The sequence below is a fragment of the Sminthopsis crassicaudata genome, chromosome 4 (assembly GCF_048593235.1).
Source record: "Sminthopsis crassicaudata isolate SCR6 chromosome 4, ASM4859323v1, whole genome shotgun sequence".
In the NCBI taxonomy this organism is placed as follows: domain Eukaryota; kingdom Metazoa; phylum Chordata; class Mammalia; order Dasyuromorphia; family Dasyuridae; genus Sminthopsis; species Sminthopsis crassicaudata.
Window position 1 is genome coordinate 435,074,332 of NC_133620.1, and position 144,179 is coordinate 435,218,510.

The 144,179-nt window shown below is 37.8% G+C and overlaps 1 long non-coding RNA gene across 1 annotated transcript; it reads right to left on the reverse strand.

Annotated features, from left to right (window-relative positions):
• Positions 1 to 24,687: 24,687 nt before the first annotated feature.
• LOC141541426 (uncharacterized) lies at positions 24,688 to 94,998 on the reverse strand. Its single transcript, XR_012481795.1, has 3 exons — positions 94,270 to 94,998; positions 26,962 to 27,022; positions 24,688 to 26,298 (listed from the first exon to the last, which is right to left on the reverse strand). It is a non-coding gene; the product is annotated as an uncharacterized LOC141541426 (long non-coding RNA).
• Between the last annotated feature and the right edge of the window lie 49,181 nt (positions 94,999 to 144,179).

The following is a 144,179-nucleotide window of genomic DNA, read 5'->3' on the forward strand; positions in this document are numbered from 1 at the left end:
ATAGATGACATTATTTTCTCTATGCAAATGATTCCCAGATCCATATATCCACTTCTAGTTTTTCTCCTGAGCAACAGTTTTCACCAGCTATCTTTGAACAGCTCAAAACTGAAATTCCAATTGGAGCTCCCAATCACAAACTCACCATATTGCAAACAAATCTCATTATCTTTCTCCTAAAACCTATGTCCCTACTTTCCTCTTTTTGAACTTCCTCTATTTGGATCAAAGAGCATTATAATCTACACCATGCCTCCTGAATTCTAGCCATCATCCAATGGAAGCTTGGACACTTCCCTGGGATGATAGGTTCTGATACTTTGATATTTGCCTTATCTTTGCAGAAAACAGATTTTCATATCATTCCTTGGCCATTTCTATATCATATAATTAAACATACATCTTTTCTTCTACCCCCTACTTTCAACTTACCTTTATGTGTTATCTTCCCCTCCATATAAGCTTCTTGAGGATAAGTTTTATTTTGGTTTTGTTTGCTTATATGTTTATCTCTGCAACTAAAACTGTATCTAGCACACAAGAAGCATTTAATATTGGCTTGTTCTATCTATTTATCCATCTACCTATCTCTATCCATCCATCCATCCATTATCTATCTGTCCATCTTACTTTCTATCATTTATTTATCTTATCTGTCTATAATCAATCCTTCTCTCCTAGATTCATATTCTTATGTTTTTTCTTAGTTCTTTATTATTCTACACATAACTGCCAAATTTTGCTTGTTTTTTATTTTAAACCTTTACAACATATCTTTTATGCATCTCTTTTCTCTGCTCTTACAGACACCACCATGAGTCAAACCCTCATACTTCTTTCCGGGACTATTACAATTGCCTTTTAAATGATCCCCCTCTCTCAACTCTCTTCCTTCTACTGTTTTTTCCACTCAGCTGCCAAAGTAATCTTTTCCAGAGTCAAAGTCTGATAATTTCACTCCCTTAATTAATAAATTCCAGTTGTTCTTTATTACCTCCAGGATCAAGTTGTAAATGCCCCTGGCATTTAAAATCAAAGAAGTAGCCAGTTTCTTACATTTTACTCATCTCCTTGCACTATATAATTTAGCTATACTTGTTCCTTGAATCAAGTCAGGATGCATTTATTAAATACCTACTAGGTGCCGGAAACTGTGCTAAATATTGAAATGCAAAGAAAGGCAAAAACATGGTCTATGTCATCAAGGAACTGACTGTCTAATGAAGGAGATAACATGCAAACACTTATGTGCAAACAAGATATAAAATAAATTCTCTCAACAGAGGGAAAGCATTAGTATTAAATAATCTTAGGAAAGTTTTCTTGTAGAAGGTCAGATTTTGCCTGAGACTTGAAGAAAGCCAGACATTGGAAAAAAGGGAGGAGAGGATTCCAAGCATAAGGAGACAATGAAAATATATGGAGGTGGGAAAGGAAGTGTCTTGTGTAAGAAATCCAGATTCATGCAACAGCTAGTACTCTCCTTATAATAATTTTGTAAATATTACAAATATATATATATATATATGTGTGTGTGTGTGTGTACATATTGTCTCCTTTTTAAAATGTAAACTTTATAAGAGCTTCATTATATACCTTAGAGATCAATCGATCAATAAACATTTATTAAGCACCTACTATGCACCAAGCAATGTGTTAAACATTGAGGATACAAAAAGAAGCAAAGGGGGCAGCTAGTTGGTGCAGTGGATAGAGCATCAGTCCTGAAGTTAGGAGGACCTGAGTTCAAATCTGATCTCAGACACTTAACACTTCCTAGCTGTGTACCCTAGTCTTAACCCCAATTGTCTCAGGGAAAAAATTTTAAATTTAAAAAAAGAAGCAAAAGACAGTCCCTATTCTCAAGGAATTTACAAGAACAAGGGATTTATAGCTACAACAACTACAAGGAAATTACAAGAAGCCAAACTATATACAGGAGATTTAGATGATGTTTAAGGAAGGAAACCAGAAAAGCTAGAGATGGTAGAGAAGGTAGAGATGAAGGAAAGTTTCAGTCTCGGGAGTAGGCAAAGAAAATGCCTGGAGCTGAGAGATGGAATGTCCAGAGAAAGCCTCTAGAATGAATAGTACCTGTCAGAAGATTGAAAAGATAGGAGAGGGCTAGATTATATAGGGCTTTGAATACCAAACAGAAGATTTTGGGTTTGCTTCTGGAGACAATGGGAAGCCAATGGAGTTTATTGAGCTCAGGTGACATGATAAGACCTGAGCTTTAGGAAAATCACTTTATTGGCTGAAGGAGGATAGATTGGAGGCAGACATACCCACCAGCAGACTGTTGCAATAGTTCATGCATGAGGTGATAAAGACCTTAATCAATTCTGTGGCGGTGTCAGAAGAATTTGTGAGATGATGCATTGGTGAATTTGGCAGGCTTTGGCAATAGTTTGGATGTGGGGATGAGATACAGTAAGAAATCCAGGATGGCTCCTTCATTGGGAATCTGAGGGAGAATGGTGTTACCCTCTATAGTAATAGGAAAGATGGGAAGGGTGGGCATGTCAGGTTAAGAGAGAAAGATAATGAGTTCTGTTTTAGACAAACTGAGCTTAAGATGTCTACAAGACATCCAATATAACATAGCTGAAAGGCAGATGCAGGATTGGAGTTGCAAGATCGGAAGTCAACAGAGAAATTGTGGCAAGAAAGTTGATTTGAGAGTCATTAAATAGAGATAATAATCAAAACTATGGAGTTGATGGCAAGTGATATAGTAAAGGGAGGTGATAAAGGAACCCAGGAAAGACCTCTTAGGAACACCTGTAATTAGAAGGCATGACCTGGAGGAGGATCCCGCAAAGGATGGGATTCCAAAAACCTGGAGAGAAAAAAGTTTCAAGGAGAGAATAATCAACAGTATCAAAAGCATATAGATAGGTCAAGGAGAAGAAGGAGTGCATGAAGAATGGTCCCAATTTTTTCTGAAAGATATGAGGCAAAGTCCTCGGCTGAGTGAAGGGGCAACCTTGAGAGGTTTGAGGAGGAAGGAAAATGTGTGGAAGAGCCATTGTGGAGAATGGGATAGTGTCTTGATGAGAGAGGAATAATAAAATTGTCTGGTAGCAGTGAGGACCCAGTTGAGGTTGTATAACATAAATTTATAGTACTCCCAGTCAGAATGGTTGTTTGATCTTCTCTACCTTTGTGCACATATATAGGCATGAAGATGACAAATTTAGGAGTGATCCAAGGCTGAGGTTTGACTGGGCATAATAAAAGCTAGAGTCAGGACTCAGGATTCAAAGAAGAGAACACTAGAGTTGAATTGATTCACTAACGAGTCAAGACGGGGAGAAGAGTAAAGAGGGACTAGTACAGGGGAGATAGCCTGGAAGAGAATTGAAAGATCAAGGGATCGGAGGTCACAGTGTAGATCAAGAGTAAGGTGAGGAAAGGGAAAGTGGAGGGAGAATTCTTGAAAGGAAGTGATACATTTGTGGTGATGGCAAAATCCAGGATATGATCATCATTTTTGTGTGTGGTTGAGACAGGATGGAAGAAAAGCTCATGAGAATTGAATGAGGTTGAGGAACTAAGTAGTTTGCATATTTAATGGAGAATCAAGATGGATTTAAAACGCCCTAATATGAGGGTAGGGTCATTGAGGAAAGGAGAAAAATTGTTAATCAAATATCGAACTTGTAGAAAGAAGGGGAGTGCTCAAGAAGTCATCTTGGATGGACAGAAACAACTACACCCAGAGAAGGGACACTGGGAAGTGAATGTAAACTGTTAGCACTACTGTCTACTACCAGGTTACTTATACCTTCGGAATCTAATACTTAATGTGCAACAAGAAAATAGTATTTACACACATATATTGTATCTAGGTTATACTGTAACACATGTAAAATGTATGGGATTGCCTGTCATCTAGGGAGGGAGTAGAGGGAGGAAAAGGAAAATTTGGAAAAATGAATACAAGGGATAATGTTATAAAAAAATTACTCATGCATATATACTGTCAAAAAAAATTTATTAAAAAAAAAAAAAAAAAAGAAGTCATCTTGGAGAAAACGTAGCCCCTTTGCTGAGCTTTCTTTGGAGTTATTTGTCTATGCCTAGTTTGACTTTTGCTCCTAATGTGAACATTGAAGTCAAATGACCTAGGGACACCAGTAGGACACTGAAAGGAAGGTGGGAAATCCAAAGTACTCTGATACCTTTGAAGCTCCTGAGGTCCTCCTCTGGTCAAGGGTATAGGACCTGAAGATTTAAGCCAAGGTCAATGCTTGAGCCCTGCCCTCTGGGCCCAAAATGGGGTTTTACAGAAGTTCCCTAGATACTTCAATCTTTGCATAATCCCTGATTCACAACTAGCTTGATACTTTATAGATGATCCCCAGGGCTTGAACAAGCTTCCTAGATAAATCAGAGCATGATTCTGATACAAGCCATTCCAATTCCAAGGAGATTTTGCACTTAGCCCTAAAGTCTATTATTGAAACTGATTGACAGAGACTATTCTCACCTGATTAAGGTATCAGGGCATCTTGTGACTTACTTTAAGTAGGATGGGATGAGTTGATTATTTTACTCAATCAGTTCCTTCCTTATTCATAATCACTGTGGCTCAAAAATTGTTGTTGTTTGTAGAAAAGGACCATGCACAGAATCAGCTACACCCAGAGAAGGAACACTGGGAAATGAGTGTAAACTGTTTGCATTTTTGTTTCTTCCCAGGTTATTTTTACCTTCTGAAACCAATTTTTCCTGTGCAACAAGAGAACTGTTCAGTTCTACACACATATATTGTATCTAGGACATACTATAACATATTTAACATGTATAAGACTACCTGCCATCTAGGGGAGGGGAAGGAGGGAGGGAAGGGAAAAGTCGGAACAGAAGTGAATGCAAGGGATACTGTTGTAAAAAATTACCCATGCACATGTTCTGTCAATAAAAAGTTATAATAATATAACAATAAAAGTTATAATGGTCCTAGATGAAATGGGAGACCTTGATCTTTTTTAAGCTAAGGTTTTCAACAAGTTTCAGTTTGACTGAAGTAACATCGATTGAGTGCTTAAAGCTGGGTAGCAATTGAGGCAAAAAAATCTCCTCTGTCACCTAGTTCCCCCGCCAAAAAAAATTAAATCAGGGAGGGAGACCCTCAGGATTTCTGGGGAAAGCACAGACAATTGCTATTTACATTCAATCTGTGTCAGTCAGGACTCAAACAGTGACCAATGGGACTCATCCTAGAACCTATTGGTGGTCAATGAGGATCAGAGTAGTTTAAGGCATAGTCATTAAGAAAGAAATCTAGCCAGTAAACCCTAAAATATCTTGGGAGGGTTCAGAGGTGCAAAAGAGAAAAATGCTTTGGGGAGCATCTGTGGATGGGGTTATGTGGACAGAGGGAAGAAAGGAGGGAGGGAGGGAAGGAGGGAGGGAGAAAGGAAGGAAGGAAGGAAGGAAGGAAGGAAGGAAGGAAGGAAGGAAGGAAGGAAGGAAGGAAGGAAGGAAGGAAGGAAGGAAGGAAGGAAGGAAGGAAGGAAGGAAGGAAGGAAGGAAGGAAGGAAGGAAGGAAGGAAGGAAGGAAGGAAGGAAGGAAGTGAGGGAAGGAAGGAAGGAAGGAAGGAAGGAAGGAAAGAAGGGAAGGAGGGAGGGAAGGAAAGAAGGAAGGAAGGAAGGAAGGAAGGAAGGAAGGAAGGAAGGAAGGAAGGAAGGAAGGAAGGAAGGAAGGAAGGAAGGAAGGAAGGAAGGAAGGAAGGAAGGAAGGAAGGAAGGAAGGAAGGAAGGAAGGAAGGAAGTGAGGGAAGGAAGGAAGGAAGGAAGGAAGGAAAGAAAGGAAGGAAGGAAGGAAGGAAGGAAGGAAGGAAGGAAGGAAGGAAGGAAGGAAGGAAGGAAGGAAGGAAGGAAGTGAGGGAAGGAAGGAAGGAGGGAGGGAAGGAAAGAAGGGAAGGAGGGAGGGAAGGAAAGAAGGGAAGGAGGGAGGGAAGGAGGGGAAGAAGGGAGAGAGAGAGGAAAAGAGGGAAGGGAGGGAGGAAGGAGTCTTCATAAACAGTCTGCTGAGGGATGCCTGCATATGTTTATATGTATTGTCTATGTATGTATTTATATGTGGTTGTATGTTTATGTGTGTATGCGTGTGTATCTCAAAAACTAAGGCTTTTTTATAAGAGAAAAAGAAAACAGCCTCTGTTATTTCCTCCTTTGGGCTCCCTTGCTATTTTAACACGAGAGGGTCCTTTTGACCACGTGCCAGGCTCAGTCCTGGGTAAGAGCAGTGTTAGCAATCTCCCACTTCCCCGCGGTTGTTATGCACTCTGCCATGCACCAGAGGGTGCTCTTAGTTAGCATCAAACTCTCCCCGACTCTTGGCTCTCTGGCTCCTCTCCGTTTGCTCTATGCCCTTTAGTGGATGACTATGGTAGACCTATTGGCTTAAGATGATCCCATCTCTTTCTCCCTGGCACGTGTAAGAATGTGTAGGTCATCTTTGCGTTCTTAAGGAAAGAAATCTCCAAAGAACATGATTACCCCTAATATCCTAGTCCTGTGGAAGGGGCTGCAGGGGAAACACAAAGGCGTGGCAAGCCTGCCACATTTCCATTTTTAATTCCTTGAAAGTTCCATTTCTTCATGTTGGGTGAGCGAGCTTCCCCTCCCTTCCTTCTCTTACATGGGTAGATGCAGGCTCTTGGTGCAGGGAAGAAGGTTAGAGTATGAAAGGGATATAATGCTTGGATTTAGATTAAAAAAAAACTAACAAATAAAAACAGATGAGCCGATCCGTGCTGAAAGCAATAGGCCCTTTTGTTTGGTGCCTGGAAAAGGCCATATGCTATGATTCCCAGTTGACAGAAGAAAAAACTGAGCCACAGAGAGATTAAATGATTTGCCCAACTGGCACACACCACATCACCCATCTGGTACAAATCTGAGGCAAGAGAATGAACTCAGGACTTCCAATCCCTAAGTCCAGCACTGTGTAGTCTCATTGCTTAGGTGGACATATCCTAGGATGCACAGAAGTAGATCAGGGTGTGGGGGAGAGGGAAATAAAAAGGTACTTGTGCAGCAGTTGATATCTTCAAAACAAGGGAAGATGCTGGATTCAGGACCAAGACCTTCCCAGCTAAGTCTCTTGACTGAGTCTAGTCCTCTTTTTCAGTCCTCAAAGCACAGCTTTAATAAGGAAGTTTGTGCCTTCCAGGGAGCTCACCTGGATGGAGCTCTTGTACCGCCCAACACACCATGAAGTTTCTGTACTTGGACCAGGTGCTGCTGAGTGGGGTAGGGGCAAAAGGTAGAGTAGATATGGCTGAAACTACCAAGGAAGAAAGCATGAATGAGGATGATATTTTCAATGCTCTCCTAAATTTAAAGACCAGTGTCAGAGCTCTGATCACTTTACCCTAATTATTGCTCTGCTTTGAAGACAAGTCCCCACAAATACATGGGCTCAGAATCTCCATTCTAAAAGAAGACAACATTTTTTCAGACTGAGAAAGTCAGTTTTACAGAGAGCATCTGTCTCCTTCCCCAGTCAGCCTGCCTTTGCTCCAAGTGCTGTACACAGATTGGAGGTAGATTCTCTCAGAATGCACACTCATGCTGCAGAATTGGCATCCCTTCCACAGCCAGCTTCAGATTCTGCCACTTGAACTGAAGAGGAACAACTGCAGATTGCTTAATTTTATACCTGCAGTGATGGGGCCATTGCGGACACAGCTCAGGAGGAGGGCTAGCAAAATAACCATTTTGAAGTTTCCACAAAGGTACACACAGAGAGTTACCCAGAGAGCTAGTATTGTCATAGAACCACAGACTTAGAGCTGAAAGGCACCAACTAGTCCATAATTACAAGTGGAGAAACTGAGACTTAGGAGAAAATACTTGTTCAGAAGCTGCATGCTTCTCTGACTCCAGCTTCAGCTGTATTTCCCACTGTACCAAACTCTTTCCTTTATTCTCTGACTATTTACTGAAAATTGAATGCTAGGGAAGAAAGAAAGCCTTTTCTTCACCCACCCCTGCCCAAAGGGTGATTGTGAGCAGAACAGGTCAGAAAGCCCTTCAAAATTGTCATCTTCCCTTCCTGTAGAGTAGGAAGGATAATAAACCAATCTGTCCAGTCCCTTTGTATATCACTCACAGCTGAGCTCCTGCATTTCCCCTCATTCAACTGGCTTTATTTTTGACCTTTTCATACTCTTTTGTTAGCTAGTTCTTAAAATCTTTCCCAAGCTTTTTCACATAAGTATGGCCAGTCAATTCTGAAGCCCTCACTCAAGGGAAAAGGAGAATAAGGTAAAAGATATGTGATTATCCAGCACATTCTAATAAAAATAAAATCTCCTGGGAAGAGCCCCATGTTTCATTTGTTTTCAGCATAGTGCCCAGCATTTTGGGGACTGTTTAGGAATTATTAGTTACTAGGAAAGCAAATCAAAACCTAGGTTTGACTGGAATCCAGGATCTGCCACTGCCACCTTGGACAAATGAGATCTCCTCCTGAACAAAACTTCCTCACCTCCAATTTTGGTGAAAGAAAAAAGGCTCAAGCTTAAGAATAAATGGAAGGAATTGTGTGTGTGTGTGTGTGTGTGTGTGTGTGTGTGTGTGTGTGTGTGTGTGGAAACTTTTTTTTTTTTTTTGAAGTTTTGGAGAAGGACCCATAGAAAAGGAGAAATAAAAGGACTTAAGGTGAAGAAGAATAAGAAAAATGGAGAAAGAATTTGAGCCTTTTGGTAGGACAAGAGAAAGGAAGTTGTATGCAGCTATTACGGCATTAATGGCATGAAGAAGTACTAACTAAACCAGGTGAGGAGTTCTCTCTAAGGTAATTGACTATAAGAGCAAAATAACAATTTTGCATAATCTGCATAGTCAATTATATTAATTTTCCACTCAGCCAAGAAATTATTTCTGTGCATCTGTGCATCTCCTCCTTCCTTTTTTTTTTTTTTTTTTTAAACAAGGCAATGAGGGTTAAGTGGCCAAAGTCACACAGCTAGCAAACATCAACTGTTTGAGGCTGGTTTTGAACTCAGATCCTCCTGACTCCACAGCTTGTGCTCTATTATTCACTGTACCATGTAACTGCCCCAAAGTAAAAGAGTTCAAAGGATGCCTTTTCTCTTATATGTGTTGTTTTCCTTCACTAAAATGTAAGTTCTTTGAAGACAGACTGTCTTATATTTCCATTCTCAGTGTAATGCTGGAGAAACTGAGCAATAGAGATTAGAGAATATTTAATATGGAATTTATTAAATGGAGAGATATACCGGGACCAAATGGATCCATGGTCTGATCCCAGGGCTGAAGGAGACTATGGTCTCAAAGAATCCAGCCCTGAATGTCCAATAACAAGATTCTTTTATGGAGTAACAAGAACAATGACATAATGGGGGAGGTACCAGGATGGCGATGAACTAATGGGAGGAGGGGGGAACCTAGGATGACTTGATGGAGGGAGGTAGTGGAGAGACTCCTGATATTCTAATGATGTCTAGAATGGATAAAGATCTTTATCCCTGCAAACTTTAAGAGGGAACGATTCCAGCCTAAGGTCTAAAACATAAGACCTTTATCCTAACATTAAGAGGGAATGGTTATAACCCGAGGCAGAGTAACTGAATAGGACAATTAGGGAAACTGGGTCAGGACATTAAAAGAGAACTGGAGCACAACATCAGCTCCCCTATATGTAGTAGGTGCTTAATGTATATTTTATCTATTTTATTATTTATGGAAATGAAATGCAGAGACTACATGTGACTAGGCAACATTCATAAAAAGGGCTTATATATATATGGAATCCACACAGAAAGGACATGTGTGCAGAGAAAATGTGTATCTGTGAAAACATAGCCAGAAAAGCTCCTGCTCTTCAGAGCTACTTTCCCCATGAAACACTTCTCTGACTCCAGTGCTGAATCTTGCTTCCCTGCAGAGCTCCTGACGTCATTTTTGGTCTAGGAATATCATTGGTCTACAAGTCAGCTGCAGGGGTTCTCTGCTGGTTTTCTCTCTGCTAAAGCTATCTCTTCAGATAGCTCTCCACTACTGCCACTTGCTGATGGTCCACTAAATTACCTGGATGTAAAAGAATGTAAAACATCTTTTTCTCTTCTATAGGAAGCATCAAGGCTGGAGGTGAATAGGTTATATTTTCTAAACAGACACATTATTTATTAGAAAGGATGCAAATGAATTGAGCCCAACACCTGAGGGTCAGGTGGAGTGGAGTATGGAAAAAAAGAAGGAAAGTGTGCTTTATGAAAGATTAAAGAAACTTTACTTTGGGAGCAGCCCCAAACTTAGAGAGCTGCTTCCCGGGGTAGTAGAATCCCTGTCAGGTAAAAGCTGAAGGACCACTTGCCAGATATGTTATAGAGAGGATTTCTAATCTACAAGGTCTCCTTCCCACCTCTGAGAGTCAAGGATTCTGGATTATAGTAGCCATCCCCTAAAATCTCTTCCAGATCTGAATCTTAGGAGGTCCTATATGATCTGAAAGAGAGTGACTCAGCACTCTAGTTCATGGATCATTCAGTATTTCCATGTCTAACCCTACAGTGGAGTCCCCAGGGTCTGTCAATCTCTCTACTATCGAGCCCAGTGAGATGCAAATATCCCAACTCTGCACTATTTCTGTCCCTTGCACTATGATTGGTGTGATCCAAAAGTACCAGTGAGATTCTCCTCCTGCTCCTAGATCACTCTCTGGTCAGGTTCCACAGCCCCTGAAGTCTATTTCCCAGGTGGTCTTTCCTCTAGGGACCACAGAATTCTATGGACATAAAGAAGAGGAGGGTCCCTGAAAAGGATGGTGGAGGAGACATGCTCTCCCAATGACATCATTTTGCTGAGGGACCCACCTGATGAAATGACGCAGGCTGCAGGGCAGGAGAGGAATTGCAATGAGTGCCCAGCAAGGACAATTTTTCAAGCCAGCTGCCATGCTGTTGGGATTCAGCAGGGGGCAACCTCGGCTCCCTCATACACAGACTGCACCACAGACATCTCAGAGCCATCAGGAAAATTCCCATTTCTGTAAAGAAAACATACTTTATCAAAGAGCCATTTCAAACCTGCAGACATGTCAGACAGTGACAGCCTTGTTGGGGAAAAGGGACTGGGTTTGGGGAGGTTTCTAAAATGGGGGTGTCTGACTGTCACCCTTCAGAACTCCCAGAAAACCATAAGGGAACCTTGGCTGTCTCCCACAGCAGCCCTTGGGGTTGGGCTTGGTGTCAGTCACTCCACAAATAGGGAAGGAGAATTGGGTGTGGCTCAGCCCCAACCCCAGCCTCTGGGGCTGGTGGATGGGGCTTCTGACTTTGGAGAAAGCAGGAGACAAGCCACAGAAATACAGTTCAGCCATCTCCAAAGCAGAAAACAAATAATAGCTATAATAAGGATAGCTTAGAGTTATTTACCATTTTAAGGTTTACAAAAAGCTTCTCATTTGATCTTTATGACTATACCCACAGAGTAGGTGTCTCAGTATTCCCATTTTACAGATGAGGAAACTGAGGTCATGAAAAATTAAAGAGCTTGCCCAAGGTCATAAAGCTCAGGAATGGCAATGCTGGAAGTCCAAGACCCTCTGTACTAGACCTTCATTAAAAGTGGAGGAATGCACACTCACATACCCATACCTTGATGCTGTATGTTAGCATAGTGATGAGGGCGTTTAAGGACAATGACGTAGAAGTAGCTGCCAAAAAGGTGCTACAATACATATAAGATGAAGAAAAATGAAGCCAGTGCTCCATATAGACAATGAGTCCACTTGTTTCTGCTGTCCCCAAAGCCCTCTGTTATGAGTTCTGAATGAAGAGAGACAATCACAGATTTAGAAAACATCTAGCCCAATCTTTCACCTTATAGATGAGGAAACTGAAAGCATCAAAGCAGAGTGACTGGAAATCACATAGGTGATAAGTGGCAAAGTAAGGATTTGAATCCAGGTCCTTTTATTCCAACTGTATATATCTGAAGAAAAATAATAAGAGAGGAGGGAGGCAGAAGGAATAAGTTTATTGAGAGAGAAACACAGAGAAAGAGACAGAACAAGAGAAAAAAAAAGGAAGAAGAGAAGGAGGAAGGAAAGAAGGAGGGAAGGAAGAAAAGAAAAAGGGAGAAAGGAAAGGAAGAAAGGGAGAGAAAGAAAAAGAAGAAGAAGGGAGGGAAGGAGGAAGGGAGGGAGGAAGAAAGGAAGGAAGGAAGAAGGAAGGAAGGAAGGAAGGAAGGAAGGAAGGAAGGAAGGAAGGAAGGAAGGAAGGAAGGAAGGAAGGAAGGAAGGAAGGGAGAGAAGGAAGGAGGAAAGGAACCACAAAACTCCCTTCTTTGGAAGCTACTCCCATTTGCATCCACAACCTTTCCTAGGTTAAGGAAGGAGAGAGGAAAGCATGGGGATAAAGGGGGAGGGAACAGTTCTTAGAACATGCCCCAGGAGAAAATTTTCTAGTTGTACCTTTGACCACTAGTAAAATCTTAAAAACCCTTCCATAACAGTTAATCATTGACTTTCTCTCACCAGGCCAAATGAACTTTGATTATTGTGAGTTTTTTGCTTGTGCTTTTTTAAAGTTCTGAATTTCTCAGCAGGATTATGGTCACCAAAGTAAATCAAGGGACCACTTTGCTTAAAATCTCTTAAACTCTCCAGATTCCCTACACAAAACAGAGGAGACTCTGCTTTGTTCAGGACATTGGGATTGCTTGCTGTGAGCCCTCTCATCTCCAATTCCAAATTTCTAAGTGCTTGTGAAACATTTCAACCTGGGTCAGAGACATCCCTCCCAAGGGTGACCAGGATTTGTTTTGGGACACTGAAATTTAGGGATCACTAATAGCATTCATACTCAAACAATGAGAAGAAATCCCTGAACTTAGCACCCAGTTAGCAATCCAAACAGATCCAATGGACATTTGTTAAATCCCTGGTGTATTCAGGTCACTATGGTTGAGGATAAAAAGACATATGAAAAATAGTCACCGACTTTGGGGAACTTACATTCTACTGGGGGAATGGAGAAATTTTCAATGTACAAATACATAAGTAACAGTCACTATTTGATAAATGAAATTACTATCAATGGGACTATTAGGAAAGGCTTTCTATAGAATGTGGCTTATCAGGCTGCTGTTTGTCCTTCTTTCTGCAAGAGGACCATGACATCATGGATGCTATGACATTCAAGTGAGGTGAATTTAAGCGAGGGTGAGTTGTGCAAAGCCATCAATCTCATTTTCTCCCCCAGAGCCATCTGGGTCCAGAGGCAGGATATAGATCAGGACTACTGGAAATGGCATCTCAGATGAGCTTTGAAGAAAGGAAGTGATGATGGGAATATTGCCATTGACCCTTCCCCTAAGGAAGCTAGGAACTCCAAGGAGATGGTTAAGAAGGAAATGCATTTCAGATAGAAGGGTTAGCTTCAATGACTAATTAAAATAGAAAACTACCTGATGGTTTCCCTCCTCTGCCCCTCAGATTCACCTTAGCTGAGTTCTTAGCTGGTCTCTGCTCTCTGCTTGGGTGGTATACTCATAATCTCTGCTTACTGGGTCTGATGTCCAGGGTTTCTGTCTACTCACTCCATCCTGTTATGAAATATTTTCCTCTCCAAAAGACCCTTCATCTTAAACTCCTACTTTTTTGCTCATCTCCAGCCCTGTGGCTTATTGGTTAATACAATTTCATCTAACAGCTTGCCATTGCTCTGTCATCTTCTGTACATGATACCCATCTTCCCACTCCCACCTACTCCCACCTAAAGGGGTTTAACGGTTAACTACTTCTCTATGGTCCCACTCACCATCCCTGTGATTTTTCAGATGAAAACTCCCTTCTCTGGACACTTCTTCCCAATGTTTGCCATTCTATTAAAATGTAAACATCTTTACTGCAGGAATTGGCTCACTTTTATATTTGCATCTCTAGTAGTCAATCAATTAAAAAATATTAATTCAGTGGCTACTATGTTCCAGGCCTTGTGCTAGAGTCTAAGACAACAAAAAAGAAGGCAAAAGACAGTGCCTTCCCTCAAAGAGCTTGGCTTCCAGTACAAGATGGGGCTTTATCTGGGACTTAAAGGAAGCAGAAGAGAGACTAGGAAGAACTAAGAAGGAAAACCACTCCAGACATGGGGAACAGCCAGTGAAAATATCGGGAGCCAAAAGATAAGAGTACCTTATTTGTAGAGAAGTAAGGAAGCCAGTGTTACAAGATCAAAAGCATGTACTGGGGAGAAAAGTGTAAGCAGACTGGAAAGTTAGGAGGCAGCTAGGTTTTGAAGGGCTTTGAATGACAAGCAGAGCATTTTATATTTGAGCCCGGAGGCAATAAACTCACAAGAATTTATTGAGTAGGGGAGTAATATGATCAGAAGTAAAAGTAAAAAGAATAGCTAATTTTAAAAACTAACACTTAGAATAAGCATAACTCTTGATATGAGTTGAGAAGATGAAAGAGATCTAAGGAAAAATATTAAACTTGGCAGGAAGTGAACAAATGACTGGATGAAAAAGCATAAAAATATCTATAAATATTATATAAAATTTAAAAAAAATCTATATATTAGGTATTGGGGAATATAATGACAAAATAAAAATATCCCCAAACAAAAAAACAAATCCACTTCTGCCTTCAAGTAGCTTATAGTCTATCACAAAATATCTCCTTCCCGGATTTGCCTAGTTTCTATTAATAGCACCACCATTTTCTAAGTCATCCAAACTTGAGATCATAAGATAAGGCATAAAGATAAAAGGATGATTTCATTACCAAAGAGTGGATATTTTTCTTTAAAATGAGAAAACAGCTATCTAAAAGTATTAAAGGATTCATCCAAGAATATTTTTGATGCTGTCCCATAGCCCCATGTTTCATTAATTACCATATCCTCTCAAATCTACAACTGACATTTCCTTTCAGAGTTTGCAGAGCATATTCATCATACCTCTCCTAAAAGCCCACTTTGTATTATCAAAGCTACCTATGTATATACAGATATAGATTGTAAATGGCAGAAATGGGATACTAAGATTCTAGAACCAATGCTTTTTCCACTTTACATAAGCAACAATTAGGATTTGAACTCAATCCAGTGTGTTTTCCAAAGAACTGTTTTCTACTACAAGTAATAGAAAGCTACTAAATTTATTTGAACAGACTTAAGCATTAGAAAGATCCCTCATATTCAGCTCAGAATTGAAAACTAGCCAGTTAAAGTTTCAAAAGCATTTGTTATGAAAGCAATTTGGATTTACACACATACTGTCTATCTCTTTCTCCTATCTCCGTGTTTCTGTCTTGTACCCTTATGCAACTGTCCTCCAAACCTTTCTTCATGGGTGAATAATAGAGAGTGATTTCTGGTTTGATTGGTTTGCTCTGTGCCCACAAGTGACAGGTCTCCTTCATTTCTCATCACATCTTTCCAAGGCTTCCTGGAAACTCTCACGTTGCCCAGCAGGGTTTTTGCTCTATTTGTGATAAATTCTTCCTGTCCCTAAACATTTCAGGTGGGAAGAATTCCAGTAAGAAAAGCTTGGGTGGTCTTATGGGGAGGGAGCTATAATCCCACTCAAGCTTGCCCAGACACAGCAACACTTTCAGCAAGATGTGACTTCCACAGTGTGAGTAATATACTGATGATCCCTCACTTGCCCCAGTTTTCCTGCCAGATCCCAAAAGTTTGGGCCAAGTTTCCCAGGATCTTTAGGTGAATTAGTTATTCAATTAAAAAATATAAGTTGAGCCCAAATACCTTTGAAACAGTTATGTCTTCTTCTCTGACAAAGACCAAGAGCAAACATAAGCCAGTTTCTACCATAGAGCTGGGTGCCCTCTGGGCATTTGAGGAACAGAGATTGAATTGAAAGTAGGGTAGAAAATGCACCAATGTCCAGTTACCTTCATTAACACATTCCTCATTAGCATGCTTTGGGACATATCACAATCTCCCTCTACCCCTTCTGACCACCTCATTAGCCCTGACCCTTGTTAGTATGTTTTCCCACATTTCATTCTGGTTTTTTCTGCCCTTTGGTCTCCTGGTAAATGCTTTAATGAAGTTGCAGTGGATTGGAAATATGGAACAGGAATGTGCTATCAAAACACAAGTCTGCCTAAAAGCACATTTGTTTATTCTTGGTGCATTTGGGGTATGGCAGCATTTGGTTTTCTTCATGGTAGAGAAGATGGATATAAGTGAAAAGAAACTGATCTTTAGGAAAGATGTGAAAGAGACCTGGCAACCCTACATCCTTCTCAGGAAATCTAAATGCTCAATTTGATGAAGGTGAACACTGCAGCTAAGAGTTTTACTGCAGTTTACTCTGCACTGTAGGATCCCAGACTCAGAGCCAGACCTCCAGCAAAAGTGTTCCCTATTGCAAAGTTTATATTTAGGGGGCTTAGAGTTCTATTGCCACTCAGATTTTGTGGTTCTAAGCATAGGGAAAGAACATTATGGAAAAGTCTGAGTAGGAAATACTACGTTTGAATTTTTAAAGAAATCAACTTTACAAATACAAGATGGGAGAGGCTTGATTACAGAGTAATTTGTCTGAAAAAGATCTGGATAATTCAGTAAGTTACAAGCTCAGTAAGAGTCAATAAAACCACTTTGGTGCAGAGGGAGCATGGGGATGGATGGTGGTAAATGCAATCCTAGACAAATTAAAAGAGGCATGGTGTCCAGAACCATATATTGAGTACAATATGTAATTCTGAAGATGACTGTTCTTTGGAGAGCACATTGATAAATTAGAAAGGATGGTGGTACCAGGATGGTGAGACATTGGAGGCTGTGCTATTTGAGGATTCCTTGAAGAAAATTTAGTTTAAATAATGACCTCACTTAGTAGAATACATGGTAGCTCTCTTCAACCATTAAAAAAGTTGTCATGTAGAAGACTGAACAGACTAGTTCTTAATGGCCCCAGAGGGCAGAACTGGGGGTAGAGAAGAACTGATTCAAAGAAGTATTAATAAGTTAAAATTTCTTAACATTTAGAGCTGTCCAAAAGTGGAATGGGTAGTATTTCTCCTAGCAAGAGCTATTCAAGCAGAGGCCAGATGTCCTCATGTTGGGAAAATTCCAAGAGGCGTTTCTATTAAGCTAATAAGTTGGATTAGATGGTTTTGGAGGCTCCCTCTAACTTTGAGAATTGGTCATTCAGCGATGTGGCCATTACATAGCCATTTGGTTGTACAATTAACCCAGTTTCTTTAGATTCAATCCCAACTGGCCAGACCTATTCCTTTGACAAGACCAGAAACAGAGACCTTGGCTATATTCTTGGAAAAAAACTAAAAGAAAGGTTTCATTATTTTTTTGCCCTCTACCTTCCCATGAGCATAGAACAGGGGTTCTCAAATTAAGGCCTGCGGCCAGCCGGATTATGGCAAATGGGCTGAGGGGCGGAGACAGAGTGTGAGTTGTTGTTTTTACTATAGTCTGGCCCAGTCTGAGGGACAGTGAACTGGCCCCCTATTTAAAAAGTTTGAGGACCACTGGCATAGAACATAGATTGTCATTCCTACCCAGGGTGAATACCTTCTACCCAACTTGATAGAACAGTTCATAGATATCCAGTTTACCAAATTGGCCAGTGTTCTTCTTGAATCTCTAGATTGCAGCTGGGGAGATTAAAATTTTAGTAAAAATACAAGGGGGATGATGACTGGAAGATGACCTGTCAGACCAGTAAGGTCTGTTACAATATGGAATTCTGCCATTTTGAATGAATACTCCCCCAGCAATCTTTTAAGAGATTCATGAACTTGCTGTTTCAAGACCAAAGAGTTGGTGGTTTTTAACAATGATATTTTCCTCTATTCATAAGTTCATAAGATCATAGAAAGAGAACTAGAAGTGATCTCAGATGCCATCTTATCCAAATCTTTTATTCTGTATATGAGAAAAGCAAGGCTCAAGGTGGTAAACATCTCTTTTAGCATAATATATTAGTCCAAGCCATTCTCTCATACCTATGCTAGCATGAGCTCTTTTCCACTTTGAAAAAAATGTCCACTAAGAAGATGGAGACAGAGTTATTGAGGGATATAACAGGCTGGAAAGGTGTCCTTTTGGCAGGCAAATAAACTTTTTTGCTATAGAAAACCTCCCTTCTCCATGATGACCTTTAATGATTTATCAGCTTTAAAGGACACTGATCTTTCTTGATTCCCAGCTTCTCCACCTCACCTGCACCTCCCTCATTTGCAGAAGAATCACAAAAAGCTTTGAAGTGGACTTGAGGGACAAAGGACCCATTTCATGAGGAGAAAGATTCATTCACCTCAACATCTGTTTGTTGTAATTGGACCTGCAAAACCAGTTCATCATAGAGACCCTTGTATCCAGCATCACTCTAAGGATACTCCTCTTCCAGACACACTATTCCCCCCCCCCCATACTGTGGTACAATACATATTTCTTCTGCAAATTGACCAAAGCAAAAACTATATACTTTGAAGGAAAGAGGGACTAGGCTCTTTCAAGGAGGATGGATGAGAGAAGAATGTCACACTGAGGAGAATGGAAAGGAAGAAATATATTATCCACTTATAACAAAAAGCAAAACAAAACAAAACAAAAACAAAACCCTAACAACAACAACAACAACATCTATTTGGGCTATTTCCTGAGATGGCCAGAGCAGCATCTCTGGGGAAGAAACAGCAGCTTGTCTTCTAAGGGATGTTATATTAGAAACACAGAAGCTGTCAGAGGAGACATAAGCCAGGAAAGCTTAGAGGAAGAAACAGAAGGTAATGTTGGTTGCTGATTCCTTTCTCAGGGATACTGAGGTAGCTTTTTGTGGACCTGATTACCAGCAGGATTTCTCTTTCATTTATTTCATCCTTTTAAAAAAAAAAATGTGTCCAAGGTAATCCCAATAGACTTTGACTAGAAAATGCTATCTGCATCCAGAAAAAGAACTATGTAATTCAACACATGCTATGTTCATTTCTCTTTTGTTTTTTTTTTCTCCCATGGTTTTCCCCTTTTGTCCTGATTTTTCTCTCCGAACATGATTCATAAAGCAATGTGTATCAAAAATAAATTAATTTTTAAAAATTGTAATTACTACTTCCTTTTAAAGTTGTTCATCTATCTAAATATTAGAATGATTCTATTTTCTTACTATATTTACCACAGACTCACAGAATGACTCTCAGCAGCTTCTTTTGCTTCAGTTGCTCAGTACCTGACCTGTATCTCATAGAATTCTTAGCTTTCATCAAGGGACAGCTGAGATGTCTCGGACGGGAAGCCTCTTCTGATCTCCCCAGATTTCTTTGAACATATTTTTATTTACTTATCTGTATGTATATTGCTGCTTTCTCTCTGTAGAATGTAAGTTCCTTGAATCCAAGAATTGATTAACTTTTCCTTTTATTTCCCCAGCTTTATGTAGCTTTTTGCTTGCCCTAGAGTAGACTCAATTGAGTTGAATTAATCAATAATGAGCTCTGCTTTTTCCCATGATTCTTTGTAAAGCTGCTTTCTAAAAGCTTTATTATATTATTTCTTATTATATAAGCAGAAGAGGGAAATGTCTTCTCCTTTCCCTGCCATGATCTGAGTGGGAAAGACTACTAGGCAGTGGATCATAACCCAGCCTACAAGTCACAGACATAAAACAAAACCTTTGCAGCTGACCTGGGACATTTCCTTAGCATATAAGATTGGAGAATCAGTTTGGGTATCGGATTTGAAGTCAGAAGACCTAGACTATCAATGGCTACCTCTTTGATAAAAAATAATTGTTCAGTCACATGTGACCCAATTTGGGATTTTCTTGGGAAAGTTACAGGAGTGGTTTGCTATTTCCTCCTCCAGGCTGTTTTACAGATGAGGAAACTGAGGCAAATACTAGATATCTTAATTTCAATATCCACAATGGAATTTATGATCTTTCCCTAAATTCCCCACCACATCTTTCTGAATGTCAACACCATTCTCTCATCCCTCAGACTCTCAACTTAAGAGCCATCCTGGATTCCTCTCTCTCTATCCCCTCCTGCCCCCATAAAATAGGACCCTAGGGGCTTCATCTTTGCCCAGTTCTCAGATTTGCCTCTTTCTCTCTTCTGACACTGCTCCCACTCTGGTGCAGGTCCCCATCACTTCATTCCTAGATTATTTTAATAGCCTGCTAATAGCTTCCAGCCTCAAATCTCTCCCCATCCCAATCCATCCTCCATTCAGTCACAAAAATCATGTTCCTGAAGCTCAGGTCCTTATGTTATCCCCCACTCAAAAAATTCCAGTGCCTTCCTATTACTTCTAGAATCAAATATAAAATCCTCTGTAGCCCCTCCGAACTTTCCAGTCCGCTTATTCCTTAGTCCTTAATTCATACTCTTTGATCTAGTAGCACTGGCCTCCTGACTGTTGCACTAAGACCCTCCCTCTCTCAGGTCCAGCATTTGTCCCCCATAAACTCTCTTTTCTGCTCCAATCTCTCTGGCTTCCTTTAAATCCCAACTAAAATCCCACCTTCTACAGGAAACCTTCCCTCATCTTCCTTCCTAGTTCTTTATTCCAGGACCTTCCCTCTATTAATGATTTCCTATTTATCCTATATATAGTTTGCTTTTTATATATTTGTCTACATGTTGTCTCCCCGGATAGATTGTAAGTTCCTTGAGGACAGGGGCTGTCTTTTGTCTTTTTGTATCCACAGTGCTCAGCAGTGCCTGGCTTAGCATATAATAAGCACCTTTTAAAAATTATTTAATTAATTTTAGCTTAATTCCTTTTTGTTGTTGTTATTGAGGCAATTGGGTTAAATGACTTGCCCAGGGTCACACAGATAGGAAGTGTTAGGTGTCTGAGACCAGATTTGAACTCTGGTCCTCCTGACTTAAGAGCTGGTGCTCTATCCACTGCACCACCTAGCTGCCCCTAATAAGCACTGTTACATAAATATATTTTAATGTTGATTGATTGATTGACTGACCCCAGTGTTCCAGGCTTTGAATCAGCAGGGTCCTTGACCTTAGATAAATTACTTCCCCAGTCTTTAATATTTAGGGGTTAGACTAAGCAGCCTCAAAGACCCTGCCAGTTCCAAAGCTCAAGTTTGATGTTTCTGTTACATGCATGATAGGACATCATGGAACATTTCCATGAAGCCCCCAAACTCAAAGGGACCTCTCACCTTTGTTCATAAGACAGGGACCCAGCAAGGCAAAGGTTATACGGGCGGCATTTATCTCCATCCTGAGAAGCTAGTGCAGTTCAGGTGCCAGGAAGCCTCTGCCAGGCAGCTCATTTCCCAGGATCCCACTCTTCCTGAAGCTCTATTAGCTGCAGCTCTCTGGATTCTGGTATTGCTCTCACTGCTGTTGCCACTGCTGCACCCGTCAGCCAGGGCCAGCTGGCATCCTCCACTCACCCCTCCAGTGAAGGCTGTATTTCAGTTGAGCTGAATAGGCAATCTCTAAAGTGCTTTGAGCTCCTCTGGGAAGAAGAGCATTATCTCTTTATATTATTATATAATAATGAGAACATATTTCTGCATTCAGAGGCCTCCTGGCTGGGTACACTGTGCACTGGAGGAAATATTGTTCGGGGAAATATTGTTAAAGGGGGTCTGCTCTTATTTCTCTTTTTTACACAGTATCAAAGCTGACATCATTGCAAAAAAAAAAACCAAAAACCCAACAACAAGAGCATCCTCTGGGCAGATGCTCCCTGCTCTCCCTCACCCTTTGCCACCCTACTCCCATCCTCACCCCCTGCCTATCATTTTTGTCCATAACAAACAGACAGATTCTCATTTGTGGTGGGGGACCCAAGCGAGGCAAAAATCATGTAGGAGGCATTTATCTCCATCCTGAAAGGCTACCTCTCAGGGGTACCAAGCCCACAGACCCTTCCACTTATCAACCCATCTGCTCTTTCTTGCCTATTCGCCAGGGGTGAGAAATGCATCTCCGGGTAGCCATTCACACATCTCTGATAATATTGGCTGACATTTATATAACACTTTATTTAACTTTTACCAAATATTTTTCCTATATTACCTCACTAATAATAACAATTGATATTTATATAGTGATTTAAAAAGTCCACAGCTCTTTCCAAATATTCTCTTTCCAAAGATCCTGCAAGATAGGTACTGAAGGTATAATTAGTTCTGTTTTAGAAATGGGAATTCTTGAAGTCAAAAAATGTAAAAATTTACCCATCACCACACAGCCAGGAGTTCTGGGATTACAGGGTGATAGCTACAAAACTGAAAGGTGCCTCAGAGATCCATCATTTTACAGATGTGGAAACTGAGGCACAGGGCTATCAAATGATTTACTCAGTGTCACAAAGTTATTAAATGTCTGAGGCAAGACTTAAACCCACTTTTTCTGATTCCAATCTCAGAGCTCTCTTTCCTACATTAAGGGGCAATATTTAAACAAATATTTACTAAGTGCCTACTGTGGGCCAGGAACTGTTCCAGGTATACAAAGATAAAAAAAGGACAAGCCTTCCTCAAGGAGATTACATTCTAATTTTGGGGGATGGGAGGGAGGGGGAAAGGGAAACACAATGTACAAAGGCATTGTTTTTAAGCCAGATTTCTGATATCATCAATGTAAGGAAGACATGAGAAAGAACTTCCTTTTAGTAATGTAGGTCTACCTCAGTACCTTGTCTACAATTTATAATTTTAGAAAGTTGCTTGGGCTGCCAGGAAGGCCATAATAACATGGGGATAGAGGGCTGGGAAGCAGAGGGAACCGGGTAACACTTGAGGAAAATAAGGATTCTAAAAAGTACATGGAGGTCAAACTATTCAATGCATAGGGATGGATTTGGAAGATTCTGAATGGAAAATAGAATCTTTCTTGTCTATAGGTCCTGTCATCTTTCCCCAATACAATACTCTGTGTGTGTGTGTGTGTGTGTGTGTGTGTGTGTGTGTGTGTGTGTAAGATATTCTCTCACCATAACAATTGATACCTCCTGAGCTGTGTCCTACATCCTCGCATTTAGTATGGTTCCGTTGCAGGTGTGGCTTTCCCCAGATCTCTGTGGCCTAGAATTGTGGCCACAAAGTTTCCTCAGGTTTCCCAGAACCCATCTGACTGATGGATAGCCAGCCATCAGAAGGCAGCCAGGAAATTTCCGCTCCCAACTCTGCCAGGAAAGGTGATGAGCCAAAGAGCAGCCTTTGGGGATGCTTAGTCAAGACCCCTTGAGTGTATATTTATGAATGTAAATCGATAGCTAGGTAGCATAGAGTACCAGACCTGACCTTATACTTATGAGCTGGTTGGCTCTGGGCAAGTCACTTAACCCTGTTTGGGTATGCATTTGTATATATGTACTTGGGTGTCTCTTGTTTGAAGGTTCATGCATGCATATGACTTGCTTCAGTCACATCCTACTCTTCATGAGCCCATTTGGGGTTCTCTTGGCAAAGATACTGGAAGGATTGGTCAATGTCCTTCTCCAGACCATTTTACAGATGAGGAAACTGAGACAGACAGGGTGAAGTGACTTATTCAGGGTCACACAGCTGCTAGGTGTCTGAGACGAGATTTGAATTCAGGAAGAGGAGTTTTTCCTGACCTCAGACCCAGCACCCTACCCATTGTGGCTTTAAGACAAAGGCTCTTAAGAGGGGCTATGTGGTTTGTTTTCATCCTTCTTCCTTTCCCTCTTTGAGTTATCTGCTCTCAAGCTGGGCTGGTCTCCTTATCTTTCTGGTTTGTTGTTTTATTCTTCTGGGGATAGCTCTCCAGCCCTTTGCCCAGCCCCTTCTGCCTCCTCCACTGGTAGCTGCAACCTTCCCTCTTTCCTTGGCTCCAGCCCGGCTTTCTTCTCCCTAGCAACATCCAAAAAAAAAGGCAACAATCATTGGCTCTGAAGCAATTTTTGAGCCAGTGAAATGAGTGAGGCTATAAATACCTTAGGCCATTGCAGGACTATGTTCTTAAACTCCCCAGCCTCCTACCACTCGCTCTCCACCAATCCTTTCTCTGATTAACATCAGACAAGGCTTGTGGAAGCCTACGCTAAAACCCAGAGAGCTGAGCTGGAAAGTCCTCAGGTGCCATCTTGTCTAACTTCTCATTTTATAAGCCCGGGGTTCAGGCTTGCTTACAGGCACCAGGCTGGATTCAAACCCAAACCTCTGATTCCAGAGTCAGAATTCCTTTCACTCCATTAGTCCACACTTTAACAATTTCCCCCCTGCACTATCCAGTCCTGGCTAGAACAGATCTGCCCTCCATGGCCCAGCATGGCACATTCTGTACCCTCCAGAATTCCAGCCCTCCCTCAACTCACAGGTCATGTCTTGTGGAATCTTGAATTCAAAAAATTTTTATTGAACTTTTATTAAACTCCTCTCCCATGCAAGACTATCCTAAGTGCTGAGGGGATTAAAAATAAAAAAAGAAATATTCTCTGTCCTTAGGTATCTTCTATCATTTTGAGTCATTTATATATCTATATGCAGTTTCTTTAGCACTGCATAGGGAATTCCCAGATAAGGAAATTCCCTCTGCCTTTACAGGTTAGCACTTTCTCTGAAGCTTTTAATCTTAAAGAAGCATCAAACACTGCCATTGAACTCCCCATATCTGAACAACAACACTCCTGAGTGCTTCCCAATCAAATGAAAATGTAATTGGGAAACATTTAGCATAAATAACAATACAATAAAACATAAATAATGTCAATATTTAATAACAAATAAAAATATGATAAAAATGGATAATGTCAATATGTGGTTTTCTAAGTCATTGTGTACCTGTAGAGATCCATACTATAGAGATATAAATGTATAGAAAGAGATATGTAGAGATAGAGCTATGTAGTGATTGCCCTTGAATTCAATGCAATTGGACAAGCATTTATTGAACACTTCCCCCATGCCAGGCACTATCCTAGGTGCTGAAGGGATTAAAAAAAAAAATTTTTCCCTGAGGCTGGGGTTAAGTGACTTGCCCAGAGGCACACAAATAAGAAGTGTTAAGTGTCTGAGACCAAATTTGAACTCGGGTCCTCCTGAATTCAGGGCTGGTACTCTATCCACTGCGCCACCTAGCTGCCCCAGGGATTCAAAAATTAAAAAAAAAAAAGAAATATTCTGTCCTTAGGTATCTTTTGTTCTACCGTTTTTGAGGCATTTATATATATATGGAAATTCCCTCTATCATTACAGGTTAGCACTTTCTTTGAAGCTTTTAATCTTAAAGAAGCATCAAACCCTGCCATTGGCCTCCCCATGTCTGGCCAGCAACATTTCTGAGTGCTTTCCAATCAAATGAAAATGTAACTGGGATACATTTAACAATATAAATAACAATACAATAAAATATAAATAATGTCGATATTTAACAACATAAATGAAAATATATCAAAACATAGAGAATGTCAATATTGAACAACATAAATAAAAATACAATAAAACATATAATGTCAACATCTAACAAAATACATAAAAATACAATAAAACATAATGTCAATATTTAAAAACATAAATAAAATACAATAAACCATAGATGTCAATATTTAACAACATAAATAACAATATAATAAAACATGTCAATATCTAACAAGATAAATAAAAATACAATAAAACAAATCAATATTTAATAACATAAATAAAAATACAGTAAAGCATAAATGTCCATACTTAACAACATAAATAAAAATACAATAAAAGATAATGTCAATATGTGGTTTTCTAAGTCAATATGCACCTGCAGAGATCCATATTATAGAGATATAAATGTCTCTATATAGACATGTAGAGATAGAGATATGTATTTTTATTGGAGTTTGACATCCCTCCCATAGAGCATTTAAGATTAAAGCATTAAGATTAAAGGGTCACACATTATGTGCCAGAGCCTGGACTGGAATCCAAGTCCTCCTAGCTTCAAGGCTGGCTTAATATTCACTCCAACACCTTGTTTCTCCTACATGCGATGCATAGAGATTTACATGCAAGATTTTTGCAGAGAAAACATAAAGAAATCTTTGCGGAGTACTTGCATTGGAGGAGATGGAGACAAGCTTCCTGAAGGGGGTGACCCCCAAGCCATATTTTGAAGTGAGCTGGAGCTAGAAGAGATTTCTGCTGGAATGAGCGACATGACAGAGTAGTTAAAACAGTGAGCTTGGACAATTTACTTCACTCTGTGGGGGTGCGTGGATGTTTCTGCCTCAGTTTCCTTATTTATGAAAGAAGGAAGCTGGAAAAGATGACCTCCGTGCTCCATCTGTGACACTGCCAGGACGATCTGCAGGGGGCTTTTCCAGCCTTGGGATTCTGTAACAAGAGGAAGAAGAGGTCACTCTGTTAGTGGGCGGGGAGGTGGAATCATCCCCTGGGACATCATTTCTCCTCACTTTAGACTTATGGTTACTGCCGCATCCCCAACCCGGCCTCTGCGCCCACAGGTTATACAGAAGGCAGGGTGTGCTGGTGGAGGGTATGAAATCATTTTATTCGTGGTGGGGAGGGGAGGGAGGAGGAGGCTCCGTTTTACAGAGGGGAGCAATCTGGGTAAAGCTTCAGGTGAAGGTGATGCTGCAGTCCTGGCCGCGGCACGAAGCCGGCTCCTGGCAAAGGGTCTGAAGCAAGCCCCGCCCCTGCAGCACTTCTCCCTGACACGCCCTTCCCCTGCCTCCCTTTTCTAACATCTCCATCCTCCCGGTTCAATTGAGGTACTCTCAAGGCAGACAGAATGTGGACAAAAGGACTCTAGCCTACAGTAGCTTTCGAAGGGGAATTTTAAAAAGCAAGAAAGCTTCCTCAGAGGACAATCAGTCTTTTCTAGAGGTGGGAGGAATCCTCTCTTTTGATGCTGCTAAGGCAAAGTCAGCAAGACTAGGGATAAGGGGAAAGAGAAAGAGGATAGGGCCAGGAAGCCTGGATTTGAATCCTGCCTCAGAAATAATACTAGCTCGCTAACGTTTATGTGGAGCTTACTATGTGCCGGGCACTGCGCTATCTTGTTCCATCATTTTCATGATATCCCACTCTTCATGACCTATGGGATAAGAATAGCTTTTTATTTTCAAAATATATTCAAAGATAATTTTCAACATTTACCCTTACAGAAAACCCTCTGTTCCAAATTTTTCTCCCTCGCTTCCCTCCATCCCCTCCCCTAGACAGAAAGCAATCTAATAACACAACCCTATTTGGGATTAAAATTCTGGAATGGGGGCAGCTGGGTGGTGCAGTGGTTAGAGCACCAGCCTTGAAGTCAGGAGGAGCAGAGTTCAAATCTAGTCTCAGACACTTAACATTTCCTGGCTGTGTGACCCTCAACCCCAATTGCCTCAGGGGAAAAAAAATGAAATGGATTACCTTTTCCTTCTCCAGCTCATTTGACCAATAAGGAAATTGAGGCAAATGGGATCAGCGTCATCCAGCTAGTAAGAGTCTGAGGCTGGATTTGACTTCCAGACTCAACAGTCTATCCACTTTGCCACCGAGATGCCCCCAGCATTCTGTAGGTACTTAATAAATATTTTTTACGAAGGAGTGAAATAATGAATGAAAGAAAATGAAGCAATACATCATATGTTTTATATTTTCCAGACTGTGACTGGGGTCTCCTTATTTGAAAAAGGAGGTTGTTGAACTAGATGTTCCCTAGGGTCTACAAACGTGATTCTTTGAGGACCACATTGCGCAGAACGCAAAGCCTAGAAAAAGAAAACTTGAATTCAAATTTCATCTCAGATCCTTACTAGCCCTGTAATTCTGAACCTAAAGTTTCAGGCTCATTTTCCTTCTTTGTAAAAAGAGAATAATAATAGTACCTGCCTCGAAGGTTTGTTCTGAGTATCAAATGAGATAATCATTATAAAAGTGTTTACCAGAATGTACCTAGTATATAGTAGGTATTTAATAAATATTTGTTCCTTCCCTTCTTCCCACAGGAATTTCAGAAGGAATAAACCCAGGATCAGGCAGCAAATGAAAGCCAGAGTCAGGGATTTGAACCCATGGCTTCTGTCCCCAAAACCATTATTCTCTCCATTTCTCTGTAACCTGTAATAAATGTGAGTTATGGAAATATCCATCTCTGAAATATATAAATAAATATGAGCTATGGAAAAGAGAATAATAATAGCTCCTGCCTCACAGATTTGTTCTGAGGATCAAATAAGATAATGATTGTAAAAGTGCTTACCACTGTGCCTAGTATATAGTAGGTGCTTAATAAATACGCGTTCCTTCTCTTCCTCCTACAGGAATCTCAGGAAGCAAATATCCAGGATCAGATAGCGAATGAGAGCTGGAAGCAGGGTTTTGAACCCAGGGATTCTGTCCCCCAAGCCATTATTCTCTCCATTGTTCTTTACACTGTTTAAATATGAGCTATGGAATATCCATCCCTGAAATATGTAAATAAATATGAACTATGGAAATATCCATCCCTGAAACTCTTCCCTACTGTCCTGGTGTTAACGGCATTGGATATTATCAGAATTGGCCTGCGTGGTCTATTTTGTGGATATTCTCCAACTCCAAATAGGTGAAAAGAAAGAAAATGTATAAGCCATAGTTATTCTCCGCTCTTTCTCTGAATTCCTTCCTTAAGGTAATCAGAGAAAAGGGACCCCAACTCCCAGCTTCTATTTCTAGAAATTGGGCTGCAGACACTGAAGCTAAAAATAAATCTTAATAAGATTTTAAATAAACACTTTCCACAAGGATTTGCTTTATGATTTTCCCCCCATTCCTGGAACAATGTGATTTAGAAGCCAAGGGTATCCTTCCCAGAGGAGGAAATGTCAGAGGATCCCAAAGAGGAAACTGGTCTGGAGGAGGTACTCACCCCCGTCTTACCAGAAGTAGCCAGAGGGATTTGGCATTTGGGAACCAAGCTTCCCCAAAACATCCTGTCCTTCTGTGACCTTTTTAGCTAACCTCCTAACTCCAACCCTAATCCTCGGGGGTCTGATCACTTCTATCACTCATCTTCCCTGGGCATTTCTTCTCTTAGAGGAAATGAAGCCATATAGAGAAGAATTTTTCTTTTTTAAAAATTTCTTATACCAGCTCTTAACTGAAATAATGCCATAAAGAGAAGAAATTTTCTTTCTTTCTTTCTTTTTTTTTTTTTAATTTCTTATATCATCCTTTTTCCCCAACATGGCACCAACTTGCAGAGATTCTGTTCTGACTTCAGATAAATATCTGGATCTGTTGTTCCTTTATCCACAGAGGCTAACCTATTGTTTGCAAACTCTGTCTCTGGAATGTGTTCTGTGTTATAGGAGGTGAGGGGGATGGATAGCTAAAGGGCAGAGAGAAGGGAGAAAGTACAAAATAGCTATGGCCTCCACAAGCAATTATCAAGGGTGTTAGAAACACAAGCATTCTGGGCCTGAAATGCCAGCCAGTGGGCACGTGATGGAACCAATTTTTAGCTTTTCTCCCTTACACCTCCAAGTGAGAAAAGGTCAAGGGGGTGCTGGGATTTCTATCAATAGTACCAGCTTTGTCCTGTTGCTTTTCTCTGGGAGTCAAGAAGGAAAAACACACACACATATATAGGAAAGGGGTTGGGGAGGCAGGGCGGAGAGAAAGATGAGAAAGGAAGGTGGTTTAATAATATATTATGTGGTGGGAACAGTTGAAATTCCCCACGATGCTCCAGAACAATGGTCGTCTGATTCTCTACCACCAAAGGCTGGCTTGAGAGAATTGAGAGAGCCCCTTTGAAAAGCTTCCTGGCAGAGGACCCGTCATGGGAAAGGGAGCAGTGGGTGGGGTTGTCCGCAGTGTGTCAGCAGCAGGGAGAAAACAAAGGAACAGGCAGGAGAGCCATGCCCTGGGAACTGGGAAGGTGCCCGGAGAGAGCTCTTGGCTGAAGGCCAGGCCTGATTTTTAATGAAGCCACCTGAGTAAATGAGGGAAAGCAGAGCTGCTCCTCTATCAGTGTCCCCAAGCCATGCTCTGTTCAGTTAGCCAGCCCAAGAAAGCGGCCTTCTGCCCAGCTGCTAATTGGCAAGAGGTGCCCAAACCACACTCAGCAGGTGGCACTCTTGTCACTGCCTCAGAACAGGACAACTGTCCCCACCAAAGGGAGCCGCCTTGCCTGAGCTGAGGTGCCATTTTGTGATGGAGACAAAAACCCCAAGCCCCGACCACTCATACTCATTTATCTCTCCCAGATACTTTCCACATTAACCCTAGTGTCCTGGCCCACGTCCAGCCTAAGTAATTGCCTTCCACCAGGCTCCACTTTGCCTTAGGTTTCAATCGAACTGAGTATTTTTCATCATTTTCTTCCTGGAGCTGTGGTAGGACAGGAGTGTCCCTGCCAGGATAAAATGTTAAGTCATCGCTCCCTCTGGGATTCGAGGCCAAAAAGAAAAGGGGGAAAAAAAGATAAAAGAAACACTGGGATATGCAAAATTGTGTGGCTTAGTAGAAAGAATCCAGGTTCAAATATCAACTCTACCACTTACTATCATTGTGACCTCTGGCAACTTATTTGTACTTTCTGGGCATTCGCAAAAAGTGAGGATTTTGGATTATATAATTGCAGAAGTTGCTTCCAAATAGAAATCTCTGATCTTCTGAGCTCCATAATCCCACTAAACAGTAAAAGCTCTCTTAAATTGGCAGAGGTCATGGATAATAGTAGCTGGGAGCTATCCCTGACAAAAAAGCAAGTGAAAACAAAGACATGCCAGTTTCCACCCTCCTCCCTTGGCCACTCCCTGTAGCCCATCCCTCCAACCCCAAGGTAAGCTGAGTCTATGGCAATCTTCCACTTCCAACCTTTGAGAGTACTTTGGTTCCTTTCTAATGCATTTATCACAAAATATGATGAATCATAAGTACCTGTGTTGGTGTTTTATCATTTTAAATGTATTAAGGATCCAGATTCTTTGCTTCAATTGTTACCTAGCCTTGATCACTTAGTCAGACTGAGACCTGTTGAAGATCTTAGCTTAAAAAGGTGAAGATTCCCATTTCATTCATCTCTAATCCAATCATCTTGATCAATATCTCAGCACTAGATTTAGCCCTCCCTCACTTAAATCCAATTCATTTGTATGTCATGACATCACTTTCCTGATGCTTGATCTTATTCAAGAACCTTGGACAAACCGGAGGTTGAGATCCTATATTAAGTTTATATCTCTCCCAGACTTTTCATGATACTCAGAATTCTATTTATGGTTGTTTAATCCTTTCAGTCATTTCTTACTCTTTGTGACTCCACTGGGATTTTCCTGGCAGAAATTCTCAAGTGGTTTGCCATTTTTCTTCTCCAGCCCACTCTACAGATGAGAAAACTGAGACAGAGTCACCCAGCTATTACTGTCTGAGACCAAATTTCAACTCAGGAAGACTCTTCCTAACTCCATACCTGCCACCATCATTCTTTAGGTATTTAATAAATATTTGTTAATGAATGAAAGAAAATAAGGCAATAAACCTTTTGTATTTTCCAGGACACTAATGTGTTAGATATTCAAGTCTATGTCACCACAAACCATCAGAATGTCCTGAAAATGCCAATGTTTCAGGAAATAGTGCATGAATAAATCAATTTAGTAAGCACTGCAGGAGAACTGATACCTGTCCTGCGTTAAGGACCACAAATGGTAGCAAATTGTAAGCTGATGAAGTAAAGTAATTAAACCTAACAATGGATATTCCTTATATGTATATGGTTTATGAAGGGATATGGATTGGCTTCCATAATTCTTTTCCAGATACCCGTACCCATATTCAATTATGGCAGAAAAAAGAATTGTCCACTGATTTTATTCCTAACGCATCAAGTATGGTTGGATTTTCCATTCGTGTCACCATAATTTGTCATTAGAAAAATAAATCCTACCTCCAAGGACTACTGTTGCATCTTGGGTAAGTAATTTTTACCTCCCTAGGTCTATTTCCTTATCACAGGAAAAGGCTGGATTAAATAGGCCTTCTTCTAGCCCTCCATATAGGAGATGAAGAGCTAGAGCAGTGTCTGGCCTGGAGTCAGGAAGAACTGTTCAAATCTTACCTCAGACACTAGCTGTGTGACCCTAGACAAGTCACTAAGCTCAATTTTTGTTGTTTTTTAGTTGGCCCCATTTGGGGTAGAATGGTTTGCCATTTCCTTCTCCAGTTTATTTTACAGATGAGGGAACTGAAGTAAACAATATTAAGTCAGTGTCTTAAGTCTTTCTGACTTCAGGCTTGGTGCTCTATCCACTGTACCACTTAGTTATGTCCTTATAAGATGTATAATGATAGGATTGTTGTGAGAATAAAATGAAGTGATAATTGTGGGGTGCTTATATCAATGTTATCTATGATGATGATGATGATGATGGAGCAGATCCAAAACTCTTTAACAAAATTTTGAATTTCATAGCAAAATCGAAGAGATCCAGAATACCTCCCTCCAGGGCTAAATGTGTTTGCTTGTTCCTTGCTGATGACATCACTAAGCTGGCACTAGTAAGTCTTGGTTACTAGTATCTTCCACTAAGAATAATTAAGGAAGGGACCTCAAAGGCTATCTAGTTCAACCTTCCCCATTTTGCAGAGAAGGAAAGTGAGGGCCAGATAAGGTTACTTATCCAAGGTCATTCAGGTTAATTAAATTCTGAACTCAGTTCTTTTGACTTCAAATCAAATGGTCTGTCCACAGGATCTATAATTACAGCCTTTTAATATAGTGACTTTGCAATGAAAAATTCGGGTCATGCCCACTGACTGCAGGTGGCCTTGTCCAGGGCTCTTTTCTCATCTCCAACCTTTGATATCATCCATGGATTTAATTATCATCTCTACACTGCTGATTTTTGGATCAATAGGTCAAGCCCTGACCTCTCTCCTGACCTCCAGACTTTCATATCCAATTTCCTATTAGATACTGCAAAATGAATGTCCGCCAGGCATTTCAACTCAATACATCCCAAACGGAACATATTTTTGGTTTTGTTTGCCTCTCGGTATATTTCTATTGCTTAGCAGAGTGCCTGGTACACAGTAGGCTCTTAATAAATGCTTGATGATAGGTTGCTGATGGATGATTTGCCTCTCTCTTCCTCTTATTTCTGATAGCTAACACTTAAAGTTTCTTTTCTTTAGCTTGAGACAATGCAGTCAGAACTAAATTTTGACCACAAACTCTCCCCTCTTTCTAACCTTCCTATTTCTGTGGAAGACATCAACATTCTCCCAGTTATCCAGGCTCACAGCTTAGGTGTCATCCTCAACTCTTCACTCTCACTCCCTTTCTGATAGCCAGTCTGTTGTCGGTGCTACCTTTAGTTCTTTTTCATCATTTCTGACTTTTCATCCCTTTTTGACATTTTCCTTGGCAAAAATACTGGTTTTGCCAATGTTTTTACATTTTACAGATGAGGAAACTGAGGCAAACAGCCTTAAGTGATGCCCAGAGTCACTCAGCTAGAAAGTATCTAAGACCAGATTTAAACTCAAGTAGATGAGTCTTCCTGTCTTCAGACTCCACACTCTATCCACCATACCACTTCTCTCCGAAACTGCTACCACTCTGAGGTAGACCCTCATCACCTCACTCTTGCGCTATTTAAATAACAAGACTAATCTCCTTGTCTCTCCAGACTAGAGTACCTCTTCCATTCTGACCCCATCTCTCCCCTCCCCCATTTAATCAACTTCAGTGGCCTCCTATTACCTAAAGGATCAAATATAAAATCCTCTGTTTGACCTTCATAACCTGACCCATTCCTACCTTTCTATTCTTCTTACATCGTACTCCCATCCATTTGCTCTGCAATCTCCTGACAGTAGACATAATTCTTTTCACAAAACACTCCATTTCCCAAATCTGAGAATTTTCACTGGTTGTCCCTCCTATACCCAAAGGGTCTTCCTTCTCCTCTTTATCTCCTATACTTCCTTCAGGTCTCTAAAACTTCCCCCTTCAACCACGAACTTTCCCCTTTATCTTAGTACCTTCATTTATCTCCAATTTATTATGTGTTTATCTTGTTTCTATGCAATTATTTACATATTGTCCCCAACTCCTCCTCCCCAACTTCATTTAGGATGCTGCTTAAGAGCATTAAAGACTTTTGGATCCCTGGGAACTAGCACAGTGCTTGGCACATAGGAGAAACTTAATTAACTCTTGTTGGCTGACTGACTGATTGAGGGACCGAAACCACTATATGCTCTCTTATGTAAGCTTCACACTAACCTAAGAAATGATCAGGGTAAATATCTCCATTTTGCCAATGAGAAAGACAAGCAATGTCTTCAAGGTCCCATAGTTGACAAATGAAGAATGGAGACGAGGTCTCCTAAAACTAAATGTTGTGGTTCCCATACTATCTTAAGCTAGAGAAAAGAAGCTCTAAGTATTGAGCGAAATAGAAGGAGGGCTAGGGAGATATTTTCCTGAGATGGCAAGTCATCAATTAATCAACAAGCATTTATTATGAGTTTGCTTTATACCTGACTCTAGGCTAAGCATTAAGAATATGTAAACGAATAAATAAATGAAAAAGTGATTGAACGGAAAGCTAAATGAATGGCTAGATAGATAAATGAATTAATCAACCAACAAACAAAAAAAACACTAAACTAGATAGGAAAACATATCATTCCCAGCCAACAAAGAACTTGCACTCTAAAGGGAGAGATAAAATGTAAATAAGCAAGATCTATACCAAGTAGACTGAGAGTAATAATAGAGAGGAAGGGTCTAGAAGTTAAGATATACAATCTGATATTTACTGGGGAAAGAGAGGGGTCTGTCTGTTAATGAGTGTAGCAGTTGAAGGATAATGCTTATTCACTGCAGTGTGCCTTTAAGCTTGCCTTCTCTTAAAAGTCCCTTCAGGCTCCCACTCAGGCTTCCAGACTTCACTGCAGCATTATGAGATCATTATAAAGTACCTTGTGTTTCCCTCTACATTTGTGCAGCATAAATGTAAAGGAATTATCATTTTTCTTCTTTCCCCTTCCTCCAACCTCAGTTCTCCAGAGGATGAAATTCAAATATGCCCAATTTAAAGAGCAAAGTTTAAAAAAAAAAAAAAATACTGAGCACTGAGTTAAAAATGGAAAGTAGATTATGCAAAAAAGTATTTTCAAGGTGTCTTTCTCTGTGTTTCTATTTTGCAAGTTTTAAAAGAGGAATAAAAGTGTAAGGCAGAGGGAAATTTCTCTGATGCAGCATTTACATAAGAAACACATTCGGAAAAAGGAGCAATAAATCTGAGAGTGTTCTTATTATACAGGACTCAAACATTCCCTGGGGATTGGGGGAGGTTTCAATTAGTTGGGGAGGGAAAAAAAATAAAAATCGTCTTTGCAAAATGCAAATCCTTTCCGTACTCTGAGAATTCCACCCAAGGAAAGGGCCACACTGGGTTGAGCTTCAGACAATGCTCTCATTGTGCTGAAAGTTCTTACCTTCTTGTGCCTTCATTACAATTCCCAGGCTCCTCTGATAATTGCTTGACATGTCCTAACACTGCCATTTGGGCTGCATCAGAGTTCTGTGTTCCTGAGGACAATTCTCAAGGAGCCCATTGTTTTCGGGGATTGCGCATTTGGCTCCAGAAATGGACCCACAGGAAACTGATTGGAACTTGGGAGAGCAGAAGGAGTTCCAGTCAGTCACTCAATCACTCAACGAGCATTTATTAAACCATTTCCATGTGCCAGGTATTGTGCTGAGCCCTAAGTATATATAAATGAATGAAGAGATAGACAAACAAATAAATAAATACCAGCAAAACCCAAAACAAAGCAAAACAAAAACCCTCTACAATCCCTGCCTTCAAGGAGAATACATTCTAATGGGAAATAGATGACAAGTAAATATCTTGGTATAAAAAAGGTAGGTACTGGATAGATGGAAGATAATCTGAATGGGCAAACACTGGCAGCCAGGGAGAAGCAGGAAATGTCTCTTTAAGAAGGGAAAAGTTGAAATGACTCAAAGGAAACCAAGTAAGCTTAAGGAATTGAGCACTGAGCAGGTGGGCAGTTTCCACACCCAAAACAGTCAAGAAACACCTACTATGTGCTCAGCAAACATTTTCTCCCCTATATAATAAATGAAGAGAGTTTTAAAGCTGAGTTCTTTAATTCATAAGTTGTCTTTAATTCATACTATGTGACCCTGAACAAGACACTGAGCCAATCTTCTTGGAGTTTGTTCTAAAACTAAAACAAGCTCTTTTTCTAAAGAGTTCTGAGACAATTAATTATAGACAAGATGCTGACGTGTTGGCTGATGAAATTTCTTCATCCAGGACTTATCCATATTAGTGAAATCTGAAGTCCAATCCCTAATACTATCCCTACGTGAATTGTTCCAAAAATCAGTAATAATCTGACTATTAAAGTCTCAATAGTTTAAAATTTAAAGCAATTTTGAGCTATTAAACTTGAAACTGCACTAAGATTTTAGGGACAGCATGGTTAAGATATATATGCAAATAAAATGGCCAAATATAAGTAATAAAGATATAACAGCAGGATAATGACTTGTTCCAATACCATTACTATCTGAAAACCACAGGAATGAGATTTTATTAAATGATTATAATAACTGATTTGTATTAGAACTTTAAAGTTTGCAAAGCATTTTCCATACATAACCTCACAGGACTCCCACAACAATCCTATAAGGCAGGTGCATGGTGTAGTAGAAAGAATATTGGAATAGACACAGAGGACCATGTTTCCAATCTGGTTCTGCTGCTAACTACCTTTATCACTTTCAACAAGTCACTTTTCTTCAGGGTCTTAATTTCCTCAAATGTTATATGGAGGAGGGAGGTGGACCTAATGACCTTGAAAGTGTCTTCCATTTCTCAATCTATAGCCCTAATATATTATTAACCCCATTTTACAAATGAGAAAATAGAATCTTCAGGAACCTATGTTGTACCTTCTGTTTCATCTTGTGTGAATCACCTTGGTTCTTTCAATCATTATTTATTCATTTATCCATTCAACCACTCATTCAAACATTTATTAAATTGTCTATTATGTATAGTATACTCTGCTTGTAGGAAAGATAAAAAGAGTCATAACTAGGAATTCCCTAATCTGAAGTTAGCTTTTTAAAAATATTTGTGTGTGTATGTTTTCTCCCCTAATAAGATGTCAGCTTCTTGGCAAATGTTAATTGGTTGGCTTATTTACTTGCCACAAAACAGCTGAGCCAGGAGAGAGTGGTAGTGACATTTTGGGGAGAGGGTGGGTAGGAAACAGACAGTGAGTGTGAAGATAATCTGATCATTAGCTGAAAGAGACAGTGAAAATCCAGTCTGTGCAATGGAGAGGGTAGGAGACAGATAATTCAGGGATGAAATCCTGGGGTTGGTTGCCTGGGTCTGCTCAAGGAAATGGAATCATGCCACATGAAAGGCCAGCAGAAGACTATAAAGCCAAAAAAATCACAATATGGGATAAGGTGTGGGTATGGGAGGAAATGTGTCCTTCCTGTTGACACCCTGGAACTAAGCTCTAACTTCCACACCCTGGTTATGGTTGTGATGATAAGTGATAATTTAGATCTCAGTTCCTCGCTGTAAGAATGAAAAGTATTTCATCAGATTAGCAAAGTTGACAAAAAAATAGAAATGATAAATATTGGAGGACCTATGGGAAAACAGGTGCATTAATGCACTATTATTATTAATGCATTATTGACCTGAACCAGTTATTTTGGAAAACAATTTGGATTGGTGTCCCTAAAGGTATGAAACGCTATATACCCTATGACTCAGAAAAACTGCTACAAAATCTATAACTTAGCCCCACACTTCAAATAAATAGAAAAAACACCCGCATGGACAAAAATGTATTTAGCAGCTCTTTATGGGGGGAAAATATGGGAAACTGAGAGGGTACCTATCAATTGAAGAATGATCAAACAAGTTATGGAATATGAATGTGAAGGAATATAATTGCAATATAAAAATGATTAAGAAAGTTTCAGAGCTGGAAAATGAATGGATGCCCATCAATCGGAGAATGGTTGGGTAAATTGTGGTATATGAAGGTTATGGAATATTATTGCTCTGTAAGAAATGACCAGCAGGAGGAATACAGAGAGGCCTGGAGAGACTTACATCAACTGATGCTGAGTGAAATGAACAGAACCAGAAGATCACTGTACACTTCAACAACAATACTGCATGAAGATGTATTCTGATGGAAGTGGAAATCTTCAACATAAAGAAGATCCAACTCACTTCCAGCCGATCAATGATGGACAGAAACAACTACACCCAGAGAAGGAACGCTGGGAAGTGAATGTAAACTGTTTGCATTTTTTGTTTTTCTTCCCAGGTTATTTTTACCTTCCGAGTCCAATTCTTCCTTTGCAACAACATCAACAACATTCATATATCAAAAAAATTCGGTTCTGCACACATATATTGTATCTAGGATATACTATAACATATTTAATATGTATGGGAATGCCTGCCATCTAGGGGAGGGGGTGGAGGGAAGGAGGAGAAAATTCGGAACAGGAGGGAGTACAAGGGATAATGTTGTAAAAAAATTACCTTATGCATATGTTCTGTCAAAAAATGTTATAATTATAAAATTAATTTAAAAAATTGTTTAAAAGTTTCAGAGAAATCTGTGAAGACTTTTATGAACTGATACAAAGTAAAGTGAGCAGAACTAGGAGAACAGTTGGCTACCATATTGAAAACAATATGTTAAAAATGAACAATTTTGAAAGACTTAGGTATTCTGATCAACACAATGAGTCTGCTGATGCAACTCCAGGGGCAATTTCTGTAGAATGCTCTCCATCTATCAAAGTATAGCCTTGTGGGAAAAATAGTACAGAGCATCACAACCAATGAGTAAGACTATTCTAGTCTCAGGCATTACAGGAAATTAAGTCCTGGGAACATATCTACAATACTTTTTAAGATAAGTGACCTGTGGTGTGGGTTAAGGAAGAATTAGATCTACCTCTCCATTCTCTTTTTCTTTCCTACTACAAATTGTGTGAGGACTTTTTTGCAAATTATCCATTCCATTCCCAGAATCATATTGTATCCTAAGTATCTATCTACTCCCCACTTTTTGGGAAAGCCTTACATGTGAGCTTAAAAAGAAAAAAAAAGTTACCAATAACATCATCCCTGGGTTAACAGGAAAAGGATTTAATGAACAAGAAAGTACAAGAAAAGGGACATTAACTCCTTTATTACAGGTCTGGTTTTACCAAGTCTAATTCTGGTCTTAATTGTATAGCTGGGTACAGATATGAAACCCTCTCCTTGGAGAAACGTTTTAGAAGTCAGTATTTGTCCCTGTGGGCCCAGTAGCATTTCCTTCGATTTGTATATGCCTCTGGATTGTTTGCCTGTGGAAATGGGTCTAAATCCTTACTTACTCCCCCCTCCCCAAAAGTCTTTACCTCTGAACAATATCACTAAGTAAATAGAAATGTCAAAGGCACAGTAGTTAGGTTTATCACTTTCATTTATTCTTTTTTCTTTATTTAAAGAGAACATTTAAATTTATTTTTTCTCCCTTCCACGATCTAATTTTAAAAGAAAAGAAAACCCTTAATTGATTTTGCATGGTCAAGCAAAACACATTCTTGCATTGGCCATATTCAAAAATGTATTTTACTTTTTCAGTCCATCATCTCCCTGTCAAGAGGTCAGCAACATGCTCTATGAATTTTTCAGAATCATGTTCGTTTACTGACTTCATGGATACTTGAGTCTTTCTAAGTTGTCTTTGTCATGTTATTGTGTTTTCCTGTTCTGCCTACTTTTCTCTTCATTCATCCTTTCATTCATTTACTCATTCAACGTATGTTTAGTCAATTTATTATTCATTTTTTTCATTCACATCTGAATCTTCATGACTCCATTTGGATTTTCTTGGCAATGATACTGAAGTGATTTGCCTTTATTTATTTTTTTTTTCTCTAGATGAGAAAACTAAGGCAAATAGGTTTAAGTCACTGCTAGGAAGTATCTAAGGTCATATTTGAACTCAGGAAGAAGAGTCTTCCTAACTCCAGGCCCAGAACTCTTATAGGCTGGACCACCTAGCTGCTTTTTTTAATTGGTGATTTATTCAATTACTCTGGGCAAAACATTGTTTACCTGAGACAGGGATATAAAAATTAATATAATCCAAAGGCCCTTTCTACCAGGTAAACATGGATCCCTTGGCCTGCTTGACCTGCTTCTGACTTCTCAGTTCTAGAACAATTAGAAGACAAGATTCCTAACCTCCAAAAGCTTATAGTTTAGAAGGGTATGTAGTGGGATAGCTAGGTGACCAATGGACACTTCCTGTGGCCTCAGACAATTACTGACTGTGACTCTGAGAAAGTCAGTCAGCTCTCTCAGTTTCTTCAACTGTAAAATGAGGGAGAGAAGGAAATAGCAAACTATTCTAATGTCTTTGCCAAGAAAACCCCAAATGGGAAATGAAGAATTAAGCATAACTAAAAAATGATTCAGCAAACAAAAAAAAGAGGAAGTAAATAAGATAATTTCCCAAATAGTACTTAAGAAAACAAATAGTGTACACAGTGCTTAAGAGTATTTACTATGAGGGCTCTGAAGAGGGAGAATTCTGTGTTGCTGGAATAGTTGCTCTGAGCCAGGGAACACTAGGACAAGACCAGTCAAGGGCTGATTGGGAGACTTTCCAGGCAAACAGCCACAACCTGACACAGCCTGGTTTGATCAGGGCACGGTAGCTGTTCCAGAGCTGAAAGGCCAGAAGCAAGTCCAGGAGGCCAGAGGCTCCATTATCACCAGGGAGCAAAGACCAGAGAGGTGAAACCCATGTAAAGTTCCAAAGAATACTAATAATGCACATTAATGTATGACTTAAGGATTTCAAAGTGGGGTCTCCATGACTCAGCAGCACAAGTATCATTCTACAGATGAGGACCCAAAGTCAAAGAGCTAACAAATAATAAAGCCAAGATGCAACCCCTATCTGTTCATGCCAATCCCAGTGCTACCATACTGCCCTTAGGGCTCTGATAATGTGGATTATCAGAATTCCAAGTCAAATGTATTAGAAAGGGAATTGATCTTTCTTAGTTTCAACCACCCCTTTCCCTATCACCTCCACCCCAATCACTTACTTCTTTTTCTTTTTAATGATTTTTCTCCATTTTAAGTTTTTTCCCTTAATCCCTCCATCTGATCAACCTTGAAAGAATCAAAATGTAGCTCACTCAGCTTCACTTTCTGTTTGTCAGTACTTTGTCCTTCCCTCACTCAGAAAGCAAACTTCCTTAGTTTTAAAATCTGGCTCTCTGGGACAATCAAAGAGCTGGGACATCCTTGAATAACGCACCTCCTGTAAGTTCACTCTAAAACACAAAGATTCCAAATTTTATCTCAATTCTAGGTCAGATTCACTATGCAAATCTTCTATTAAGTTCTATCAAGAAATCTTGTTATATCAATATATCTCCCACTATATTATTTCTCCATTTCTATGGGGATCTACTACTCATGCTCCAGCCTCTTCTGCTCCTCTTCACTCCTTCCTGGTCTGCTGTGGGTCACTCCTCATCTCCCCTATTCCACCAAGTGTTGCTGTGAACAAAGTCCTCTTAACGTTTTCCAACATTCCTCCTACATCCTTGATTTAGTTCTAAGCTGGCATTTCGGAGGATGGCAGTCCCTTAAAAGCCTTCAACTCAAGGTCATTCCCTTGCTCACTCCCTCTCCCAGAGTTAAGAGAAAGGGTAGACAAGCTACTATTGTTTCAAGACTTTTACTCTATTACTACTACCCACAAGGAATACCCCAAAGAATTCCAAAAGTTTTAGGGCAGTCTTAAACTTTAATAGCCTAAAAACAAACAATCAACACCTTTAAAAGTCTTTTTTAACCTTTTATGGTTCATCTAGTGTTTTGTAGCCACTATCTCATCTGAGCCTCCTAACCGGGATATTGACTCTCTCGTTATTCTCATATACACACATCCCTTTTACACATGAGAAACTGAGACTTAGAGATCTTTCTAAAATGTTTTAATTTTTTTCACTTAATAGGATTTTCCCCCAGTTACATGTAAAGATAGTTTTCAAAATTCACTTTTGTATGATTTTCAGTTCCAATCTTCTTTTCTCTCTCCTTACCTCTCCTCCCCTCTCTTCAAGACATCAAGCAATCTTATATAAATTATACAACTAAAATTATTTTAAACATTTTTTTTTAATATTAGGGAATTAGAGATCTTAAATGAGTTGCATAGAATCCCACATGTAGTCTCTCCATCTGGAGGTCTATCCACTAGACCATGATATCTCACCCTCATCCCACTTTTGCTCTTTCCAAGTCTATTGAATCTGAATTTATCATTCTCTCTCCACCCAATTTTCTGTCACCTATTAATTTTCAGATCATTATTCCAACTATTTCAATAAGGCTCATGATCTTCCTTTCCCATCTTACCTCTTATCATAACTCTGAGACATCAACACTCATGTTGACTACTTCCATAGCAACTTGACCATCCATTTTAAACAAATTTCTCCATTCTTTTTGTCCACCTGCCTGACATGGCCATCCCTTAGGCTTCACCATCTCAATTTCTTATTTGAGATCACCTCCCTATTGGATCCTTGACATCCAAAGTTGTAAAATAATTAAGGAGAAATCTTTACATATTTTGTTAAGTATTAAATTGTAATCTTGTTCTAATAAATCAATCAACTGAACTTTCACTCCATTTTAATAATTTTTTTAATAGGGGAAAAAGCATCTTTTTTCATAAGTAGCTGGTCATTTTTCTGTATGTAATGTAATCTTTCATCTCCTAAAATTAAATAAATATCAATCATAGGCTATACAGAAGTTTAACAGAACAAATAATAAAAGAGAAATAATTATTTGCAAATATGTCATATATTACATATTTGTATAATGTGTGTGTGTGTTCTAAATTCCACCTTTTCTTTTTGACTCCCTACAATTTATATCTCAGAATGGTTTCTGGTCCTATTCCAATTGTCACTCAGCTTTTTTAAAAGTTCAGGTTTTGATGATTTCATTTGCTCTTCTATGGTTAAATTCCTACATGGGGCCCTTCCTGGCCTAAGGAGGTAAGGTTTCCTTTTCAGAATATGATGAGGTAGTAAATTCACTCAGTTCAGATTTTATAACCTGTGTGAATAGAAGGTACACTTCCCTCGTTTTAAGAAATGGCAGTTTGAACTTTGATCCAGCAGCGTCTTTACTGGCAAGGCCGTATCACAAAGACATAAAAAAGGGGAAAAGTCCCACATGTGCAAAAGTGTACAAACTGCTACAAAATAGCTTTTTGTAGTGACAAAAAATTAGAAACTGAATGGATGCCCATGAGCTGGGGAATGACTGAATAAGTGATGGCACATGAACATTATGGGATATTATTGTTCTCTAAGAAACGGCCAGCAGGATGATTTCAGGGAGGCCTGGAGAGACTGACATGAACTGCTGCTGAGTGAAATGAGCAGAACCAGGAGATCATCATACACGGCAACAACAAGACTATACAATGATCAATTCTGATGGACGTGGCTCTCATGAACAATGAGGTGATTCAGGCCAGTTTCCATGGTTTTGGGATGGAGAGAGCCCTCTGCATCCAGAGGGAGCACTGTGGGGATTGAGTGTGGTTCACAGCATAGTATTTTCACCTTTTTGTTGTTGTGTTTGTTTGCATTTTGCTTTCTTTCTTATTTTTTTCCCTTTTTGATCTGATTTTTCTCGTGTAGCTGGATAAATGTGGAAATATGTATAGAAAAATTGCATATGTTTATTGGATTACTTGCTCTCTAGGGGAGGGGAGAGGTGAAGAGAAGGGAGAACATTTTGAAACACAAGATTTGCAAGGGTGAATGTTGAAAATTATCTTTGCAGGTATTTTGAAAAATGGTCTGTATTATACTACACTACATTACACATACACACACACACACATACACACTTTGATTTTTTTTCTAATTCCTCTTTCCCTTCAGCCTCTCCTCCAACTTTGATTTATCTTTCCCTTTCTGACCTTTTCAGCTTGGTTTCATGGACAGAATCCTGCATTTCAAATTAGATGACCTGGCATATAGTCCTTGCTCTCAACTGACAGTGTGGGCACAGTCACTTGGCATCTCTGAGTCTTGGTTTACTCAATCCTAAAATGGTTAATATAATAATATTTTTACTACCTGGGTGTTTTATAAACCACAAAGTATTATTGCAAATATGAGCCATTATTATTACATAATCACCTAGTATAATCCCTAATCAACAACAGCTTCCCTACTTTTGAAGTGTTTTGTAATTATAAAGCATTTTATTATTCCATTTGCTCAGTGATTCACTCATTCTACAGAAATTCATTGCCCCTACCATATCCAATGGACTGGGATACTGTTATTATTCCTAGGACAGCACTATGGCCCTTTTAACCAAGATGATGGGCCAATCTGCTGCCAGATTTCATTTTCTAACTGGGCTCTCTTCCCTCCTTTGCCACTGATCTGTTATGCTTTCATAAGGTGGTTCTCTGGCCTAAAGTACTGCTTTTCAGAGTACATTTGGTCTTTGTTTCATGTCCCCTGGGCCTACAGGAGTTTTATGGGCTATATTGATAAGTTCCAAGAATATAATTCCCCTTGGAAATTCCTGCCCTTTCTACAGATTACAGCATTTTCTTATATCTAAAAGGAGGACACAATAGCCCATAGATCAGAGAGAACTGTGGAAGCAAGAATTCTCTATTTCTCTTGGTAGAAGAAAGCCAGTGCAATTTGATCTAAATCAATCTGATTAGTATTTATTAAGTGTATAAAGGGAAGCTAGGTGGCACTGTAGTGCTGGGTCGAAAATCAGAAAGCGCTGAGTTCAAATCCAACTTTAGATACTAATTGTGTGACTCTTAGCTGCTGCTTGCTTAGTTTCCTCATCTGCAAAATGAAGTGGAAAAGGAAAAGGCAAGATATTTCATTATCTTTGCTGAGAAAATTCCAAATCAGGCACAACTAAACAACAACAAATGTATAAAATCCTATCCTATGTTCTAAAAATAATAGACAAAATAAAAAACACCCTTACCCTTAAAGAGCTTACTCACATTGAGAATAGAACAAGAGACCATTCTGATCAAAATGAACTTTTCTTTTCTTTTTTTTGGCATCTCCCCCACCTCTTTCTTCCCACCTAACCATCTTTCTGACCTTATTTCCATTCATGGAACCATTCTACAATCAGCTAGATCCAAAACCTTGGAATAATTTTTGACTTCTCTTTTTCCTTTGTTCCTCATTTATGCTATAAAGTCTTGTTCCTGTTTCTCATATTTGTTCTTCTCTACCATTTCTACCATGAACGAAACCACTTCAAACACTTGCCTGGACTATTGCAAAAGTCTCTGAACTGTTCTTGCATACAGGCTCTCCTCTGTCCCTTCCTATCTAATATTGCCAAATTCATCTTCTTAAAGCACAATCTAATCATTCATTTACATGCTCAAAAAATATTAATAGCTACATATTACCTACAGAACAAAGTTCAGATTCTTGGCTTGCTTCTCCATTATCTACTCTTAACCTACCTTTCCATCCTTATCTCCCACTATTCTTTTGAATGTGCCTTTTATTCCAATCAAATAGGCTTATTTACTAATCCCTGGTCTTATCATAAACTTTTCCATAGATATGCCTTACTCACACAATTCCCTTCATCTAAAAAGTGCAAATGTCATTATTATCCCTCCTTTAAGAATCTATTCATCCTTCAAAGTCTAGTTGACACACCCATTCCTCTAATAAATAGGCTCTGACCCCCATCCGGAGGAAAGTGATTTTTCCCTTTCCTGAATTCCTACTGCAGCTTAGCTTTTCTTAAGGAAATAATGTGGCAATCTACTTTTTCTTATTTTTATGTTTTAATTTCTTATCTCCCTCATTGAAATGTAAACTCTCCAAGGGCAGAGTAGGAATCATCTTTAGATCTTTCATAGTTTGTGTGTGTGTATGTGCATGTGCAATGGTATTTAAATTAAACAAGTGAACCTTAAAAGTTCATAAAATTTAACCATTTTGGGGATTGATCATGTAAAGAGAAAGGGGGAAGGAAATTACAGATTTGTGTCCAGCTTTAAAAAAAGCAATATATGAAATCCAAACTTCACAAAATCCCACAATTTCAGAATTAGAAGAGCCCTGAGTCTTGTTCAATCTGTATCTCCAAATTCCAAAGGTTCTTTTGGGGGGAATGGATTAAGGTAGATAGTTAGCAAGGTTCTTTCTAACTCTGAGATTCTGTAATTCTGGTGAGAAGTATCCTGCTGTTATAATATGTTAAAATAGGCACAAACATGGTATAGAAGATGGTGTACTGAGCCTGGAGTCAGGAAGTCTAGAATTCAAGTTTGCCCTTGTTTGCTGTGTGACCCTGAATAAGCCATTTAATCTTTATTTGTCATAGTTTCCTTAACTATAAATGGGGGAAGGGGAGGGGATGATGCTACAATAGCACCTACCTTTGAGGGTTGTGAGGATTAAATGAGATAATACCAATAAAGCTCATAAAATAAGTGCTTACTCCCTTCCTTCTAAGTGATCTAACTTCTGCTTAAAGGCTTTCAGTGAGGGTAATCTTTTGGGGGTATCCCAATTCCACTTTTAGATAGTTCTAAATGGATAGGAAGCATTGCCTGACCTCAAGCCTGACTTTTCATCAACACAATTCCCACACATTGTACCTCCTTCTGTCCTTTGGGGCCACACATAACAAGACTGATGACTTTTCATCATCACAGATACTTGAAAATAGAAACACCTCCCCTTCTGCATTGTCTTTTCTTCTAGCTAAACTTTCCCAGTTTCTTCAATTTATGGAGCTATATGATGAGCGTAGGCCTTTACCATCCCAATTATTCTATACACAGCCCCCCAGTTTGTCTTAAATTGGTGGGCCCAGAAATGATCCTGACACTCCAGATGTGGTCTGACCCTGACAGAATTGAAAGACATTACCCTTTCCCTATTTTTAGAATCTGTGCTTCTCTTAAAGCACTCAAAGCTTGAAATACCTGTGAAAGCTGCTGCTAAATCACACTATTGCGTCATGTTGAGCTTTCAGTCCATTTGAATGAAACTAATGAATTCAGGATTATTTGAATTATAAAACGATTCATTCCAGGTTTTCTTTGAATTGTAAGTTCCCTTAGAGTATTTGGAGTTTAATTCAATTTTCACAAATTTGATTATACAGAATTTCCCAAGAATATATCCATGATACAAAATGAGACATTTCTCAGTCTCCTTTGATGAATCTTCATCAAGGACCCACTGACTAACCATAGATGTCCCCCAAGCCTCTGACCTATATCTTTTCCCCTTCTCCCTCTAAACTATTTTACTTTATCAGCTCCCATGTATTCAATTATATATCAATGTAGGTGTTTTTCAGGTCTATTTTGTTCCTAAACTCTCTGCAGCCTTGCATCTCCAATTGCCTATTATACAACTCAATATTTCAATAGTTCTGTCTTGTCTATGGAGTTTTTCAGTAAGGTACCATACTTTGGAGGAGCAGCTGGATGACACAGTAGACAGAGCACTAGGCTTGAAAGCAAGAAGATTCATCTCTCTGAGTTCAAACCTGGTTACGCTCACTGTATGATCCTGGGCAAGTCTCCTGGGCAAATCACTGTAACCTGTTTGCCTCTGTTCCCTCATCTGTAAAATGAGCTGGAGAAAGAAACGGCAAAGCACTCCAGTATCTTTGCCAAAAACAAACAAACCAAAAAATCCCAAAATGGCATCACAGGGAGCAGACACGATTGAACAATGACAAAATTATTTTTTGGCCTCTGTAAATCCTGGGTTCAGAGAAGATCAGCTGTATTTATTTATCTGAAGTCTTTCTAGTCAGATCCAAAGAGATTCTGCAGCTGGGCTTTAGGTACTTGAGATCTCTTTAAAGAATAGCTTTCATGGTTTGGCTCTTATTGCTTTATGGCTGACATGGATCTGTCTGTAGATCACTTTCTGAGGATTCTCTCACCGATGGCAGCAGGGCAGTTGGGGAAATACAAGGGGGTGACAATGTGGGGCGGGGATAGATACATAGAGCAGAGGTGGGGATGAGGGAATGGAACCAGGCAACATTCAATGTCAGCAATAAAAAGGTAACTGTAAAACCATAAAACAATCCGAGGAAAAGAACACAGGATATGGTTAAAATGCCAAGGACTAGGACAGCTTATGCTTTACAGACTCAGGCACATAGAGCTTGAGTGTTAGAAAGGACCTTAACTATTATACCTGTTAGAGAGCTAGTTAGTGTATTCATTATCTCACTTACCATAGTGTTTTTTCCAAACCTCTTCATCCTTCCTCAGAACTCTATGGGTTCCTCTCTATTCACTCTCTTAACTGAGAACTTTGCCTCATATTTCACTTAAAAAAAAAAAAAAAAATTGAGACTGTTCACCCAAAGCTTCTTTTCACCTCCTCCTGCTCATTTCACTTTGTCCCTTTCTTCAGAAGAAGAGATGGTCCTTCTCCTTGTTAAGCCAAACCTTTTTATTGAACAAGTGTCATTCCATCCTGTCTTTTCCATAAGATTTCCCTCACTCTATTATCCCCACTCTCTTAATTTATCTTTGATGTCTCCCTCTCTATTGACTGCTTACAAATCCATCCAGGTCTCCTCCATTTAAAAAAAAATTCCTTTTTTTGACCTATTCATCCCTGCTAGCTATTATTATATATCTCTCTCTTTCTTGGTTAAACTCCTTGAGAAGGCCATTTACAGTCAATGCTTCCATTTCCTTTCTTCTTGTATTCTTAATTTTCTATTATCTGGCTTCCAACTTCAAGTTTCTACCAAAACTACTCTTGCCAAAGTGACCAATGACCTCCTAATAGCCTTCCCAGTCTTCATTCTCCTTGACCTCCCTGCTGTCTTTGACACTGTCAAACAGCCTTTCATCTTTTATATTCTTTTCCCTCTAGGTTTTTGTCATAACTCTCCTGATTCTTCTGACCTCTGTTATCATTTTTTCTCAGTCTCCTTCCGTGAATCTTCATCAAGGACCTACTGACTAACCATGAATATCCCCCAAGGCTCTATCCTAGATTTTCTTCCCTTCTCCCTCTGAACTATTTCATTATATCAGCTTCTGTGCATTCAATTATCATCTCAGTATAGATGTTTTTTAAGTCTATTCGTCCCTAAATTCTCTCCAATCTTGCATCCCCAATTGCCTATTACACAATTCAAATTGAATGTCTTACAGATGCTAAACTCAACATGCCCAAAATTGAACTCATTTTTTTCTCCCAAACCCTCTCTTCTTTACATCCCTTTTAATGTGGAGAGTACCACTATTCTCTCATTCACCCAGACTTCCAACTGTCATCCACAATTCCTTGCTCTCTCTCCCTAATATCCAATCAGTTGTTAAGTGCTGTTTCTATATCCATAACAGCTCTCATGTACAACCTTGCTTCTTTTGACACTTGGTACAGGTTTCATTGCCTTATTCCTTGACTTTTGAAAAAGCCTGCTTGTTGAGCTCACTGCCTCAAATCTCTTCCCATTCCAGTTCATCCTCCTATCAAAGTGATCTTCCTAAAAGACAAATCTGACCACTTCACTTCTATCCACCCAACCAGTCAGCAAATTCTTATAATGGGGATCCAGGATCAAATAGAAAAGTACATTTAACTCTTAAAGCTCTTCTTTTTCCTTCTCCCCTTGATCTTTCCCAGAAAAGACACTCCCATTTTTCCAAATCCTTGCATTTTCACTGCCTACCCTCTATGCCAAGGATTCTCTTTCTTCTCAGCACTATCTTCTAACTTCCCTGGCTTCCTTCAAGTCTCAGCTGAAGTCTTATCTTCTGCAAGAGACTTTTTTCACTCCTCCTTAATTTTAGTTCCTTTCTTCTGAGATTTTCTCCATTTTAAGCTCTCTATGTCTCATTTTTACATCAATTTTTCCATACCATTGCTCCCATTAAGTTCTGAAATCCTTGAAAGCAGGGGCAGGACACAGACTATTTTTTGCTTTTCTTTGTAGCTCTGCTTAGCACATAGTAAGTGCTTAATAAATATAGTAGGTGCTTAAACAAATGTTCATTTTTGTTATTGTTTTTGTTAGATGACTTTCAGATCATAGCAATCCAACTTGCTGAGACGTGAAATTTCAATTTCCATCTCAAGCTGTTCCCAGAAAGATAGGACAGATTGTCAACTGAGCAGTAACATATGTGCCAGAGATCACAGAATATTGGTTCAGGAAGAGATTTGAAAGACCATTAAGTATAACCCCTCTTTCCATTTTACAGATGACAAAATTGAGATCCATTGAAGTGAATTGATTTAAGCTAAATTCATACAGGTTTGTTTGTTTGTTTTTGTTAATAATAGCCTTTTATTTTCAAAATATATGCAAAGATAGTTTTCAACATTCACTCTTGTAAAACCTTGCATTCCAAATTTTTCTCCTTCCCTTCTCTCCACCCCCTCCTTTAGACAGCAAGTAATCCAATATATGTTAAGTATGTTCAATTCTTCTATACATATTTCCACATTTATCTAGCTGCACAAGAAAAAAATCAGTTCAAAAAGAAAAAATATTTTAGAAAGAAGTAAAAAACCAGCAAACAACAAGAAAAAAGTTGAAATGCTATGATGTGATCTACACTTATTCCCACAACTCCCTCTCTGGATACAGAGATGGCTCTCTCCATCACAAGTCTATTGAAATTGCCTTGAATCACCTCATTGTTGAAAAGAGCCAATTCCGTCACAGTGGATCATCACATAATCTTTTACTCACTTCACTTAGCATCAGTTTGTGTAAGTCTTTCTAGGCCTTTCTGAAATCATTCTCCTGATCATTTCTTACAGAACAATAATATTCCATAACATTCATATACCATAACTTATTCAGCCATTCACCAACTAATGGGCATTCACTCAGTTTCTAGTTCCTTGTCACTACAAAAAGGGCTGCTCCAGTTTTGCACATAGCTCATACAGATTTTAAGAGGCAGAGTTGGTATTCTGATTCAAATCTAGCCCCTTTTTTGGGGGTACAACAGATATTATCTGGTCTTCAATCTTGTCCAGGAATAAGAACTTTATCTCCCACAACCCTGCCAGGTCTTCTGAGACATTGGCTACCTCACAAGCCAACTTACAGTGTCTTAATTTATTTCCTTTTTCAATCCTTGTCAAAATAGCCAACATTGTGCCTTTTATAACAATCACGTCTACCTACCTAATATATACTTAAATCTCTTAAAAAACAAAACAAGTATTATTTCTATCACTATCAGATTTTATAAAATTCATCCTCCTGAATCAGAAGTGTGTGCTTTGGTTTTATTTAAGATATTAGGATTTAGAAATTTGAAGAGATTTTAGAAAACATCTGGTCCAATCCTTTAACTTTACACATAAGGAAACTGAGGTCCAGAGAGATGAACTAACTTCTCCAAAGATATAAGGATGTGGTTCCATGTTCTCTGACTCCAAATTCAAAACACAGGAATTTGGGGTTTTATTCAGAATAATTTTAATGAAGTAAAAAAAAAAATGACATAAAGTTTTCCAGGGTATTTCATAAAATTTTGCCTCTGCTATCTTCAATATTAACTGGTTAGCTGTCTGACCTTGAGCTGACTGTCACTTACTGTCCTTGTAAGTGATTCATCTTCCTGTACTTGTACTGCTTGTCCTTGTTGTTTTATTTTATTGGTCTCTGACCACAGTTGGATCCGGTTTTATGTAATGCTATGATTTTAATAGCTGGTTCCTTCAACTAGGCTTTATATTTATTTTACTTGCCATATGATACTTGTTCTATGCTCTGGGATGTTGGGTCATTGGTCCCCTGGAGGCAGGTGCCTGGTTGCTATAGTAACGCAATCACACGAGGGAAGGAAGTAAGCTGGGTAAGTGAGAGAATGAGTGAATAGCTAAGAAGATGGGAGAAAGTGAATTGGCAAGCGATTAAAAAAGAAAAAGGATGAGTGACAAGGAGGAAAGGTGAATGAATGGTCATGAGAAGGACCTGAGGATGCCAGAATATCATCAGAATCCTTTGGCCTGAATTTAAGCTCATTTCCTTTTATTTGTCCTTTGTTGAGACTGGAGTATAGCTGTTCACTCTCCTGACATAATGACTCTCCATAGACTTCAGAGCTATTATTAAACTGCCCCTCAATTTTCTATACTCTGTGCTGACTAATCCCAGTTAGATCAACTTGAACCTTTTCTCCCAGATATTATCAGTCTTGTGGATGGCAAAATAGATAGAGCTCTGGACATAGAGACTGGAATCCTTGAGTCCAAATAAAGCTTCAGATACTTACTAGCTGTGTTATTCTGGGCAAGCCACTTAACCTCTCTCTGCTTCAGTTTCTTCAAATATAAAATGAGGATAATAATAGCATTTTCCTTCCAGGATAGCAGTGAAGAGAGAATGAGATAATATTTGTAAAGCACTTGAAAACCTTAAAGTGCTATATAAATATTTGCTATCATCATTGTCGCCTTTCTTTATCTCCCCCGAAAAACTTCCAAGTTGTTCTCTTCATTTGTGGTGCCTTTAATTAGATTAATAACTGAAAAAATGTCCAGTCACATTGCCATTGGAAGGGCAGCATCCTGTTAGATCTGGCAGGTTGAGTACTGGCTCTGCAGTCAGGAAGACCTGCCATAGACACTAGCTGTGGGACCCTGGGCCAATCAGGTAACCTTGTTTTCCTCAGTTTCCTCATTTATCAAAAGGAAATGGCAAACCATTCCAGTATCTTTAACAAGAAACCCCCAAGTAAAGACATAAATGTTGGCAAGACCTCCCCACACTCCTTTTCCCCAGAATGCATTCAAAATCAAGGAATGTTTTGATTTTTAATTCACTGTTAGATCAGGTGCCATTAGGAGGCCACCCTTAATTCTAGGTTAAAAGGCCTTTTCTTGAGTGGATTTGTGGATTTGGGGCCAGTCTGGAACATCCAGGGATTTATTAGGCCCATCCTGAGCAGAACCGAATTGGCCCAATCATTCTAATAACTAAAAATGTCTTTCCAGGAAATCCTCTGAATGGAGACAGATCTGGGCCTAATCTCTTGAAACCTGACCAAAAATGTAATGATCTTCAGACTTAGGTAGTAAGGTAAAGGAATTATACATCCTAAAACATTTCCTTCCAAGTGGACTTTGGGAACTTTAAGGGCTGGGTTACCAGATGCCAGGTGCAATGCCTATGTACTTTTCCCTTTTCTCATCATGTACTCTGACTGATTGACCCTTGAAACAAACCTTACTTTATTTGGATTTTTCCTTAGGAACATACCCAAGAAATTTTGTACTGTCATTTTAAATTTTGTAGAAGTCATTTCACAGTACATTTTGTTGACAAGTGGAATTTTTTTTTTTTTACAGTTCCCAGCATTTTTTACAATCAAATTAAATACCTCCTCCCCTGTCTATGTTCTGTGTCTTCTCTTTTGTTCACAGAAATCCTGTGAGTTAGAAGCTTTAAATGTTATCTCCTTAATAAACTTACCATGAATCACATAGCTTGTAAATATCAGATTCAGAATTCGGACCCAGGTGTCCTGGCTCAAAGTCTGACGTGCTCTGACTTACCCTGGGAAAATCAATCATTTCTGTTCCTTGGGCCCCAATTCCCTCTATAAAAGGAGAGTTGGACTTCATTATCTCCAAGGTCCTTTCCAGCTCATTACCTAACTTCCTACGCTCCTCTGTATTTTGTGTAAAAACAATCACTACCCTCTTCAGTTCCAGTGTACGCCTTTGCTTTTACATGATCTGGGGTCTCTCCCCTAACCCTTGGATCTTTGGGGAAGGATCGGTGCCTTTTCCCAGACAGCTCTCCCCAACTCCCATCTAGAGCGACCATTTTCTTCCCACATATCTTCAGCCCGTACTTGTCCTTTCCGTGATTCATTTTCTTGGTTTCTGACCACAGTTGTTGGATGAGGTTTTATTCAATACTTTGGTTCCTTCATCTAGGCTTTGCAATTATTTATTTTGCTTCTGATGTAATCTGTCTTCTGATTTAAAGTACTAAATCCCTCCCTGGTTTAGGATTTAATGCCCTGGCTTCTGCAGGTTCCCAGAGCCTTTCCATTAAAGGTCTCTCTGCTCTGCCAATATTTATTGCTCGAGTCACTGTTTGCCCAGAAGCTACTATCTCCTGCGTCTTCTGGGAAACAAAATTTATATCTCCTGGCACTGTTGGAGGTGACATCATTAGAGCAGTTACCCCCACTCCGGGCTCAGCTGCATAATCACTGAATTTAATTCTCCCCTTGGGAGGGGAAAATGGGGAGCACAGTAGAGAGGAGTGGGTCTCTGCAAACGAATGTTATTTACCTCTCCCTCTTCTCCTTTCCCATCAGTTGTAAATGCTTACCCTACCTCTCCTGAGGAGTGTCTGTCACAGCTCTGCATATGAAAACCCAGTATCCACATGGCACTGGAAAATGTGATCAGCCACCAAAGAATAGAAGGCAGCAGGAACAGGGAAAAAAGAAAGGAAAAAGGAAGAAGAAGGGAAAGATGAGAATGCTTTGATAGATATCTGACCTGGGATAGGCAGAGGGGAACTTGCAAAGAAGCTAAGCATTATTGGAACAGGAAAGGCATCCTGTGGGGATGGTCCAGTAACCTGCACGCTGACTCTGGAGCTCACCTCCAGCTCCCTGGTACCTTGATGCCATGACAACTGTGTTGGCCTCTTATGGGGGTCACTACAATTTCAAATCTAGAGTTTGTGGGGTCTGCTTTGGCAAGAGTTCTGCCAGCCCAGAGACCCCCCCCCTTCCCAGCATACAATACCCCCGTGAGAGGTGGTTCAGGACTCAATCATAATACCTGCCCAGATAACCATTTCCTGGGAAATTTTTTCTACATACACTAAAATAGTGTCCAGAAAGTGAGAAAAATCCTTCAGAAAAAGGAATAATCAGTCAACCATTTTTACCTACTAATACCAAATAGTTATAGGAACATAAAATATAGAGGTAGTGAAAAGCTTAAAAATTTTTTAGTCTTACCCTTTCATTTCATGCAATGAGAAACCAAGATTAGAAACATGGTGATTTGGCCAAGATCATACAGTTAATAAATAGCAGATTTGAATATACTTTGGCAGATTTTTCCCCCCTATTAAGCTAACTGACATGACCAGTTGCTTGGAAATAATTCAGATTGAAAGTATTATGATTATTAGTCATAATTTATATATATATATATACATATATATATATATGTATGTATGTATGTATGTATATATGTTGCTTTTTATCCAAATGCTTTATAAGCCTGTCAGGTAGGGATACAAGTATTATTTAACCTATATTTAAAGAGAAGGAAATTGAGGTTCAAAGAGGGATAAAATGATTTGCAGGAAGTTAGTAGCATAATCAAAAATGGAACTCACATCTTATTCCAAGATCAAAACTTTTCTCCTCCTTTTTAATCTTTAATATTGTCCTAATTATCCATATTCACCATTTTGGGACCTCAGTTGGAAAGTGCCTGGAATAGCTATCAGCTTCTTTTCTAGCTACATCTGAGAATCCATTAGGTAGGGATGGAGAGAAATAGAAGGGAAGATTATCCTGCCTCCATGTCTACCAACATGCATGACTAATACTTCCCTAGAGATAAAGGGAAATCTGAAACCATCTCTACCCCCAGCACTCAGAGTTATATTTTTCTCATCAGTACAAGCAATAGGTATAGTGGACAGAACATAGAGCCTACACCGGGAATCAGGAGAATCAACCTCCATTTCCATTCCAGTACTTATTAGCTGTGTGCTTACATAGCCACATCATTTACGCTCTCTGAGACCCAGCTTCCTCATCTGTAAAGTAGGGATCAGAATGCTGCCATTTCCTATTTCACAGGTTCTTATGAAGAAAGTGCTCTCTAAGCCAGCCAATCTCACAGCCAGAACTCTCAAAGTGCAGCCCAGCTAGATTAAATATAATTGAGAAACATTAACCAGATCAATCAAAATAGAATAGAACATGAATAATGTCTTTATGGACTGGTGGATCAGGTCTGGGGTCAGAAAGACTCATCTTCATGAGTTCAAATCTGGCTTTAGACATTTACTAGCTGTGATCATGACTTGTTCCATTAGTCCTGTTTGCCTCAGTTTCCTCATCTGTAAAAAGAAATGGCAGACCACTTCAGTATCTTTGCCAAGAAAACTTCAAATGGGGTCATGAAGAATCAGGCATGACTGAAATGACTGAAAACAACAGCAATTTGATTCTGTTTTGTAAGGCAAGCAGGGCTCCCTATGGACAGTTTGATGGCCCCCTTTCATTTGAATTTGACACCATTGCCTTCAAGCACATATAAGCATAGATTGCTGTTGTCATTCAGAGTTCCCTGTATTTCAGGCAGGCTTCACAACATCTTTATTCATACTTGGGATTTTCCATTTGATTTGCTGACTTTAGGAACTGTTCTTGCTAAAAAGGAATGGAAGGAGAGAACATATGCAACCTTGCTAGACACATACCTGATATACTGGGAGGTGCATTAAATTTCAAGTAAGAGAGGCTGGAATACAATCACAGTCACACTATTTAAAACTATTTATATAACCTTAGGGAAAATAATCCCATCTTTTAGGACCTCAGTTTACTCTTCTATAAAATAATAGGGTTGGACTAAGGTGAATTCAAAATTCCTTTTTTGCTTATCATCCAAGATCCTTTATAAGTCTCCAACAAGCTTGGGATTTGTGTTTTGTTTGGTTTTATTTTGTTTCCTGAGGGACTGTCCTCTTACCTGTGATGGGACTCCCGGCTGGTGGAGAGAATGCTGAGTTCATATATCTGCATAAAGAAAGAAGGAAAGTCTTCATGGTTGGAAGATGCCAAGAGAAACAAGAGGGAACTTTTGAGTGGCTATCAGGAGCTCTTAGAGCCATAGAATTGGCTCCCAACACGACCTTTGTTTCTCAGTGCTCACAACTCTAAAAACTATTGAGCATGGACCCTATTCCAGTGAAAAGATCCTCTTTCCTCATTTGAGGAGAGACTCTCTCTTCCTTCCAAATAAAGAGCTCATTTGCTCTTATGAATTCTTTGGTCTCTTTCAATCTTTACAACTTAATGGATTTGTTTACTGCTTACTCTGATAAAGAGGTATAAAAGCTATTCATGATGGACTTTTATGTAACCAGCATTTATTGGATAGAAGCTAACTTGGCAATAATAAGTTTAGTATTACCTTTCCCTTGAGAGTGATCAGGGAAAGTAGCAAGGAAGGAATCTGGGCCCCCAAATATTATTCTTCTGGATTATTCATATTTGTGGAATGGTAGGATGGTGGATAGATTCAACTGTAGCATAAGACTTCTCTCAGAGAGGTGAGGGAAGTAGAAGTATCTAGATAACAGTTCTCCTCCTACTTTCCACAAGGGCAATAGTAAATTAGCATTTATTAAGCATCTGCTATGGGCCTGACAGAAAGCTCAGTCCTAGGGATACCAATAAGAGTAAAGTGCCCAAGGTAACATAGGTGATAAGTAGCAAACCGCAAATCAAACTATGGAATTCTTTTTTTTTTCTTTTTCTTTTTTCTGAGGCTGGGGTTCAGTGACTTGCCCAGGATCACACAGCTAGGAAGTGTTAAGTGTCTGAGACCAGATTTGAACTCGGGTCCTCCTGAATTCAAGGCTGATGCTCTATCTACTGTGCCACCTAGCTGCCCCAAACTATGGAATTCTGATTGAAAATGTAATACTCATTTCTCTGTATCATGCTGCCATCTTGTTTTACATATGAGGAACTAAAACCTTAAGAAAGAAAGTAATCTCTATCCACCACAACAAGACCATTTCCCTATCAGCTTTAAATAAAAAACAGTATCTGATTCCAACTTCTTTTAACTATACATTTCTTCCTTCTTCTGCTTTTTCTTCTTCCTCCTCCTTCTCCTCTTCCTTCTTCTCCTTCTCCTCCTCTTCCTCCTTCTCCTCCTCTTCCTCCTCCTCCTTCTCCTCCTCCTCTTCTTCTTCTTCTTCTTCTTCTTCTTCTTTTTCTTCTTCTTCTTCTTCTTCTTCTTCTTCTTCTTCTTCTTCTTCTTCTTCTTCTTCTTCTTCTTGTTCTTGTTCTTCTTGTTCTTCTTCTTCTTCTTCTTGTTCTTCTTCTTCTTCTTCTTTTCTTCTTTCTTCTTCTCATCTTCATCTTCTCCAAATTCTTTGAATTATACATTTCTTTCTTCTTTCTCCTCTTCCTCCTTCTTCTTTTGGAGGCAATCAGAGAAAAGTGATTTGTCCAAAGAAACACAATTAGTAAGTATCAGTATCTGAGACTGAATTTGAACTGAGTTCCTCCTGATTCTAATATATTCTATACATTTTACCAACATATTTTGAACACTTTGAAGCTATGCTTTTTCTTTCATTTTTCATAAGAGACACTGGAAGGTCTAACATCCTTTTGCAAAGATACTGACCCTTCAGGGCTCTTGCCCCTCTGTACATATGTAGTTTAGGTGGCAGTAAACAAAGATAAGTGAGTGGGCATCAGGAGGCAGAATTCTCCATCTCTAGAAGCCTTAAAGTGTACAGTTGGTGACCACTCAGTAAGGATGCGGTGATTTTGATCAGGTCAAGGTTTCTCCAAATGACTCAGAATAGTAAGAAAAGATAAGAATATCAAAAATGGTGATTTGGATTTGTTTATTTGATTTGGATTGGAGGCAAAGCAGTTGTTTTGATTTGTTTGTAGCTATATTGGAGAAAAAAAAAATCAAAAACATACCAGGATCTCTTCTTAGGGTAAATAAGATAATGATAATTGGCAACAGAGGAGAGGCAGATCTATTCATAATAACTTAATTTTCTTATATTTTCCTTGACAAGAAGAATGATCTTTGGACAAAAGACAAAACCAAAACAGTTAATAAGAAATTGATATCAGCTAGGTGGTGTTATAAAAGATAGTGTCTGACCTGGAGTCAAGGAGACTCATTTTCCTGAGTTCAAATTCAGACAGAGACACTTAGTAGCTGGGTGAAACCGGGCAATTCATTTAATTCTGTTTGCCTCAATTTCTTCATCTGTAAAATGAGCTCGAGAAGGAAGAAGCAAACCACTACAGAATCTTTGCCAAAAAAAAAACCCAAATGGGGTCACAAAGAGTGGGATGTAACTGAAAAAAGTAGCACAACAACTAATGAAAAATTAGGTGAAAGTAAGAGAATACCTAGCTGTACTTGATCTAGGCAAGTCACCTGGCCCAGACGAACTGCCACCAATGGGTAATTAGGGACAGGAGCCCTGCAGATGAATGCATCTTCCAAATAATCTTACTTCTCATCATCTAGGGAAGCAATGCCTGTGGAGAAGAAATTCACCATCCTCACCAACTGCCTGCCAATTGTTGCACCCAAGAAAGGAAAGGCAGCCTAACTAAAGCTTTAAGGAACCTAGAGGGAGAGACAGAACACTTTGACCATGATTTCCTCTTGAATCTTGATGGAGATGGACTAGGACCCTGAAGGCCCAAGAGTGTTTGGAAGAGCAATGACCTCCAAGTCACTAAATACATTTCAAGTCCAGCCCCAACAATCATTGAGGAAAGAAATCACAGTTAAAAGAGGACCTACCTCCTTCCTCATTACTACCAACAACACAAACCTAAATACTCAGTCACTAAAAGAGGAGATGAGAAAAAGCAGAATTATATGATAGACTAAGTGGGCCCAGAATACTTTTAAAAAGATACTGAGTGACTACTAGTCACAGAGGTAGAGAAGACTTGAATTCTAGGATTAGTGACATATTAGATCCCTTTCTACTCTAAGAGTACTAGATACAATGACTCAGGTTAATGAATCAGAGTTAACTAGATTAAATTTGACAAAGACCTCCCCTCTCTAGTCCCTTTCTATTACTCCAGAGTATGAACAGCTGATAAGACAAGGGTGGGTAATGTCCAGCAGGCAGCCATATTAAGGCTCACAAAATCATTTGCTAAAGCAATGGCAGGTAATGATGAGCTGAAAGCTAAGTACAACAGCTTCCCACTGCTTGAGTTCTATAAATTGATAATTTTGTATGGCCATGAATGGTATTATAAATGCCCAAATGTTTCTTGACAGGAAAAAAAAAAAAACTCATTAAAGAATAAGAGAAGAGACTTAAAACAAAGGTTCTTAGCTAGATTTAAATGAAGACCTATGAAGTTGAATTTAAAACATATGTTTGATGACTATATTTCAATATAATTGGTTTCCATTATAATTATGTATTTTGTTTTATAAATTTAAAAGCATCCAAAGAAATGGTCCACCCTAAAGGGATCCCCCACGCACAAAAAAGGGCTAAGAAATCATGAATTTAAGCGTGACTGTGGGAGGCTAAAACTCTAGGGGATAAAGAAAAAACATTTCCTAACCCTTCTTTTTCATTTCTCTTGCTTGCATATACTGAATATTTTCTGTATTATGAAATGGAATGGAATTGAGCTCATCTGGTCTTTGCTGTGTGTGCCCCAAAAGTCCTCAAATTGTGAGAATTCCTTAACCTTTCACCTTGATATCATCCCAAAACCTCTGAGATGAGGCCTTCCAGGATAACTTCAGAATTAATCTATATTCTGATCTAGAGGTTGGGGAAGAAGGTGAATTTTTTTTCCTACCTCCAGTAACCCTAGTTGGGATTTCCAAGTGGGCTTCACACTGATCTATTGAGGGTTTTCCAGAGCTCCAGGATCAAGTCAATCACAGGAAAAAATCCTGAGGCCCCAGAAAAGTCCCAACTTGCATCCTAGAGGAGTTAGAGTGATCTCTTAAATTATTGATCAATTAAGACTTAAATTAAAATACTTATCATATGCCCTCTGTATAAAAAGACAAAAAGGGAAACATTTCCTATCTTCAAGTAGTTTATTTTCTAACAACTATTAGATTTAGAAGGCATATGGAAAGAATTATTAATCTGAGATATATGAACTATAATGGTTTACAAATATATTTCAGGATGTGAACAAACTTGAATGAGGAAGATACTTTAAAAAAATTTTTATTTCTATATAATTGGTTTCCAATGTGATCTTGTGTATTTTATTTGATGTATTAAAAAAGCAATTCTTAGAAGGATTTCATAGGTTTTACCAGACCTCCAAAAGGGTCCATGTGACACACAAAAATGCTAAGAAACTCTGGATTATGGGATTAAAGGATGGGTTAGTGAGTACCCATGTGCAACCAAGAAATCTTAGAGATCATCTAAGCTAATGCTATTATTTATTATACTGACTCATTACCCTTATTTTCTTTCTCTGATTCAGTTAGCCAATATGGTGGCCATTGACTGGATTATTAGGGAAATGCTGATACTTGCTCTCTACCACAATGCAAACCTTGGTACAAAACTTCTGCTTCCCTAAATTCCCCCTCCACTTGCTCCCTGAGGCATGAAATGTCTTTAAGTACACAGTCTTTTATCCCACAATTAGCAGAAGGATTAAAATAACAATACTACTGAGAACACAGTGACAAATTCACAGTAAGAAATAAATCAGAGCCAAGACTAGATTCCAGGTCCTCTGACTCCATGTCTGTCATAGTCACTATATGACTGATCTAAGTCAACCACAAGCATTTATTAAGCTTGTTATGATAATATAACAGCATACATAAATACACATATGTTTATATGTATATATAAAGCTTCTAATAATAAAGATATTATGAATGTCCTAGGCATTGAACTGGGTATTGGTGACACAAAGATAAAATGAGAATAAGTTCTCACCCTCAAGGAGCTTATGTTTGACTGGGAAGGGAAAGTAGAATAAATGAACAGAGAAATATGTTGTTGTTATTGTTTTTGGAAGATAAAGAAAATGCTAACAATTGGGGAGATAGATGACATATATTTCATATATGTACACACATATACATATATGTGTATGTAGACATACATGTGTGTGTGGATATACACATATGTTTCAAGGAAGACACTGGCTTAGGGAGAAAACAAGTCACTCCATAAATGGTAGTGAGAATGGGACTCCCTAAATTTTCAAATCTGGCTAGTAAAACGAGGGGCACGTGCAGGATTTTCCCAGTGGGTGCCTCAGTACCTAAGAATTTGTTAAATCTTGTTGGAAACTGCCTGAATGTTTTCAGAGCTATCAGGATTGGGGAGAAGAAGGAACTGTCCATTACTGCTTCAGTGTGTACGTGACCTCTCAGGAAGTTATCACTTTAGAATCCTCCTTCCTGTGTGACTATCCCTGGCCAGAAGGAATGAGGCTATAACTCCCAGACATGGCAGATACACCAAGAGAATCTGTGTTATTTGGTACATTCCAGGGAGCTGTCAGGAATAATGAGCAAGACATTGGAGCAGGGAAATAGAATGTCTCAATAAATGAGCATCACTTACTTTCCATTCTCTTTGGTAAGAGGATTGTGTTGGGTCCTTAATCCCCTTTATACTGCTGTGGGAACTCATGAAACAAAACTAATTTGTTTTGCCAGAATTGCCTAGAATACACAGGATAGAAGTCTGTCTATAAAAAGCAGCATATTTGATCATTACAGTGTTATCCTGAGACTGGGAACTTTTTGATGGATGTGAGGCAGACTGGGAGTGAAAGTGACATTTTCCCTGACTTCTTAAAAGATAAACTGGCCTGAATGATTTCTTTTTATCATAGGAGATTAGAGAAGAGTTTCATTTCTTTAAATTTTCTTTTTTAACTATGATCTCACTAATCATTGATAAACATTTCAGAATACAAAAAACAAAATTATACATGAAACTGTGAACTTTATAGTTTTTTAAGTGTATAGGAAATTTAAGATAATAGCAAATTGCCCTATTTGTGCCCCCCAAACATTTTTGTTTTCTCATGTGTACTTTTCAAATGTTTGATTGGTATTCTCATCATTCCTTTTTCCACTTCTGAACAACCATCTCAGGACTCCTTCCCCCTCCTCCCTGCCGAAGTTTTCATTAGTAACAAATTAGTTTAGTCAGGAAAAAAAAATTCCAGAGTTTAATTTTTTTTTTTGATATTTTTTTCTTCTGGAATAGTCACAACATTATGGCTTAGTCATCATGCTGCCTGCCCTTCCAGGCATCATCTGTATCCCACATGTAAGACAAAGGATTTCACCTCTGGCTTCCCTGATTTTGATGGGTGAGACTTGCTCAGAATCACACAGAAGAAAATAAAAAGATTTGGATACACAAATAAGGCAATTTGTTACCATTATGTTAAAATTAGCAGTCACCATGTAGCCAAAGTTCATCTAGTTTCCCAGCTCCAGATGATGGATGACTGAGGAATATTATTTTTCCAGGACCTGGAAGCTATGCCCAAGATCACGCTAGTTTTTGGATAATTATATTATAGTGCTGATCTGTAATGGACTTGCAGGCTACTCATGCAAAGATCTTCTCCCCTTTTCACCCCCCCATTTCAGTAAGCCTTAGAATATATGCAATTTGGGACTGTAATAACCAAACCAGTTTTCACCCACTCACATGTAGATCTATATTGGACTTCATGCTAGAGTTTTCAGTTATTGAAATACCAGAAGAAATTAATTATGATGAAGCGCTCTAATCTCTAACCTAACATAGGTCCCAACAATCCAGGGACAGCATTTTAGGGAAGAGAAGATGAGCAATGAGAAAACAACATCCTTTAACTCGAAAAAAAAAGGATATAGACAATAGCCAGAACAGGAGAGAGACAATCTGTGTCTAGACAATGCCAAACTATTCAGATAAAAATGAAAAATTTTGTCATCTAAATGTTTTGTCTACAGGATGTCAAAATATCCAGATTAAAAAAATGAAGAATGTAGTCAATTTTGGATGTTTTATTTGCCTGCCGTCAAATCCTTAGGATCATTAAAAAAGGTAAAAGAAAGTTTTCTTATGAGGCCTTAAAGTTTAATTTTGATTGTGTTCCTGTGAGTGGGGGAGAATTATGAATGTATGAGAAGCAATAATAAATCCTATTTTCCTGATACCTTACTCAATCTCAAAGGGTGACCTAATTTGTAGCTAGTAAATCCAAACAACATAACAAGACTTATTTTCAAAGTGAATTTACTTGTTTTTCCTGTTTGAAATAGGGCAACTCATGTGGAAAGGCCTCTAAGTAGACTTGCACATTTTGAAGGAGCTAAGTATCCATCATAGACAGCCTATGCTAATTCCTTCCTGAAAGGGCTTTTTTACCTTCAATTTTGGCCCAGTTCTCAGAAATGTCCCACCTTCCTCTCCTCGGATTCTGGGTAAGTCTAAGGAATGATTGTTGGAATGGATTGATTTGGGGCTACTTGACTCAAAAGACAGATTGTTATTTAGGGAAGATAAAAAAATCACTCATGAAACTATTACTAATGTAGGTTGTCAGCTTCACTCTCTCTGCAACTTTGCCCACCTCTGCCTCACTTAAATCCAATTCAAGCATAATACCCTTGGTCCTTGAAACAATAATGTAGGTAATTGTTCCTTACCACCATCCCCAACACTCCAGCTATAAATAAGGTAAAGGAAATCTCCTGAGAATAGTAGATGATGGCGTAGGTATTTTTGGCAGTCCGCCCCTTCCTAGGAGTTGTTGATGGAGTGTACAGGGAGCGGTTTTTGAGCGTGCAGGGGACAAAGATTGTGGAAGACAGAGCATCTGGAAGTCAAATGAGTGATTTGGTTTATCTGATTATGCTCAAATAACAGACTATAAATCTGTATGTGTCAGTGAGGTGCAAGACAGTGCATATAAGTGAGACTGTGTTTTAAGTATGAATTTCTGAGCAATTTGATAGAACATTTAAAACTTTTTTTTTTAATTCTCCATAAAGTTTGGGTTACAGATAATCCTCAGTTTATTAAACACAAGTGTCCTAAGGCAACATGAAGAATCAGGTGATTCTAGCCTATGTCCAGTTGGTAATATTGAGACATACTGGTCCTACTACCAATCCCCATGACATAATTCTAGCATTCAGGAACTGTAATGGTAAAAGCCTACAAGGTGCTTTTAACTGGTATCTAGAGAGTACCTAGAGGAGAAGAGGTAGATGGACTGCGGCTGGACACTTCAGTGTCCTGTAAGTCAGGTCTTGCAGGGCTGGCACTTTCTCCACCGTGTCACCTCACTGCTGAGATGCTACTTATTGGTCAATTCAAACTTTTTCTTTTTCTTTGTTTCAGTTATTAGTATTTTATTTTATTTTTTTTTAAATAATTTTTATTTACCAGATATATGCATGGGTAATTTCACAACAATGACAATTGCCAAACCCCTTGTTCCAACCCTTCCCCCTTCCCCCCTGCAGATGGCAGGTTGACCAATGCATGTTAAATATGTTAAAGTATAAGTTAAATACAATATATGTATACATGTCCAAACAGTTGTTTTGCTGTACAAAAAGAATCAGACTTTGAAACAGTGTACAATTAGCCTGTGAAGGAAATCCAAAATGCAGGCAGAAAAAATTAGGGGTATTGGGAGTTCTATGTAGTGGTTCATAGTCATCTCCCAGAGTTCTTTCACTGGGTGTAGCTGGTTCAGTACATCACTGCTCTATTGGAATTGATTTGGTTCATCTCATTGTTGAAGATGGTCGTGTCCATCAGAATTGATCATCATCTAGTATTGTTGTTGAAATATACAAAGATCTCCTGGTCCTGCTCATTTCACTCAGCATCAGTTCATGTCAGTCTCTCCAGGCCTTTCTGAAATCATCCTGTTGGTCATTTCTTACAGAACAGTAATACTCCATAATATTCATATACCACCAATTCAAACTTTACTAATAGATTTATTATACTCAGAATATCGTATCTTATTTTAACTATAATCTATGAAGACTGGTCTTTTGAAGACCAGCTGAAAGAACCAGAACTATTTAAATTGGATAAGAGAAGTCTAACAGGAACTTGAGAGCTATGGCATGAAAGAGATTTTTTTTTTTTTTTTTTTTTTTTTTTTTTTTTTTTTTACAATTATTTTGTATCTCCAGAGTGTAGGGTCACAAATAGGCAGAAGTTATAAAGAAGTAGATTTAGGTTTGATTAAGGAAACACTTCCATCAAGAACTAGCTCAAAGTGGAATTGGCTGCCTGGGAGAATAGTTGGTCTTCCCTAAGTAGAGGGCTTCTGGTGAAGGTCAGAAGATAACTCAGAGAAGTTGCAGAGATTAATGCTATTTAAGTACGTGTGAACCTCAATGATCTCTCAGGCCGCTAAAGCTCTCTACTTCCTCCCCAGAGACAAGGTCACTCACTACTGTCTCTGATGCTATTGTTCTTTCCATGGACTCTCCTTAAAGAACAGTTGTTTTTTTGTTGTTGTTTTGTTTTTGAGAAATGCATCTATTTATGACATAATCCTTAAACTTTCTCTATCCTTTCTATTAAATAAATCTCTATATTCTACTTAATTTTCCAATTAAAAGTTTCAATCACTTTTCCAATTACACAAATTACCAACCTCCCAGTCATTTCTATATCTTCACTATGTAAGAGTTAGTGTCTACTACAGTATTCCCAGGCAATGAGTGTTATGAATAGAACCCAGACCTAAGGTCAGGAAGACCTGAATTCTAATCCTACCTCAGGTACTTACTAGTTCTGGAACCTTGAATAAGTCAGTTACCTTGTTTTCTTAGTTTCCCTACCTGTAAAATGGAGATAATAATAGTACCTACTTCCAGGGTTTTGTGAGAATCAAATAAAAGGAAATAATGTTTATAAAGTACTTAGTATAGTGCCTGGTACATAGTAGTCACTCATAAATGCTAGTTATTATTATTATAGTTATTATTACAGCTCCTTCAGAAGCCTAAGTTCCTTGAAATCAAGGGTAGTAGTATTGCTGTGTTTGCTTTTTCCCAAAAAGTGAAGGTGACTGCATATTTTGGGGAGGAGGACAGAGAGCTCTATAAGTGTTTGGTTCTATTATTTGTTTCATTGAAGTAAAATACTCCCAGAATAGAAATTCCTTCCGCTAATTAGCAGCTCTTTTCTATACTTTATAGTCTTACAGAACTATCTCTGGCATTGAGAGATTAAATGACTTTCCATTATCACTTGACTGCCTATGATCAAAGCAGCATTTGAACTCAGATCTTCCTGCTTTCAAGGCTAAATTACAATCTACTCTGGTCTCAATTTCTCCACCTGTATGTAGTAAGTGCATCATAATAGGACATTTGGAAAAACACAGATCTGTGATTTCTTTGATGTAAAGAACTCTTGATGATGAATGCAGAGTAACAATTATTTTCCAAACTAGAATCTAGATACTATTTAATAATATAGTAGGTATTTAGTAAATGCTGAATTGAATTGGCCAGTAGGAGAAGGTGGGACAGTTTTGGAAATAAGTTTCATGCCCCCAGAACCTCCAGCTTTTTCACATGCCCATAGGCCATGCTGGTGACTGGATTGAATTTGAGATGGCAGATGTGGGGGTAGAGGAAGGATAATGTCTGAGCAGGCCAACCCTACCTTCCTTCTTCAGAAACTCCTAAGATCAATTATTCAGAACTCAACCTTCTCATTTTACAAATAAATAAATAATTGAAGAAGTGATTTGTCCATTACCTTTTCCACTCTGTCCTTAATTTCCTTATTTCTTTGAATATGTAATAGAAAGACCATTGCCTTTAGAATTCAAATTCTCTGCCATTTAATTTGCTATGTTGGGCTCTTTCCACTACATATTCAAATAGTTGTTCTAAATCAGGGGTTCTTAAACTTTTTCATCTCCTGGATCCCTTTGGCAGACCTTCTCAGAAAAATGTATTTAAATGAATTAAATCAAATCTATAAGATCACAAAGGAAACCAATTGTACTAAAATATAATTATCAAAATAATTAAAAAAAAAAATCATAGATCCCAGGTTAAGAATCCTTCTTGGGAGAAATGACCTATTTTCTCTGTATTGGTTATTGATTCCTCCTTTGTAGTCACTTGGTCTCCATGGGGAGAGGCTTAGAGAAGACCTGCCCAGTACAGAGCATTTTTCCTTTCTCATCCAATTGCTTGACTTAATGCACAGCTCCTCTGAAACACTCTGTTTCCCTGGTTTATGGTTACATAAATATACAGATCATTATCTTAACAACCATATTTATCTCAGGAATAATTTCCAAGAGCCCAGCACAGAAGAGAGTTCTTTATAGGCCCTGTTCCACAATGGCCCTCCATTCATTCTTCTCTGGCTTTTGTTTCTGCTCTTGATTTGAGATACCCTGAATATTTTAAATTACCTCAATTATCCTCTGCCTTTCTCTTTGTCCGGGTGATTCTAATTGTTCATTTCCTTGGATCTGTAGTCTGAGTGTTTTCCTTATTGAGATGGCTCTGGGTTGTCTTTTGGAGGCATGTATATTTTGATTTTCACTTTGTGGTTGTTCTTGCTTAACTTGTACATATTTTCCTTCTTTTTTCTTTGCAATTGTTAGGGTTCCTTGGAGTTCTTGTCTCTTTCCCTCCTTCCCATAAGGAGTCATTTAGAAAAGCAATAACTGGAATCTGATGATTATACTTAATTGGGAGACAAGAGATCTGTGTTCTAGTCTCAGCTCTGACATTTATCCCATCTGACCTTGAACAAGCAGGCTCTTGGCCACAGTTTATCTGTAAAACTGGAATTATGTCATCCTGACTTTTCTTTATATTTTACAAATATTTATTTGCTAGAGATACAAGATTTAGATAAGAGGGCAATATATCTAAATAACATCACAGTATGTGAATGTCCTTTGAAAATCATAACTACAAAGAACAAAAAAATAAACCTAGCTCCCTTTTTTTTTTTTGGCAGATGGGGTATGAAATATCATAAGTTTTGTCAGGCTTGGCTGTGGTGGTGACTAGTTTTGCTGAGCTAATTTTTTTTCTTTCTCTTTTTAATTCTTCAGTACAAGGAAGGCAATGTGGTATTGAGGAGGGAAGGCTAATGTAGAAGTCAATTTCTCCTCTGGCACAATGTCTTACTGGCCCTGGGCACACCCTTACCCTCTCAATACCCTGAATAATTCCCTAAATTTGGGGTTAGATGCGTATGTGCATTGGCAGATAAAATTTCTTCACTTGGGAATTCTCTTTACCAATGAAATAATAGGTACAGTCTTTATGCTTAATACAAGGGACAACTGCAAAGTAAAGGGATGGAAAGACCATACTGTATTGGGAACTGAAGGTGAGAAGACCTGACTTTGTACCTCGGACATTTACTAGCTTGGTTTGATTCAAAGAACTACTTTCAGCCTCAACTTCCCTATAAAAATCTACAAATTAAAGTCCCTCAGAGACTTATTGGGAGTATTAAGTGTAATAGCATAGGTAAGTGTGTTACAAATCTTAAAGGGCGTTAAGTTGGATAAAATTAAGATATAAGATATGTTTATACATATATATAATATATATAAACAGACACATGTATATATATACACACACATATACATAGATGTATATTATATGTCGTATAATATACATCTGTATAGATATGTGTGTGCTTTGAAGGCCCTAAATACAACTTAGTGACCATGAGGGCAACTGCCACCCAAATAGTCCCTGCAATATTTGGGAGATCAAAAAACAAAACAAAATAAAAACTCCTCCTTGTAGCATAGTGGGTAAGGGGAGGATCATGAAGCATTATCTTCCAAGAACACGAACAGACAAAGAAGACACAGAAAGGGAAATTAGGAGTGAATGTTGTTGCTTTTTCCACAATCTATTCGTGACAGGAAGAAACAGTACCTCCATAAGCAAGAGCTAGAATAATGTAATATGCTTTCCCCCCCATTGATTGAACTGTTCCCCTGGTACTGTCATCCTCAGCATGGAAAGCTGCTAGAGGATCAGTAACACTAATGAACAAATCACTTCCCAGGTGTGCTTCAAAAAAAAAAAAAAATTCTCCAGGGAGAACTGAAAAGACAGAGATCGTGTTCAAATATTGGCACAAGTACAAAAACACAGGTATTCTCTTATAGCTCCTTTTCCTATTCACCCTCTCTTTTGCTCATCTACTCTTTTTATCAGCCTGCTACTTTGTCCTATTTTTTTCTAAGCTTCAAGCTCTGATTCCCCACAAACTTCCTAAGTTTCTGCATAGAAAACTGTGCTAGCTTCATGGTTAGGCGTCCAGAGACCTAGCTTCATATCTGTGACTAGTATGCTCTAGACAAGTCAACTCTGTGGCTCTCAGTTTTCTCAACTATAAAATTAGTAGGTTATAACTTAATTCATTTTTTGACATTTATCAAGTGCCTAAAATGTGCTAGGCAATAGGGCATGTAAAGACATCCCTCTCTCCAAAAAAGGAAATAGTCTTTATTTTTAGGAAGTTTGCATTTTATTCAGTGTAGGACACAAATATAAGATGGACACAGATAAGTCAATGCAAATTCATTCAAAATAATAATAATTAATGAATAATAAAGTAAAATAATTGGAGGTAGGAAGAATAGTTAAATTCCAATTCCTAGGCATCAAGAAAGGTTGTTCGTAGGAGGCATTTAATAAATCCTGAAATAGAACTATTCTTAGAAATAGAAATAAGGAGAAGATCTTTCTAGGGTTGGATGTCTAATGGGGAGACAAATAGCACAAAACTACAAAAACAGGCTAAGAATTGGAAATCAAATGGATGCCCAGCAATCAGGAAACGGCTAAATAAGTTGTAGCATATGATTGTAATGGGATATTGTTGTTCTATAAGAAATGACCAACAAGATGATTTCAGAAAAATCTGAAAAGACTAACATGAATTGATCCTAAGTGAAATGAGTAGAACCAGAAGAACATTGTGCACAGTAATAGCAATATTACTTAATGGAAAATTGTGAATTATTTAATTATTCTCATCAATACAATGATCCAAGACAACCCCAAAGGTCTAGTGATACTATATTAACCACCTCCAGAGAAAGAACTGATATTGATTGAATATAGAGTGAAACATGTTTTTTTACTTTCTTTCTTTTTTTCCCCTTCTATTTGAGTTTTCTTGTACAAAATGAGTTATATGGAAATGTTTTACATGATGGCAAACTATAACCTTGATGCATTGGAACCCTTCATATATAAACAAATTTGACAAAATAATTGCTATATGTGTCCTTTTGCATTTCATTTTTTACTTGTTTTTCTTCTTTAAAATATTTTCTGATACTCTTCCTCCCATAACAACTACTACCTATTCATTCATTTCCCTCTCACTCCTAGGAAAAGCTTTCCAAGTCACTTTATTGATCACACATGAGAAGACAGGTTAGATTCTGTTTTTCCCATCATTGTTCACCTCTACACCAGTAAGTAGGAAGCCAATTTCATCATTAGTATGTTGAAGCTGTGATTTGTTTCTGATTTGTTCAGAGTCTTGCAATATTTAAGGTTTTTTTTTTCCCTCCAGTTATTTTGCAAACTGTTCTCCAATTTGCTTGTTTTGCAGATCATAAACACATTTTGGGTACAGTAGATAGAATGCCAAACCTGGAGTCAGGAAGATGCTTATTCCCGAGTTCAAATATGATCTCGGACACTTATTAGCTGTGTTATCCTCAGCTCACTTAATCCCTTTTGCCTCAGTTTCCTAAATCTGTCAAATGAGCTGGAGAAGAAAATGGCAAACCACTGCAGTGTCTCTACCAAGAAAACCCTAAATATGGTCACAAAGAGTCAGACACTACTGAAAAAATGGCTTAACAACAATAATGGCAACAGGCATATGGATTAGTAATTATTGATCACCCAGGTTTTACCGCCCATTTTCTAGGTGATCTGAAGGTCACTTAAAATAACTGGGTCTCAGTTTCTCTATGGTTGGGTTAGATGACCCTTGTGATTTTTTTCAGGCTATAAATCTATGTCCCCATTTCCTGATAGGCCCTTGAGGTACAGAAGCAAAGCTTAGGACCTCCTCCTCTGGTCAGAGAATAGAAAAGGTGGTTTTCTGGGTGAATACATGAGCTGGTCCTGACCTCCCTCCCTCTTCTTCCTTATCTTCTCTCCTCTCTTTTCACTGATCAGGAAGTTTATGTGCTGGATGACAACAGTGACTCACCACTAGAAGAATAAAATTGCTAGTGCAGGGCAGCTCAATAATGAGGTTGATCTCTTCTGACAGTGGAAGGATGTCCCCAGAGTTTTCTCAGAGTGGTACCATTCATTTCCTTGACTGCCTCCCCAGGAGACCTAAAAAAAGAGGCCATGCAAGATCCAGGGAGTCTCTAAGAACCAATAGAATCAACCATCTTCTCCTGAAACAATTTGGGTAGGGCCAGGACCTTAAAATGGGAAAGAGAAAAATAATGTACACGGTGAGAAAATTGGTCAGGCTATTTTCTGGGGACACAATTTGAGCTTTATGGGATACCAGGTAAATGCTAATCCTTATTATGATGCTTTTTTATTCCTCAGATTCATCACATATGGCAAACACTACAGGCATTAGTCAAGCACCTAGTGCTTTATAACAACCTCTTAATTATGTGACAAGTATCCAGGAATTTCCCGTTCCTGAAAATAAGTAGCTACTGTAGTACATGAGGAATCTGGCCCAGAGACTACAGGGGACTAAGTGACCTAGTGGCTGGAGAACTGGACTGTTGATCCTAGAAGAACTCAGACACTATGTGATCCTGTGTAAGTCTTTTAAATGCCATGTGCCTCAATTTCCTTATCTGTAAAATGGGAATAATAATAACATCTACCTCATGAGGGCTGTTGTGAGGATAAAATGAGATAATATGTGTAAAGTGCTTTGTAAACTTTTAAGCACCATATTAGTGCTAGTTATTGTTATTGTGACTTCACTTAGTAAAACCACTCACTGATAGCATATGAGAGAAGAAAAAAAAGTGTTTAAAGTTTCTGAAAAGCAAAGTTTGGGTCTTATAAACTTTTGTTTGTTTCTTAGTGCCTTAAGTCACTTCCGAACCCCTTTTGGGGTTTTCTTGGCAAAGACACTGGAGTGATTTGCCATTTCTTTTTCCAACCCAGTTTACAGATGAGTAAACTGAGGCAAACAGGGTTAAGTGACAGGCCCAGGGTCACACATGTCTAAGGCTGGATTTGAACTCAGGAAGATGAGTGTTCCTAATTGCTGGCTCAGTGTTCTAGCCAGTTTCACCCATCTGCCTGTGACTTCATTAGTATGGGGAATTTCTGAATTGGGAAATTCCCTTTACCCATGCAGACTGGCTTCTGTCAGTCATTCAGCATCTTAGTGGCTGAGAACCCTAATAGCTTAAGTGTCCTGTCAGGGGTCATACAGCCAACTTGGCCCATATGCCAGACTCCAGCTCTAGATTCCTGGACTCTGAAGTCTGTTCTTTGTGCTCTTCAGCTTTGTACTTAGCAGGCACGTGATGGCTATTTGTTGAATGAATGACCTGATCTTACCATAAGTTTCATCATGCTTTCTTCTATTTTATGATAGCCTAACAGGCTCCCAGGGGACCCCCATATATGCCTTCCCCCTGTAATTCCGGAGAAACTGAGTAAGATAGAGACTAGAGAGTATTCAATACAGAATTTATTAAATGGAGAGATATACCGGGACCAAATGGATCCAAGGTTGGTCCCAGGGCTGAAGAAGACTATCATCTCAAAGAATCCAGCCCTGAATGTCAAAATGCAAGATTCTTTTGTAGGGTAATAAGAACAATGACATAATGGAGGAGATACCTGGATGGGGCTAATGGAGGCAGGCACCTAGGATGACTGGGATGGAGGGAGGTACTGGAGAGGCTCCTGATATTCTAAAGATGTCTAGAGTGGATAAAGATCTATATCCCATCAAACATTAAGAGGGAATGATTACAGCCTAAGGTCTAAGACTTAAGACCTTTATCCTAACATTAAGAGGGAATGGTTATAACCTGAGGCAGAGGAACTGAATAGGACAATTAGGGAAACTGGGTCAGGGCATTTAAAGAGAACTGTGGCACAACATCCCCACATATATATTTACACACAAACACACCTTCACACACAGACACACTTTAGCACACCCCTTCCTCCAGGCTATTCCACATTTCAAGGTCCAAATGTATGCTAATTTGAGAATTTGAGGGGTGGCGAGACATTTAAAGCCTCAAGGGATCCACAAAGTGAATTGTCAAAACCCTGAAGCACTAGTAGGTAGGTTCTAACAGAGATAGACCCAACTCAGAGTTAATGGGGTTTTGCTTCAAGGCACAAATATGGAAAGTTCACTTTCTTTTCCAGGGGGATTAGGAGATTGCCTACTTCCTCTCTGGGAGGAGGCTTCTCCTGCTGCAACTGCCTTGTCAGAACCTAAGTTCCTCCACTTATCTGTGTATGTATATGGTACAACAAATATATAAACAAGTATATAAACAAGTATATGGTACAACAATCTCAAGGTGAGATGGAACTCTTTTAGCAGAGTCTGCCTTGGGCAGATTCTTAAGGGGACAAAGGTCTGAATGCTTCTTGTCCCAGAACATCTCTGGATTGTTTTCTGAGCCTCTGCACTTTCCCCAGGTGAAAAAAAAATTTCCTGCTTATGTCAGTGGTTTTAGGATATCTCCCACAGTGGTCTTTCAGTTCTGTGGGGTGCTGGTGAAGCGGGTTTGGTCCCTTTAAGAAACTGTATTTGTGATTCCTTTCAGACTGATCTGTGATTCCTTTCTGACTCCCAGCCCCTCCTGGCTGAGACATACCAGTCCAGGAAGCCAGGGCCTTTGATTCATAAACCCTGGTCAAAAGCTCCCCTTCTAATTCCAATAGGAGATCTGGGTTTGTCCCAGCCCCCATTGGATCTGAGCCAACTTGGGCTCTCCCAACCCTCATGGGTTCTGATCTGCTCAGTTTCCCAACCCCCACCAAGACAAGCAATATAATGAGTTTCCATCCACCAAGGTCTTTGCAGATGGACCTTGGCAGTTCCCTTTACTACCAGGTTTTTCTGCCCACTGAGAACTGCATTCTCAGTGAAAAACTCCATTTTCCATAGATCTGGAATAATATTTTTTTCCAGTGCCATCCTCTCTTTATCCTCACCTATTTCCCTAACCAGAGTTTGTGCTTCCAATCCCCATGATAAACCTCTTTTATCAATCTAGGTTTTCAGGTCTGTAAATTCCTTTTCAGAGAACCTCTGCACCGCCAGAAGGGAGTCCCAAAACTCCCTACCCTTGGGCCAAATCCCGAGGGGTTTCAGGGGAGCCAAACCTCATCATTGGTTCCCTGAACCCCCTGAACCTGCCACTAGACCTCATTTAACTCCCTGACCACCAGAAACCCTAATTTCATTTGGGTATCAGTTTCTTATGTACAGACAATTAACAAAATAATAACTCAAACCTGGATTTGTAGCATGCAACAATTTTTAAAGATTTTATTTTTAATGGTATTTTATTTTCCCAAATACATGCAAAGATATTTTTCAGCACTCACTTTGCAAAGCCTTCTGTTCCCAAATTTTTCTTCCTCTCCTCCCTTTGATTCTTCCCCAAGACAGTAAGTAATACTATATAGATTAAAGATGTATAATTCTTCTAAACATATTTCCATATTTGTCTTGCTGAGCAAAAAATAAAAAATCAGATCAAAAGGAAAAAAATACTAAGGCATCCATTTCTGAGATATAAATATGAATGCTGAAAATTTAACAATCAACTCTAGAGTCTGAACTTTCTCTAACATACTATCACCTTAAAGGCCATTTAATTCAATTTCCTCATTTTTATAAATGAGTCAGAAGTTATTCGGGTCAACCCTTCAATATGACATTACTTTCCATGATAATAAACCCAACAATTTATTTTCCAATCCCTGAATGATCTCCAAAAAGGGGGGAACTCACCACTTCTCCAGGTCACCCATTTCCTTTGGGGACAATTGGCTTCAGGAGAAAACCTTTCCTGACATTCAGCCTCTATTTCTGGTTCTGCCTTTCTTGGGACAAATGGAACATTCTAATCACTCTCCCACAAAAAGAATTCAGTTTAGTAAATGGGCCTTTAAATACCTGAAGAATCCTATTCTGTTCCCTTGGAGTCTTCTCTTCAAAGTAAATATTTCCAATTCCTTCTTACCAAAAATTAAACATAAAGCACTTAGATGTTTCAAATGCTGAACTTAAAGTCCATTAGTTATAAGTAAACCCAAGAGAGGAAAAATTCACAAAATGAAGGGTGATTATTTTCTTTATAAGAGGATTGATTTCACCATTCCTGTAATAAGGGTGTTTTCTTCATCTTTACTCTGGGGACATCATAATTCTAGATTCACAAAAATTAGATTTTCATGTAACTCTTCAGGAATTTTTTTCTAAATTGTTTCAGTTATATGTGACTCTTTGTGACCCCATTTAGGGTTTTCTTAAAAAAGATATGGGAGTGGTTTGTCCTTTCCTTCTCCATCTCATTTGACAGATTAGGAAACTGAGGCAAATAGAATTAAGTGACTAGCCGAGGGATATATTAGCTAGTGTCTGAGGTCCAATTTAAATTGCCTAACATGCTCCTCTGAGTTACCTAGCTGCCCTTCTTCAAGAATATATATATAAACATTATATATACACATATATACATATATGTATACACACATACATATGTGTGTAATAATAATAGCTTGTTATTTTTTCAAAATACATGCAAAGATAGTTTTTAACACTCATCCTAGCAAAACCTTGTGTTCCAAATTTTTCTCCCTCCCTTTCCCCTTCTCCCTCCCCAATATAGCAAGTAATCCAATATAGGTTAAACATGTACAATTCTTTTAAATATATTTCCACATTTATCATGTGAAAAATCAGCTCAAAAATCTGAAAAATGAGAAAGAAAAGAAACAATTTCAGGAATATTTTTATTTTTTTTAAGTAAGAGAAATTTAAAATAACTGCAAGTTGCATAAAATATCTGTATTGCTGGCTTATCCAAACAGTTACATAAATATATTCTCTTTTTATTTTTTTTTTGTAATAAGTTTATTTATTTTTAATACACATGCTTGATGAATCATGTTGGGAGAGAAAAATCAGGGCAAAAGGGAAAAACCATGGGAGAGATAAAAAAAACAGATAAAAGAAGTGAACATAGCATGTGTTGATTTACATTTAGTCTCCTTAGATCTTTTTCTGGATACAGATGGCATTTTCTGTCCAAAGTCTATTGGGATTGCTTTGGATCCCTGCTTAGAAGAACCAAGCTTTTCATAGTTGATCTTCGCACATTCTCACTGTTCTTGTGCATAATGTATTCCTGGTTCTGCTTGTTTTGTTCATCATCAATTGAATCTTTCCAGGCCTTTCTATAATCAACTGTTCATCATTTTTTATAGAAATAATCCATTACCTTCATGTACCACAACTTGTTCAGCCATTCCCCAACTGATGGGCATCCACTCCTTTTCCAATTCTTTGCTACTACGAAAAGAGCTGCTACAATTTTTTTTTTTTGCACATGTGGGTCCTTTTCCCTTCTTCAAAATTTCCTTGGGATACAAATCCAGTAATGGCACTGCAAGGTCAAAGGGTATGCATAATTTTATATCTCTTTGGGCATAGTTCCTGATTGCTCTCCAGAATGGTTGAATCATTTCACATAAATATATTCTTTATTAAAATAAGTGACATGATAATTGTGGAAATATGTATAGAAGAATTGCACATGTTTAACATATATTGGATTGCTTGCCATATAGGGGAGGAGATAAGGGAAAGAAAGGGAGAAAAAAATATGGAACACAAGGTTTTGCAGGGGCGAATGTTGAAAACTGTCTATGCATATGTTTTGAAAATAAAAAGCTTTAAAAAAATAATAGCAGGAAATCAATATATAGTTTTTTTTTTTTTTTTGAGGCTGGGGTTAAGTGACTTGCCCAGGGTCACACAGCTAAGAAGTGTTAAGTGTCCCAGATTTGAACTCCGGTTCTCCTGAATTCAAGGCTGGTGCTCTATCCACTGCGCCTCCTAGCTGCCCCCTAGTTCTCAAAAATTTAAGCCATTCAGATTCCTATATTGATAGTATAACTGTAATTTTAAAAAACAATATTACTTAGATTAATTTCAGATTTGAAAGTAGTTATATAGTGCACTAGATAGTACTATAGCTGGAGTCTGATTGATTTGAACTAAAATTTAGCTTCAGATATTTATTTTTGGTGTGAAACTGGACAAATTACTTAATATAAGGCATAATTGTATTTGAGTGACTTGCTGAAGGTCGTGAAGGTCAAGGTAGCCCATGGCACCCAGGCTGGTCACAGCTTCAGGAATGTCCCAGAGGCCAGAGCCTGGGAGCCAGGAGAGGAGGGAGGGGAACACAGCAGCTTAACTTTCATTGTGTAGTGATCCTAGCTGCTCTTGACCCCTCAGGAACCTCAGAGAGTCATTTGAGCCCATTATAGCTCCAATTACAGCAGCAATCATGAGCATTTTCTTTCCTGACCACAGCATGGTATGTGAGGAGAGCCTGTTTCAGTTACATCCAGGCCTTGTCTCTGCTTCTTCACTAATGACCATTTAGCCACTAAATCAGTGCTTGGGTACCGAGCTGAAATAGCCCCTGTAATTCACAAGATTCACAGGGGATTCACAAAGAAAGACTCCTTCCCATTCTCCTTTCACAGAAACTTAATCTCAGGAAGGGAAGGGGAGATACTGCCTCTGCCCCTACCCCTGCCCCCAACCTTCCCTCTGCCTGCTCCTCCTGCTCCCACAAGATACTTGCTTAAAACAGCTCTCAGAGCCTCTCCATTTTCTCTTTGGATGGAAGATATTAAATAAGAAAGGTTTACTTAGACTCCTGAGATATTTCTGAACTCCAATGCCCACAGAATTTCCTGGTACTGAGAATACAAGTCTGTCATTATGGTATTTGCTGAGCCAAAGATTGTATTTAAGGTTTCAAGATGATGCTTATTATAACCCTCTCTTTAGTTATCAGGCCAAAAGGATGACATAAATAGTCTTTTCAAGGGAATTTGCCAAAAGAAAGCAAAATGCAACTATACACAAAGAGAGTCACTTAGGGTGTGTTGGGCCACAGAATTTAGGAGAGAAGGAAGGGCTTCCTAGCCTCCAAAGGAGAAATCCTATTGAAGATTGCAGCTAAAGAAAAAAATTGACCTCTGAAATGAATCCCCTGGAGGGCAGAAATGGGGTCATTGGAGAGAGGCAGCTGTGTTCCTTTTGCATCTCTCTTAAAGAGGGGGAGATATCTCCCTGACACAGTCAATCTAAGAGATGTTCAGAACCGATCCTATAAATTTATGGATCCACAAAGAATCATGGCTAATAGTGTGATGAGGAGAGACCTATTCATGTTAATAATTCTGGACATGTCCTAATAACACTCTTGGGTGCACTTGGGGTACTCAAACATCATGTACTACTGTGCTACTGAAAATATCTTTTATTACCCATATTTCTGTTTGTGTGGTTATGAGGCATGTCTAATGTTAGGTCAGTTTCAAGGAAAAAAGAGAGATTTTCATACTCTGCTCAATTCTAACTTTAACCTCTGACTTCGTTTTCCATCTCAGGCATTAGGAATATGGGCTCCTAACAGGCGAAAGTTCTCTATATCTGTTGTCACTACTCAGTAGTTTCAGTCAAGGTTGACTCTGAGACCCCATTTGGGGTTTCTCAACAGAGATATTAAAGTGGTTTGCCATTTCCTTCTCCAGCTCACTTTACAAAGGCACACAGGCTTGCAAATGACTTGCCTGGAGTCACACAGCTAGTAAGTGTCTGGGGCTGGATTTGAACTCAAGAAAAGGAATTTTCTTGACTTCATGTATGGTGCTCTATGCACTGCATTACGAAGCTCCTCACCTAGCTCCATATACAGCCAGACCATTCTTTGTTCCATTCTATTATCTGAATATTCTTCCCTTTGCATCTCTAGCTCTAGAGATAGTAATCAGAGCAGCAATATCATTCTTGGATAGGACATAGCAATCAATCACCCTATGAGTCGACTCATCATCCCTGTAACTTCCCAAACCAGAATCCTCTTCTCTTTTCTCCTCTCCCTTCTCCTCTATATACATTACGTGCACATAATATACATATTGTATGCTAGTATTATGTTGCAAATTTTTTTTTTTTGGGGGGGGGGACAGGCAAGGACTGCCTTGCTTATTTCCATTCGAACCACGATACCTGGCACAAAATAAGCCCTTAGTAAGAGTTTTTTCATTTATTCATTTACACTCCACCCATTTCCTTGCTCTATCCCCATGATAGCCGTGTATGAATCGTCACTCAAGTCTAAAATTGCAGTCATTGTAACATAACACAGCACATGATGACAGGAAAAGGCCTTCTCAGTATCTGTGATCACATCTCTTTTCACTGTGCATGCATATTTAAAATTTTCTGCCGGTGCATCAGCTCATTCAGATGCTCAAAAATACATACAGGAGCACCAGCCCTTCCTCCTTCTTTCATATTATCATAGATTCCAAGGTGGAAAGGATCTTAGGGACCATCTTGTAGAAATTCTTACCTTTTGGGGACCATGAGCCCCTTTGATATGTTATTGAAGCCTGCAGAGCCCATCTCAGAAGAGTTGCTTTTTTTTTTTTTTAAGAGTAGCTTTTTATTTTCAAAACATGTGCACATAAAGCTTTCAACATTCACTCTTGCAAAATCTTATGTTCCAAATTTTTTTCTCCCTCCCTTCTGTCCACTCTCTCCCCTAGATGACAAATAATTCAGTATATGTTAAACATGAGCAATTCTTCTATGCATATTTCCATAACTATTTTGCTGCACAAGAAAAACCAGATCAAAAAGGGGAAAAAATAAGAAAGAAAACAAAATGCAAGCAAACAACAACAAAAAAAGAAAATGCTATCTTGTGATACACACTCAGTCCCCACAGTTCTCTCTCTGGATGCTGATGGCTCTCTTCATCACAAGATCATTGGAACTGGTCTGAATCATCTCATTGTTGAAAAGAGCCCCGTCCTTCAGAAATGATCATCATATAATCTTGTTGCTCTGTACAATGTTCTCTTGTTTCTACTCACTTTGTTCAACATCAGTTCCTGTCAGTCTCTCCAAGCCCCTCTGAAATCATCTTGCTGATCGTTTCTTATAGAACAATAATATTCCAAAACATTTATATACCATAATTTATTCGGCCATTATCCAATTGATGGGCATCCACTCTGTTTCTAGTTTCTTGCCACCATGAAAAGAATTGCTACACATATTTTTGTATGTATGGGTCCTTTTCCCTTTTTAATGCTATCTTTGGGACATAAGCCTAGTAGAAACACTGCTCTATCAAAGGGCATGCACAGTTTGATAACTTTTTGAACATAGTTCCAAATTGCTCTCTACAATGGCTGAATCCATTCACAACTCCACCAACAATATATTAGTGTCCCACTTTTCCCACATCCCCTTCAACATTCAGCATTATCTTTTCCTTTCTTCTTAACCAATCTGAGAAGTATATAGTGGTACTTCAGAGTGTCTTAATTTGCATTTCCCTGACTGTGATTTAGAGCTTTTTTTATATGACTAGAAATGGTTTCTTCATCTAAAAATTGCCTATTTATATCCTTTGACCATTTATCAGTTGGAAAATGGCTTGTATTCCTATATATTTGAATCAATTCTATATATATATTTTAGAAATTTGGCCTTTATCAGAACCCTTGGATATAAATTTTTTTTTTTCCCAGTTTACTGCTTCCCTTCAGAAGAGTATTTAAATGAAAAAAGTAAAATACATTGCATTACAAAGTAGATCAATAGGAACAATTAATGGCACAGTGGATAGAGTACTCAGGAGAACCTGAGTTCAAATTCAACCTCAGATATTTAACAGTTCCTAGTTGTTTGATCTTGGGCAGGTCACTTACTCCTAATTGCCTTGCATCCCACCTCCAAAAAAAGGTAGACCAATGGTTTATAATTTTTTTTTTTAAATATAAAACATTCACATAATTAATCAATTGTTTCATGCCAGATTAAGAATCCCTGATATAGTACAAGTCTCATTTTGCAGATGAAAAAATTGGCCAGGATTCAAAGCCCCAGGCCTTTGACGACATACAGGACTCTGTACAAAAATATTTAAATACAAAAAGAAAATTATAAGCTCAGAGGTATTCATATCCACATATGTATAAGCCAAAAAAACAAAAACAAAAAGAAGGACACATGAGTCATAATTCATTTCTATCTTCAAACTTCTTTAGCCTCTTTTCTATACTTACAGGACTATCTAGTCCAGGCCCTCTTCTAGCTTACCCACACAACTATATAACAGATGACCCTGCATCAAGTCTTTTATCATTCCAACCTATTCTTCACATGACTGGCCAAGTGCTTTTCCTAAAACACAGGTCTGACTATATCATTTTCTCATTCAATAAGATTCAGGGGTCCTATCATGTCTAGAATCAAATTCAAAATTGACATTGGACTTTTAAAGTTCTTTATAATCCAGCTTCTGACTACCTTTCCAGACTTATAAACATTACACACACACACACACACACACACACACACACACACGCACATACCCCTTTCATATACTCTATAACCCAGACAAACTTGTCTTTAGGGTATTTCTCTCCCAAGATATTTTATTCCCCAACTCTGTGAGTTTATATGGCCTCTCCTACCATGACTGAAATACAATTCTTCTTTTTCCTCCTTTCAGAATCCCTTGATTCCTTCAAAACTCAGCTCAAATGCTACTGGTCTAACTGAGACCATTTCAAATGGTCAAATTTCAAATTTCTAGTTGCTTTTAAGCCATCCCCTTCTCTTTTCTCTCTCTCTCTCCTCTCTCTCTCTCTCTCTCTCTCTCTCTCTCTCTCTCTCTCTATATATATATATATATATATATATATATATATATATATATATATATATATATATATATACACACACATATATATTTAAAATTGTCTTATATTTACTTTCCATATATGTTGTATATAATTATATGCTACATGTCGCTTTCCCTGATAAATGGAAGCTCCCTGAGGTCAGGGAATTTTCATTTTTGTTTTTTCCATCCCCAGCATCTAACACAGTGCTTGGCTCTTAATACATGTTTATTGATTGAAATGAGACATATTTATACACAGTGCTATGAATACAAATACAGACAGAACACCTACTATCCTTCTGATTGTAAATAGTGACTCTTTGTTGCTATACCTTGCCAAACCTCTGTGGACTAAAGTTCTATCTTAACTCATTTCTGACCCTTATCTCATAATGAGTCCAGGTCACCATCCAAATCCTTTCTTCTCTTTTCACATACTCTAAAAACACGCCACAGAGCTCTGTCCGTAGTCCTGATCAGTTAGCATCTCTTTTGGAGATAGCAGTTGGTCCAAGACTTTAGTAAGGCATTGTGCTAACTGTTAAGGAAGCAAAGACAAAAACAAAAAATTGCTACCCTCATGGAGCTGAACATAGAAGTCACTCTTAAGAAATTTGTAGGTGGTGTCTCTACTGGGTCTGTATCCACCTGTGCAAAAGTACTTGTAGCAGCCTTTTTTTGTATTGGCAAGGAACTGGAAACTGAGTGGCTGTGCATCAGTTGGGAATGGCTGGATTAAGTTGTGGTATATGAATGTCATGGAATAGTATTTTCTAAAGAAGCAATTAGCAGGATGATTTCAGACAGACCTGGAGAGATTTACATGAACTAATGCTAGGTGAAATGAGTAGAACTGGGAGAACATCATACATAGCAACAGCAAGATTACATGATGATCAATTCTAATGGACTTGGCTCCTTTCAACAATGAGGTGATTCAGGGCAATTCCAATAGACTTGTGATGGAGAGAGCCATCTGCATCCAGAGAGGACTATAGGGACTGAATGTGGATCAAAGCACAATTACCTTTGTGTTTTTGTTATTTTTCATTTGCTTGTTTCTTTTTTCTTTTTCATATTGTTTCCCTTTTGCTGATTTTTCTTGTGCAGCATGATGAATATGAAAATATGTTTAGTAGAAGTGCACATGTTTAACCTATATAGGATTTCTTGCTGTCTAAGGAGGGGAAAAAGGAGAAGGAAGAAAGAAAATTTGGAACACAAGGTTTTGTGTAATGTTGAAAGCTATTTTTGCATGTATTTTGAAAAATAAAAAAGCTATTATTATTATTTAAAAAAAGAAATTTGCTGGTGACAGAGCTGAGATGTCTAGGTAAATACTGACAATGGAAGAGAGACTTAAGATTCAAAATTATTTCAATAGGCTAGAATGGCAGGGCAAAAATATTTGAGGAGAATAAATGTTGATTTATGCATTTAGGTTGAAAAGAACAATTTCAATTATAGAAAGGATAAAATCTTCATTAATAGCATCTCAAGTGTAATTCTAGGTATGATCCTAGAGTTTTAGTAAATTATAGAATCAAATATGAGTCAACAATATGACATGTTGGCCAAAAAAAAAAAAAAAAAAAAAAAAAAAAAGACTGCATTAATTAAAAAGGGAAATGTCCAAAACAAGAGAGGTAATGATCCTGCTGTACTTTGTACTGAGCAGATCCCATCTACAACAAGAATGACTCATAATTGCCTGTAAGAATTGAAATGACATCATGGTCTTGGAAGCCCTGTCAAATTCTCTTGTCACTAAAGATTCTCTAGCTAAAGCTAGAGGACCATCTCTATGGGTAGAGTAGGAATTAGACATGGTTTGAACTAAATGACCTTGGAAATCTCTTCCTATTCGGCTAAATCCCACTTTAGACACTTAATAGATATGTTCAATCTTGATTAAATCATTTAACCTTGCTTCAATATCCTCATTCACAAATTAAGGATAATAATAGCATATACCTCCCAGAGTCATTGTGAATTCCAAATCAAATAATATATTTACAGGGCTTTGGAAGTCTTAAATCCCTATATAAATGTTACTTATTATCAATTTTTTTTTTCTAAAATCTTCCGATAGAATGAATTCTGCAGAGGAAAAATCAATACCTTCTCTTATGGTCTAGATTTCAAATTCTATTTGTTTTCCCATCCTAACATACATTTGATTTTAACATTTCACCTTCAAGGCATTTTCATTATTTTTATTTAATTACATGCATGTGTTTATTTTTTTCTCCTCATAATTTTCAGCCTTAGATTGTGTGCTTCTAGGGGAAAGGGATCCCATGAAAATCTTTTTGAATAATAATATATCATAAACCTTAAAGCATTCTATAAACATCAATTAGGAAGAGCCATACTAATACTACATGCTTTAGGAGGATGACAGTAATATGCTACCTATAGATTCACCTCCGTATATATTTTTCACCCTTTATTTTTGAAGAGGACCAATGATATCACATGGGGGGATATCTTGACTCATGACTGAGTTGGATTTAGATGAAGCCAAGTTGCACAAAGCCATCAGACTCGTTCTCCCTTCCAGAGCCATAGATGTCCAGTGGGAAGATAAAAGGGAGGATGACTAGTGATGACTCAAGATGAAACGCATGATGTTGATATCTTCAATAACTGAACAGGATTTTGAGATCCACAGTGCCTGCTCCAGCCCCATTTATGACTGGGGGAAGAAATTTTTCTCATCCATCCATTCCATTAACATCCCCCTAACTCACTGATGAATTTGAGGTCTGTTGGTTACTCTCAACTTGGTTTAGCCCATGTGCCCACTGGTTTCTCATGACTGTGGCTGCTATGCATGCTACAGCTTCCTGGAATCACAGGTGAGAGTTGGGTGGCCGGTGAATCCCAAAGGTGGATGAACGGCTCTGAAAAGGACTCAGCAAGCCCTAACACAAAAGCAGCTAGTCCTCCATGTACATCCCATATATCTCACCTGCACGTCAATAATTCTAGGTGTGTACCTTGTATCTCCACATCAGTACATACATGTAGAGATGCAATGTACCTTCCTACATTTATTGACATATCTTATTGATTCCATAGACTATAATGAAATGACACTGGACTTCTTGCTCTTCCTTAAACAAGGCATTCAGTCCTCTATATTCACTAGCAATCCAGCATCCTTAGAATGCTGTTCCTCTTCACCTTTACTTCATGGTTTCTTTCAAGTTTCAATTAAAATCTTACCTTTTACCAGAAGCTTTCTCCATCTCCTTTAATTCTGCTGCCTTCCTTCTGGTGATTATTTTCAATTTTTCCTGCATATAACTTATTTGTTTGTAGCTGTTTGCATAGTCTCCCCTCTTTAAAGGGTGAACTTTGAGAGCAAAAGCTGCCTTTTACCTTTCTTTCTATTTCTAATATTTAGCACACCGAATAAATATTTGCTGACTAATTGATTTCTTGGCTTGTAGTGGCGTCAGGTCTGAAATTAGAAAGATTCATCTTCTTGAGTTCAAATCTGGCCTTAGTGACCTACTAGCTCTGTGATTTTTGGCAAGTCGCTTAACCCATTTTGCCTCAGTTTCCTCGTCCATAAAAGGAGCTGGAGAAAGAAATAGCCCAAGAAAATCCCAAATGGGATCACAAAGTGTTAGATATGACTGAAAATGACTGAATTTCCTACTTCTCCCCTGCATCCATCCAAAATCCAGTGCTTTTGCATTGGGAAAGAAAAGTAATCTTCATTCCCCACTCCCCTTTTTCTTTTTCCCATTATATCAACCATACTGCTGCCAAAATAAGATTCTTAAAATCTTTTTTTTTTCTGACAAGTCTGACCATTTCACTCTCTTACTCTAAAATTTTTTATGGATTCCCTATTGCTTTTAAGATAAAATATAAATTCTTCAGCCCTAGTATTTAAAGCTAATCTGATTCGAGTTTATCTCTCCAAACCTTTCATATTGCTCTTCAATCAAATGGCCTACTAGCTATTCTCTGAACTTGTGTTATCTTCTATCTCCAAGCCTGCTCAGATTGTCTCCTGTGCCTGGAGTTTAGTCCCTCCTTTCCTCTGCTTTTGAGACTCCTCCTATTCCTAAAAAGTTTACAAGAATGGCCATCTCCTAAGCAAAGCTCTTCCTGATATCATCAGCTATTAAAACTTTTCTTCTCCAAATTCTCTTGTGCATTTACATAGTGTGTCTCTCAATAGAATGCAAGCTTTTTAACACAGGGATCATTTCAATGTTATCACTGTATCCCTGATGTTTAGTGCATACAGTAGAAGCTTTGTCCTTAGTAAGGGAAGAGGGAGTCTTCACATATACTTTAATGTTGTTAAACATTAAATTTAATTTTAATTAAAATTAAATTGTTTTCAGTTGTGTCCAACTCTGACCTCATTTGGGGTTTTCTTGGAAAGATAATGGAATAGTTTGTCATTTCCTTTTCCAGCTCATTTGACCAATGAGAAAACATGTTTAAGTGATTTAATCAAGATGGCATACCTAGTTTCTGAAGCTGGATTTAACCCATGAGGAGTCTTCCTGGTTCCAAGTCCAGTGATTTCTGCAGGCATTTTAGCATTACCTAGCACCCCTAAATACTTTAATAAAGGGCAAAAAGCGATAAAGTTCCTTCGAGAGATACTGAATAAGAACTATAGGAATTTAGGGTAAAAACCGCTCATTTTCAACTATATCTATCTCTAGTGCTTAGCAGAGTGCCCAGCATCTACAAGATGCTTAATAAATGTTAACCAACAACTGAAGTAATCAGGGAAAGCTACTCAAAGAAATTGACATTTATACAAGGCATAAAAAGATGAGATTGCTTTTAATATACAAAATCTAGAGAAAGGTCATTACCAAAAAAGATGCACCAGGATTTTTATCATAATAGGAAACAAAATGGCGCAATGGTCCTGGAGCCAGGAAGGCCTGAATTCAAATTCAGCATTTTAAACATCACAATAAATATTACCATGTGATTACATTCATAACCTTTTGCTCATGGCACATTTCAAAATATAATACTACAGGTCTTTAAAGGAAAGAGGATTCTATGAACCAGAATGGTCTGAAGCTTCCCAGAAAGGTAGGATTTAAACTGGGTCTTGGTGAATGGACCAGACTTAGATAATGGGGAAATCCAGGGCATTCTAAGTAAATGATTGTATGAGCAAGGACACAGTGGTAGAAAAGTGGCTGAATGGACTAAGGATTCATGTCGGGAACTGGTAGGAGCTATGATTAGTTAAGTAGGTGATGGAAGGCATTAAATGTTAAGTTAAAGAGTCTAGGTGGAATTTTGTAGTCAATATGAGCCCTTTAAGAATTCTTGAATGGAGAAATGACAAAATGGTAGTTTGGAAAATTAATAGCAGTGCAGTACTTCTTGAAGGCAGGAGATGCTTCATTTTTTGGCTTTGTAAGAACAGTGTCTAGCACAATCCCTGAAACATGGTAAATATTTAATAATGGTTGTCCAATGATTGATTAATTGATATGGTGGCTATAGATCTGATCTTGAAATCAGGATGATCAATGATTAAGATCTGCCTCTAACATTTCCTAGCTATGAGCCTCTGAGCAAATCAATTCTTCTCTGAGTATCCAGATAACTCCTTTGGATTTTAGTTATAGATAAGTTGTTGATATATATCAAGAGAGAGAGTTTCCACATAGTGGAAAGATTGTTAGATGGGGAAAAAAACAGCAAAAATATAAGGCCAGAATGAATCTGAGTAGGGAGAGAGTAAGGGTAGGCAGATGAGTTAGGAGACTGGAAACAATTTAAACATGAGATAATAAGAATCTGAACTTGATCGATGGTAATATAAGTTTAAAATAAGAGATTGATTCAAGAGATGTTCAAAAAGGAAGAAAAGGAAAAGGAATGGAAAAGAGAAGAGAGGAAAAGAGAGAACAGAAAAGAACAGGACAGGAAGAAAGAATTAGTACCAATGTTGTGTTGTGTTTTGTTCTGATTATTTTTTTGGGGGGAAGAGGTACTAGTATTTTTCTTGGCCTGTACCATGATGTTTAAGTTCAGAATGACAATATATTTCTCTGAGCAAGTCAAGGGCTCTCCTGGGAGCCACACCCGGAACAAAGATTTCACCAGGAGATAGACCACAAAGAGAATATTACTTTCCTTTTTGCACAAAGGCTATTTGAGGTGAGAGTATGGCCTCCTAATCCTCCAGTTCTCCAATCAATCATGTTTTGTCTTCTAAATGGACTTGACACAAAGCAAATAGCTCACTTTAGTGGTGGCTGCTGGAGACCTGAGGCAGCCAGTGTGAATTTGGGATGCTTTGGACAAGTGGCTCACCTGTTTCCATTTTTATTTCCTATTACCTGCCAGGTGAACAATAACATTACATGGTTGAGATGGAATTTTCTTAAAATATAATTTATCAGTAAGATCCTCAGATTAAAAAGGACAAATATGAACTCTGCAAATGTCACTCAATTCCATTGATAGAATAATGAATTTAGAATTGGATGATGCCATTAATGATAATAATAATAATAAAAATAATAACATTATAAATATAATAGCTTTATTAAATAGAACTATTTACATACAGCTAATTTAAGATTTGTAAAGTGTTTACATATGTTAGGTCTCTCTTAATCTTTACAACAACCCCAAGAGGTAGAAGCTATTATTATTTCCATTTTGTTGATGTTGTTCAATCATGTTCAACTCTTTGTGACCCCAGATGGGATTTTATTGGCAAAGATACTGGAGTGGTTTGCAATTTCCTTCTCCAGCTCATTTTACAAATGAGGAAACTGAGGCAAACAAGGTTAAGTCACTTGCCCAGAGTCATACAGCTAGTAAGTATCTGAGGCCGGATTTGAATGTCTTGGCAGTCTATCCACTTTGCCACCTGGAAAACTGAAGCTAAGAGAGTTTAAATTACTTGTCCAGTATCACAGAGCTAATATAAAGCAGAATTTGAATTCAGGTCATCCTGATTACAGGTCTAGCATGCAATCTGTTCTACCATCCAGCTCTCTAGGCCAATTAGTCCAACTCATTCATTTTATAGATCAGGAAAAAATAAAGTGCTTTGCCCCAGATGAGAATCCAGATACTCTAACCTGAAATCCTTCATTTTCTGCCACTACACTAGAATGCCTTCCTAATTTAGCTTTTATGAAGCTTCTGGTACATACCAAATACTGGGATTGGCTCTGGAGACACAAATACAAAAGTGAAACAATCGCTACCCTCAGAGAGTTTGCATTCTTTTGGAAGGAAGGATTATATACAGAGCTGAATAAGTGCAATTAACTCTATCTTCTGAGAGCATCAATTTGGTGCTGAAAGAAGGCTTAGAAATCCACAAGACAGACCCCTACTTTTTACAGATGAGTTAGCAGCCCCATGGCGTTGAGTGAGCATCAGAACAAGTATATAATTTAAGATTTGAAGCCAGATTTAGGTCTAGCATCTTATAGCAGCTCTATATTGGAGAAAGAATGGTACAGTGGGGAAAAGCACTGACTCTGGAGCCAGAGGACCTGGGTTCAAATTGTGCCTTTGATGTTTACTAACTTTATGACACTGGTTAAATTATTTAATCTTCCTGGACCTCAGTTTACTCATTTGTAAGATGATGCAACTGAATTGTATGACCCCTCAGATCCTTTCTAGTTCTAGCTCAATGAGGCTATTAATATATAAACAAAAAGTAATTTGAGTAGGAGTAGGATCCTTAATGATGGGAAAGAAGGAAGAAAGGAAGGAAGGAAGGAAGGAAGGAAGGAAGGAAGGAAGGTAGGTAGGAAGGAAGGAAGGAAGGAAGGAAGGAAGGAAGGAAGGAAGGAAGGAAGGAAGGAAGGAAGGAAGGAAGGAAGGAAGGAAGGAGAGAGAGAGGAGGGAGAGAGGGATGAGAAAGGGAGGTGAGGGAGGAATGATAATTTCCCTGAAGTCAGGAATTATCTTAAATAAATTCTCATAGAACCCAGCAAACTACTGGCCACATAGCAAAGCTCAGGAAATGTCTGATACATGAGTGAATGAATGGTCTGGTGATCTTGTCTTCATATCTTAGGTAATTGTGAACTCAAACTTAGAGTAACACCCAGGACCACCCAGTGCCTTGCATTTAATTGGTTGTTGTTACTCAGTTTCAGTCCTGTCTGACTCTTGTGATCCCATTTGGGGTTTTCTTGGCAAAGAGACTAAAGTAGTTTGCCATTTCCTTCTCTAGCTGTTCACATCTTGGGCAATTGATTCTTGTAAATGTTCAAGTTCACTTCGTTTTTACAGATAGGGAAACTGAGGCAACCATTAAGGACTTCTCCAAGACCACATAGTTAGTAAGGTCTGAGGCCAGATTTGAACTCAGGAAGATGAGTACCAGCTGCCCACTCAACTGGTGCTTCATAAATATTTATTTCAACTAACATACCTTATCGTTCTATTGTCTTGATGCTTTTTAGTTCTGTTTTATTACACTTCACTCCACACCCCCTTGCCTCCAAAAATCTACCATTGCAGGGCATGAGCCTTCTTGCTGTTACAACTCAAACACAGCTCTCCTTTGTCTCTTTCTGAAAATTTTCACTGACTATTCTTTCCTGGCTATGCTCTCCCTCCTCACTCCCTCCTCCTGGATTTCTTCAAAACACCTTAAAATCCCATCTTTTACAAGGGCCTTTCCCAGTACTTCTTCTGTCCTTTTTCTGTGAGATTATTATGTGTGTATGTGTGTGTGTGTACATATGCACACATATGTGTATATTAGGGAGTGTATGTACAAGTATATAGGTATGTCTGTATATATAAATGTGTGTATTCTGTATTTTATATATGTATATATCTTTTATATTTATATATATTCTGTATATATGTGTGCGTGTGTGTGTGTGTGTGTGTGTATATATATGCATGTGTGTGTGTATGTTGAGTGTGCTGTATTATGGAGTTGTTTATATATTGTCTCCTCAGACAAAGGTAAGTTCCTTGAGGTCAGGTATCATCTTACTACATTTGTATATATGGGCAGTTTGCAAAGATGCTGGGAATTGTGTTTTTTTTCCTCTAACCTAGGAAGAAAGAAAAGTAATATGAGAGCAGGACTGCAAAGTGAAAAAGCATAAGAAGTGGTAATTAAAATGACTTTTTTTTTTAATTGCTGCTGCTTTCTCCAAGGGCCTGTAAGACCAAGGAAAACGACAGGAAGGAGCCCATTCCCTTGCCTCCTGACAGAGACAATAAGCACCCATTTCCGATACACTTTTCTTCTGCTGATCTAATCTGACTGATCTAATGTTGTTCTCTGGATTGATCCTGTCCTTGCATCTTGTTGGATCCCACTGTTCCAGATATGAGAGTGAGGGACAGCTTTGGGAACCACACGGGAGAGAGTGACCATTCCCAAGCACCCTCCCAGTCCGTTGTCAGTAAGTTTTCACAAAGTAAGGCCATCAACATGAACTATTCATAGGTTTCATAACAACTTCCAAGGGCAAAAATACTATAAACCTGAGACCTTTGAAAATATGCTTCATCCAATATAAGACTAACATAATTACCTAAGATTACAAGTGCTTAATAGAAGTGTTTGGTTAGACTGATTGTGTGGTGACAAGGAAGTCATTTGTCATATAGTAAAAAAGAATATTGCCTTTAAATTCAGAAGACCTGCCCCAGCTCTTCATATAAAATAGGACTTTGGACAAGTAAATTTACTGCTCTAAACTTCAGCTGGCTCATTGGGAGAACTAGGTGCTTTATGAGATGACTCTATGTTTCTTTCAGTTCTCAATTCTACCAATCAATGAATTACTCTAAGTTTCAGTTTTCTCCTCTACAAAATGCAGGAAAAATCATGTACTTGATCTTCCTTGCAGGTTTATTACCAGGTAAGTACTACATTAGTATGAAGTGATGGTAATAGCAGACACAGACTCAGCGTCTCAGTAAGACAGAGGTAGGAAGGCACAGAAGGAGGGAGCACAGAGAGTCCCGTCGCTGTTGGGCTATGGACTTGCTGTGTGATGTGGGCTGGTTTGGAGGCTCACATAACATCTCCCTGGGGACAGTCTATCAGATGACATAGAAGGGAGTTTCCTGCTGGCAGGGACCGAGTGGAGCTAGCCTTCGCCAGGAGTGTGTGGGGACTGTACTCAAAGCCTGGGGATAGAGTTACAAGGCAATTCATCCAAAGGAACAGACATGTCCACGTACAAGGAGGAATTCAGGGCAGCTGGTCAGGGACAAATGGGCAAAGGGAGACCGTGCAGGGTAACTCTGTGTAGCATGTTTGCATTGCGCACATGCATAAATGTCCACACACGTGTGAGTTTGCCTGTGTGTGCATGTATGTGGTAGGGTAAATTACATGGCTCCTAAAGACCCAAATAACCCCAAATACCTCCCTTAGGAGTCAGCCACAGACTTTGCCATTCCCTGTATCAGAATCAATCTTTCAGGGATTTCTGTAACCAAGGACTTTTTAATTGGGTTAAGGCTCTGTGATTTGGGAAGGCTGGAACACAGATTATCAGACTAAAGACTAGCCTCCTACTGTCCCCTAGAGAGCAGAGTCTAGAGGAAATGATATGGAGGGAGGGGACATTTCCTTAAAAAGGAATGAGAAAAAGGGACAGAGTGCAGGGTGAGTCCTATTGCTGACATGCACTGGCTGGGTGATCCTCGGCTCATTTCTCCCTTCAGGGCCCTAAACAACTCAATCACACTAGAGATTGCTGAGAAGGTGATGACCTGCTTTAGGTACAGCCAATTTCCTCATTTGGGATTTCCTGATTTGTAAAATCACAAGTCCAATTTCCAGAAAGAAAAAGACAGAGAAAAAGAGAGAGACAGAGACAGAGACAGAGACAGAGATAGAAAGAGAAAGTGAGAGAGGGAGAGAGACACAGAGAGATACAGACACAGAGACAGAGACACAGAGAGACACAGAAATATACAAAGACAGAGATAGAGGAGAGAAAAGAGAAACATCTTTAGAGAAAGAGTGATATAAATACATATATATACAAGTGTTTATATATGCACATATGTGTGTGTGTGTGTTGTATGTAGAATAGAGAGAGAACACTGTAAGAAAAGCAACAATATTTCCCTCATAAATCCAGGCCACAATAACAGATCAAGACATGGATATAGAACTATGGACATAGATTCACACACTATGGTTGTTGTCTTTTGTTCTTGAAGAGAAGCAAAATTACATCATTACGTTGGCGCCAAGGTACAATGTGTCCGACTGTGGCTGATCAGACCAATATGAGCTCCGAAGGCTCAGACCGGGCACAAACAGTCCATATGAACATTTGAAGTACAGACGTGTCTAAATTGGAACACCTCATGTTTCTTTTGAGCTAAATGCAATTTTGTTTTGCTTCTGGAGCACAGTACCTTTTTTGATGCAGGCATTCCTTTCTGGGCAGTCCCAGGCCAGTGTCTCCTATGTCTCATAATCAATTCCAAAGTTCTCCAGAGAGACTTTGAGATTGCCCTTATATTGCTTCTTCTGACCTCCATGTGAGCACTTGCCTCTATAAAACTTTTATGGAGTTCTCCATAAAAAAAGCAAACTTGATTTTGTCATTTGGACAATGTGGCCAGCCCAGAGGAGTTGCTCTCTCTGCAGTAGTCTGAATACTTGGCCATTCAGCTTGAGAAAGGACTTCAGTGTCCGGTACCTCACTCATCCCTCCAGGTGATCTTCAGAACCTTCCTAAGACAGTTCAAATGGAAGAGATCCAGTTTTCTGGCATGGCGCTGGTAGACTGTACAAAGAAGTCAGCTCAATGGCTCTGCAGCCAAATATTTTTTCTCTCCCACACTTTCCTTTGGAAACTTCCAAACTAGCTCTGAAAATGCACTGGTTCACCTCATCATCTGTGATACACACGTACATACACACACATATTTTTGCATACATACATACAAAATGGTGGTCTTCTCCAGTTGTCCTGATCCATCCATATCTTGCTATTGGACCTAAATGGCTCCAGAGGCTCACTTAAATCCAACTCACTCACGTCACAACTCATGACATCCCCTTCCTGAAATCATGGTCCTCTGTGAGAATGGAGAGTAAACAGCAAGGTGAATATAAACACATACACATACACATTTCATATACACATACATATACATACTATACATACACACATATCTATACATAATATATGTGTATGTGAATATATACAAACACATACTACACACACACACACACACACACACACACACATTTGTATATATACCATATATGTATATGCAAGTCACTTAACCCCAATTGCCTCAGGAAAAAAAAAAAAAAAGAAAAGACCCAACTTGAACTGAAGAGTCTCTGGAGATTATCCCCACTCTTTCTTAAAAGAAATTCAGAGAAAAATCCATATAAGAGCCTCAAATCTCTCCCCATTCCAACTAGTCATTTGTGAAAGATCGTATTTATAGAGAAGATTCACTTAAAGGAACAACTTGTACTGTAGACACTTCAATGTTGACCAATGTGTTCTGTTGAACACATCTTGAACTTCCCACTAGCCTCCCCTGGACTTTCTGAACAAATATGTTGTCTTTGTAGGAGCTGTCCACTTCAGCATGTTTTGAGTCAAAGGTCCTTTCCATTCCTAAAAATATGAACCTGTGTCTAGAAAAATTATCAGACTACTGACAGAGATATGGAAGTTAGGAGAGAGAGCCAGCTGGGCGAATGACAGGTTTGGAGGCAGAAAATAAGTTTCGTTTTGAATAAGCTGAATTTAAGGTGACAATAATATAATAAATATATAATAAAAAGGTGAGCAAACCTTCCAAATGATTTCCAAATATTTGAAGAATTGTTTCGTGAAACAAGGGATGAAAATTACAAGAAGGCAGATTTCAGTCTGTTAAATAATTTCTTACTATTCTGTGTTATATTTTTTAAAAAATGAAGGGGGTTTTCTTGGGAGGTTGTCAGTAAAAATGTTCAAGCACACTAAAAATACTGTCAGGCTCAATTGAAGTCCTGGTTAAATTTTACTAAATTGTTCCCTCCCTCTCCCCCTGTCCCTTTTCTTAAAATCTTTGTTATAAAGGATATTTGATTAGGGAGGGAGAAATGGAGAGACATAGATAGAAATCACTGTTGTTTGTCCTTCATTCTCAAAGAGGACACAACATCAGGGAGATAATGCCATGACAAATAAGTGAATTGGATTTAACAAGAGAGTACTGTGCAAAGTCACCAGTCTCCTTTTCTTCTCCAGAGTCATTTGGGTCCAGTGACAAGATATAGATCAGGACAATGGGACATGGCCCTGGTATGTAGTGGAAGACCTTGGTCTTTTTAAGCTAAGGTCTTGAACGGTTTTCAGTCTGACTGAGACAATGTCCAATCAGTGATAAAGGTGAGGTAAGAAATGAGGCAGAATGAGAAATGTGGAAATATGTATAAAAGAATTGCACATATTTAACATATATTAGATTAGTTGCTGCCTTGGGAAGGGGGTGGGAGAAAAATTTGGAACACAAGATTTTGGAAGGGTGAATGTTGAAAACTATCTCTGTGTGTATTTTGAAAATAAGCTATTATTTTAAAAAAAAGAAAAGAAAAGAAAGAAAGAAAAAGAAGAAAAAACAAGGCAGAAAATGGCCTCTTTTACCTAAAGGTCCAATAGAAATCAGGTAAGAAGATGAGAAGACAGAGATCAGAAGAATAAAAAGACACAATAGTGAGCTGAAGAGTCTCTGGAGATTACTCCAACTCCTTCTTAAAAGAAATTCAGAGAAAAATCTATATAAGAGCCTCAAGTCTCCCCCCACTCCAACTATTAAAATTGATCTTCTTAAAGAGCAAAAATGATCATATTTTTTCTTTATTCAATCAAGTCCACTGGCTCCAGGATCAAATAAAAAATCTTGTTTGCCTTTTAAAGCCTTTTACAACTTGTCTTCAGTGCCTAGTATGGTGCCTGGTATAGATTAGTTGCTTTTTCATTTTTGGTGGACAAAAATTGGAAACAAAATAGATTCCCTCTGATGGAAAGTGGCTAAGCAAAATGCTATGTGAATGTTATAGAATGCTACTATGTTGTAAGGAATAATAAACAGAAAAATATGAAAAGATTTACATAAACTGAAAAGGAAAAGGAAACAAAGCAAAAAAAAAAAATGTTTATGATGACTATAACAATGTACAAAGAAAAAACCAATTTCATAAATTGCAAAATTATAAAGAACAAACATGTCTTAAAAAAAGAGGCAATCAGGGTCAAGTGACTTACTCAGGGTCACACAGCTAGGAAGTGTTAAGTGTCTGAGATAAGATTTAAACTCAGGTCCTCCTGCCTTCAGGGATGGTGCTCTATTCACTGAGCCACATAGCTGCCCTTCACTATATCCTTTTGCAGAGATGGAAGAACCAGAAGTATTATGTGTTGCACATATTTTATACTTTTTCAATATTGAGAAGTTGATTTTTTATCTTTCTGGGTTTTTGTTTGTTTGTTTGTTTTTGTCTTTAAAAATACCATCAGTTATATGGCATTTTGGGGGGAAGAAGGAAAATAGATATTTAGGGAAACTATGGAGATGATAAAAAACATTCCATCAATAAAAACCATTATTTTAAAAAACCTACAGAAGTATGCTATCTAATTTTAAACGGGGCCTCAATTTAATTGACTCATTCCCTAACTATAACACACTCCCCATAGAATCTCTTCCAAACCTCCTTTTCATGCTGCTTCTTTTTTCTTTTTTTCTATTTTTAAACTGAGTATTACTCTCTGACCCAGCCTGGAAGTATAATAGTTACTCACAGCCCAATCTTCCTATTGATTAACATGGAATCTACTATTTCCAATAAAGGTAGGTTCACATCTCCTTAGGCATCCTGATGTTCCCTTTACTCCCAAGGAGTCACTGTATTTATCAGTGTTGGACTTAATATGAGATCATTATAGTACACTATAGCTCAGATTTCCCAAGGTCCTGACCCACCAGCCCAAGCTAACAAGGATTATAAGTATATACTGCCATGTCCAGTCTTTTTTTTTTTTTCCCTTAAGACACATACATCCCTCCATCCCCATGTCTTTCATGATTCTGTCTCATACTTGACTTTTTAATTAATATATGATTTTTCCCAGTTACATGTAACAATAATTTCTAACATTCATCTTTCTTTTTTTAAATTTTGAGTGCCTCCCTCTCTTCCCTTCTTCCCCCTTCCCAAGACAGCAAACAATCCAAAATAGGTTGAACATGAGCAGTTCTTCTAAACACATTTCCATATTTGTCATGGTGCACAAGAAAATTAAGATCAAAAGAGGGAAAAATGAGAAGAAAAAAAAATAAGCAAACAAACAACAACAACAACAAAAAGGTGAAAATGCCATGCTTTGCACATTCAGTCTCCATAATTCTCTCTCTGGATGTGGATGGCACTTTCTATAACAAGTCTACTGGATTTGCTTTCTATCATTTCCTTGAAAAGACACAAATCCATCACAGTTGATCATCACATAATCTTGTTACTGTGCACAATGTTCTCTTGGTTCTATTCATTTCACTTAGCATCAGTTCATATAAGTCTTTCAGGTCTTTTCTGAAATAATTTCTTATAGAACAATAATATTCTACTACATTCATATACCATAACTTATTCAACCATCTCCAACTGATGGGCATCCATCTACTCAATTTCCAGTTTTATGGCCTCTCTTGTGAGTGACTCTTAGTGGTAGAGATTCTGTCTATGTACCATCTTTCTCCTCTTCATTATTTTATTTTTCCATTATTATTTTCCATTAACTTATTTCTTTACTTTTGTTTATGTTATGCACTGGGTGGTAATAAATTGAGTTATAATTGAGTTCTAAGTAGTCATTCTTCTTGAATCTTCAAACAAAAATGAATTGTCTTAGGATTTGAGGCCTTAGTCTCCTGTTTTAACTCTGGAAGCCCTTTAACTCATTTAATGTAGATGTTTATATTTCAAGTTTTTCTTATTAACTCAAGTCTAGGCAGAACATTGTAAAAATCTCCTAAATGGTTATTTTATATAGTGTTCCCATTCCGATATATTCTATGCTAGATTAATATTTTCCCTTTTTTCCTTCTTTTTTTCCTTGCTCTTTTTTTTCTAATTTATTTTTCCTTATTTCATGTAAAAACTATTTTAATATTCATTGAAAAAAAAAACTTGAGGGGCAGCTAGGTGGCACAGTGGATAGAGCACCAGCCTTGAATTCAGGAGGACCTGAGTTCAAATCTGGTTTCAGACACTTAACATTTCCTAGCTGTTTTTCCCTGGGCAGCCTCAGGGGAAAAAAAAAAAAAAAAACAACAACTTGATTTTTTAAAAATTACTTTTTTTCTCCTCCTTGAGAAGGCAAGCAATTTGCTATTGACTGTATATGTGTAGTCACATAAAACATATTTTCATATTAACCAAGCTATAAAACAGACTCCCACAAAAGAGCAATAGTTTAAAAAAGTATGCTTTTCAGCTTAATAGTCTTTTTTTTTTCTATTTTTCCTGAAATGGATATTTATTGTTATATATTTTGTATCCTCCTTGATAGGCACATAGCAATTAAAAAAAATTTTTTATTAATTTTATAATTATAACATTTTTTAACAGTACATATGCATTATCCCTTGTATTCCCCAGCTTAATAGTCTTAAAGCATAATTTTTCTTTTACTCCCTTTCTGAAATTTAAGTATCTCTCTATCACCCTTAGAATAAAATTCAGATTTCAGACCCTACACCAAATTTTCTTTCCAGGCTTCTTTCTCAGTCCTTCCCTTTCTGTCCCATTCATTAATATAAGCTTTGTGTCTAGAATTCTGAAAATAAGGATCTACTTTCTTTGGCTATGATTTAACGCATCCTGAGTATTGTGTTTTGTTCCACACGCTATTTTTTAGAAAATGAATGTTATTACATTCCAGTTTTTGTTAAAATGACAAGAGTAATAGGAGGGCTTGGGGAAACTATAATGTATGAGAATCAGCTGAAGAAACACTGGAAAGTAGGACAATTTAGAGAGAATTTTGTTGCTCAGTCATTTTTCAATTGTTTCCAACATTTCTTGATTCCATTTGTGATTTTCTTGGCAAAAATACTTAGATGCCTTGCCATTTTCTTCTCTAGCTCAGTTTACAGATGAGGAAACTGAGGCAGAATATTCCTGTCCAGCTAGTACATGAGGTCATATTTGAACTCAGGTTCAAATTGCTGATTCCAAACCCAACACTATCACCTTGCAGCCCCTTAGAAAGTACTTTGTGGATCTTAAAGTGATATGCAATTGCCATCTATAATTAGTCTGACTTTCTAAATGCTGCTTAAAATTCATAAAACATGAGGTGTTTGACAGGCTGATTCTTGGACAGAAAGTTCTTCTTCTGGTTCTTGGAAGGACTCTAGACACGGCTCCCCTTTGTGATAACTTACTTTTGCACGTTGTTTTAGCAAATCACATCTCCTAGAGAGCTTCGGGTTCATAGTCAAGACTGATTTCTCTGGGGAAGGAGTATCTGACAAGGCAGATAGGAAGCCTGTGTTCTTGCCTCCCGAGGAAGCCCAGAACAGCTCTGTCTCATTCTGTCCGCAGCCAAAGAACCCCCATCCTGAAGGACTGGAGGCAGAGTTAGCCTTGAACTATAAAGAGATCAACAGCCTCGCAGGGACTCAGAAACCCTTTTTAACTCAGATCAAACTCCATCTCAATTTAAAGCGGCTCCAAGGGGAGAAGCTATAACTCTACAGAAGGGAATAAAATAAAATCAGGAAACACTAAGTTTCTGTCAGTGACCACATCATTTAGGTCCAACCCATCTCAAAGTAGCTAGGTGGCCTAGTGGATAGAGAGCACTGAGCTTGGAGCCAGGAAGACCTGAATTCAGATATGGCCTCAGATATCTCTTGTCTGGGTGACTCTGAACAAATAAACCTTTAACTATGTACTATCTTTCTCTGTTAGATTGTAAGGCTCTTGAGGGCAGAGGCTACTTTTTTTTTTTTTTTTTTTTTTTTAAACATTCTTATCTCTAGCACTTAGCACAGTGTCTGGCACATAGTAGCTGCTTAATGTTTATGATTGATTGATTTAACCTCTATCTGCCTCAGTTTAATTGTAAAAGGAGAATTAGAGTATCTCCCAAAGTTACTATGAGGATCAAATGAAATATTTCTAAAGTGCCTTGTATAAAGTAGACCTTTAATCAGTGCTTATTATTTCCTTCCTTCCATCCCTTATGACCAGGATAATAATTTTTTCTAAAATATAAACTCATTATTCTACATAGTACTTTCACATCCATTATCTGATTTCTTTTCTTTTCTTTTTTTATAATACTTTGGGAATATATGCCAAATATTATTATCTCCATTTTACAGATAAATTTAAGTTCCAGAATTTGAAACTTGCCCAAAGTTCTTCTCCTAATAGAACTTCTAGTTCTAGGTCTAGTGCCCCTTCCATAAATGTCTTTTGAATATTCTCTCCTTTTTATTTCTGTGCTCTGGTGCCGATGGTCCTCCACGCGGCTTGTCACATGCATACCTTTTCTCTTAGTTCTCTTCTCAGATCCACCCACTGAGCCCTTGAGCGGCTGGTGATCTCTGACATTTTCCCATCCAATCACTGATCTTTGTCCAATTCCACAAATATTTGTAAAGGGCCTCTGAGTACAAAGCCCCATGCCTGGTGCAGTGATCTTTTAGTTTATCTCGAAAGGGGAAAAAAAAAAAAAAAAAGAAAAACTCTCAGAATTTTTTTTTTACATATTTATTTTTAGTTTTGATATAATCACTTAGTTGAGTATATTTATCTCTAACTTCCCTTCCATTTTTAAAAAAGCTATAATTTTAAATACAGATCTAATGTTGGTTGCCCACGTTGCACTTAAATAAACACCTTTCCAAGCAACATGGAATCATGAAAAAAAAAAAAAAACACTTTGATCTCAGAACTGAAAACTTATTCTAATGTTCCAACTCAGCAATTTCTAGCTAATGTAATTAGTAAGGCTCTTAACTTTTCGGATCCTCCATGTTCCAATCTACAAAATGGAAACATTAAAGCTGAAATTATCTCCCTTATGGAATTATTGTTACATAATACGTTATATTATAAATATCATATAAAAAGTATATATGTATGTGTTGTATAGAGCTGAAAACAATATAGAGACAATTTTTTTAAAATGACTATAACATAGGGATTCTGTCCCACTGCCTCAACCCCTTCACCCATCTCCTTTCTCAGGTGCTCTAAAGTCATTAGGGTGTCTCATTTCTGTGTGCTTGGCCCAAGCCTTTATTTTCCATATTCCTCTTATTTTTAGGGGTCCAATTATTGGCATCTCAGTTCTATTTAACAAATGAATACTTGCTCAATTGTGTCCAACTCTTTGTAAACCCGTTTGGAGTTCTTGGCAAAGAGTGGTTTACCATTTCCTTCTCCAGCTCATTTTATTGATGAGGGAACTAAAGTAAAGAGGTTAAGTCACTTGTCCAGGGCCACACAACTTGGAAGTGTCTCAGGCTGAGACAAGGAAAATGAGTTTTCTGACTACATGCCTTATGCTTATTCATTTCATAATTTATCTGCTCTTAAAACGGGACTAGTTTTTACAAATGGATATCTTTTGATAAGAAAGAAAGGTACAGCCAGAACAAATATACAAGCATCCTTTTCCTCCCCATCCACAGGGAATTAAAGCCTTCTACACCAACTTGATCCCCGGAAAGGGATCAGGCTCACAATTTAGGTGAATTCTTATAGAGCAACCATATGGTAGATCAGTGCAGAATATCCATGAATGATCCAGTTCTCCAGGCATCTAAAAGCAGATGCCTAGTGTCTTTCATGTGACTGATAGCATCTCAGATGGTCCGGGTATGCACCAGACTCTGCATTATTATTAAGTTCAGTCAGCAAGCAATAATTAAGCATTTAACTATGTGCCAGGCCTATAGTGCTAAGTAAAATGCAAAAAAAAGGAAACTGTCTCTTTCCTGAAGGAATTTACATCTTTGTATGGGATGCAATGTATAAGTAAAGAAATGGAATTTTAGAGGGGATTTACTATCTCATCAATTATCAGTAACATTGTTTTATAGGCTATACTTAATTCTCTGTTCATGTTCAGAATGATAAACTGAGTTTATTAAATTAATTGTAAGGGGAATAAGGAATGATCAAGGGAATCCTTGATCAATTTTATGAGTCTCCACCAATCAGCTTAAAATGACAGATTGTAGAACAGTCTGAAACATATCTCCACCACCTCAAGTAAACGTTAGCTTTTGCAGTTCAAGGACAGCACACAGGAGATTCATTTGATTGGTTGACAGTTTTTGGGGTGCCTCCAAGATACTTGGTGATGGAGGCCAGGTCCACTGTTAGAAAAAGCGACTTTCTGTTTGGTCTATAAAAGTGAATTAGGAACTGTTTCATCCTTCCTTGTATTTTCAGAACAGAGTGAGGAGTCAGAAAGAATAAGCCTTAAGTTCCTACAAGGCGGCGCAGTGCATAGAGTGCCCAGAGTCTAGAAAACTCATCTTCCCGTGTTCAAATCTGGCCTCAGACACTTCCTAGCTGTGTTTCTACCTATTGGAGCTGGTTGACCATATGTCTCTTGAGGTCTCATTCTTCTTCTCTCTCTTTGGAGGGTACAGCAAGAAAAACGAAAAATCCCAAGTAAAAAGCAACCTATCAATTTAGAGACAATGAGATTAGTGAAGGAGGGTTTTTAGCTTAAAGCAAAGATTATCAGTTCCACAGAAGTTTACAGCTTCTGCTCTTGCAAAGCCAAAAACAAAAAAATACAGATTATAAATAATATTCATAAAATGTTCACAGCCTCTAAGTAACCCACTGATTGCCAAGCAGAGAAGATGATTTCTCCAGCCTGTTGATTTTGGGATAATCAATTATTCACAGGTTTTGCAACCCCCTCACTATGTCTATAGCAAAACCACAAATTCAGAAATGCAATTTAAATTATCGTATCTTTATCTAGTAAACCACTGTTTAAAATACATATGTATATGTATTTCTACCATTTTTAGCATATATTGGACTACTTGTCATCTAGGGGAGAGCATGTGGGAAGGGAGGGAAAATTGGAACACAAGGTTTTGCAAGGTCTAATGTTGAAGAATTGCCCACACATGCTTGGGAAATAAAAAGCTTTACTAAAAGATAAATAAATAAAAATACATACATACATATATATATATATATATATATATATATGTACATATATATATATATATGTGTGTGTGTGTGTGTGTGTGTATATATGTATATATATTTAAGAAACACAGTAATAAACTATGCTATCAACCATAAAAACAGAAGAGGGAAATAGAGCAGACTAAAACTGACATTGTCCCAGTGGGTTTCTCTTTTATCTAAGTAACCATAATTCAGTCCATGTCTGCTGAATTCTCTTAATAAATCCAGATGAAAGCCAGGAAAAGGAAAAGCTTCCAGTCAGTACAAGCCTTTAAGTCAATCATCTAAAAATTATCCTCCTCCTCCTTTCTTTTCTCTCCCACCTCTTTCTTCCTCTTTCTTCTTTCCTTTTCCCTTTCCCTCTTACTTCTCTCTCCCTTCTCTTCCTCCTCTTCTCCCCCTTTTTTCTATACCTCTCTCTCCTTTCCCTTCCTCCTTCTCCACTTTCTTCTTCCCTCTTTCCTTCCTCTTTCCCTTCCCCCTCTTTCCTTCCCCTTCTCTCTCCCTCTTTTTTTTTCCCAAAGAGATTTGAAAACTGTTCTGTAGTAGAAAACGTCACCCTCCAATTCCAATTCCCATCATACTTTCCTCTCTTCTTGAGCTGAGATGAAATATGGTTAGCAATTCGGGCCACTTTACAAGGCAGATAATTTAAGCTTTTACAGAAGGATTAAATTATATATATGTAAAAAATAAACACCAGGTAATCTTTGAGAAGGAAACACAAGCAGCTGAAGGACTTGAGAAAGTCCCCACAGTAAAAAGGGGTCTTTGAGCTTAGTTTTGAAGAAACCTAGTGATTTCAAGAATCAAAAGCCATGAAGGAGTTAATTCCAAGCTTGGGGAAAGACTGTGCAAAGACACAGAAAAAGTTTATAGAATATCATGTTAAGTAACAGGGAGCCTAGTTTGGTCAGATTATAAAGTTTAATAGCTCAGGAAAGATAGTTTAGAACTATTTTTTAAAGGGTTTTAATTGCCAAGCAAATTTTGCATCTGGTCCTGAGTGACTGGAGACAACAGGGAGCCATTAGTGTCTACTGAGCAAGGTAGTGAGTGGTCACACCTGTGCATTAGGGTGATTGTGCTGGCTGAGCACAGGTTGGGTTGGATAGAGAAGAGCTTTGAGGTAGGAAGACCAATCAGGAGCCTGTTGGCAATAGTTCAGGCAAGACGTGATGGTTATGTGAACTATGAGAACTGTCAACAGCTTTTATTAGACATTTGCTATGTGCTAGGCAATGTGCCAAGAGCTAGGGATACATGGAATACCAAAAACTGCCCCACTACCCTCAAGGCGTTCACATTCTAATAATGGTCGAAAAAACTAGGAAATAACTTAATATATGCAACATTTATTCAGTCGATTGGAAGTAACTCAGAGGCAAGAGAGCAGCAGCAAGAAGAGTCAGGAAATGCTTCCTGAAAATGAAAGGGTTTGAGCTGAAGCTTGAAGGAAGCCAGAGAAATTTAAGAGGAAAAGGGGAAGAGGGAAAGCATTTCTGGCAGAGAGGAAAGGCATGCTGTCAAGAGATATAGTGTCCTGTGTGAAAAACAGCAAATAGGATGGTGTAATTGGGTGGTAGATAGAAGTAAAAGTTGTGAAAGAAGACAGTGGTTAGAACATGGGAGCCTGAACTTAAGTTCAACTCTATCTTCAGATACTAGCAAGTCATTAATCCTTGTTTGCCTCAGTTTCCTCATCTGTAAAATGGGGATAATAATAGAACCTTCATTACAAGGTTGCTATAAGGATCAAACAAGGTGATACTTGTTGCCTGACATATAGGAAATGCTATATAAGTGTTATTTATTACCATGACCATTATGGTACAATTGATAAAACTTAATTTATTGGTGGTACCCTGAGCAGAAAATGAAGTTTGAAAGAGGGTTGGCTTTAAAAAAAAAAAAATATATATATATATATATATATATATATATATATATATATGCTTTTTATTTTCAAAACATATGCATGGATAATTTTTCAACATTGACCCTTGCAAAACCTTATGTCCCAAATTTTTCCTTCTTCCCCCACCCCGTCCCCTAGATAGCAATATATATTTAAAAAGTTAAAATATATATGTTAAATCCAATATGTGTATATATATTTATATAATTATATTGCTACACAACAAAAATCAGATCAAAAAGAAAAAAAAAAAGGAAAAGGAAAACAAATTGCAAGCAAACAACAAAAAAAAGAGTGAAAATGTTATGTTGTCGTATTGGTCTACCTGCCATCTGGGAGAAGGGGTGGGGGAAAGGAGGGAAAAATTGGAACAAAAGGTTTTGCAACTGTCAATGCTGGAAAATTACCCATGCATATATCTTGTAAATAAAAAACTATAATAAAATTTTTAAAAAGAAAATGCTATGTTGTGCTTCACACTCAATTCCCACAGTCTTCTCTCTGAGTATAGATGGCTTGTCTTTATCACTGATCTGAATCATTTCATTGTTGAAAAGAGTCATGTCCATCGGAATCGGTCATCATACAGTATTGTTGTGGCTGTATATAATGATCTCCTTGTCCTGCTCATTTCACTCAGCATCAGTTCCTGCAAGTCTCTCCAGGCCTTTCTGAAATCATCCTGCTGGTTGTTTCTTATAGAACAATAATATTCCATAACAGTCATATACCATAACTTATTTAGCCATTCTCCAACTGATGGGAATACACTCAAAAAGGGCTGCCACAAACATTTTTGCACATGTGGGTCCCTTTCAAGAGGATTCATTTGTTTTTGTTTTTTGCTGAGGCAATTGGGGTTAAGTGACTTGCTCAGGGTCACACAGCTAGGAAGTGTTAAGTGTCTGAGGTCATATTTGAACTCAGGTCCTCCTGAATTCAGGGCTGGTGCTCTTTCTACTGCACCACTTAGCTTCCCCAAGAGGGTTGATTTTAAGGGGGAAGAAAAATAATTCTGTTTTGGTCCTATTAAATTTGAGATGTCTCAAGGACATGCAGTAAATGAAATAAAATTAGCCTGTGTTATCTACATGTACCTGTACACACACACACACACACACACACACACACACACACACACACACACACACAATTAGCCTTGAGGTTCCTGAGTGTCAAAACTGAAATGGGCTTTCCTAAGATTTCTAGTTACTTGCCTTGGTTGAAGTGAGGTGGAAGGCTCACTAGCTTCTGCCCTACCTAGATGAATCACACATCAATATTTCCAAGATCTGTGATTTCATTGTTATGTACTCTCCCTTCATCACATACAACCCACAACCCTTCTACAAACCTAGGAGTTTGTTTTTAACCTTAGAGATAACAAGGAGCTACTCCTATTTACTGAGCAAGGTAGTAGGCAGCCCATAACCCCACTGCAATGTAGTAAAACATTAGGAATTATTGTGATCCCCAAATTGTTCATCTTGCCCCCGCTTTGTGGGACTCTCAAAATGTAGGCGAGGCTGGGTCTCCAATGGCAGACATAGCGTCTGAGTCTGGACTCTTAAGCAAAGCTTTTCCAGTTGTAATCTGTGGGAATTTACAGTACTTGACATAACCTTTGGAGAATCCTCCAGGGTCATCTTCCTGACATTAAAAAAGGCTTTTAGAGGAATTCTATTTTGAGGATTTTCTTGAGTAATCTGTTTCATTCCAGTCTTGACCTAGGAATAGGGGCAGGAACTAAGGAAGATCTATAGTTTTCATTATCCTGACTACAATGCCTAAAGGGAAGAGGAAAGGGCATTGAGATGGAGTGGGGAGCCCAGGTAGAGGAACTACATCTCCTTCCTGACCATACCCACCTGCTTTCTGCCTTCCTGCCATCCTTATATTGACCTCTGAGGACTGATTTCCAAAGAATCCGATGTGCTAAAGTGTACAAAGTGGGGGCCAACAAGAATTGCTCCCCCACAGAACCCACATCCCCGCCCCACACACATACACCCTCAATATTGCATCAGCCTCCTGGATCAGGGCTGCCAGGAGAAATACTGTCACAGAATACTCCCACTCTTCCTCTCCCCCTTTTGTGCAGGTGGTGAATGAAAAACAAATCAGAATTCTATCACCATGAAGCGTATGGATTTTATTCTTTAATCAAATGCCCAGATACACCTGATGCTAGAATAAATATGGTTTGACCAGATTGCCAGAGGAGAGAGGAGGCTCTGAAGGTTTAAAAGGAACACATCCAGATACTCACACAGACCCCATTAACCTGCTGTCACAGGAAAGGCAGCAAGAAGGGACTTTAGGATCTCTTTTTCCTTTTCCTAAGTCTCTGTGGGCTGCAGCAGACATGGCCAGAGAGAAGAGAACTGAATGGATCTTTCAGGTCACACCATGGAGGTCACTTTGGGATGTGGCTCTTTCCTGCAGAGGGAGGGAGGTGCTTTCTGATTATGAGAGATCTGTATACAGGAGATAAACGTGGGGAGGCTGACTTGAATTCCAACCAGGGTAGACTAGTTCCATCTGGCTCCCTCCTGCCCTGTCCTCCATCCAGTCCTGTCTGGACCATCAGTCCATCTAAAAAGCCTGTTTTACAGAGTGAATATCTCCAATTTACCCTAAAGGATTTTTAAAACCAAGCAACAAACAGCCCTAAACAGGAAGCAACTGGCAATTTTGAGAGCAGAACACACTGGAACAGTTTTTCTGCAGACCCACACATTGGAGATACCTATCTACCTGCTTATCTATTGTAATTGGTGTATTTCAAAAGCTCTGACTTGCTGTAACCTTTCATAAAGAAGTCAGAGATGAACCATATTAGCTCTGTGTCCTGCTGCTCAAAGCTGGGGAAGCGATGGAGAAGTTTATAGAAAAATGACAGTCATTAGTCCAAGTCTAAGGGCCTTAGACATCTTCTAGCATTAACCCTTCATTTTAAAGATGGGGAAATCAAAATTATGTGATTTCCCCATAGGGAAATGTGTTATAACTGGCAAAATCAAGATTAGAACTCAGCTCTTCCAACTCCAGATCTAATACACTTCTCCCTGCCTGAGGCAATGATAAAATAAGAAAATTAAAACCGAAAAGAACATTGGAACATTAGAGATTATACTCAAAGGCTGTCTCAACAGTTTTTGTACATTTCCAATTTGTTAAAGCTAAAAAAAAAACTGCACCAAAACTTAGTGAACAACCCATTTGCTGCATATAGTTCTAAATTTACAGATTGAAAATACTGAGACCCAGAGAGAGAATGTGGCTAAAGTCACACAGTAAATTAGTGACAGAGCTTCAATGATTCTTGGTCTTCTGACTCTCTTAATGTTCCTTTTACTGTGACCATTGTCATCTCATGGTATTCAAAGCAACTATAAAAGAACAGATTGTAAAATGGATTGGAAGTGAATTTGTCCAAAAGTAAATGATCATTGACCTTAATAATGGATCTTTGTGAATTTTCAGAACAGTTACGAAAAGGGAAGGTCCAAAGATGGACCTCTTCAATAAACTGATGAGGGAATTTCCTCAATAAATTCAATAAACAAATATTCAATAATTCCAATACAAAGTCCTATTTTCCATTTAAACTCTTTATACCTGCCTATCCTTCCTGCCTTTTTTGCTCTTTCCCACACACTCTGTGTTCTAGTTATTTTGCTCTTTCTGGTCTACAAAAATAAAATAATCCATCTCTTATCTTTGAGCTTTTTTGTTGTCTCTTTCCCATGAATGCCCCATGCTCTTCTCCAGCATCATTCCTCCCCCCCTTTTTTTAAAACTTCCTTGAAGGCATATCAAATCCAGTCTTCTGCAGGAGGTCTTTGCTGGTCATACTGCTAGCATATTGCTTTCCCCTCAGAAATTCTCTAAAATTATTTCCCATCTATACTGCAGATATCTAGTAGGTACCTAATTATTTACATTGTGTCTCCCATTAGAATTTGAGCTCTTGAAGGTTATGGATTATATATTTGCCTTTCTTTATATCTCCAAAATTTGTAGTGTCAGGAACATATTAAGTATGTAATAAATTCTTTTTTTAACCAACTGACTCGGCGATTGGAAAGTTCAAAAAGCATGTGTAAATATCACATTCCATAAACTTAGAGATTAAAGAGGGAAAAAAATCACAAAGGAAATAGATGCAGTAATTTCTGTTGAGGATTCCCTTGTCAATTCTTTAAGAATATGATTACCAAGATCTCAGCTGGAAAGAGAATGGATGGCTGTTTGGTTGAGAGCTAGAAGGTCATTCAATTCGACTTTCTATATTTACAGATGAGGGAACTGGACCTAAATTTGCCCAATGTCTTAGAGAAGGTTGGTGGAATGGCCAGGGTTGAGGTCTTCTGATTCCCAACCAGGCTCTCTCCATTGTCATATTGATCGGAAGAAAGGGTCAAGTGACTTTAAGTTAAAGAATGAAATCTCAGGTCTATGAGCCAGGTCTATTGAGCTCTTAGAGAAACAGCAATGAAGTCCCCTTTAAATAGCTTAGAACTGACTTTGTTCTGGGAAATCTATTTGCATCAACTAATTTAAACTTGGTTATCTGGTTACTTTGCATGTTGTCTAGATTGCTTTAAGATCTGACCATGTTACTCCCAAATTAATCCATTTCAGCGAATTCTTATTGGCTCTAGGATAGAATATCAAATCAGTTTAGTTTTTCATGCTTTTCACAACCTGTTCCCAGCCAATATTTCCAGTCTCACAGGACTAATTGCTCCCTATCTTTTACTTAACAATCTAACAAAACTTGCCTTCTCTCTGATTCTCATCCACATCACTACACTTCCCATCTTCTTTATACTCATTTTCTCCCAAGGATAGAACTCACTCCCTCTTCACTTCCTTGCAAGATATCTCACTTCCTTCAAGACAAAAATGTAAGGAAAAGTTTCTCCATGAAGCTTTTTCTGATTCCACTATCCCCAACCTCCATGACCTGTGCTCTCCTTCCTAAACTACCCTGCATTTAACTAAGGGTATTTATTCTTTTTATATTTATTATGTATACATACACATGGCATAAGACACATATATGTAAAACACATGCATGTGCCCTCGTATATAGAAGTATACATGTGCACATACATGTATTTATGAATATGCATATAATCTATACATACTTTATTAGAAAATAAACTTCTGTGAATAGGAATTGTTTCAGTCTTTGTATTTGTGTCCCCCCTCACCATCTTGCCTGGCAAGGAAAACAAATTTTAAAATGTTTGTTGATTGGTTGATTGGACTGGTTTCTTTCTCTCTCTCTTTCTCTCTTTTTTTTCTGAAGCAATTGGGATTAAACGACTTTGCCCAAGGTCACACAGCTAGGAAGTATTGTATCTGAGTTCAGGGCTGGTGCTCTTTGGACCGGTTTCTTTACCACCATCCCAATGACTTTTCATTTTGTTAGCAGCACTCCTGGAAGTACAAAAATTTACCTTCTGTAAATTCTTCTGATATTGTATACATTGTACAGATTTAGAAACTGAGTCTCAAAGGGAAAATAGGCTAATTAAAACACAAGCATGAGGCAGCTAGATTGTACAATGGTTCAAATACTGGTCCTGAAGTCAAGAGGACCTGAGTTCCAAATATCCCTTAAACATTTAACACTTCCTAGCCATGTGACCCTGGGCAAATCATTTAATCCCAATGACCTGGTTAAAAATAAATACACAGAAACAAGCATGATTAGAACCTAGATCTTTGTGAAATAGATATCACAGAAAGAGCACCAGATTTGAAGTCAGGAAGTCTTGAATCCTACCTCTGACACCTAAATTAGCTGAGTGGTTTAAGGAAGCAAGGGTTGGGGGAGAGGAAGGGAATAAGTATTTATATAGTGCCCACTATGTGCCAGCCACCATTCTAAGCCCTTTACTAATATTCTTACAAAATGCTTTGGAGTGAAGGACACTGAGTCAGAAAAGAAAAGTGGTTTATTTGCTCAATTTAATTTTTTTTTTTTTTGTACTCTATAACATCACCCACTGGTCATTAGCAAGTGATTTTTGCCTCTTTGAGTCTGAGTCCCTAAAATCAGAACAATTAAGCCTGTGGTAACCACTTCATATTCTTGTTACAAATATTAAATCTGACCATGTATGTGAAGTGCTTTTGTCAAATGCTGTAAAAATAAATGCCTGCTATTATTCCAACCCCTAATCCAGCATTTTATTGCACTCCCCACCCTATGCAGCCGGATCTTATCTGCTGCCTAAACTGGTCCTGAATACCAACTATCTTCCTATTCAGATGGAGATAAAAATAACTACAAGAGCTCACAAGGCTTCTAAAGGGGAAATAAAGTGAAAATGTCTTCCATCAGTCTACATTGGAGTTCTCAGCAGCTGGGATCAATCTGAGATTGAAGGAGCTATCCAGCCTGTGTTGAGCAGGTAATTAGGTAACATGGAAACTTGTTCCTTCAGAGACCCTGGGAGGTGGCCAACCACCAACCTGCAGGAGAATAAATGAAACAGGGTTATATGGGGTGAAGAGGGAGTTTGAACACAGTGAGCACAAAAAGATGAGAAGCAGCAGGAGGGAGGTTTGAGAGAATAAAGCATGCATCCCTTTTGATGACCTTTCTCCATAGATAAAACAAATTTCATAATGATAGGAATCATGGTTTTATGACTCCCTTCTTTCCCTCTGCTCAGCTCCTTACCTTAGTATACAATAGCTGCTGCAACTTCATGCTCAGGACCACACACCCAGGCCTATAATCTCTTGAGACTCTTCTGATAATTAACCTTTTGGGCTTGAAACGAAGAGACTTGAGGCTAAGTTCATATAATCACGAAGGGCCTTTAGAGATGAGACATGGAATTGTTCACTAGATCTTGGAATATAAGATTTAGACACATTTCCCTGAAAATTAAAAAGAGGATGTTGTTGTTCAATTTTTTCAATTGTATAAGATTTTTTTATGACCAGGCGGTCCTGGGGTTTTCCTGGCAAAAATACTGAAATATTTTGTCATTTCCTTCTCCAGCTCATTTTACAAATGAGGAAAGTGTATCTTGCCCCAGATCACACAGCTAGCAAGTATCTGAGGTTCTTAGGTCTTCAAACTTACTACTCTCTCTATTGTACTAATTGCTTAAAAAAAAAAATTTAGAACAAATAAAGAGAAATATTGCTTTGTGCAATGGGTAATCAAATTGTAAAACTTGTCACCATTAGTTTGTGGCACTGGATGAAAATACAAACAGATTTGAGATCATAAGCTCCTAAGGATAAAAATCAAGTCCTAATTATATTTGTATCTCCCTCTTTGTCACTCCTGTGACATATGTCAACATTTCAAGGATCTCTAATTTCAGGAGTGAAAAGAGAACAATCTATAACTTGATGATTTTTCAAAACTCTTCAACTGAGGTCTGTAGGAACTTTGCACATAGCAAGGGCTTCATAAATGCTGAATGAATGAATAAATATATGAATGAGCCCCAATAGGTCAGGGACCCTGAAAAACAGTATCATTTGACACAAGCCCAATAAGAATTCCTGGAAGAGCTAAAATTTTTTTTGAAAAAAATCAAATTAGTGGAAGAGGAAAATATGGGGAAAGAAATTAAAGTAATGATTATTAAATGACAACAGCTAAGTGGCACAGTGAATAGAGTGCTAGGACTAGAATCAGGAAGACCTGAGTTCAAATCCAGCCTCAGACATATACTAGCTTGTGACCTGGGCAAGACACTTAAGCCTGATTGCCTTAGTTTCTCATCTGTCAAATGAGCTGAAGATGGAAATGGCAAACCACTCCAGTATCTTTGCCAAGAAAACCCCCAAAAGGGGTCACAAAGAGTCAGACCTGACTGAATTTTGTTTCTTGTTATTAAAAGCACACACACACACACACACACACACACATATACACACACACACAATTGAAGAAAATAACACTTTGAAATAGTGAAATGAAAGCGCTATAAAAGCTTACTGAAGAATTCCTTAAAAAATAAAATTGGCTAAGTAGAAGCTATTGATTTCATAAGATATCAAGATATAACAAAATAAAACCAAAAAAATAACAAAATAAAGTGTAAAATACCTCATTAGGAAAATAATTGACCTGGAAAATACATCTATACATAATTTAAGAATTATTAGATCACCTAATCAAAGACCCTAAACATCTTATTTCAAGAAATTATAAAACAAAATTGTTCTGACATCTTAGAATGAAAGAGTAAAATGGATTCAAAGAATACACCAATCAGAAAGAGATCCCAAAATGGAAACTCCCAAAAATATTATAGCTAAATCCCAGAGCTCCTAGGTTAAAGATAAAATGCTTCTAGTAGCCAGAAAGAAATCTTCAAATACCATGGAGCCACAATCAGGAAGAGTTTTTATATTGGAGGAGGAACTAGTAAAAAGGAAGGAAGAGAGAGGAATATATATATATATATATGTATATATATATATATATATACACATATACATATATACATATATATATACATATACATATATATATATACACATATATAATACATATGCACATATATATATACACACACACTCAATTTGTGGATAGAAATCTATTTTACTCAACAAGAAAATAGGAGGTAATGAGGCTAAGAAAAAATCATGGGAAGTAATAAGAGGGAGGGTAGATAAAGAAGGCAGTGGTCAAAAGAAAAACAGACTTTTGAAGAGGGACAGGTTAAAAAGAAAAAAAAATAAACAGAAGAAAATGACATGGAGGGAAATACACAGTTCGTTATTATAGCTAAATATGAATGGGATGAATTCATCCATAAAAAAGAAGCAAATAGAAGGATGGCTTAGAAATCAAAATCCAGCCTATCAGCTGGAGAATGGCTAAATTATGGTATATGAATGTTATGGAATATTATTGTTCTATAATAAATGATCAGCAAGATGATTTTAGAGAGGCCTGGGGAGACTTATATGAACTCTTGCTGAATGAGATGAACAGAACCAGGAGATCATTGTACATGGCAACAACAAGATTATATAATGAGCAATTCTGATGGACTTGGCTCTTCTCAACAATGAGATGATTCAGGCTGGTTCCAATGATCTTGTGATGAAGAGAGCTTTCTACACCAGAGAGAGGCCTGTGGGAACAGAGTGTGGATAACAACATAGCATTTTCACTCTTTTTGTTGTTGTTTGCTTGCATTTTGTTTTCTTTCTCATTTTTTCCCCTTTTTGAAAAATTCTTGTGCAACAAGATAATTGTATAAATAAATAAATTGTGTATATATATTGAATTACTTGCCATCTAGGAAGGGGGTGAAGGAAAGGAGGAGAAAATTTGGAAGACAAGATTTTGCAAAAGACAATGTTGAAAAATTATCTATGCATATGTTTTGAAAATAAAAAGTTTTAATAATAACTAAAAAAAGAAACCAAAATCCAAGAATATTTTGTATACAAGAAACATACTTGACAGACACACACAGAATAAAAATAAGGGGCTAGAACAGAATCTATTATGTTTCAGCTGAAGTTAAAAAAAAAAGGCAGGGATAGCAATTATGATTTCAGACAAAACAAAAGCAAAAATAGACTTAATTTAAAAAGATAAACATGAAGATATATCATGATAAAATGTTCCACAGGCAATAAAGTAATACTAATTTTAAACATATATGTATCAAGCTCTTATTTAAAAATACATATTTTAAACATTTTTTTTTTTAATTTTGAGTTTCAAATTCTCTGACTCTCTCCCTCCTTTCCCAATTCCCTGAGATGGCAAAAAAATTGAAATAGTATCTGTGCATTTATGCAAAGCATATTTCCATCTTATTCATGTTGTGAAAGAAAAAAAAATGAAAAGTGAAGAAAGTGAAAAATAGTATGCTTCAATCTGAATTCAGACTTCATCAGTTCTTTCTCTGGAGGCAGATAGCATTTTTCATCATGAGTCCTTTGGAATTGTCTTGGATCACTGTAATGCTGAGATTAACTAATGCCTTGACAACTGACCCTAGTACATTATTGTTATTACTGTGCACAAAGTTCTCTTGGTTTTGCTCTCTTCACTTTGCATCAGTTTGTGTGAGTGCAGATCTTTCTGAAAGCAACCTACTTATCACTTCTTAGAGCATAAAATATTCCATCACAATCATATGCCACAGGTTATTCAGCCATTTCCCAAATAATGGGCACTTTCTCAATTTCCAATTCTTTGCCATCACAAAAAGAGCTACTATAAATGTTTTTGTACAAATAGATCCTTTTTTTCCCCTTTGATCTCTTTGGGATATAGACATAGAAGTGATATTGCTCAGCCAAAGGATATGCACAATGTTATCATCCTTTAAGCATAGTTTCAAATTGCTTTCCAAAATAGTTGAATCAGTTCACAGTTCCACCAACAAGAAATTAATGTCCCAATTTTTTCAGCATTTGTTATTTTCCCTTTCTGTCATGTTAGCCAATTTGATAGGTACGAGATGGTACCTCAGAGCTGTTTTAATTTGCATTTATCTAAACAACTGTGATGCAGAACATTTTAAAAAAAATTTTTATTAATTTTATAATTATAACATTTTTTGACAGTACATATGCCTAGGTAATTTTTTTACAACATTATCCCTTGTACTCCCTTCTGTTCTGAATTTTTTCCCCTCCTTCCCTCTATCCCCTTCCCTGCATGGCAGGCATTTCCATACATATTAAATATGTTATACCATATCCTAGATACAAATATATGTGCAGAACTGAATTGTTGTTGTTGTTGTTCTTGCAAAGGAAGAATTGGATTCGGAAGGTAAAAATAACCTGGGAAGAAAACAAAAAATGCTAACAGTTTACACTCATTTTCCAGTGTTCCTTCTCTGGGTGTAGCTGATTCTGTCCATCATTGATCAATTGGAATTGGATTAACTCTTCTCTGTGTTAAAGATATCCACTTCCATCAGAATATATCCTCGTACAGTATTGTTGTTGAAGTGTATATTGATCTCCTAGTTCTGTAGAGCATTTTTAATATGATTATACATGGCCTTGATTTCTTTGTCTAAAAACTGACTATTCATATCCTTTGAGCATTTATCAACTGGGAATGACTTGCCAATCAATTTGACTCAGTTCTCTGTTTATTTGAGAAATGAAGTCTTTATCAGAAACTTGCTATAAAATTTTTTCCTGGATTTCTATTCTAAAATTAGCAATCCAAATTCTTTTTTCTTTCTTTTTAATGAATTTATTTAAAATTCAAATACAAATTAGCAAAAGAAAAAATAAAAATAAAAACATTGTCATGTGCACAGCAGAACATAAGGATTCAAAATATAAAACAATAAATTTCCTTTTTAAGAAAATATATATAATAAATACTACATATTGTATTCAAAACTATCCATCTTTTCTTTGCTCACTTGTGGGTTTTCTTTTGTTCTATGTGGTACACTTTTTATTTTATTCTTTTTTTTCTCCTTTCCTCCCTGCCACCTCCCCCAAGGAGACTACAGTTAAATATGAATTATTTATATATATATATATATATATATATATATATATATATATATATATATATATACATGTTCAAGATTTATATATATAATATGATTTTTTTTAATGTGTAAGAAAGAATCTTAGTAGTAGCAGATCTCAATTGATATTGTAAAGTGATAATCATGAAAATAATCTGGTGCTATCTGAGAAAAGGTACAATTAATCAGGGAGATTGATTAGATATATAACACAGTAGTCTATGATCTTAGTAATGTTATGTTTGAGAAACCTCAAGATCCAAGCTTTCAAAGCAAGAACTCACCATTTATCAAAACTTGTTAGGAAAACTGAAGAGTAATTTGGCAGAAACTAGCAATAGAGCAACATCTCACACAGTATACCAAGATAATGTCAAAATGAGTACATGGCTTAAACATAAAGGGTGATATCATAAGCAAATTAGGAGAGTCTGAAAAATTGTGCCTGTCAGATCTCTGGATAGAGGAAGAGTTATAATGAAACAAGAGATAGAGAGGACCATGGGAAGTAAAATGAATAATTTTGATTCAAAAAAATTAACTTTTTTTTTTCAAAGTAAATCAAGGCACCTAAAATTAGAAGAAAAGAAGGAAACTGAAGGGAAAAAAATTTACAACAAAATTTTCTGAAAAAGGTTTCATTTCTCAAAAAGATAGAGAACTGTTTTGGAGCAAGAAGTAGTCATTTTCTTTTCCCTTTTTAGCTTCTTTTTGTATGTTGACTTCCCTCATCAAATTGCAAGCTTTTTGAGAGCAGGAACAGTTAAACTTTTATTTATAAGCTCAGAGCCTAATATAATGCCTGACATAGTAGGTGCTAAATAAATGTTTATTGATTCACAATGGAAATGTGAATTACTGTTACTTTCCCCTGTACCTTCCTTCTCTACCTGAAAGCCAAATTTACATTCTCCATCCATCACCAGATTATTCACAGGAGCAAGACCAGATGAAATCTGCCCTGTGTCCTGAATTAGGCCAAATTTAACCATATACTATGTACTTTTTTTTTAGAACCACCCAGGTGAAATAGCCTACAACATCTTGTCTCAAGTTCCATCTTTGTGGCTAAGAGAAATACCTTCTTCATTTTTCTCTTACTTTCTGCAGAGTGAGTCATAATTTACAAATTATAACCCAACCTGTGTATGGGCAAGTCCCTTGCAGGGAATCCTTCCAGTGTCAGTCTTCTGAGTGACCAGTAACCTGAATGATGCTGGAATAAACAATTATATCATGTCTGTTATTTGCCAGTTACACATTTTTACAAATATTATCTCATTTGATCCTTAACCATGGAAAACAGGTGATATTGTTGTCTTCATTTTACAGCTGATATACACAGAGGTTAAGTGATTTGCCTAGGATCACTAGTAAATGTCTGAAGCCAGATTTGAACTCTGTTCTTCCTGATTCCAAGCCCAGAGTTCTATCCACTGTACTACCAGCTGCCAGGATTGCGTTCAGTTTACTTCCAGTCTAGCTTATGGGTTTCTATGTCTTCTGATCATAGCACATGTTAGCAGAGTTTCTAACCCTAAATCAGTAACAGGTAGAAAAAGGCTTGAGGAGTATGGTCTTCTATGTATCTGAACTAGATTTACTGACAGCAATTCCCCACTTGGTGTAGAACCCCAGAAGATACTTCCCTCCCCAAAGAAGCTATCCTGCCTCCATTTCTTTTTTTTTTTTTCTCAAGCTCCAGAACTTGGTCCACCTACTCTCTTGGTTTTCCACCATTACTCAGTTTTCCCCTCTTTCCTGGCATCTCTCAAGCAATCACACAACTGAAGGTGGGTATGTTGGAGGAGGCACTTGTCACCATAAGGGTTTCTGTTCAGGTACTGGTGGACCTCTGACCTCTGTTTTTGAATTTGCATTTGCAAAACAGCATGATACCTGGTATGGTAGATTTTAATTAGTGTTTGTTGATTGATTAGGTTGATTAGAGACTTGCCAAGCACTACATGGTGCTAGGAATTGGAAATACAAACCCAAACCAGGTTTTCTTCTTTTCTAGAGACACAGATTTGCACATATATATCTCTCCTTTTTGTGTTGTCTGCTGTAAGGGAAGCATTATACCAATTACCCTGCTTTTGGACTTCTTTGGACCTCTCTCTTGTGCCCATGAAGCTAATCTCTGGGAAATCTCATTATTTTGAAAAAGAAAAAAAAATGAAAGAAAGTGAAATGAAGTGAATGAAAGAAAATCTGCATTCAGACAAAATTAGTTCTTTCTCTGAAGATGGATAGTATGCTTCATCATGAATCCTTTGGGATTATTTTAGATCATTGTATTGCTGAAATAGCTAAATCATCCATAATTCTTCATCATACAATATTGCTGTTATTATGTACAATCTTCTACTGGTTCTGCTTACTTCACTTTGCACTAGTTCATGTCTTTTCAGGTTTTTCTGAAATTATCTTGTTCACCACTTCTTATAGTACGATAATATTCCATTACAATCATTAGTCACTCCTGAATTGATGGCTATCCTTTTGATTTACAATTGTTAATCACCACAAAAAGAGCTGCTATAAAAGAATACATTTAGAATATAAAAGAATATATTTTTAAAAAGAAGACCCAGTTGAAGAACCCCTCATTAAAGTAATTGTAGGAATTCCTAACAGTAGGAATCTACTGGATTCCTAGATGCTGTTATTGTAGTCTCAGTGTGAACAGTGCTGCTCTCTTCTCCTGGCACATGCTGATGCCTACTGCCTCCCTCCTCTCCCCTACCCTCATACCAGGGCACTCAGACCCTCAGGCACTGATTTCTCACTTTCTTTCCAAAGTCATCCCACTACCTCCCAGTGACATTAACATGACAGGCACACACTCTCTTAAAAAGTCCAAGATTCTTTTCTTTGTATCCCTAGCAAAGTGTCTGGAACATTGTAGGTGCTCCATAAATATTTGTTGGTTAATTGAAATGGAGTCCTGAGGGCTTTTCCCAACATGTGATCACTTTCTGGGCCCAAGCATTTAAAGAAATATAGTCTGTCCCACCTATCTCCCCCCATCTCACCCTCCCACCTCCACTTCTATAATTACTATACTAAATTTGGTGAGTTTTTCAATTAATTCTATAACTTGTTTTCTCTCTAGGTACTGGCTCCAGGGGCTCTAGGTACTGAAGTCATTATAGGGATTATAGAAAAATTGAAGACAGTCATGGTCTTCAAGGAAGTGAATGCCTAGGGAGGGAGGATAAGCAAGTACATATGAAAAGATCACAATTTAAAGTGGTATAATATTATGTCAGATGAGTGAGACATACAACAAATCACATAAGAGTTCAAAGGAGGGATGGAATTATGGAGGTCAAGGAAGGCTTCCTGTAAGGAGCAGGGACCTAAGCTTTCAGAAATGATAATATTTCAAGGTTGGAAGAGATTTCAGAGGTCATTTCCTCTAACCCACATCTGATAAGAATTTCCTTTACTATATCCTCAGTGAGTAAGCCTCCACTTGAAGACCTTCAGTAACAGGAAACTCACTTCCTTCCAGGGAAGTCCATTTTACTTTTGTATAGTTGTAATAGTTTTCTTCTCAGAGGAGGGACAAATCAATTTTTATAAGAACTGTGATTAGAAGAGTAGAGTGGGATTTCTACAGACAAAGAGGAAGAGAAAAGATCGTCTCCAGATACAGACCTCCACCATCTAAATCATTTCTCTAATTTGAAAATATCTTGTACATATACTTTCATGCCAGCTCTGCGTGGCATGGTAAACACTAAAAATTTATTGTTCTGGAGACTGATAAGAAAATGTATTTGCCTGCAAAAAACAAATCATTCCCATGGCTAAGGTAAGAACAGGACAAAGAGTCCCCTATTCCCCAGCTGTGCTCAGCCTTCTGTCATGGACCCTTTTCTTATCAGTTTGGTGAGTATCAATTTTGAGGCTGGCACTGCAGCTGTTTGATATTAGCCCCATGTCTTCTAGGGAGGAGGAGGGAAAAACTGGTATTTCAGGATGGAGCAGAGGGCTAGGAGAGAAACCAAAGGGAGAAAGAATAAATAGAAAGCAATAAGTTGTATAGAGATATTAAATGGTCAAATCACAAGAAAGTGAGAACAGACTTGCTATTGTTCTAACAAATTACTCACAAACATAGAGCTGGGACTCTCATGTAAGAAAACCCTATGCTAATTGGCTACCAGTGCAGATCATTATTGTATAACCTGGAGTCAGGGATAACAACCTAGAGTGATGTGGGATAGATTATTTAGATAAGTTTGATCAACCAATTAAAGCAGAATGGCACTGTGATTTTGAGTCAGAGAACAAGTGTTCAAATCCACTACATGATAATGTAGCACCTGTGAGATCCCCCTCCTCACAGTAGGAGCCCCAGCATAGTTATCCTAAGTTCAAGGTATGCTGAGTTCCCATCTACATAAATGTGTATTTTTTTTCTTCAGCCATTCAGAGAACAAAACTAATTCAATACAAAGGCATTTAATAGAATATCTTAGGAAGAAAACTTGTAATAGAAGAAATCATTTAATCTCAATAGGTCTCAGTATCATCATCAATAAAATGAAGAGCCATAAGGTCTCTCCTGTTATAAATTGATGATCAATATATAATGAAAAGCATATTATACTTAGAGGTAGAAGAAATGGATTTTAGTGGTAACTCTGCCATTTACTATTAGATAAATTGAGGCAAACCTCCCTAAATAATAATAGTAGTTCTTCTATAATAAGGGGGAGGGATGGATAGAGGATTCCCTTCAAATGATTATTGGATAGTGAGTACCTATGAAGTCCTCAGGAGTGAGTTAGACACCATTGGGCTTGCAAACGGTGGGATAAATGCCCTAAAGTGCCTTTGTTCTTGAGAATCAGAGACCAATGTCCAGGAAATAAAAGAAACAATGTAAGACCATCTGTAACCAAAAATGAGATTATGTAGCAAAGTTTATAAGTGCAATTAAAGGGCAAGAAGAAAAAAAACTTGTTGTCTGAGTAATCAGGGAAGATTTGACCTAGACCTCAAAGTATGACCATGAATCTCAACATGGCAAGGGAAGGACAAAGAATTCCTGCCAAACATGACCAGTTTAAGGGAAGCTAGATGGCTCAGTGGGTAGAGCACTGGCCCTGGAGTCAGGAGGACTTGAGTTCAAACCAGCCCTCAAACACTTAATACTTACTAGCCGTCTGATCTGGACAAGTCACTTAACTCCAAATGCTTTGAAAAAAAAGAAAAGAAAAGAAAAGAAAAGAAAAGAAAAGAAAAGAAAAGAAAAGAAAAGAAAAGAAAAGAAAAGAAAAGAAAAGAAAAGAAAAGAAAAGAAAAGAAAAGTGACAGGTTTGAGAGAAGCACTACAGGTAGAATGAATAATGAGAGCAGCTTGAATCAAGCAAAGAATTGATGTTGGGGGGATAGTGAAGCATCTTATAAGAGTACAGGAGATTGCACAAAACAAATGATGAAGAGACTTGAGTATGAGAGGTAGGGTGCTATAATAGATAGATAATAATAAAGTCTGTAAAGTTTGGTTCAAATCCCATATTTGACACCTATGAATGTGTGATTGTGGACAAACCAGTCAGTCAACAAACATTTACTCTGGATGAGAGGGAGATAGAAAGAAAGGCAAAAATAATCCCTGCCTAAGGAGTGTACAGTCTAATTAGGGAGACAGTAGGCTAAGAGAAACAGTGTGAATACAAGATATTCTCAAGGGGAAGGCATAGGAGTTGGGGCAAGGACAGGGGGATGAGGAAAGATCTGCTGAAGGTGAAATTGAGGATGCCAGGAAGTCTAAAGGCAGAGATGTGAGTGAGCACATTTCAGAGATGGAAGAAAGTCACCGAATCTCTTCACAACTGTTCTTGCAGATCTAAATTGATAGAGGCAATGTCCTGCATAATATAGATGAAATCACAGGTCTGAAACAAAAATAAGCCTAGCATAATTTCTTGCAAACATTGGGTACTTAATAAATGTTCACTGCATTATCTAGACAATGGAGTAGTGACATAAAAAGAGCACTGAGCTTTGAGTCAAGAAGTGAATTTAAATTCAGTCAGATACTATTTGTGTGACCATGACATGATTGCACAATTTCTGGATAAAGATCATGCTTTCATGTTTTCCAGTCACCAGTGGATTAAAGAAGGGCTGTGTGTTTGCTCCAAATTTTTTTTTAGCATGACATTTTCCACAATGTTAGATGCCTTCAATGAAGACTACATCAAGGTTAACTGCCACAGGAAAAGTAAACTAACTTGAAAAGGCTACAAGCCAAAACTGAAGTGGAGGGAAAGTTGATACATGATCTTTTGTTTGCTCTAAGGCTGAGATGGAACAAAATGTGGGTTGCTTCTTTGCTCATTGTGGTCTGACAATCAACATTAAGAAAACAGAGATTCTCCACCAGCTTTCACTACACCATCCATACATGGAACCATCAATTACAGCTATTGGGAGAAATTTTGAATGTTATGAATAACTTCACTTATCTTGACAGTATACTTTTCAGGGACATACCTATAGATGATGAGGTTGACACATATATTTGCCAGAGCTAGCCTCATATGATATACCAAACTGAAGGTCTATAATTCAGACCTCATTGTCATGTGCCTATCAAACCTGGATAATCTTGTCAAAAAATAAAACTGCTTCCATTTGAATTGTCTTAGGAAGATGCTAAATGTTGCCTGGCAAGATAAGGTACCAGGACATTGAGGTCCTCTCTTCTCCCCCACATTTATTTTATTCTCAATATATGGATTTTTAAAAAAGCATTTCCATAGTATAGCACAAAAAATTGAATTGCACATGAAAGTGAAGATCTATTATGTGTAATTTGCCATTCCTTTTAAATATATAATAAAGTTATCATTAAATATATAAGGAAGTTAAATGTATAATGAAGTTTTTCCTTCCCCTCCTCACAATGATGGCTACTATTAGGCACAAATAGGTATCCATTTATATGTGTGTGTGAATCCTATGGACTTCTTCTTCTTCTTTTTTTTTTTTTAATAAATTTTTTTATTAATTTTATAATTATAACATGTTTTTTGAAAGTACATATGCATAGTTAATTTTTTTTTTTTACAACATTATCCCTTGTACTCCCTTCTGTTCCAAATTTTTCCCCTCCTTCCCTCCACCCCCTCCCCTAGATGGCAGGCATTCCCATACATATTAAAGATCTTATAGTATATCCTAGGTACAATATATATGTGCAGAACCAAATTTTGTTGTTGTTGTTGCAAAGGAAGAATTGGATTTGGAAGGTAAAAATAATCTGGGAAGAAAAACAAACAAACAAAAAATGCTCACAGTTTACATTCATTTCCCAGTATTCCTTTTCTGGATGTAGCTGGTTCTGTCCATCATTGATCAATTGGAATTGGATTAGCTCTTCTCTATGTTGAAGATATCCACTTCCATCAGAATACATCCTCATGCAGTATCATTGTTGAAGTGTATAATGATCCCCTAGTTCTGCTCTTTTCACTCAGCATCAGTTGATGTAAGTCTCTCCAAGCCTCTCTGTATTCCTCCTGTTGGCTATGGACTTCTTCTTAAAGGAATTTTTTTTAAGTGCATAAAAATATACATAGGATTACAAAGGAAACTAATTATATTAAAACACAACTATTAAAATATTTTTAAATGTTCATGGATTCCTATATATATAAATCCATGTATATATGTGTATAAAATTTCATTTATCAATTCTATCTCTGGGTGCAGATAGTATCTTTATAATTAATTTGGAAATTTATAATAATCAAAATGACTTATTCATTCAAGATCCTCTCTTGATCTGAACTGCCAAGTATTCAAACTGTACTGCAGAGAGAAAACTAGATTAGACACAGAGCCTGAATGTCAAAAACTTAAAAGACTACTTTCGTGAGAATTCACACAAGGCAAACACTCACACAGCAGTCAGAAGAAGTGATACAAGGGTACTCTTGATGTCTCTTTAAAGAACTATAATATCAATTGTGAGAAATGGGAGATGCTGGCACAGGATCACCCAGCATGACATATCCACGTCAAAGAAGGTGTTAAACTCTATGAGCAACGCAGAATCATGGTAGTACAAAGGAAATATGAGATGTGCAAATCTATAATTATCTCCATTCCAATTGTTTAAACAGATTATTTGTGCCTGACCTGTAGTAAAGTTTTCCAATCATATTGGGATTGATCAGCCACAGTCCAATACACTGTAACTTGACCACAACATTCTCATGTCAATTGGTTCCCTTTGAGTAGGAAGGATGAACAACTCAATCCTGAGCAAATCACTTAACCTGTTTGCCTCAGTTTCCTCAACTATAAAATGGAGATCATACTTCACAGGGTTGATGTTAAGATTAAATGAAATTAAGTAAGATAATATCTGTAAAGTACTGTTATGTAGTAACAGTTCATGAAAGAGATTGTCCTCTAATAATCCTGAAAGGGTGAGGCTCCTATTAACTTAACTTTAGGCTCTGAAGCTGCCTCCAATTCCCATTAAGATGTCTAAACAATCTCTGGAACTACCTGAGTATGTAGGGCAGGAGTTCTTAAACTTTATGTATCATGGATCCTTTTGGCAAGTCCTTGAATCCTATGAATTTCTCAAAGGATTTTTTTTAAGTACATAAAAACTACATAGGATTACAAAGAAAACTAATTCTATTAAAACACAGCTATCAAAATATTTTTAGATGTTCATGGATGCCAAGTTAAGGACCCCTGATGCAAGGAACCTACCCAACATCCTCAATATCAACCCCAAAATCTATAGTCATTATCTCTGAGCCTTACCCCCATATAGAATTCCCAATCATTATTATTATTAAAGATAATATTTTGCTAAATGAAATGATGCCCATTTAACTTGCCTAAAATGTAGCTACTGATAATTTCCTCTTTCATTTTGTCTATAGTACCCAAACAGAATATTTGAAACTGCACATGTCCCAATATCACATTTCTGTTGTGGCAATTTCTTAATGGAAAATATTCCTTGTGTTCATCACAGATAGCACTTAAATTTTCCAGGAAGAAGTCCACATGTGAATTTAAGAAATAGTTCTTGTGAAACAAAATAACTTAATAGTCCTTGAGAAGATTATTGACAATTCTTGGTAAGAAAATTTTTTTAGGACAAATCTATACTTGGATTACCACTTTTTTCTTTCCTAGAATCAATATTTTTCTTCAGTCCATTTTTAAAATGATTTTCCCAACCTCTGTGATCTCCTTCACAAATAAAATGATATTTTGAATGTTCAAGTTGTAATCCTAATCAAAGAGCAAACACTTCCCAGCTTTCTATACAGAATCTAAGAATATTTTTTCAAATGAACCCTTTTTACATCTAAACAGTAGATGTTCTCCAAAGTTTCTTTCTATATGCAAACCTTCTCATGGTATTTTCACCACTTCTCATGAGTTTAACTATGGTCTCTATATAGATGCCTCAGAAAGCTATATATCCAGCTCCTAACTCTCTCCTGAGTTTCAATGCTATACACCAATGGCCTATTGCACATTTCAACCTATATATCCTGGAGACATTCCAAATCAAATGCCTGAATCAGAATTTATTATTTTCTCCCTCCCCACCCCTCTCTCTTCTTCTTTCTATTTGTTTCTTCTTTATTTCTATTTAAGGTTTCATCATCTTTCCAATTTCTCATGTCTGTAACCTTGGCCATCATCCTCATCTTTTAAATCTCCTTTACCCTCATTTCTAATAATTTGCCAAATCTTCTCATTTCTAACTCTATGATATATCTTGTATGAATTGACCCTCAATTCAGTCCTTATTACTTCTTGCCTAGATTATTGTAAAAGCATTCAGATTGTTCATGTTTCCCAGGTCTCTTCCTTCTCTAGTCCATATATTACCACCAAGATAATTCTTCTGAAATTCATGTAATTCTCTTATTCAATCAATTCCTGTGAATCCCTATGGACTCTAGGACAAAGGATAAGCTATTTGGTTAGCTTTGAAAAAAAATCCTTCATAATCTGTCCCTGATCTATCTTTCTAGCTTTATTGAACATTACTACTCCCCTTCCTGCACTCTGAGAACTAGCCAAACCAGCCTTCTCTCTGCTTCTTAAATCTCCTATCTTTGTGCCTATATGGCAGACCTTCTCCACAATTAGAATATTCTCCCTTTGCCTCATAAAGTCCTTCTCTTCCTTTAAGATAAAGTTCAAGTAAAGAAAGTTCCATGTTTTGAATATATTTTGATGTTTGCACCAGGGGAGATTCCATTCTTTTTGCCTATAAGTTAAAAGTTCAGTTTGGGCTTTGGCTAAATCAAAAGAACCAAATCCTTTAGGTTTTCTTGAGTGATTAAATGAGGAACTAAGGGGGAAAAAAGGTTATTTCCATTAGCCACCATCTTTCTGTTCCCTTATCTTGGTGATCTATGATTATAATCTGAATTATTGCTCATTTTTCTTATTCAAAATCCAACTGTTTCATAGCTTCATTGAAAGTAGTTCTTCACCATATAAAACAGGTCTTAGACTTGCCTAAAAGCAGTTAGGTGGTGTAGTGGATAAAATGCTAGGGCTGGACTAGGGAAGATCTTAGTATTAAATTGATTTCATTTTCTTACTAGTTGTATGATACTGAACAAATCACTTAATCTCTGATTTCTTCATTTCCCTCTACTGTAAAATGGAAATGATAATGGCACTTTATTTCCCAGGTCTGTTATGAGGATGAAATGAGATAATATCTACAAAAAGCATTTAATAAATAATATAGTGAGAAAACATGTATGATATATAACATTTCTGGACCTCCAACATCTGCCAAGGTTTGGGGGAGGGAAAGCATCCTCTCATATCTCTTATTTTGAGCTGTGTTCTTCATAACTTTTTTTGTTTTGTTTTGTTTTGTTTTGTTTAATGTGATTGTTCTGTTTAGATTGCTGCAATCATATTTTGTTTTGGTTCTGCTTACTTCGTGTGCATCAGTTCAAATAGCTCTTTCTATGCTTCTCTGCAGTAATTACATTTGTCATTTCTTACAAGACAGAGAGATTTTGTTACATCCCTTGTGCCACAGTTAAAAGTATTCTCCAGTTGATGGATATCTACTTTGTTTCAAAATCTTTGATATTATAAAAAATGTCACTTTAAGTATTTTGATGTATATCAATGACCTCCTTGGGATAGAAGCTTAGCAGTGGACTCCCTGGGTGAAATGATATGGACATTTTAGTCACTAGTTTCCATAATTTCACATTGCTTTTCAAAATGGTTGTGTTAATGCACGATTCCACCAACAATGCACTAGTGGACGTATCCAGAGGAAGTTTAGAAAGAACTGACTTCAAATCCAGCCTCAAACACTTAACTAGTTGTGTGATCCTGGTTTAGGCATAAAGAATGAGATCATAAATAGATTAGAGGAACAGAGAATAGTCTACCTCTCAGACCTGTGGAGGAGGAAGGAATTAATGACCAGAGGAGAACTAGAGATCATTATCGATCACAAAATAGAAGATTTTGATTACATCAAACTAAAAAGTTTCTGTACAAACAATACTAATGCAAACAAGATTAGAAGAGAAGTAACAAATTGGGAAAATATTTTTACAGTTAAAGGTTCTGATAAAGGTCTCATTTCCAAAATATATAGAGAACTGACCCTAATTTATAAGAAATCAAACCATTGTCCAATTGATAAATGATCAAAGGATATGAACAGACAATTTTCAGATGATGAAATTGAAACTATTTCCACTCATATGAAAGAATGTTCCAAATCACTACTGATCAGAGAAATGCAAATTAAGGCAACTCTGAGATACCACTACACACCTGTCAGATTGGCTAAGATGACAGGAACAAATAATGATGAATGTTGGAGGGGATGTGGGAAAACTGGGACACTGATACATTGTTGGTGGAGCTGTGAAAGAATCCAACCATTCTGGAGAGCAATCTGGAACTATGCCCAAAAAGTTATCAAACTGCGCATACCCTTTGATCCAGCATTGCTGCTATTGGGCTTATATCCCAAAGAAATACTAAAGAGTGGAAAGGGACCTGTATGTGCCAAAATGTTTGTGGCAGCTCTTTTTGTTGTAGCTAGAAACTGGAAGATGAATGGATGTCCATCAATTGGAGAATGGTTGGGTAAATTGTGGTATATGAAGGTTATGGAATATTATTGCTCTGTAAGAAATGACCAGCAGGAGGAATACAGAGAGGTTTGGAGAGACTTACATCAACTGATGCTGAGTGAAATGAACAGAACCAGAAGATCATTATACATTTCAACAACAATACTGTATGAGGATGTATTCTGATGAAAGTAGATATCTTCAACATAGAGAAGATCCAACTCACTTCCAGTTGATCAATGATGGACAGAAACAATTACAACCAGAGAAGGAACACTGGGAAGTGAATGTAAATTGTTAGCACTACTGTCTATCTACCCAGGTTACTTATACCTTCGGAATCTAATACTTAACATGCAACAAGAAAATTGGATTTACACACATATATTGTATCTAGGTTATACTGTAACACATGTAAAATGTATAGGATTGCCTGTCATCGAGGGGAGGGAGTGGAGGGAGGAAGGGGAAAATTTGGAAAAATGAATACAAGGGATAATGGTATAAAAAAAATTACTCATACTCATGCATATATACTGTCAAAAATTTATAATTATAAAATTTAAAAATAATAATAATAAAAGAAAAAAAAGGAATGCTTTATTTCAGTAATGACACCTAAAATGGCACCTTCTTAGCTGAAAAGTGAAATGCACAAAGTTAGAGAATTGTGATTTTTACTGATGTGCAATTCATAATTTTTAAAAAGTCATAGATAGAGTGCTGGACTTGAAATCAGGAAGGCAGGCATAGATTTGTGTGCTTCCTTGGACACATGGTGGCTGTGGGGCGCTGGCAAGTCATTTAACTGCTGTCTGCTTCTTTCCTCATCTGTAAAATGGGGATAACAACAGAACCAATTGCACAGTTGTGAGGATTAAATGAGATAATAGCTGAAAAGTGTTTTGTAGCATATTTTCACCTTTTTGTTGTCATTGATTTGCTTGGTTTTTCCCTTTCTCATGTTTTTTTCTCTTTGATCTGATTTTTCTTGTGCAGCATGATGAATGTGGAAATATGTTTAGAAGAATTGCACATTTAACCTATATCAGATTACTTGCTGTCTTGGTGGAGAAAGTGAGGAAGAAAAATTTGGAAGACAAAGTTTTCCAAAGGTGAATGTTGAAAACTAATTTTGCAGGTATGTGTAAAAATAAAATACAATTTTAAAAATAAGTAAATATAATAAAATAAAAATTATGCCCTCTACCAAAAGCCTTTCCCAATTCCTTTGAATTCTAATACCTTCCCCCTTTGATGATTTCTGATTTAGCCAGAATATAGCTTGTTTGAACAAGGTTTTTTGGCATATTCTTTCTCCTCCTACATTATGAGCTTCTTGAGAGCAGGGACTGATTTTTATCTTTATTTATCTCTTCAGTGTTTAGCAAAATGCCGCACACATACTAGGCCCTTAATAAATGTTTTTTGAATAATTGACAATAATAGAGAAATTCTATTTGCATTTTGGAGCACAAAACAAAATGATCCGGAGAAGGAAATGGCAAATCACTGCAGTATCTTTGCCAAGAAAACTCCAGATGAGATCTGAAGAGTTGGGCCCGACCAAAATGAATGAAAAAACAACAAATTAGCATTAGATGACTAACTGGTATCAAATGATAATGATATGGGTGGGAATCAAGGAGAAGCATATCAATAGGTGATTTGGGATATCTAGAGAGTTGGAAAGACAACCCTCAACCATTCAAGACTACCCTAACTCTGAGGGGAGACAGAGTAGCCATACTCTAAGGCTCCTACTCTTAAATGTGAGTAGGTATTGGGATAGTTACACTACATAAGCAATGAGAGCTTTTTGAAAGGGAAATGGGCTATCATAGGGGATATCAGGTTTCCTTTCATTGGATGTCTTTAGTCAGAAAATGGATAAACATTTGACTTATAGAAAGAATTCTCATTGAGGTTTGGATTGTTATAGGTGACTTGAAGGAGCCTTCCAATTCTGAGTTCTGTGACTTTGTGGAACCAGTGAAAGAGATTCACAGGAATGAATGGGAGAGAGATTGCAAACAAAGTTTCCTGAAAAAGCTAGAACCATGGGCTAAACATAACAAAATGAAATTTGATAAAGAAAAATGTAATTCCTACATTTCACTTGCATAAGATTAGGAAAGAATGGCTAGACAACAGTTCAAGTCAAAAACTCTGGGGGCCCTTTGTCCTTCAAATGCAACAACAGATAGTCACTTAACATAATCAGTGAGAGATTATGATCCAAGATTGTCTTTAGAAGGCAGATCTCCTCTTGCAGATCACATTTGGATTATTGTTCCCTGTTGTGAAAGCAATTCAGAAAGGGATGTAAATTAGACAATTTTCTTTCCTACACTTTAGAATATATATATAGCAGAAGTTTGGAGTTTATATCTACTCTTCATTTCTGTTCTTTGTATATTGAAATGTTCATGTGTGTTGATGATCATTTAATCTCATAATAAAAAAGAAAGCTAAAAAATAATTAACTAGCATTTATTAAGCACCTACTGTGTATCAGGTCTTGTGTTATGCTATGTATAAAAATGTGCAGGAAGCATCATTCATTGATCTCCTTTCCCAAGCTCCAATCTTTTCCCCCAGCCATCCTTCAAACCATTTCTTAGCTCCTCTGAATATTTCCATGAAATCACTACCTTGATAACTAATCACCAATTCATTGGCTTTTACAATAGATCCTTAGCCTCCCTTTTAGGTTTATCTCCCCACTAAAGATTTACTTTCTTGTTCCATAGAAACCTCTTGGGATTTATTTTCCAATCCCACCCTCTTAAAAAACAAACAAAAAAAACTGTATGTTTTCTTATTCATTTTCTTATTCATTCTGAATAATATTGAATAGTCCTACTTTTTCATGGGCATCTGAAATGGATCATCTAGAATTCTTGGCTTTAGGATTTTGTATGGCAAGTCTGTTAGTTAAACTGTAACAATAGAAGTTGCTAGCTTTACATATGGGGGTGTTCTATTTCACATTGTCTACCTATAACATTGTGTAGGGAAAACCTGGGTTCAAGTCCCTCTTCTAGGGAAATCATCTAAACTCTCAGGGTTCTGGGCAACACTTGAAAACTGTTAGTTGCAGAGAAGGCTCTTGACTTGCCTTAAGAGAGGGAATTCCCTAAACTAAGAGTTCTCTCTCTCATCTCTCTCTCTCTCTCTCTCTCTCTCTCTCTCTCTCTCTCTCTCTCTCTCTCTCTCTCTCTCTCCTCTCTCTCTCTCTCTCTCTCTCTCTCTCTCTCTCTCTCTCTCTCTCTCTCTCTCTCTCTCTCTCTCTCTCTCTGTCTCTCTCTGTCTCTCTCTGTCTCTCTCTCTCTGTCTCTCTCTCTCTCTCTCTCTTTCTCTCTCTCTCTCTCTCCTCTCACCCTCTATTTTCTAGGTAATGGAGAGTTTTTTACATGATGAACAAGAACAAAGCTGAAACTTAGAATAAGGAAGTAATTTTAAGTAAGAATGAAATAAGTGTTTATCCGGAAAATGTATGGTAGAAAAAGGGACAGACCATATGAGCTCAGGGAAAGATATTAAGTGAACAAAATCCTCCACTAGTATCTTCTTAATTGCTGTTCAATCATTTCAGTCACATTTGACTCTTTGTGATCCCATTTGGGGTTTTCTTGGTAAAGATACAGGAGTGGTTTGCCATTTCCTTCTCCAGATTATTTTACAAATAAGGAAACTGAGACAGACAAGGTTAAGTGACTTGCCCAGGATTACACAGCAAATATCTGAATTCAGTTTTGAACTCAGGACTTCTTAATTTTCCACTGGGCCACTTACTTGCCCCATCCTCATAATATCTAGCTATTGTCCCTTATTCTCAAAGAGGACAAAATTATATCACTATATTAGAAATGAGTTACAGGGTGTCCAACTATGCTTGATCAGACCAATATGAGCTCGGGATGCCCTGCCACAGGTCAGACATTGATAATCCCTATGAACATTTGGGGGAGAGGGGCTTCTCTAACTTTGCACATCTTATGTTTCTTTTGGGCGAATTTAATTCTGCTTTGCTTAGATAGCACAGCATCTTCTCCAAGGAGGGCACGCTATTCTGGGTGGTCATATGCCAGTGTCTCCCTTGTCATACAATCAATTGTAAAGTTCTTAAGAGAAAACTTGAGGATGAAATTGAGAGAGTTTTCAGCCCATGGAGGCTCATAGAATATAACCATTGTGGCAACATAGACCACTTAAATGGATGTTGGAGGGAACATTGTGTACCCATGATATAACGGGTCCACTTGAACATTTGAGTACTTATTCTACAGCAAGGAAACTTTGAAAAGAGGGTGAAGAGGGAAGTCACTCTAACCAAAGTCCTTGGTGATAAATAGCATGATACCCATCAATCTTAACCTCATATAAGAAGCTACATTTTAGAGGTAAAAAGAAAGAGAAGTCAAAAGGAATACTTCATCAGGAGTGGAGAGGTAGAAAAGTAGATTCATTTAATTTTTAGATATGTTAAATTTGACTCAAGGACAGGAATCCAAGTGGAAATGTCTAGTAAGTGAAAAGTGAACCCTAGGAGAATGACTCAGTTCACTAGCACAGGAGACAGAGCTGAGGCAATGGAGTGGAGCATGTCTCCCAGGAACAGAATAGCTGGAGAAAGTATCAAGAGGCAAGTACTGAACCTTGGGAAATACAAGCTGCTTTACCTGAAGTCACCCCACCCTCCTTACCAGTAACTGTCAGACAAGTCAAGGCCCACTAAACTGTAATACTTTGTTTGGGCCTCAGGCACCTGCTTCCCAGAAAATGCCACAGGGGCCAAAAGTCACTAAACGAGCATTTATTAAATGCTTACTATTGGCTATCATTAGGCACAAGTAGGTATATATATATATATATATATATATATATATATATATATATATATATATATATATATATATATATATATATATATATATATTTCTACTTATTAGTTCTTTCTCCACATGCAGAGCTTTCTTCACTTGTCCTTTGTAGTTAATTTGGGTATTTATAATCATCAAAATGACTTATTTGCTCAAAGTCATTGTTAAAACAATATTGTTCTTACTGTATACAATGTTCCCTTGGTTCTGCTCATTTTTTTCTCTATTATTGAATGCAAATCTTTCCACAGAAAGCTAAGATTGATGAACTTGTAATTTCTTTTTTTTTTTTTTGAACTTGTTATTTCTTATAGCACAGTAGTATTCCATCATAATCATACATAGTTTGTTCAGCCATTCCCCAATTGATGGGCGTCTTTGCAATTTCCAGTTCTTTGGTCCCTACAAAGGAGAATGGGGTGAGGGGGAAAAGGGGGAAAGGAAGAAAGAAAAAATTTTGCAAGATAACTTTTTCATATATTTAGAAGGAATAGCAACTAATACATATTTGCAGGTCCAGGAGCAATAACCCTATTACTAATATTATTATCATACTATGTTATAGAAATGTTTGCTTTATTCCCTGAATTAAAAATAAAATAATTTATAAAAATGTTTAGGCACTGTGCTTTCATTAGGCTTCCACAGAAAAATACAAACTTCAACACCCCCCCCACTTTTATTCCCCGCCCCATCCCCGATTCTTGCTCTCAAAGAACTTACATTCTGAAGGAGGGGACAACATGGAAACAAGTAGATAATGACAAAAGACTATCTGAAAGAATTCATTAGGAATTAGGGACACCCAAAAAGGCCTTCTGGAAGAGGTGAGGTTGAGCTGAGTTATGATTTATATAATATAATCCTATAAAAATTCCTTTTTTAGATATTTTCAGATACTATGGACAATACTTCCTTTTAAGGACTTTGCCTTCCAGTTAAACTAGTCTATAAAGTCTATCATCATGCATACATGCAAACCTTTCCCTGTTTCTGGAATGCATTCCTGACACCCTTCTCCTTCTCAGAATCCTCATCTTTTTTGAAGGCTCAGTTTAGGAGCCACTTCCTACATGAAGCCTTCCATGATTGCCTCAAGTCACTAGTGCTCTCTCCATACTCTGTAGCCTGTATATTCCTGGGCATGTCATGTGTCCTCCACAGTGAAGTATGTAAACTCCTCAGAAAACACGGGTTATATCCAGTTTCTCTTATACCCCTGTCACCTATCCTTGTGTCAGTCACTTAATGCTTGTTGAACTGAATTGGTTAAACAATGATTATGAAAATTCCATCACTATCCTTGTAGCATTCTTGTATTCCAAGAACCCAACAAATGGTCACAAAAGACTTCAGGCCATGGGTTCCCCATCCCTGACTCTCTCACATCAAGATATGTCTCTCTCTAGATCTGTAGATCTCTCTAGGATCTACAGTCCTCTTATTTCTAACCAAGGGAGGTAAAAACTCAGCACAAAATCAAGGCAGTAGAAAAACATCAATCCATTTATTAAGTACCTGCTTAATAAGTACCCACTCTGTGCCGAACATTGTGCTGGGTATTAAAGATCCAAAGGCAGATTTTAACTAAGAATTAGAAGGGAATTATCAGGGAAATGTAGGCTAGAAAAAGGGCAGATCACATGAGCACAGTGAAGAACAATAGTTGGACAGTCAAAGTCCTCCACTAGAATCCTCATAATACCAGGAGGAAATTGAGGGAGACATGCTTTGACACACAGAGTACAGCCACTGTGGCAAACTAATGAGTGAACATGAACCAATCAAGTGGAATGATGGGCATGGATGTTGGAGGGAACATTGTGTGTCCATAATATCCCAGAGTCACTTAAGTATCTGAGTACCTTTCCTCCAACAAGAATGAAGCAATCATTGCTTTCAAGTTTACATAATGGGAGAGACAATGTACACAGCATAAATATAAAATGAATACATACACAGAAAGAGAAAGAAGATAAATACAAAGTTTTTTGGGAGGGAGGGAACTAGCAAATAGGGAGATACCAAAAACTTAAAACCATATTGCTAAAAAAATTATCTATCGAATAGATTAGACAGGATAAGTCTCAGTGATTCCTAAGAAAAGTACTTTTATATATTAGAAAGAGGTCTGGCCTAGGAATAGAGAGACCTAGGTTAAAATCCTGACTCACACACTCGTTAATGATGACTATGGGCGGGTCATTTAAAGTCTCTTCAAATAGAGATAACACTACTTTCACTAACAATGATAAAAGTTGCTCCATTCAAAATGTATTGTAGAGAAAACATTTTAAAGAATCATAATAACTTAGTAAGACTCCAGTTATTGGGGCAAGGTCTCTCTATTTAACAAAAATTATTGGGAAACTGGAAATTAGTTTGGCAGAAACTAGAATTAGACCAATATTTTATACTCCAAATGCACATATAACAAATATGTAAAGTCACATCATAATATTATCCAATATTAGCATTGGATTTGACTGAAAAGCAAATGAACAACAAAGACGACACCTAGAAAAGCCTGGGTAGCTGCCTTGTGTCCCTCCGAACTAGCAAAGAAATTTATCAGTCTTCCCTATAAAGATTCCTTTTTGCCACTTAGAACAAGGATCAGCTGTATGCTATAGCACAGAGAGCGGAAACACGGGAGGGCAAGATGGCAACCTTGGCTCAGAAGCTGCTCCTTTGAGACCTTAAGGCCAAGAAGCTTGAATAACCTGCCAGCCACTGAGGTAAACACAAAAGCTGCTGGTACCTGTCTAAACCAAACTGGAGATTGCAGATTCTTGGAAATCAGCCCACTGTTGCAAAAGACAAATAAACAGGAATGCTTTCTTTGTTAAAGCCTCAGCCTTCTTATCAGCTACCTCCCTCACCTCCCAGGCTGATCTTTGACTTCAAAAGGAGGGCTCCCATGGGGATTTAAACAACTCTGTGGTTAGTGGGAGCCCCAGTAATAACTGGAAAGTAGTGGGTTAGATTGCTGTCAGTCACCCTAAAGAAAAAGGTCTGGAAGGAGGAATAGCCCAATGCTTTGGATAAGGGCTTCACCGATTCCTGACCCACACTCAGGGTTTCTGCAGCAGTACACGGGCAAAGGGACTGGTCAAGACTGGCCTTTACAACTGAATGGGGTAAGAGTGATTGAAGAAAACAGGAAAGAGAGCTTTCAGGGTTATTGTTTGGCAGTGGACCCAATGGCTACCCCCTCCAGAGTTACAAGTCTATTGTCAACTGAAGAGCCCAGTCTTGGGCTGGAAGCAGTGTCTTAGCAATGCTGACTTGGCAGGGGATAGGGTATGGCCACATAGAGGGACAACTCGACTGGGGACTTCTCTTTAAAAGCAACAGGGAGGTACTAGGGGATCCATCTCAAGGTTATAATCAGGCTCAGAGGATCAGCAAGTATCTACTTTAGGTCCTAGTCACTGGTGGAGTCAGGAATATGTTAGGAGTATAAAGGTTCTACATGGGCCTAGCCAATGGGGGAAAGAGGGGTATAAAAGAAATACAATAATTGATTACTTCTTTCAAAAAAAGAAAACCTATTTAGGTATTAAATTGACTCTGCTTCTTGTTACTTAGGACAAGCCTCTGTGGTCTCAGTTTCCAAATCAAGAATTCTTAATCTTTTTTTGGGTCATGGGTTAGCGGTATGGTGAAATCTATAGATGTCTTCTCAGAAGAAGGTTTTTATATAACTAAACAACATCAATAACAAACTTTTCGGGGGCAGCTATAGGGTGCAAGAGATAAAATGTTGGGCCTTAAGTCAAGAAGATTGATCTTCCTGAGCTCAAATTCAGCCTCAGATACTTATTAGCTATGTGACCCTGGGGAAGTCACTTCCCCAAGCTTGCTTCAGTTTCCTCATCTGTAAAAGGAGCTAAAGAAGGAAATGGGAAATGATTCTAGTATCTCTGCCAAGAAAACCCCAAATGAGGTCATGAAGAATTGAATACAAATGAAACAATCAAAGAACACTTCAGTCTAGTTGCTTCTAGTTGCTGCTACATTCACAGCCTAATTTTTTATCTTCTGAGATCAGAAGGTCCTTATTGACTCAGAAATAATAATATAGTGAAAAGAGCACCAGATTTGGGGTCAGGAAATCTGAATTCTATGCCCAGCTCTAGTGTGTGTCACACTATCTGGATAACTCTAGAAATATCCCCTAAAGTTTCTAAACTATTTTTTAAAAATATAAGCTAATAAATTTTCTAAACTAATTTTTCCAATCAGTAAAATGTGGATAATAATACCTTACTATAATTTGTACATAGTTATCATAAGAAGAATACCTTGCAAAGTATCAAGCCTTAGGAAATGTGAGCTACAACTTTATTAGGTCAACAAGGTGGTGAAGCAAATAGATTATTGGGTCTGAAGACCTGTAATCAAATGTGATCTCAGACATTTACTAGCTGTGTGACCCTAAACAATTCCCTTATTTTATTTGCCTCAGTTTCTTCATCTGTAAAAATGAGCTGGAGAAAGAAATGGTGAACCAATCTTGTATCTTTGCCAAGAAAACCCCAAATGGGATCACCAAAAGGCAAGCTGAACTAAGATGATAATTTGGGGAGGGGGCATGTTGTAACAACAAAAGAGCTTTATTACTTGATTAATTTCCAAATGAATGGCTGAGACAAATGATATTAAAGTAAGGAGAAGGAGAGAACTCCTGAGGGTTAGATAGAGCAGTACTAAAGGAGGAGGCAGAATTGAAGGGGAAAAAAATCCCAAATTAGCCTTTTTTTTTTTTTAATGCAGATAGAGCTCTGGCTTCTAACTTGGGCTTGTGAGGTAGCAGATAGTGGAAAGGGAAAATCAAATTTTCTTGCTTGCCATTTAACTTCTGAATAGAATCATTTATCCAGCTTTGCTGTTACTAAATGGTTTGCTAGGAAAGAGATGACTCGTGCTAGAAAAAAAAAAAAAAAAAAAAAAGAGGTTCTTAAGCTCTATTTTTAAAATTTGCTTATCTACTTTTATTTAATAGCATATTTGATTAGGTCATATAAAAAGCTCCACCAACCAGAATGGCACTAGCTATGGGCAGCCTTAACTCTCATAGGTAATAACAGCCTATAGTGTCCTTAAGTGATCTTAAGGAAGAGATATCTTCGGTCTGCAGGACTAGAATTTGTACACTCTCATTCCAAATTGAACCAAATGCTGAATGCGGACTGTCTTTCTGATATTCTTTTAGTCTTCCAGTGTCTATTCCTAGCTAGAGTTGAGAAGCAAAGCCTTGTCTAAAAGTAAAGTCAGTGCTGTGTCCTCCATAGGATCCTTGGATGGAACAAGTAAAGATGAGGTATATACACAGTTAACACAACCTTCTTGAAGTTTAATTGCAGAAATATTTATTAACCACCTACTATGTGCATGGCCCCATACAAGATCACAGCATATCAAAATTGGAAGGGGTCTCAGAAAGTCATGTAGTCTAACACAACACTGAAAAAAATCCTCTCTACAACAGACCACACAAATAACCATCTATCTAGACCTTGGGTCTTCCTCTTTCCTAAGATAGTGCATTTCAGTTTTGTATAGCTCTGTTATGATAACCTGGATTCAAATCCAGCCTCATACACTTAATAGCTGTGTAGCCCTGAGCAAGGTACCTTTCTTTCCTCATCTATAAAATAAGGATAATATTAGATCTACCTCCCAGGGTTGTTTTGAGAATAAAATGAGATATTCTTGACTGCCAGTCCCAATTCTATCCACTATGCTACCCAGCTTACACACAATTTTGTAAAAAAAGTATATATATAGCTTAGCCTATTTAGCATATATATTTTCATGGTTACCAGAAGATCAAAAATTAAATTAGTCACACATGGAAGAAAATCAGGCACTAGACCTATAGACAATTAATATTGGTCTTGAAAATGGCAAGTAATGGATAACTGTTTGTTAATTTGATTTGCATAAATTGGGGGGGGTCGCTCTTTCTTTCAAGCATATTGGATGGTAATCAATGGGAATTTAGGCCTTTTGGGTAGGATTGTTTGCTGCTGATAGAGGTTTGGATTTTTCACTTCTTACCTATGAAAGGACACATATGGTAGAGAACCCAAAGTTAGGCTAATATTATTTTGTGCAGAATCTAAATAGGCATAAAGGAGCCTATATACCCACTCAAACTAAACTGCATTTAGTGCACCATGAAGTCAGCAGTTCCACCTCTCTGTCCATGCAACATCAGTTCATTCATCCAGCTGATGGTATCAATAGCTTTATCACCATTATCAACTCTACTATTGTTCCCATTTCATCCTTTTCCCAAGTGGAAATCCTCTAAGTTTCAGCTAACCTAGAACAGAATCACAAAATATCAGTTGGGAAGGATTCTGGAATCTATCTACAGCAGCCTGGGATGCCTCTAGTCTTTTATGAAGTAGGTTGGATCAAGAATAAGCCCAATTTAAACCAAAGGAAAAATAGAAAGAAGAGATAAGGGGGTACAGTCCAGCTAATAGAACCATTGGTCAAGCAAAGGACTTTCTTTCCATGTTACTCTTTACAGCCCTCCAAGTGTTCTCCAATCCCTTGATGGTGGCATTCTTGGAGTTTCTTGAATGTCAGGTATCTAGTGTTTTGGATCTTTCTACTAACTACCCTCCATACCTAAAACACTCTCCCTCCTCATTTCTAACTCTTGGCTTCTGGCTTCCTTAAAGGCTTAAATCTTACCTTTGCAAAAGGCCTCTTCTGGTTTCCACCCAATGCTGGTTCCTTTCCTTTGAGATCAATTTCCATTTCCTCTGTATATGCTGTATGTACTCAGTTTTTTGCATACCATCTCCCCCATGAGAAGGTCACCTTTTTGAGAGCAAGAACCAGTGCTTTTGCCTTTCTTTGTCTCTCTAGAACTCAGTATAGTGGCCTGGCACATGAGAAATGCTTAATAATAGCTTGTTGACTGACTAGGAGGAAAAAAAAATGAAACCTAATCAAGTCAGCTCTTAACAAGGCAGAATCAACCTGTTGGAGGAAAGGTAGGATATGGAGGTAGAAATTAAAACTGATGGACCAGCTGGAGAAGAGGCAGAAATGAAGTATTTCCCATTACTTTGGCAATTAAGATTTCCCACGTAGCAAGCACCCAATTAACTGAATGTCTCTGGTCTTTCTCCAACTTTTTGATTTCTTATTAATTTAGTTTTTTTCAAAGAGATTAAGAGGTAGATATGACTAGGGTGGGATGAAGATTGGTCCTGTCAAATGTGGGGGGTCTCAAGTCAGTGGGAAGGACTTCTGAAATGTCATGTATCTGTTGGAAATTTAAGATATTTCTTACTTTAATCAATTCATCTGCCTTTCCCCTTCCTCATTCCCTGTCTCCTCATTTCAAGGCTGCTAGCTCAGCATTAGCTCTCCCCCCTGGCAGTGTTAGCTCTCCACAGAGGAGCCAAAGATGAGTTCATTTCCCGAACCTGAGAGGTGGCTTTTGCCTCCATCTTTCCAGTTATTGCTAAAGCTCAGTAGCCTAAGCCAGGAGCTGCATCAGGCTGGCATTGGGCCAGTTTTCCTGCAGGCCAATCTGCTGATTCATCTTACTGCTGATTCTAAACAGGCCCAAGGAAACAAAAGTACCAATAAAAGGCTGACAATGGGGCAGAATGACAGGATGGCCCCATGTGACAATCACTGACCAAGGGCATGGAGACTCCAAAGCATTTGGGGGAGATTCTACCTCTCCCTCTTGTCCCCCAAAGAAATTTCAGCTCTGTTCAGATCTTCTGAAGCAGGAAAGTGTGTAAAACCCAAAATCCAGGCCACAGGAAGGAACATGCTTATTGAAAGAGTGGATGTTGCAATTAGTCTGGACAGGTCCTTGATGGAAAAAACATGGGGCTCACCTTGAATAACCTCTAAAAGCAGCACCTGGGGCATAAGAAAGCACACACACATCCCTTTTAGAGCCATAACACAAACGCTTTTTAACTTTAAAATTTCCCTACTTTTAATTCCTCCATTAAAGTAAAAATAACTGGATTGAATTTATGTTGGAGGATTACAATACAATTTCAGTACTATGGGCAGAACTTGGATTTGTAGTAGTGGTATGGGGGAGCAGGGTTAAGGAAAGCTGGTTGATTTGTTTGCGTGCTTGCTTTGAAGGATCTTATAGTTTGAGGGGAAAAGAAGGAAATAGTTGAAAAAGCAAAGAATGCTTTTTCAAGGAAGCAACATTTTATATACATACATATATATCACACACACATACACATATATACAAAACACACATATATGTAAATATATATATATATAATGTAAATATATATACACATACACACACACATATATGTCACATAGGTGACGGAAAGAGTGAAACAGTGGAGTAAAAAAACTGAAGAAGTGCCTTTTCATTTTAAAAAGGAATCCCATAAACCATTGATTAAAGGAAAGTGGTGATGGTGGTAATAATTCAGCTTTTTTACTCTCTATGACCTGGTGGATGACACAGAGTTTTTTGTTTACCACTTGGACCAAAAACACTGAGACACTGAAAAACCTGAAATTGCCACTCTTCATGGATCATCAACTTGACCATTCAAACAATGTATATATAAAGTGCTATTCCTTTTATAGCTAATCAATTTGGTTGAGTAAAGGGACAGGGGAAAAAATCTTTGTAAGGAAAATCAATAAAATCAACAGTGAAAAAGAGTCTTTTATATAAACTGTTGAGGAAAAATACAGACTGTTGCAGGGATCAGAAAAAAGTTGCCTCTCAAATGAAATTATTGACACAACCTCTTTGAAGGTAGAGGCAGTAACTAAAGTTATAAATTTCAGGACACTGTGGTCCATTGACTCATTTGCATATATAAATCAAGTAATTGGTGATTATAGGAAATAGAACTACTGGATTTATTTTTTTTAATGGGATTTCTTGGCTTTTATTTATATATGTCATTTATATTTATATTTGTAATTGATATATTTATATATAATTGACATAAATATATCTTTTATATATAATGTATATTTTAAGTTTACATACATATTTTTATTTATACATTCTTTTTTGTGTATAGGTATTTATTTTTCTATTTATTAGATTTTTGTTTTATATATTACATATGAACAAAAACTTTATTTATTTGCAATTCATTATAAATAAAGCGGAGACACCAAATATCAGGAAGCTCTAATTTTAGGCATTAAGAGGTCTAAGGAGCCAATAGGAGAAAAAAATCAGAGATAAAAGAAACCAGATTGTGAGCTAAAATCAGAAATCCTAGTAAACTAAGGATAGAATGCAAAACTTAATAGAAAATTTGACATATAAGAGTCAACATCAAAGACTAATTTCAAGGTTCTCAGTAAGGACAAAGTGCTCATGTTTTGTTTGTGGAAATGTAAGCCATATGTCTAAGACTGTCATTAGTAATTGAGTAGTTCAAAAGAAAGATTGGGGTAGAGTTGAATATAATGTGATTCTAAAAAGTAAAATCATATAGGAAAAGGTAAAAACAGTAATTATGGTATATGAGTTACAAGAACAAGAATTACTGAAGAGGAATTAGGTTTGGGGAAAAGGGCTTGTAGCTCTGAAATCCTACTCACATCAGGAAT